We start from the raw sequence: 121,896 nt of genomic DNA, 5'->3' as shown, positions 1-121,896 counted from the left end.
GACAATGACTCTTCGTTCATTCTGCATTGAAATCGCTTATTTTTCTGAGTACGATGAGTGCATACTGTCCAATGTTGCTCCCATCACTCAACAGTTTCCCGTTCTCTCGATATAAATTGCTAATATTTTGTGTGTAAGAGAGATATGGCGTTACAATCATTACGTTTGAAGAAGAATTGAGGAAGCTATTGCCTTGCCACAAACAACACCTATTATTATTATTATTATTATTATTATTATTATTATTATTATTATTATTATTATTATTATTATTATTATTATTATTATTATTATTGTTTTACTTATCACTAACGTTGCCTACCTTTATTTCAAATAACACGTTTCAAAAGTTACTTCACTTTCAATGTGTAATTTCATATCATCACTAACAATCATCTTGTTCCGATACCAAAATAACCCTCTCCTGCAAAAAAAAAATAAAAATAAAAATAAAAACTGACCGTAGCGAAAGGGCGTGAACCTTCTTTATGCGATTAATCGGATCCAATATTTCAATAAGTCTCTGCACACAAATATTTCAGTAAAAGAGTAAAAGTTATTCAAACTTTCTGAATACCTATTTATGAGCGAAATTTGGTTCCCTTGGAAGTTTTTAAGAGTTTGAAGGGCCGCCATTTTGAACATTTTCGTCTGATTATTCTGGTTAACGAACTCATCAAGATATTTCAACAATTAGTGTTTGTGCCAAGTTTCGCCTCAATCCGCTGAAAATTAGGGTGGTTATGGCATTCACAAATAGCGTTATATATATACAGATAGATAGATAAATAGACACACAGAGGGAGAAAGAAAAGGTGTTTTGCTCCCTTCTTCCTTCTCGCACCTGTGGTACGTCAGAGCTAAACCGGGCCCCTTTGCAAAACGTATTGACCAGTCTAACCTAAACACAAACCTCTTACTTGCTAACGGGTCGGGAGGTGTAAGGCATGTAGAAATTGTATTTTTAATAACCATGAGTATGGATTCGAACACTCTACTTCCATGTTTTTCTTTTTACATTTTGCAGCTACATCGGAACGTTCCATTTTTATTGTTTACTAATTGCAAATGGCGTTTACATTCAAAATATGAGGAATTTTGGTGGCATTTGTTCGGATATTCTTATCTTTTGAAATGAAGAAAAGAATAAAAGCAATATGCAAAGACAAAAAGTATTATCAGTACTAAACATTACCAATAATAATTGCTACGAAAAACTAAATACGACCTCTTTTACCATCTCTCATGAGCTGCATGTATTATTAGCAAAAATTTTTAAAAATGTGCTCACTGAAGATTCGAACTGGCGACCTTTGCATTTGTAAGCCACCTTAACCACTACACCAAGATCATGGCATGGTGAACGTTTAGTTGTCGGCGTATTTGTTGTATTTGTGTTTTATGTTCCCACTTCAACAATTTTTACTCTTTTTTCTAAGTTTAACAGCTGTTTCTGGCTTTCTCTTTCGGTGTCGTCCTTTATTTACACTATGCACTATTTGTATTCATAGCTTGTGCCCCTCTGCAATGTCTTATTCAGATTAAACTTTTCTTTTTGCCCCTCAGTAAACATTTGATTGATTTAATTCTCATACTCTCCACGGATGAAGCGCAGGAATGCCAGACTCGAAAAATAGGTGTACATTTACTTTCCTGACAGATAATACGTATGATCTCTCAGAAGGAGGTATAGACGTTTATTCGTTAATCTCAAATGCTCAGATATCAAGAATGAGAACTGGGATCATATGAGTGAGGTAGTGAGGGTTATTTGATATTGGATATTTGAAACTCATACATACCATTATTGAAATTCTGGAGCATTTGCTGGATGAAGTTCTTTTAAATACGTTTTTAATCTTTATTTTGGGTAATTCGTTTTCAATATATTCGAAGTGCAACATAATTTCGTCAATATATATATATATATATATATATATATATATATATATATATATATAGCGAGAGAGAGAGAGAACCGCTTGTTAAAAAGTTAGAATTGCACCACTGACTATATTCAACGTAAGACATATCTTGCAGAAAAAAATCACTGTTTAACTGTTGAAAATATTTATTTTATTTTATTTTATTTTTGGATTTACTTGGAAAACAGAATAGGATCACATAGTATATAATATGATTTACAGCAAGGTAGTGGAGCGTACAGTTTGAAGAGCCAACACTGCAACTTCCTTCCTCATGGGGATGTGAGCTGAGTATCGTGACTGATAAATACAAGAGATAACAGCTTATCTCTTTGTGTGTTAATATTATGTTATGTCGCATTGAAATATAGGAAGTCCAAAAGATGTACCGAGGAAATTACATATCAAGAGGTTGCATATCATCGAGTAAGTAGTTTTCATCTATATAAAATACGTGGTATTGAAGTTAGTGTTTTAACTTATAAGATTCACAACTTAGCTTTGTTAATATAATCTTCACACGATTTCCAAGTTTACAAAGAGTATGTGCATCTCTCTTACGTTAGGAGAGATGAAGCTATAATAGCTGCCATCTGTTACTTAACAGTGTAAATTGTATATATGCAGTACAAAAATAAATAAATACAATAATAACTATTGTAGCAGAATAAAAACTATGAACCCTATTAAATTGGCAACGAACGACATAATTTTAAACGCCATAAAAATTAACTATTTTTTTCGATTTTCTCTAAAACTATGCTTCAAAAAATCTAACACCAAATATGTCATTTTGTTCTGTTCGATATGATCTATCGATTGATATATGTTTTATCTTCGAACAACATTATAGTATTATAGTTAAACGAACATGAAAGTTTAAGAATTTGTCTGTATTTATTGACCCTTACACTACCAACTTGCGGGCGGTACTTTCTGCCCAACGCAGTATGTTTAAAAAAAAAAAAAAAAAAAAACCTCTTCTAATCGTTTCTTTAAAATTGTTTAAAAATTTGTTATTGGTCAACATATTTAGCTAAAGCGTATACCTTACGATGATGCAAATTGAACGTTAGTGTGTCTCATAAATTTGCTACTTCAAGTTGGTTTGCACTAAGTACCACCCTCTCTCCGTTGTTAGGAGATGTGAGTGTAGTGTATGGCAGTGTAATAAATAGCTGTATTCGACCTTTTCTGAATTTGACGGTTAGTCTTATCCAGGAGTAACAGTGAGAGGGAACGCCGGGTACGTCGTCCCCTCACTTCCATAAAATATCTATGGCGTCCCTCCACTTCTAAAAATTGCAATGGGCAAAGATAGCCAAGGGAAACGGCATGACGTCATGCGTTCCCCAACCTTTTCACTTTTACCCCTGGTCTTATTCCAGGTATTGTTCACTTCAGTCACTGTAGATTTTTTCCCGAAAGTTTCACGTTAGTGTGTCTCATTAATTTGTTATTTTAAGTTAGTGGGCACAAAGTTGGAAGGAGATGTCACTGACATTTAGACATATCGCTCCTAGATGGCAGCATAATAAATAGCTGTTAATCTTATATCGTGTACTGTTCACTTCAATTTACTGTAGACTTTTGTGAAAGTTTCTAATTTGTTCCTTTTGCGAGATATATTTAATCTTAACAGGTGGATACAAAATGACCCTCCTTGGTAGTCCGGGTTAAAATAAATACAGGTAGTGTGAGGGTTATCTATAGCCCTACTTGTATTCTTTCATCTTGCTAATATCATAATGAAAAGCTTTTTTAGTGTGTACGTGGCGTGGTTATAATACATCAAGTTTTAGATACACACGCATATAAAGGAAAGCTTTTGACGCATATCTCGAAAACTACGCATAAGCAGGTACGTATGCATGAATTTGTTTAAGGAGAGGTCCAAATCATTTTGAGAGGAGGCAACTTAAATTAGACCAAGAATGAACATTGCCCCTAAATTAGACTAAATTTACAGAAAAATCGGTATTTCGGTGGGAGGGAGGGGAACGAACCCCTTCAGGACCCATCCTGTGCGTACGTCCCTGCATTTGAGGATTTACTCACCCTTATTGTTTTGTTAAACATGAAGAGATCTACCGATTGGTAAGACTGTATGATTCAACTTTGGATATTTTTTCCGTTAATATGGTGTGAAGAAAGAAAGGAAAAGTGTCTGTTTTATCATTTCAGCCGTTAGCTGCTATGTCCAGTGAGGAAATAAAAATTCTTTTCTTGTGTAGAATGAGCTAGAACAGGTGGAAGAAAGATAGTGCGTAGACATAAAAGGGAGAGAAGGTCCTTGGAGGGGGTGAAAGGCCTTTTAATGTCTTTTCAGGTGTTATTCAATTGTGTTGTTTTTCACCTTTGTGTAGGAGTGCTATACTTGTCGAGAAGGGTTGGAGGTTAGTTGTTGTGTTTACAATTTTGTTTCTGAATTTAGTAGTTGCTTTGGATCTATGTGCCAATATTTATATATTTGTTTTCTTTTTATTTATTTACTAGCAGCGTTCACCCCGCTTCGCTGCGGTCACCCCGGAACGCAATAAACTTTGTTACTTAGATAATTTTTACTTTTTCGCTTTCAAGTGATATGATAAAAACCATAGAAGATTGCAGTAAATCTTAACATTATATCGCCTGTCATTTATCTTAACCCGCCCCGCTTCGCTGCGGTCATCCCGGTGCTGGCATATTGTAAAAGTGTCTGTAAAAATAAGCAAATCAATTAAAAAATTTTAAACAGAAGATTCAAGCTATTTTCCGCTGTATATCGCCTGTCATTTATGTTAACCCGCCGAGTGACACGGTCATGCGGGTTGCATATAAATACGTTTATTTTTACCTATGATGAACTAATAACAAAGGATTTGTACGTTATGGACACTTGAATGGTCAATTATCTCAAGACACTGGTAATTAAAAATTAAAGTGATATGATAAAAACCATCTAGGGTCCAAATCCTAATAACCCCCCAAAAATGAAAGAAATTGGTTCAGCCGTATTAGCGTGATGAGCGGACAAAATTTTGTACGTTCTCTTTTATATATATAGATTTTTTAATGACTATATATGATTTCTTCTTTTACTTTTCCTTTTTAGCGGGGTATATATATATATAAATGCTTATTATTTGTTGGCAGTTTTTGATTTTCCTTTTTTCTTCGAGGTAGACTTTTCTTAGATGCTTTATGTTGTTTGTGATTTTATTTGCATTGAGTGTTTCTGTATTGTGTTTTTCATTTGTAATGTCAAAATTTTTTGTTGTTTGTTTTTATCGCTTACGATGTTGTGGGATTTCTTTATGTTGAGGTGTTTATTTTTCAATTTGCCAATGTCCTGCTGAAGGCTAGCTAAGAGATAGGCTGTATTGGAGAATTGTACTGGGAGAAGCCTGGTTTTCTCTTCTTTCTTGGGTCGCGAAGAAAAGTATATATAGGATTTTTGTAGAATTTTAATATTTGTGCAATTATATGATTCGAAGAAATGGCCATGATTAGAGATGGCAAAAAAATTTCGGATCAGGATATCCCAGACGCAATCAGGTCCCCACCTACATCTTGCCGGATCCGGACCTAGGTTTAGATTTCGGATCCGAACCTGTTTTCGGATCTCGGATCTGAACTTGGATCTGTGGTCCTGATCTCGGATCTGGGTCCAAGTTCGGACCTAGTAGGCTGCTTAGTGTAATCGTCCAGGTAAAGCGCGTTTAAAGTACGCGGGTATATGGTGTGTGAACTATGGAGCGATGTTTGTTAATTCACGTAGTTCCTCTAACAGCTCACGTGTTTCCTCGTGGCTATATGCACTGGAGCAAATCCCAGGTGATGAGGGGGACATGCTCTCTCCTCTTGGAACTGGGGAGGACTGTCCTCCCAATAATCCGATTTGAAATGTGGCTTTGGGGGAGAAATGTGATGATTTGTGCCTGACTGCCACAAAGGAAAGTGAGATAAAGATCTCCCAGAATAAGCTTCAAATCTGTCCGCCTCCCAATGTTGAAGACAACTCTAATCCCCTGATCCTGCACAGCATTGCTTTTCAAAGATTATGGAAACGGTCTTAACCGTCCGGTGTCGTCCTACTTGCGACGGTCCTATGTGCGACAGGAACAGTTAACTGTCCTATGAGCGACCGGTTCGATCTGTTAACCTGCTTATGAGTCACCAATTTGTTCATACTAAGATAATGGAAGAAGATAAGATTCCCTCTTCTTTAACTTGTTTCACGGTAGTTTGATTTAGAACCTAACAAAATGTACTATGAAAAATTCACGTTCCTAGAGGTCTCATTTCTTCCAGCCGTTTCACAATTACAAAGAACATACACTCTTCTTGCTTAACATTCTTCTCGCTTAATCATAAATTTCAGATGTAATCTTATCCTTACATTCAGAAGTATAAAGCGTTGTTTAATAAAAATTGCATGCAAGTATTAATAACAAACTATTAAAGAATATTCTTCCTTACTACACATCACATTTTATCTAGGCTTGGGACTGGCAATATTTTTCTCATGTTATTCATAGTCTTGGGAGGTCTTAAAAGTAGACAGGTGGCGAAACTGTTACACGCTTAAGTTTTCCAAAATAAAATGTGCTGTTTTGCTTAGTGAGTAATTAGATTTGAATTAAATTAAATACAGAAAGCAGAGCTTTTGAAGAAAGGAGATATTACAATAGGATTTTCCATAATTAATTACATAGGAATATACTTTTCATGGAAATATTCCTGCTGTCTCGTTACGTTATTTGATATGTTTTATGTTCAATCCAACTGAAATTTAAGATAAGTTCTATTTGCATTCACAGTGAGGAAAAATATATTTGAAGAACAGCAATTTTCATAGCAAGATTGTTCGGACGCTAATAACGCCAGAGGCAAACATTTTTTACAAAAAACAATCATATCATCTTCCATCATCTCAATGTCAATGAATCGGTCGCTCATAGGCCAGATAAGAGTTCCTTTCGCTAATAGGACTGTCGCTTCTGGGGCTAATATTAATCGTCCACCCCCACCCAACCCCCAACGTTGACGACAGATTTGAGCCGCTGGCTATATGATTAGTGTTCGTGTCCCCCGTCGGTAGAAGGAGGCTGTGATTTGCGATTGGAGTGCATATGGTGCAGGTTACGCATTAAGGCTACATGTGTCATATAGCATCGGTGCTATAAAAAAAAAAAAAAAAAGAAAAGAAAAAAGAAAGTAAAAGCTGAAAGCAAACTTTACCACATAACGTTAGATTAATATAAGAAAACCCGTGCTCCCATCATACATTGTATTTGAAACAACATGAAACGAAAAGTTGAGTAGGTATTTAATTTCAAGACTTGGCGATAAAAAGAGAAATATAAGCGTTAGGTATAAGTTTATTATTACATCAATATAGTAATTCCATATTCTGGTGTTCTACGTCCCACAGTTATGCTGGCTAGGCTAAAGGAGATGATGATGATGAGAAATGATTGAAATGGTGGAATAACTAAATGGGAGGAAACGGGAGAACCCTTAGAAAACTTATTTGAAATAGATATTTCATGACTTTATGAAATGTTATGGTATCTTACAGTCGCTCGGGGAGAAATTTCTTTTTCATTCCTAAAAACACATTTCATCATAGTTCTACAATAGCTTCATTTAATTTTAGTTCATGTACCGGTAACTAAAATTTAGGATGCAATAAGTCCCATTTTGTGTCTTTCTCCCTGAATTGCATTCACTACTTCCGCCCCCACCTTCTTACACTTTTCACAACATTGCAAAAGATCAAAGAATGGCATTAAAATTTATTTGCATTATTTTCTGTCATTTACAAAATATTTGTTCTGGAGATAGTGTTTGTGTTTAACAGTTCGTCGCCTAAAGGAATGACGTCACAATTTGTAGGTGTATTTAGAGAAAATGATGAACATATAGACAATATAAATTATTTATACTGCAAGTACTAGAAAATCAAGCAGAGTCATTATAACGTTAATCTTTGATTTGTCTAATATTTTGAAAAATGTAAAGAAAAGGGAGAGGAAGCAGAGAGCACCCTTTTACCTGCAGGTATCAATCATTCAGTTATTTTTAAATACTACATAACAGTTAAAATACTGTATACGAATATTTTCTCATAAATAATGCTCTACAGTCTAATGCATAATAAAAAATTATACCAGATATTTCTAAGGTACCGGTATATTGTCCACAAATGAATTTGCATTCGTAAAGTATAGTCTAGGAGCCACCCATAGGTAATGTTGGATCGAAAAGGTCGAGAGCAAATCATTACTGGACTTTGTCTAATGGTGCTAGTCGATGATTTCTGGCTTGGTCACATATTATGAAAACCGTGAGTTATTTTGGCAATATGGTCAAAAGTCAAAAGTCGCTGAAAAATTACTCTGTATCAGAAATTTTTAAATATGTTTAAAAGATTGAATTCTTTGAAAAATAACCTTCTACAAAAGTTGTTCAGGATTAAACTTTTAACAAATTCAGTATTTTTACCTTTTTGTCCAGTGGCGTAGCGTGATCAAAAATTTAGAGAGGGCACTATTTCCTAAACTATTTTACAAATATCTGGACCATACAAATGTTAATATGATAAAGAGGTAAGTAGATATTTCAGGGCAGAAAGTTGGGACATGTACCTCCCTGTTCCACTCTCCCGCCGACGAGACGCTCTTGCCTAAAACCTATCTTTATCGCAAAAATGTACGCAAAGCTAAATGTTGCTACATAACAAATGTGTACGCTACATTTTATTTTATTTATTTACACTCGTGGAGTTTGAGGCCTATTTCCATTCACATAAGCAATTCAAATTTTACAGTGGCAACAATTAGTTCTGAAACGATCCGACGAAATGTGTGGATGTCATTGTCAGTGAAATGTTTTCAAGATACATGTGAAATTGAAGACCGAGATGCAGTAATACGTTTGCATATTGAAGTTTCCAACGTTATGTAACCCATGATCGATAAGTTCAATTCCTTTGTGGAAGACGGATGCAATAAGTCAAAGTGTTTCCAGTCTTAAGAGATTGAGCTGACAGAGGGGGCACTTGGGGGCTTCATGTGTCTGCTCTCCGAAGGGTACTTTCACTGTTCTTTGCGTGCGGAAAAATTAATTATTCTAGATGGGGCTCAGTTTATTTGGAAGACTGATTGAAGCTTCAAGCAACACACAAAAGCATCCATGAGAAGTTCATGAGAAGTCACTTTGTTGTCCAACAAACAAATCGAAACTTTAATGTAGTTGCAATTGACCAGGCAGTGGAGCAACTTAAAACAAACCGCAAAAAGTCCAGGATGAATCATTGGGATTGCAAGACGGAAGGAAGCTGTTACCGAACGCGATCTATGCTATCGCTCTCGCCTTCGCTGCGAGCAGTTACGGGTTCGATTCCCGGTGATGGCACTCGGTCGAAAAAGTGTAAAAAGCTTTTTCAGGCCAGTCATCCTGAATGAGGTTTTCCTGGGTTTTCCTCATTCACACCAGGCAAATGCTGGGGTGGTACCTAACTTATTGGTCCCAGACACTTTCGTCCTTCCCTTTTCCCTGATAGTGTGCTCGCCGAGGGACGTCATCCCTCATACGTGACAGGCTGCATGGCCATAGCTGCCGAAAATCCAGATATCTAAATCCTAAATCCCTAAAATCCCAATGCGATCTATTTCAACATGAAAAGACCAGATTCAAACATTTACGTTGTAGGATGTGCGGGTTCCAAGAAAATTACGAGTACACGCTTCACCACTAATTCTCATTAAGTGTCACGCAATCAGTTGCCCATTCTGCGAAAAAAAAAAATGTGAATTTTATCTGTGAAAGGCAGAACCCGTTTGATTTAAATGATTGTAGTTTCCACAATCTAGTAACTGGAAAACATTATACGGAAATCGACGAGAACTTCAAGCTGACGTACACAAGCATTGGCGATAGAGAATACCTTAAATTTAAACTATTGACTATTTATTGATTATTGATTATTTATTTAAATTATTGACTATAAATTTATTAAAAAGGACAATAAGTTGTTCAGTCCTCTCGTACGAATAAACAACCGAAGACCCAACAAGAAAACAAGAAATTTAACATCATAAGGTAAACATCTGAAAGTATGAGGATTATTTAACATACCTAGGGAGAGAGAATACCCATTCGATCGCTTATTGTGCTGCGAAATAACTTCAACTCGTTCTTCCTAACAAAAGACGGTTTCCTGTTCAAATCAAGTAAATTTGAAATGATACAGGAACTGAAAAAAATGCCTAAAATACCTACTTCAACTCTTTCTGTGTCTTCTTTAGCAACTTCAGTTGCATTTGACTTCATGCTTCATGCCCGTGTTGCTGCGTCGGCTGGAAAGTCGTTGATAACGTTTAGAGATTTTGTATATCATATCTGACGTAGAATCATATCAATAGCTCAAGGATCAAGCAGAATAGATATCATATTCGATGTGTATAAAGACGAAAATGTAAAATCGCACGAAAGACTCAGAAGATGTGAGAGTCAACCCATTGAAATTACCCTCATGACAAAAGGGGGCATACATTCTGTGCATCTTTCCAAAATAAGTACAGACTGCAAATGTCTTTCGCTGACTATTTGATGAGTCATGAATTGTGATGGATGGATGTGTATGTTGGTGGGTTAGAAGTTTGTGGGGAAAGAAGCATTTGCATATTAAGTGAGGAAATAAGCGATGTTCCTGATTTGCAATGCGAGCTAGAAGAAGCTGATGAGAGGATATATTTTCAAATTAAGCATGTAGTCTCCAACTAGAGTATTAAGCGCCTAATTCTTGCATCTTCTGATATTGATGCCTTCATTTGTGCCTTGTATTGTTACCAGAAAGACTTCGGAAGTCACAGATTAGTAGAATTATGAGCATTATGAGGGGCTGGAATCATTTCATGGCATGTTCCCATCCATATTCTTACTGAATGTTTGCGGAGACCTGTGATTGGTGTCTTACCGGCAGCCCACGCTCTAAGCGGATGTGACACTACAAACAAAGTTGGCACTAAGCATTCTGCTGTTACCACTGCAAAGAACATGGCATAGTATCTGACTGAATTCGCCAAAGAAGGATTGTCAGAAACTGATAATCATAATGTCTGCAGAAATATTTCTAGTGCAGGTGAAGTCAAGTAAATTCTCATCGATGGATAAATATAGAATTCACCAGTATCATTGCATGAAGCATCTGGATTTCTCCAAATTACCGTCAACTTCATTTTCGATACATCTTCGCATCAGAAGAGCTTACTTTCAGTGCTACAAGTGGTACCACATACTTGATGAAGCTTCAGAGCTCGACCCATCTCAGTATGGCTACACAGACAATGATGGTGAATGGATCCCAGAAATAACATTTGGAACTCTTCCTATCAACTTCCCATTCCTTTGCACTTGCAAAAAAAGGCGCAAGAAACATCTTGTAAGTGTGGTGTTAATGTCATGTTTTGATGTCAATTCTGCAGTTGTGAAAGCAGCGAATGTAAAACCCGTTCTCATAATGTTGATGTTATCGAGTCATATCTATGTGCACCTATTCGTGTAAAAATATGTATCTATTCCAAACTAATAACACCTCAAAATCACTTTACTTGTTTATCGATTCCAATTATGTTCCAACTTAGTGCTATACCTTGTAAAGAAAAATTGAAATAAGGTCTTTGTACGTTCAGCGTAATCAGTATTTGAAGTGACGGGAGAGAAAACAATTCATACAATTAAAAAATAATAGGTCTAAACAAATATTAGTGCATACGACTCTTATTTAAACTTAACATGGTAATCAGCAAGAATGTAATTTAAGTACATTTGAAGAATAAAATTATTTTCTTGTAAGTAAATAGGATTTATATTCATAACTCTGATAACAAAGATATAAATATGTAGGTTATATACAAAAGAAACTAGTTAATACCTGCTTTACTAAACAGTACTACTCTCTCTATTAAATAAAATAAACCTCTGAGAAATTACAGTGACTTACATTTAACTAAATACCGTAAAAGTAAATAAAATAAAATGTAGCGCACACATTTAAGTTATATATCAGCATTTAACTTGCGCGCATTTTTGCAAAAAAGGTAGATTTTAGGCAAGAGCGTCGCGTCGAGGGAAGGGTGGAACAGGGAGGTACATGTCAAAACTTTCTGCCCTGAAATATCTACTTACCTCTTTATCATATTAACATTTGTATGGTCCAGATATTTGTAAAATAGTTTAGGAAATAGTGCCCTCTCTAAATTTTTGATCACGCTACGCCACTGGACAAAAAGGTAAAAATACTGAATTTGCTGAAAGTTTAATTCTGAACAACTTTTGTAGAAGGCTATTTTTTTTAAAAAATCAACCTTTTAAATATATTCAAAGATTTCTGATATAGAGTAATTTTTCAGCGACCTTTGACCTTGGCGGCCATATTACCAAAAAACTCACGGTTTTCAGAAAATTCAGGATCCACGCCTATATATATAGGGGTTAGACAAAAAATCTAAAACGTTTGGAAAAGTGTGACAATCATACCTAGTATGGTATGGGACCTCCTTTTGCGTGGAAAACAGTTTGGATCCGACGTGGAATGGACATATACAGCTTCTAAATCGTTGTGTGGAATTTTGTACCATTGTTCCTACGAAACATGCTCCAGTACCTTAGGCGATGCTGGAAGAAGGTTATGAGACTGAACACGTCTTTTTAACTCAGACTGCAATGGCTCAATGATGTTCAGATCTGGTGATTGTGGGACCCAGGGGAGGTGTGATAGCTCCTGGGCATGCTCACAAACCATGATTTCACCGTTTTTGCAGCGTGACAGGGTGCCAAATCATCTTGGTAGATGCCATTACCATCAGGGAACAATATTTGGGCCATGGGTAGAACCTGGTCCCCCAAAATGGCCTCATACGCCTTAGCATTCATCGTTCCATGCAGGGCTATGATGGGACCTGCAGAAAACCACGATATCACTGCCCATACTGTAACAGAACCACCCCCATGCTTTAGAGTTGGGAACATTCAGTCTGTATCATAGGTTTGCGACGGTGTTCTCCATACGTAAACACGACCAGTTGTTGGAAACAAGGTGAAGGTCGATTAATCGAACCACATTACGTGTTTCTACTGGCGTATCCAGTGGTCCAGGTATCACTCGACCTATATTCCCATTTGAAATTTTCAAGTTGGTATCGGGACCCCATGATGGGTGCCCTGGGAACACTGCGACACCATTCGACGTTGCCTATGGCTTTTTAATTTTACTTTTTTTGTTTCATCTTTTTCTACTCAACCGTTTCTGATTTATAAGTACTGGAAATTTTGTCTGATACAGAACCATTTTGGGAGCCATCTTGAAAACGGTGCCCCATATCAAAAATTGTTTCCTACAAAAAATGTTCAATTTTCCAAGCTTTTTGAACGAGGTGTCAGTCGACCTATGTTCCCATTTGAAATTTTCACGTACACCCCCTCCCCGAAATCGGGGCGCGGGGAACCTCGTATTTGACTCATCTTTAAGGCCCCTCTGTATTGTACATTGACTCTTAATATTTTCCTTATTTGATGTGTAATTCGCGATATATATATATATATATATATATATATATATATATATATATATATATATATATATATATATATATATATATATATATATATATATATAAAATCAAAGTTTTATTTAGATGTTTGTTTCTGTTTTTTTTTTTTAATTTATTTTAGAATGCATAGCTTTCAGATGCTTATTATTCTTATTTAATCCGAACTTTTTACATTGATAGAACACATAAAGTAAACCTTCTGAATAAATTTTCGTATGTTGCTGTACGATAATACAGCATAAAAAGGACATTAATTTCGGATCCGGTGCACGCAACTAAATAACGATGTTATTTATAGGATTTCTCCGCAGTGATCGGATTGCCAAGTATTAAGGGAAGTGAACTAGACGCAGTATTGAAATTTCCTTGGAACTAATCTTGGTTCCTTCCTAGTTCTTTGTTTTTCTTTCTTGCATATCAGTATATGTTGTAAGATTTATTTCACGAATTTCGATAAATGATAAAAAAAATGATTTAGAAATGATAAAATAAATGGATCAAAAGATTGCGATATTAGCCGATAATTAATTTTTGCCGAAATATTTGTATATTGGATCTTTTGATCCAGAAAGAAGACATTTCTTGAATCATGATCCAAAACAAAATAATCTCCTTCCCTCCAAAGCGTTTCCATCCGTATGGTACCGCTTCGGCCATTGGATTTCTGAAGACAAGAGGGAACCAGAAAATTTTTTACTTCATTATTACACAGCAGGTGGTAAGATATCGTGTACCATATTGATTTCATAGAGTAGTAGTCCTATGATCGATGTGAAAAGTTTTGTTGAATCAAAATTTTTAGCATCTGAGAGCCTGGATTTGTTAATTGTACTTTAAAAAATTATTTTTGTAAGGTATACATTTCATATTTTGAGCACATTAAGGGTGATAAATAGACTTAAAAACTAATGAATACTTGTCTTAATTGTTTATGTTTTCTTAACTGTCAATGAAATAGCTGTCTTAAGGAATTTTAAATATTCGAATTTATATTCCGATTTGAAATGTATTCTGGTTTCAGATGTTTCAAATCCATACAGACCTCTGACCTGGAACCGGATCGGGAACTAGATTTGACATCCGAACTCTTATTCGGATCAAATTAAGTCACTTTTTTTAAAGTAAGGTATGCATTAGATCTTTTGAGTAGACAGAGGGAGACAAATAGACTAGTCAATATTTGTCTTAATCTTCTGTTTTCTTCTTTACTGTCAGAACTTCGTGAAATTGCTTTTGACGAATTTCAGATATTGAAGTTTGTTATCTCAATTTCTAATGTAAGTTCGGATACGAATCAAGATCTGAGATGTTTTTTTGGATCTGGATTTCGAACCCTTGTCCGAGACTCGAGTTTCGGATTCAGATCCGAGATCCGCCTCGGATCCAGATCCAAGAGCAGGATACAGACCCGAGATCCTGATCCGAAATCCAGATCCCTAGATTCAATCAGATCCGTATCCAGCTATCCCTAGATTATATATGACTTTCTACATTTGATTAAATTTACATTATTATATAATACATCTGGCATGGCTGTATTCAGAAAGAAAATAGAATAGAATATTTGTATTTAAAAGATTTTTATTTAAGAAAAACGCTCACTAGAAAGACCTGGACATAAGACAAAATGTTATGTTATCCAATATGAACTTCAGAATTTTCTGAGAGGAGCCTGAACCCATAATATCCCTCACTGGGTACAAACTTGCTATTTAATAATAACTTCAGTAGGTGGCCCGGGAGGAAGATTCCCCCCTGGAACCTCAAATATTCCTCACGAGCTATATCTCCCCCATACTCAATGAGGGTCATCAGTATATTCACAGTACTATTTTACCCCCCCCCCCCCCCGTGTATTCATCCCGGGAGAAACCTGAAATTACCCATTGTTGCTGTTTGATACTAGATGTGATTTTGAAAATTTAAATTTTGAAATACGTATCACTATGTTATAAGACTGTTTCGCTTTCAGTACTAACTCAAACAGGCTTTTTCAAGTATAGCAATACAGTGATTATAAGGAGGTAATATGAGTCGATATTAAAACGGACGTTCAAAGTTGTTTCGGATTTTAAAGTCTGGATGTAAAGAACGTAAGTCATGCCTAATAGTATTCGTATATGGGTTCAATCCATCTGAAGTGGCCCAAAAATGGTGAAAGTAGTTGTTCGACCATCTCCGAAAATTATAAAAATGTGACTGTGATGAACCTTGTGTACGAGAAGTTCAAAAACACTATTCACGTTGTCGTATGTACAAGTGTTCCTGAATCTTTGTTGTCGCTGGAGTGCCAATTTTTGCATTTGTAAGCGTGTACGAAAACTACAGTTGCTCAGGACGTATGAATCAGACGAACACCAAACAAAAACTTAAGTTTAGAGGAGAAACTGAGGTACACGGAGAATATATATACTCTTGCTTCTAAATAAATATGCAGGGTCCCAATACATGAAATCACCAGAAAATGTACATAAAATTACACATTTGAAGGGGCTGTATGTTGGAATGGCATAAAGTGAGAGGTTCCTAAGTTTTGTGCTGAATACTATTGCACAAGAAAGTAAAGAGTCTGCAGAAATATCCACGGCTATGATACTACTGGCATCGTAGATTTAGGGGTCCGAATGTTGATGTTTGTGATTTTGATGCCATTTTTAGGGCGTAATATCTCAGGAGGGTAAAGCGCTAAAAATTGCTGCTTAGGCTACAAAGTAATTCTGTAAGTGAATAAACTATTGCAAAAAAAAAAAAAAAAAAAAAAAAAAAAATCAGGACATATTTCAAGGAGAAAAAAACGAGGGCATGGTAAAAACAAGAAGAAAACACGTGCATAGTGAAGGTCGTTGCCCGAAAAAAATTTAAATGTTTGGATATTTTTCATGCTAGATCTCAAAAACTACGCATCGTTCAGCAATTATCTATGCCCGCTTTCATTTGCGTTCAGTTGTGAAAAATCTTGGGAGCGCGTTTGTTCCGTCTTTCTAGCTCCATGATCGATGCCACGTCTATATAAAAGAGGAGGTTAGCTCCCCGTTGCACTCACGACGCCCATCGTTTACCTGGACCGTGGTATTAAGGCACTAAATGTATCAGCAAAGTGACGTTGAAATCCAATCCCAGTTACGGAAGATATTGTATTCACAAGGTTGCTTTACATTTATCTATCCTATATAACGCAAAACCACATCTACAATTGCGGCGAAATCGTTTGTATCCCTCCTTGCAAAATAAATACCTGCCTTCGGGACCTTTAGTGAATTTTTGCTTTGAAAGCATTCTTTAAATTCTGATTTGAGGTACAAATATCGGCGAAAAAAATAACAAAGAATTTTACAATACATAGTCATATATCTAGTACGTGCCCTTCAAGATTATTTAACTTAATTTTAAATATATTCCTCAGCGTAAAGAGGTCAAGTTATTCAAGAAGTGGAAAATAATTGATATTGCTAACACTGATCGAATTATTTCTTCAAGACGAATTCCTCAATTGATTCTGTAAAAATCATTCGGTTATATACTCATTAACATACATAATTATTGGTAGTACAACCTGACACGAATACAAAAAAAAAAAAAAAAAAAAAAAACTAACTAGCCTTATTTCTTGTAGAATTATTTATATAATATTTATTAGCGTGTACAAAAGGAACAGGATAACATTTTCATGATACATGGAAATTCAAGTATTAATTGGACTTCGGTTGTTTGTAAAACAAATGAAAATTCATTCGACTGTTCATTTCCACCACCCAGGCATAGGCCTCCTGTTTAATGTTGAATTTGAATCACACATTCACTTATCGGGAATAGAACGCTAATATCCCAAGCGGAAGACTGTTTGCTAACCATATTTCTGCGAAAAAGCTGCAAAATATGCGTGAATTTCCTCAAGTCTAGAAGGGATAGAATTTACTAAACTCCCGTGGGTGTGCGTAAAAGATCGTGGTCGCGCAGTCTGTAGCAAAGCCCACACTGACGTCCAGGAAGGTTATGCTGTGCGTTTGGTGGGATTGGAAGCATATATCGTGCATCACGAGCTGCTATCGCTGGGGAGAACGATACACTCGAACCTATACTGTGGGCAACTAGCTTGAGTGTACTTTGCAATTCAAAACTAACAACTGGAACTGGCCAACACAAAGGACGTTGTATACCACATTGACAACGGCAGACCGAATGTATTTTTAACGACTCGTCAGAAGCTACGAGAACTTGATAGGAGATTTTAATGCATCCATCGTATAGCCCGGACCTTGCATCTCACGCTATCATTTGTTTCGGCCTCAGTGAAATTTTCTAAATTGTGTTAAGTTAGTTTGAAAAGAAGCCGTTGAAGATCACGAGTCACAATTTTAAATCAAAACAACAGAAGTTCTATAGCGACGGGATTATAATTTTGCCGAAAGAATGGCGAAACGTTATCGAATAAAATTGTGTATATGTGGTTTTATAATTTTATATTTTAATGACAATAAATCTTTTCTCAATTTTGATTTCCAAATGCTCAATACCTTTCAGACAACATGATATTACCAAATCCTTACTTACGTACGTATACTCGATATTACTCTTGTTTCTCTACGACGCACTGTGCCTTATTTGTTACTGTGTTAAATTAGCTAATTAATTTGAATTTAATGTACATTTCCAGCACTATATTTATATACGAGGGGACTTCAAAGTGCAATACAAAACAGTACTCGAATTTTAATGCGAATTAATCACCTTCCCTTAGCGGAAATCGATATTGTACTCGGCAATTATAATTAAAAACAACGTAAATATTTCTTCATTCATTTCTACAAAAGTTATAATTTTGCCATTTCAAAATGTGTAACAAGAAATAAATGAATTGTTCTATTTGTTAGGAAAACATTGGGAAATGATTTTATGTTACAACTTAGAGGATAATATTTGGTTAATTAGATTTTAGCGTCCCTTTCAGCAACGGGCCTATTTAAGATGTGAGCCCACAATTCAATATAGAATCCGAACCACATGAACTCTTATCAAGAACTTAACCCTATTAACGTATGCCAACTTATTGGATCAAAATTCGGACGTCGACATACACAATTTATATCCACTCATAACTCATGTAATAGTAACTATGGGGGCAATTTAGGATGCATACTCATAACAAAACTTAACCATTTAATTTTTAGGTAGAGCGATGAATTTGTTAAGTTGGATAGTTTTGATTGCATAAATAAAACCTGAGATATCAGATCAAGTAATAACCCAAAACTGGTGCTGTGGCCTTATGACAAAATCAATAATATCTGTCATATTAAATTAGAAGTTAGATTTTGATGTGAAATGAAATTGGTAATGAAGTCGAATAATGGAAGTGAGTTATCAATTTGTAACCAACATGTACACACCAAGATTTTGATCGGTGAAGATTTGAGAGGTCGAACCTTCTTCTGTGATGGTCACTTCAAAACTCTCTCGAGTTCACAACTCTTTTCCCACCTACCTTTTCTTCCTAGTTTTTGGTAGTGTCATTTCTTCCACTTACAATTACATTTTCAAGAATTATCTCATGACTCGAAGTAGGAAGTGTTTGTTATTCACTTGACACATTGCTGCATAAGTTATATTTCTTATTAAAAGAATGCTTTTCTAGACATAGTTTGAGTTGTTACGAGACTTCCTTAATTTTTCTACACATGTGAACGACCTAACAGTACCAGATTGGGAATAGAGTTTTTATTTCCATTTAAAATGTGAAAGTTTACAAAGTATTAATATCAAAATTATTAAATATTATTTGCCCTTTACCAATTTGCTTTAGTCATATTACACTATTGTCTCGCACTGGAGAGGATACTACAGTAATAGCTTAATAAAGATACAGTACTTACTACCCTGCTTTCGGCTATGGCGTCATTTATTTACAATTCATATAATTTTGTTTTCTAAACTACTCTGAGAAGCAAGAAATTGATAAATGGTTGTTGAAAGAAATGTCCTCAGTCTCCGGGCCTCAACAAATTCTACCAATGACTGCCTTGATTCCTATATAACTCCACTTTCATCAAAATATTGTTTTATTACTTTATTAGGCTTAACCTGGAGAATGTTAGGGTTCTGTGAGTTTAACTTGGGCATTATCTAAAAGTATTGGACAAAGTGTTTCATAAGAATAATCCGACAGTTGAGAAATTGTATGAACAAATGTAGGACGTTAAGTTGTAAAATAAACAGTGTATATTAGTGTTGATGACGGAAAGGAGCTATAAGTGGCTGAAGTTGTTTGTATGTTGCAATGGAGCCATAAGTGGCTGAAGATATTGATAATTAAATTGATGAGTCAAAAATGACTGTTAATATTTTAGGTAGATGATTCAAGTATGGCAAGTGTTATTTTAGGTGGTTTATGGTAAAACCAAATGTGGCTACTTGTAGTTGTATAAGCCAATAAAGGTTGATAGTGAAGAGAAAGTGCTATCTATATTCTTTAGTTGACTTAAGTACATTTGAAATCTAGTTGAAGTAATATTTCGCCCACTTAAAAAAAAAATACACCCTAACAAAACGAAACATGATCTATTCCAGATTTTGAACACACGAACAACAATCTATTCATTCTAACTGTTCGACTATTTTCATACACTACTTGAAATTTGTTTAACGTGAAGTGCTTTTCTGTTGCATACTAGTATTTGTTTACAATCAGATATGTCTGATTTTGCGGCGAACAATTAGAAGTTACGTATCTTGGAACTATATAAATGTATTTTTCGCACAACTCACATAATTTTCGTCACAATAACTGGGTAAAGCATATTGAATCTGTGAAATTACGGAGTTGAAATGATCCTTAATAACAATAAAGCTATAATAGAATTACAATGACAATTACCTAAATAATAACATTTAATGAAGATAATTAATTAACCCAACTAATGATCATGTCTTCCTACAGACCTTAGTATCTGGACTAGTCTTACATGAAAGGTTTTTCAACTAGCTAACAGTTTTGTGAAACAGCAGGGAAGAGGTCGGCGTAGAGGAGTTGTTACCACATCAGTTTTCTACCAAGGTGGCCCGGGTTAGGATCCCGGAAGTCTGAAACTTTTAATATGCATCCACTTCAATCCATAGTTTGTATGACATGCAAGATCTCCTGTGGAGAAGGAAAGAGATATCGAATCGAGAATGACAGGGAACTGGAGTAGGTCCACGAACGAATACAAAAATTTACAAACTTATTTCTTCCGATTGTTCCAGATTTGATACTTTCAGTTAATTTCAATCATTTTCTAACTCACGTATGATTAGTGTTATTTGCTTTCTTCTCACATATAAAAGTAGTGAACTAACACATTATGCACACAGTGAGTTATAGTAGCATTGATATATGACACTCATTGAAGAACACGCTAAAACAATAGTAATTAATCTCAAAATGCAGAAATTTCTTCGTGCATCAAGTTCATAGCAAAAACCTGTTTCAGTTCTCCACAGGCCTACCAATTGTAGTCTCCTAGTTGAAATGTTAGGTGTAAATTGGGTTGCATCTATCCAGGCGTTTGTGATATCAGGTACGACCTGACCTAATGGATTTATAGCAATCAGTGAGGGAGATAACTTCTGCTGCTGACTGTACGAATATAAAATGATTATATTCATCGCTCTATATGATAGCATCGCGAGATTCTAGCGGAATTTCTAAAGATCAGTAGTGCATCAGGGGAATCCATAACGGTTGAGACAAGATGAGACTCAGAAAGATTTTGTATGCACTGGGGCACATAGAAAGACAAAGTTCATAAAATGTGGCTGGGGGAGGTGTTTAGTCTGAAGACTTTATGCAATCACAGGCTAGACTTGTTCAATCGGCGATATGTCAGGAAGTAATGGAACATCATGCTCGTGCAGGAAGTGTACGATATTGCGTGCCACACGAGGTCGCACGTTATCCTGTTCCAAAGTGGCTTTCTGCAGGACCTTCAGTAAATTAGAGAAAATTAATACAGTGGTGTGTTGATTCTTTATTTTTTTCTTGTGTATAAGTTGTATGTTCAACAACATCTGACATTTAATTTTCCTTGACAGCCACAACTGAAATGGACTTCAAAGCATACCTGAGAGAACATGGACGCCAGGAAGAAATCAGAAGATTTCAAATGCATCAAAGTCAAGCATATAGTTTTCATTTGCTTCAAGATAAACTAAGAACTGTTTTTCCCTCGTTGGGATTCAAGAACTTTGATATCAAGTGGAAAGGTAAATAAGCTTGTGTTTAAACCTTCATTGTAAGCCGTATGATCGTTAGGCTTAGCGATAACGTGCATTTCTTTTAAGTTGATCTACAGTTTGGTTGTTTGATTGAATAACCAAAAATTTATTTAATAGCATCCACATGCATAATTACGACTCATGGTATACAAATCCATTGTGTTTAATCAAACAACCAAACTGTTACTTAACTAATACTTGCACTTTAATACGTCTTAAGCTCTTCTTATACGTATAACAGAACTGCCCTGCCATTTTCATTTCAGAAATTTCTGGCAGTCTATTTATCTTAATGTATACCAGTGGTATCCAATTATAATGAATTCGAGGTCCATAACAGTGTTTACTAGTAAGGTAGAGTTTGTATTCCCAGTTTCCTAGGAATCCTGTATCGTAACATTTTCAAGTTGAATGCAAATTTTTCCTATAATTCCAGTTTATTTTCGCTTTCAATGTACTTTGACGTAAGCCTATATTAACCTATTGGTATTATTTTTCTATTTAAAGCCTAATTTTTAATCTAAACAAAATATATTTTTAAATTGGTTGTTGGATGTTGTTGTTGTTGTTGATGATGATTAATAATAATAATAATAATAATAATAATAATAATAATAATAATAATAATAATAATAATAATAATAATAATAATAATAATAATAACACGTTTTTTACATTTCAATTAAATGACAGATTGCCTACTACTTAAGAATATTAGGATGTTGCTTGGGGACGCCGTAGTCCTGTCGGCCCTTCTCAGTGAGATGGGACTGGTGTATACGTGTCTACGGTGCTAAAGACCTGGCTTCGATTTCCGGTTAAAACTAATTTGTTCCGGATTCCTCTTCTCCCGATCCACTTTTGAGTCCATGTTTTACGTAGCTTTGGTGCACAGAAAGAACGTTAAACTTCAAATGAACTAAGATGTATGTTTGAATGTTGGCTTGAATGTTAACTATGATGCTGATAATCTTAAAACGAAAGTAAAAACCTTAAGTTTGCTTTTAATGAGATGATTCATTTGCTGTCTTGGATCAATTAAGACAAGATATATGCCTTATAAATTAATATAGGAACATTCTTAAAAGTGAAAACTACGCAACTCATGGGCGTTTGAATCTAACTCTCATTTGGGATCCAACCCGAGACCATGCATAGCAAAGAATTCTGTAGCTAGTAGACCACAAATTTGCAGGATGTCTATCTTAAACTGGGAGATGTGAAACAAATCATACTGTAGTAGTAATCTATCAATATATGTTAAGATGATGAGCGTAGTTTCCTGTGTGAACATAGCAGTCAAAGAGAAAATTTGAATTTCAGCTCAATTAAGTATACTCTTGCTGCTGTCTTTTGCGTTATCTGTTATGTGGGATTGAATACCATTGATTCAACAGAAAGATAACAAATTACAGTATCGGAGTTGACTGATTAGAGTTTAGTTATCTAGCCACTGAGGCTATATTATGAGACAAGATATGTTGCTTAAAGAGGGATGTTAATTACTATTCGGGCATTATCAAAGACTTTATCAATTCCAATAAGGATTGAATCCGCACACACGCACAGAAAGCACTAATGTTAGACACTTAGCTATGAAGGAGTACTAAATCTACTGTAATTTTCTAGTCAAAAATGAAGTGAAAAATGAAAAGAGGAGACGATAGACTGTAAGATGATACTACTTACAACTTTTTAAATTCCACTCAATTTATTTCCAGACTATCGAGAAGAGATCGAGACTTGGCTCTCGAGACCGATTGCCTCGAGATGAGATCGAGATCGAATTGTTTTATTTATACATATTTCTGTGCATCTATGTACTTAATCCCGTCATGCATGAGAGATAACGTTCTTCACCGAGCACATTATCCGGAAATGGGGGAAGGATGAAAGGAATGGGGAAGGAAGCGGCTTGAGTCCAGTATGTTAAGTACCATCCCGGTATTTGTCTGATGTGAATTAGGGCAATCCAAGGGAACCTCACTCAGGATGGTTGGTCTGAAAAAGGTGTTACACCAGTGTAACAGCTGGAATCGAACCCAGGACTGCTCGTACTAAAGGCGAAAGCGTTAGCGACTACGCTACACGGAGCCACTAGGCCGAGATTGAGATGGTTATCTGTCAATGGAGATGAGCCCGAAGCTATATGAAGTCTCGTCTCGTCTCATCTCGATACCATCCCTAGCTCCGGTGGACTTCAAAGAAATGTACTTAATATGAAATTTTCAATAGCTATGTTTGCATTGATCTATAAACGTTACACTAAAAAAAAAGCATGTTTGTTTAAATTTTTGAAACAATAAATAAAGATAAGGAAATGTACTTACCTAGATGTAAATAAATGTAGAACATACATCGCTCTATGTTTTCCTTACGTAACGAGTCATTCTGTTTTGGAACAGATAACTTTTGAAGCCTTACTCTTTCTTTGTCACCGGTTATGACAAAATTACTTGGCTCATCCATATCACTTGTGTACAGTTGTGATTGGAAAATGACCAACAATGTAGCGCAATGAATCTTAGTTTGTTTAATTGACGTTGTTTTATTTGAATCTACAGATGGAGATGGCGATGAAATAGTGATTTCTACTGATGAAGAATTGAAAACAGCATTAAGTCAGATGCGAGCTGGGGACAGAAAATTGTATATTGACTTAAACGATGCTGGTAAGTTAAGAGTAACTCTTATGTTGAAAATTACGGTAATCCAAAGATCATACAATGAATGACTATATAAATATTTTATTCATCTTAAACAGAAAATATTTTAAAATTATACAATGTAATCAAGTGCTTAACGCTTAATACTTAACCTAGGGTTAACCTATGATAGGCTTTAAGAATGATGATATTTTTGATTTTCCTTAAACATTTATATTATTCGAAAAGTCTGTCAATGCCATAGTGAGATATAGTAGTCTTATTTTAGATTTTTCTGGAGGCGGAAGACTACATTATCTACTAATATAACTAGGTAATAAAGATTTATGTTTTTATGAAACAAGTGCAATTGTTCCTTTCCCTCTCCCCAATGCATATGGTGGCAAAATATCATTTATACAACTGAATTTTACAATACCAACTACAGAAATATTTCGAATCTTGATCTTGAAACAGTTGTTTCTACCCTTAAAAAAATAGAATATTTTACCATTTTCCTTAAAATCCATCCGGACTAATTTTATTACTCGAAAAATTGGACGCGTGTGGGTAAAAGAGGAAGTTTAGTACCCTACGATAATCACCACCTTTACCACTGTATACCATTTTATTTCTGCTGTGGACAAGTTTCCCCTTATCATAGCTTACTATATATTGAATGTGAACAATTTATCATTAGATTTAACTAGTAGCATAGTCACGTAATTAAAATGAAGATGTTGCTTATATGACAGTAGCCTAGAGTTAATTTTCGTAACGAGTAGACGCACTAAAAACCTTCTTTTCACTTCTAGTAAACACAAGTTGCCATTAAGTCGCTACCGCGTTGTTCTGGATTTGATGCTTGTTGGAGATACTTGTCTCGAATAGAAACTTGAATTATGGTTTAGATTCCATTTTAAGCATTAGCGAGGTGATTCATACCTAGGGATAACCTTATAAGATGCTGAAACTGACGTTAAAGCTTATTCAGTTAATAAATTTATCACCATCTCATGATTCTCCTTAATTTCACTCATTGCAAACTTCAAAACGCTTCAAGTCCTTCAACTCCAGTATCAGTAAGTACACATACTAACTTATTCACTGATAAGAGCACTGAAACCTTTGTGCATAAGAACTTGAAATCTTGTATAAATATTCTTCTTGCATTTCTAATTACAAATATAACGAGTTTCATGAAAGTTGTATAATGTAAGGAGAAGTTATCTAGCTCTTCACCAGGTATACGAAACCATTTGGCGTAGGAATTTGAAATTTTGTGCAAACGTTTCCTTTAAACCGTATAATGTGGGTAAGATGGGGTAGTGCCACATTCGATCCTTAAGAAGGAACAAGGTGAAACATTTTTCTTTATTATTGTTACGCCGTAAAGCGAAGAAGATTGTTAAAACATTTTTCACTATTATTACATGCTTCTTTGATCCTCTCAACATGCATGCACGAAATTTGGTAAGTAGTGTTTTTTTTTTTTTTTTTGTACAGAATACAAATACTTCATTCACTTGTACGAAATCAGTTATAGATGGGAGGGGTGATGCAAAATATTAACACTATTTTACTTATAAGTCTAGCATAATTAATCAATCAAGTTTGTTTATCATTAACTAGGTCCAAAAGGTGGCCATATTCAGCCAAAGATCTACTGTAGTCATTGCAAAGGATTAATTGTTGATTTCCGCTACAAATGTAGTGTTTGTACTGATTTCAAACTTTGCTCTGGCTGCGAGTCCAAAGGATTACACGCGCAGCATCCAATGGAACGAGTAGCAGTTAAGCTGATATTGAAGAAACCTGAGGTAAATATTATGTCGACTATTTTACTTAGTGAACTATTTTCTGACTACTGCTGAGGATATACAAATAAGCTAAATGAAGTGTAAGCTATTTTTGAGAATAGTTTATGGTATTTAATCTTTAAAGAATGAAACAGGAAACAGTTAACGGAAAGAATAGTTTAACTCACAGAAAAAAGGCTCAAGTATTTTTTTAAATCATGGATTCTTGGATTGTTTTTTGAGTTTAAAGTCTATCCAGTTTTTGTGAGTGGAGAAAACATATATATAATTCCAATTCTTATCGAAAATTTAGTTAATGCTAACATTAACAAATGTTGCAAGAAATTTTTAAAACTGTCCTTTATCTTTGATATTTTTTGAACTTTACAGACATTAGTTTCTTGTTTTAGTGTTTTAAATAATAAGAACTAAAACTTAGTTTTCAAATTAGTGTATGGATAATGAAACAGTTTATTAACTTATCGGTGAAATTAATAAAATTGCTAGTAACTTGTGTTCATTTTCAAGTAGATTTAACTTTAGAATTTGGATGAAAATTTGAAATTTACCTTAAACATTATCATTATAGTTGGTGATTCTGGATTTATTTTTAATTTTGAAATTTTCTTGGTTCATCATTTAAAGAAAAAATTCCTAATACGAAAGTTTTTTAATATTTGCAATTTTGACTTTCCCAATAACATTTTTAATGTAGTCACTAGCTAGTACTTGTTTTTGTCATTGATGGTTAATTAAATTTCAAAGTTAATTTCTGGAAGTTTTGATGAAACATATTTTTATGATATGTTTCTTTATTCAAATTAAGTTTATTTCCTAAAAAAACAATAAGAATTGCGTAAAATGCAATATATATATATATATATATATATATATATATATATATATATATATATATATATATATATATATAAAAGTTATATATTGTATATGTTATGGGAGAAACAAAATTCTGGAGGTAATACTTGCAATAGAAATTACTTCTATTTCTCTAACTTAAACATTTCCAACTAGATTTACTTTAATAAATTGATTTCGGCTTTAAATTTTACAAATATTTGTTGCTCTTCAAGTAAGGTAATCAATTGTATCTATAATACTAATAATAGTTAATAAATTGAACGGAGAACAAGAAAGTGTATTAATTTTAATTTGAGAACATAAGATAAATTATATCTTTTACTATTTTGGATTTGAGAAAATGAGAGAAACAATGTTTACTGATCTGTATTTGATGAAATGAATGAAATGTCTATTAATTTAATTTGAGAACGGAAAGAATGACATTTATTAATTATCACCTTTCGTTGCTGAACTTCTATACAAAATTTGATTCTCTATCTTCTATTTTATAATATTATATAAATATCTAACTGATGAAATGTGAGACTTCATGTTGTTTGAATTTCATCATAAATTGTAGATCAACGTCTGAAAAGGAACATTAAACTCTAAACTAACTAACCAATCATGATACAGATGTACAAATCCATCTCTAATATTCATATCAAAACTCAACATTATTATTTGGATTATGCTTGATTAAAAAGTGTGTAATTTGTAGCTTTCATAATTTCCATTACAAATGTTATTATTAGCATTATAATGCTATACAAGTAATATATGTACAAAAATAACGAACAGCAATATCTGTCAGAACATCACTACTTGTGTCTTCAAAAATAAAATTATGGATGCTTTTACTCCTTCAAAACCCATTAGTTCGTCATGTTAATTTCTAACTTTTATACCATTAAAATGTTGTGCTATGTACACAAAATAATCGATAAGAATAATAATAAATAAGAGATATTTTAATTATGTAAAACGAGAACTAATGAATGATTGTTTATGAGTACCTGGATTAGATTAAAGAATGGTATGACCCGCTAAATTGTAATAGTACACATAGTGACAATAAATTTTGTTATATATTTTTTCTATAAACTTCCAAATTAAAAAAAATCATTTCTATCAAATTCTAACCTTTTTTGTACTCCTAAAGTTAAAACTATATTGATCCATTCTATACTATTATTATCAGTACATTTTCTAAGAGGGTAATGTATGACGTTAGATATTGATTTGAATTTTTAAAACTATAATAACTTACTGCACTATTGTTTCCTCATTTCTATAATTAAATTTATTGTTTTCCTTATTAACATGAAGAGATAAATATGTAGTGTAGAAAGCTACCGTTTTGGTTAGTCACATAATGATGAATATTTTCTTTAAAAAGCAGAAATTCTTTCATTAAACTTAATGCAATTATTTACATGTATTTGCGATAACATTTTCTTGTTTCACCTCTGAAATAATTATAAATGGAAAATAACAGTGGCCAACAGAACAAAAGTTTTTCTCTGTCCCAAGAACTCCAACAGATAAATCTAATAGTAATGACAGCGGTGATTTCAGATCTGGTTTTAGGTTTTTCCTGTCACCCACAGTTTTGATGAGACTGGGGAAAGAAATGGGTACTGCGGTTCATGTAACTTATGCGTGCAAGAAGGTGCTTTTGCAGCGTAAATATGTTGAAAACGTACCTCTAAAATGTTTGGATGTATGATTTGCAACTGTATTTGGCGTCAGGAATATCCATCTCCAACGTGGGACGTTAAACTAGATATTTCATTTTATTTTTTTCCATCTCCAAAGACCAGGTATAATCTGCTAACATGGAGGGGGTCCATTTTCCCTGGTAACGGTTCTCCATTTCCGCAATGGCATGATGAAACCTCTCACCATGCTCGTCACTCACAACTCCAAGGTTTGGGTGGCAGAAGTCTATGTGGGGGTCTAAGAAGCGAATTTTAAGGCTCATGTTGCACCCCAATGCCTGATAAACAGATACGAGGTCGGAGACAACGTCGTGGAAATTGTCAGATTTATGATTCTTCAAAAATTACTGCATATTATTCTACACTCTGTAAAGAAAAAATAGCGACACTTGCTCGGATATGGTTTTCACAACATACATTAACCAATATGAGTTTTTACATGAATTGCTGATAATATTACAATGTATATTCTTAATGAGCAGTTCATTCTTAATACTTGCGCCGCAGTTTCAGGTTTTTTATGTGCATATAATGAATTTATATGCATATATTAGTAGCTATATGTGTTTTCAGCAAAAACGGCTGTGGGAAGAATTATACATAAAAGTATGAAAGATCAACAATAATAGCACAAACCAAAAAATGTAATTTCTTAAGAATAAGGTATATTGTGTACGAACATTGAGAGGTACAATACATCAAACTAGATTTCGTATGTGGACCATGGGTTTTAGGACTTGCAGGGGAATCGTCGAGGCCTTTTGGTGACAAGGCTATTGCAAAATGCAACCTTGATTTCATGGAATCACTTCCGGATTATCTGTTCCGTGAGTTCCATTCTATCCGAGATAGTTGTCTATTGAGTCTTCTGCTCATATCGACCCAAACTTTACAATTGGATTCATGTCAGGTGAGTTTGGAGGCCACATGAGTCTTTGAATAGTCATATTCTTGCACCACGTATTAACGATTTTCGTTCATTGACATGAAACATTTACGTCCTGGAAAATGAAATAGTCCATATCTTCTTCAGGAAAGTTATCTTTAGCTGTTTGAAGAATTTTACGTACCAGAATTTGAAGACATTTTTATACATCAAATGACTCTTCACATATATCCATTGTTCTGACGTCTTTGACAGTGAAGCAAGCCCATACCATCACTCAGTAACTGAATATTTGCATCTCTTAAACAAAATCCGTATCAAGTTTCTCGCTCATTCGTATCCACAATTTCACACCACTATCGTTTCCAACTATTATAAACCTTTTTCAACGGAGAAAACAACATGCTTCCAGTTGTCATAAGTCCAAGTAGCATATCGCCTCACAAACGTAAGTGTTGAAGTCTTCAGTGTTTTTGTTAGTTTCGACTTTCCAGGCGTTTTTTTCTTCGTAATTTCCTCCTCATACAGTTAAGACAATACAGTCGTACGACTGACTGTAGTTCCAAGATCAAAACGATTTTTGGAGAAGTCATTCCTTAATTCTGCAGTGCCATTGATTTTATTTGGCGATCAGCTCTGGGTGATGCTTTCTTTTTTCTATTACACTGTTGACGAAGGGATGATTTCTTATACTATTTTTGCTTGTGAATTACTCTTTCTGCCGTCGAATGGTAAATTCTGAGTATTCCAGCCATCTCCCTTAGAGATGTAACTTAGCTGAGCAAAGCAAGAAGTATGTCTTGTTCACGTGACGACAAGTCACATTTCTTACCAATCATACTTGTTTACAGTTCACATGTAGCAACAATTTCATACAAAAACAACACTGCACAACAACAATATTGCCACTTGACACTGTTCAAACAATTACAAAGCATACAACAATCACAAAATGCTAATTACCTGGGCTTACACATCACAAATGCAATACAAAATTCTCACCCCAATAATTTACGAGACGCTGTCAGGTGCCATCTGGAGAGAATATTACTGATACACAAATAATTAGTAAGGGTCATTGTACACCATAGGTGTCACAGATAATGGAAATGAATTATCACACTCATAATTTCCTTCTATTCCTCTTCTAGCCGGCTGCAACTATGGTTTTCTGTGTAAGTTACCTTGAGAATTGAGCTGTCGCTATTTTTTCTTTACAGAGTGTAAATGCCAGCCATGCGTTTTTCTCGAGCTCATTAAATTCGTTAATGAACTACACATCAGTGAAGAATTCCCTGATCTGGGGGCCTACAAAAATACCCTCTTTGATTTTAGCATCACTCATTCTGGGAAATTTAGTTCTCAGACATTGGAAACCACTGTCCGTTCTATCCATGCTTTTGACCAAGTTCTTAATCAGACGGAGTTTTATGTGTAGAGGAAGTAGAAAGATTTTTTGCGGATCAACTAAAGGAAGATACATGACGTTCTTTTCCCCTGGAGTAAGGAAAGTTCGTTTTGACCATACTTTCTTAACATAGTAATTGTGCCTGTCCCGATGGTCTCATTCGCAAAGGAAGATAGTGCAATGCAACTTGGTACACAAATTACTTCTCACCTATAATATGTTTTTAAGATACATCATATTTGGTTATCTCTAGCCAGGGCAGCTCCATATGCAAACTTTACCAATAGAGATTTTTTGAAACAAATTTCCTACATTATCCTTAATTTTCCTTTTTGCGTACATCATGCACATATCCATATGACACCCTTGGAAAGCTTGTTTCATTCTGAAGAAAATGACGTACAACCCATGATAGTCGGATGGATAGTCCTGCAGTAGTAACTATATTCTTCTAAACCTGCAGCGGTTTACAGGGTTAGTTGTATTGTATACAGAGTGACTGGTAATTCGATGCATTCATTGCAAGGGAATATTCTGCAAGTACTTTGGAACATTTTCACCTATATGAACCGGGGGCCGCAAATAAGTTGTTTCTGAGTAATTTGGACATGTGTGACTTCTTTGGAATTTGTTGGCTAACGAGAGGTGCGCGAGAAAGCTTTACCCTGACCCACTTCCACATATTGTAGAGCGCTGAAGTTTTACATGTATAATCCTACATACCTTTGTAGGTCATGTGGTAATGTACGTTTCGAAACTCCTGCGCTGTTGCTGTATTACAGGTCCGAACATGAAGTAAAGTGTAGTGGTCCAAAATCCATTACTGCACCTCAGAAAGCAGCGTAGCAACATCACAGAACTACTTGATCCTACTAAATGACTGTATGCTTGGGAAGAGGTGGAACAAAGATGGTGTGCGGTTAAGGAAATATGCGAACTATGATGAATTTCATACCCAAGGTCGTGCATCTGTCTGTCCAACATTCGAGCAATGAAGGGATGCGTTGTTTTCCAAGGGACGGACACCTTTGTCAGCATGTCACACTCTGGGATTTCACAGAATCCCACAAGGCTCACAGCAGTGAGGCATAGTATATCCTGCTATTTGTGGTTCGCTTTGCCTGGAAAGCAAGTGGTAATACCTCATGCTGATCTTAAATAACCTGATCCTCACCTTGGTCGCTCAAAGTTGAACACGGACTTCTTTCTAGCGGTGGTACATCGGCACACTGTCATTTGTTTGACTAGGTTTTCCCTGGTTATCTTCTCTCCTACCAGGCGAAGGCCAGGGTGGTACCTTCTAGAAGGCCAGGAAATTGTTTTCCAAATCGTAAATCGCAGTCTCACCTAAAAGACGGATTTGACCCTGGAGTTGGAGGTCCGAAGTCTTCCTTGAGTCATTTTCCTGCATAAATAAATAAATAGAGAACTAATACAGCGACATGCCACCAGCAAAGGAAGACCGTGTTGAACTCTTCAGCTTCAGTAAGCAAAACTATCAAAATTAGTTAATTTCAGCTCTGAGACATAACTTTTGTTGACCAGTGTAATTGGAGTTGATAAAAAGGAATAGAGGTTTAATAGATTTTTTCGAAAGAGTTAAAAACTATTAAGACAATGTGTGTATTATTGTTTGAAGTATTGTATCACCCTTAGAAAAACACACAACAAATACCTAGGTACAATCTGCTTGTTAACAGCGTATTTTTCTACACATATATTAAATAAATAAACAATATTTCTAGCAGAATAAAACTATCAGTTAATATTAGCAACAAACAACATACTTTCTTAGCGCGATAAAAATTCATTTTTTCATTTATTTTCTCGAAAAGTATTCATGAGAACCGAACCGCAAGCGTATATTTTAATTCAGCTTGATGTTGTCTATAGACTAACTATCAACTTAAGAGAAAATTATCATTTTGGTTTCTGTGTCCTTTGCCGTATTGTCATCTTCTTACTGTTATAATGAAGAGATTGATGAGGGTGTATGTCAGCATTAGTTTCACCATAATGGGTGACGCGTGGCTTTCGAACAGCATCAATTTTTAGATTTATAAACAAATTCATTCTTCTTCTTGGATTTCTCCAAAACTACGTAGGGGTATATGTGCTTCCAGGTTTACCCATATTATTTTGTTCAGCTTAATGTGATATATCGATCTACCGTTATGGACTTTTTTGTTAAACACTAAACATGTTGAAGAATTACACTCATTTACTAGAAACCTATTTTCTTAAAACTGCTCAAACCCTTTTAAGATCTTATGATACAATTTATACCATACGGAGTTTTATGGTATTGTCTGTCAAACAAAAAAAAATGCATGTTTTCCGCGGGATAGTATCTTGCGCCTTGCTGCTATGAAAATAAAACACTACACATTATCCCATATCATTTCGCCGGTAGCTTTCTATTTGCTGATCAGTTAAAACAGTATTCCTGGGCATCCTGGAGGAAAAAAAAAAGTATTTGCTTTTTCGTACATTGTACCAAAAACACGAAGAGTGAACGCAATAAAAACAAAGAAACAAGGAAAAAACACAATACAATGTAAAGTGCTTGGACTCTTTCGATAAATCACTCAATGTAGCGCTTTTCTTGCAAGCAGGTCTTGATGGTGAAATCGGTAACACTGTGGGCTTAAATTCACGGGGCCCTCAGATCGATTCCCTCTACAGACATACGTTTTATTTTCTTTACAACAATAGAAGTTACGCTACTTAAAATTATCGTCATCCGAGAAAAGGAAATTGTGTAGAAACACAATATTTCACCTTTATATTCATATTATCGCTAAGAAATATGATCATTTCTTGCAGTCCAAACAGTAGACAATAAGTTAGTGAATAATGTTTTTCGGTCTTTTATAATATATACAATGTCCAGTGTGTTGTCGTCGGCAGTGCTCTACACTGAAGACCTTAAAGTCGCAAGTTTCTGAGGAAAATAGTCCATTTATTATTATTATTATTATTATTATTATTATTATTATTATTATTATTATTATTATTATTATTAATATTATTATTATTATTACTAGAATGACAAAAGAAGGAAAGAAAAAGACACATAGTCGAAGCTATTGATAGGAACAGAAGAGATATATTTTATATCAGATTCTTTTTAGGTTTACACATGAACGTAATAATACTATTACATTTATGGATTGACAGATAGAATTATTATTTTACGAGAGCAAGAAATGGAGTATAAATATTTTTTAGCTGGTAGCAGTAGTAAATTTTGTTTCGCCCATCTTCTAGATAGGTTGAGTTGATTTTGAGTTTAACGTCCCTTTCAGCAGCAAGGCTATATGAGACGGAACCAACTGATCAACGTGGAATCCGAACCACATGAGCTCCTGCCGAGAATCGAACCCGGGTTTTTCTAGGTAAGAAGGTGAGGTGATATCTTGAATAGAAACGTTTTTGTGACTAGTGTTGTAAATTCGATCAATATTCGTAATTTCTGTTATTCCTTTAATGCTTTATCAACGTTGCATATAGCGTTAAAGCTAATAATAATTATTGGCGAAATCACGTGTAAAATTGGAAGACCGAGTTAGTTGCGTAAATTCACACACAGACCGAGGTAACGAAGCCAGAGTAATGTGAGTATGTCTCTGCTGTGGCCATCCTCCCTCGTAGACTATTCGATAGCAGCCCTCCCCACTAGTCTAGTGGCTAGCACATGCACCTTTGATGTACGGGGAACCGGATTCAATTCCCGGTGGGAGAGCCTTTGTGATTTTAACTGTCCTCGATATTTCTGTGTTCGTGTCGTTGTCGTTTTAGATAATTCGAAAAGCACGTTAAACGAGTAAAGCAAATAAAATTAGTAATAAGGATTTCAAGTGTTACTGAGACAAGTTCGGTGAGTCAAAAAATAGCAAGGTAGTCAGAAGATGTAGTCCGCGAATCCATTCCCGTGCACGCAGAACCTTTTTTATTTCTTGAGCACAAGTAGAAACGAAAAAAAAAAAACGAATCGAGACGCATGAATTTTACAGCTAATGAGTAAGACCGAATGAAAGGTATGGGTCATTACGTAATTTGTTTAAAGAAACAATAGAATGAATGGAGGAAAGTTGTTTTGTCTTGTCTAGGAACGGAGTATAAATAAAAAAAAAAAAACTACACTTTGGTCCAGAACTTCTGTCGCATGTCTTTCAAAATTGCATAAATAGAAAAAACTGTTTCTTGTGATGAAAAATGTTAAATGTCTTCTTAGGAATATGCAGAAAAAAGGAAACCAATATTTTGAAACAAAAAAAATCAGCAAAAAATTAATAAAAAACAAGTTAAAATTAATAAAACAAATCTCCGAAACTCATCGCCAAATTCTAAGTTCCGTTTTCGTAAGCGTGGCAAACGCGCGGCAAAATTTACAGAAAGAGAGAGAGGAAACCAAAGGTGTCCAAACTCGCGAGCCCGGCGCTCGTGAGCTCGGCACTCGCACTCAACCGGGCTCGCGCTCAATAATTGAGCGCGAGCCCAAGCGAGCGCGAGCCCAGTTGAAAAAAGTGAGTGCGAGCCCGAGTGAGCGCGAGCCCACTTGAGATTAGTGAGCGTGAGCCCGAGTGAGCGCGAGCCCAGTTGAAAGAAGTGAGCGCGAGCCCGAGTGAGCGCGAGCCCACTTGAGATTAGTGAGCGTGAGCCCGAGTGAGCGCGAGCCCAGTTGGGAGAAGTGATCGCGAGCCCGAGTGAGCGCGAGCCCAGTTGGGAGAAGTGATCGCGAGCTCAAGTGAGCGCGAGCCCAGTTAGGAGAAGTGAGCGCGAGCCCAGTCCAGAGAGATGAGCGCGAGCCCGAGTGAGTGCGAGCCCAGTTAGGAGAAGTGAGCGCGAGCGCGAGTGAGCGCGAGCCCAGTCCAGAGAGATGAGCGCGAGCCCGAGTGAGTGCGAGCTCAGTTGAGAGAAGTGAGCGCGAGCGCGAGCGAGCCCAATGGAAAATGGCCATCTATGGAGGGAACTTGATGCTTTATTAGAAATACAACGTAAATCTTTCATCATGTTAGTTACCATACTTATTGCACAGCTCTAACAATAATAGGTATTAAACATTTTATACGTAAAAAAAACAAATAAAAAGAAATAAACCACAAAATATGCGAAACGATTAGGCAGTTTGTGGTAATGATTTTCTGATGTGTGTCTACTAAGAGAGCTAACATTTACATACCATCGTAGAGTATACGGTTAGCGCGCGCTCCTTAAGTGTTTTGTTTTTATCAACCATCATAAGTTCGAATCCCATACCGTACGTTGTCTTTTTTTTTTTTTAAAAAAAAGAAGCTTGATTCTTTCAATTTCTTATACAGCAATGTTTTGTTCTAATAATGTTGGTTAGTATTATCGTCTTCATTCTAGTTTATTTGAATATTTCCGAATAATCCGAATTACGTCCTTTAAATAAAGTATTAAAATTATCAAGAATTTTATAAAAAGAGGAAACTTCATTTCTAATCATTACCCTAACCGGAAGGAGAAACTTATAGACATTTGAAATGGTATCACTAAACTTTAATGAAAAATTACAGAAATAACACATTTACTCTAAATGGTTTCTGCAAGTAATTTGTAGAAAATGGACAAAAATAATGAACATAAACTATTAGGTGTCAATTATAAGTGTAGTAGCGATAGTTCTAAACCCAAATACAATATTCTCTCTTTGCTTCATGAAAATAATAAACATTTTACAAAAATAATGATGTTTTGGCTGTATTGCATATATGTTTTATTAGGTAAATAAGTAAATAAATAAAATACATATTATTTATAATTTAATTACCTTAACTCGATAGCTGATTGCGTGGGTGAATAAAATGAATATTAATACAACTGTTACAAAGCAGGACGCCGCAGTGGCCCAGTAGAAGCCGGTGGGTATAGCTGAGTAGCCTGAGGTGTTAAACTGACGATCGTAAAGTTTTCTAGTTCCTCTGCAAGGGAGTAATTTTAACTGTCCTCGATGTTTCTGTGTTCATGTCCTTGTCGATTCTAGTGGTCCTAAGATGTGATTGAAATAGAGAATAAGTCAAGAAGTTAAAAAAGTGGTAGAGATTTCACCTCTGGTGCATAGGGCTCGTGGTTCGATCCCAGCTCGCAGCAAGTGAATTTGTGGTGGACACAGCGTGTGTGTGTGGGTTTCCTGGAGTTCTCCTGTTTTTCCCAACTTTCTTTACTCCACCATTTTATTCATTTCTCATAACTACCGCCTCCTTTTTCCTAGTCGGCATAACTACGGGACATAAAACAGATTGCTTTTTCTTTCTTTTTTTGTTAGAGGTAAATGACTATAAGTCAAGTACTGTAAATAATTGTGAATATAATTTTGTACCCTAAAATAAAATATTAGGTTTCAACCCTTCCCGTTGGTCTAGCAAGTTAAACGTGCTCCTTTAGTGTATGTCGTTCCGGGCTCTATTCCCGCTATAACACAAAAAATTACCTTTTCATTTAACCTTATTAATTATCTATCATTTTTAACCTGAGGAGGATAATCGTGAAACATTAAAGTAAATAATTCCGTTTCAATATTGTCCAGTGATTCCATTGTCTCAATCATCGATTGTTGCGATCGTGCTATATACTACCATATCTATACAATTGGCTTGTCGCAGCTGATCCGAACTTGAATGTGGTCTTTTTGTAGTCTTTCAAAGATTCAATGATTGTTTGTGTTAATTCTTAGGCTACCACTACTGCTGTGGAAAGGTGTCTTTGCTTTAGGCTGTTTCCTGCGTACCCATCTAACCACTAGCTTGTAGCTCGTGCCTACGTGTTCTGTGTTGTGCTTAGCACAGTAGTCTTAATGCGAATAAAGCAATCTTTTCCTTTCTACATGAATCTATCACACAAATCAAGCTTATGTGAATGTATTTTGCGACATTCGCCTATACTTGATTTGTGTTGCTTAGAAACGACAAAGTTCGACGTGTTGCTTAGAAACGAACAAGTTTCCTCACGTCATTCACTACAAACTCCTATTATTCAGTTTTGATTGCTGGCAGAAGCTAGTGTTTTATACTGCAAGTTGGCATTTAATACACAAAGGAATAAGGTTTACTTTTGGTATGAAACTTCCAAACTGTGCTATGCATAAGTATCTAAAGACTTATAGAACAGCTTACGTCCGTTTGTCCGTCCACCTGTCGACAGGTATCAGAGGAAAAACGGTAAAAGATAAAGAGATAACTGATCTTGCAATCGATTCACCGTCCCAAGGATAGGTTTTATCCCCTCTCTTTACTCTCTGTTCAAATCGGAAGTTGTTCAAGTTAATAATTTCCTGTTTCAAAGTGTACGTCCACAGAACAAAATGGTTATTAGATAACAAGTGGTTTTCTGCAATTGTATACATATGGTAGTATATAACACGATCGCAACAATCGATGATTGAGACAATGAAATCACTGGACAGTATTGAAACAGAATTATCTAGTTCTATGTTTCACGTTTATGCTCTTCAGGATAAAAATGATAGACAATTAATAAGAGTAAATAAAATGGAAATTTTCTTGTGTTCTAGCAAGAAAAGAACCCTGAACCGCATACACCAAAGTCGCACATGTAACTCGTTAGACCAACGGGAAAGGGTTGAAATCTAATATTTTATTTTAGGGTACAAAATTCTATTCACAATTATTTACAGTACCTTACTTACAGTCATTTACCTCTAACAAAAAAGCAAGAAAAAGCAATCTGTATTATGTCCCGTAGTTATGCCAACTAGGGTAAAAAAGGCGGTGCTTACGAGAAATGAATGAAATGGTGGAATAAAGTGGGGGAAACAGGAGAACACCGAGGAAACACACACACACGCTGTGTCCACCACAAAGTTCACTTGGCGCGAGCTGGGTTCAAACCAGAGACCCTATACCACTTTCTAACTTCCTGGCTTATGCTTTATTTCAATCACATTTCAGGACTACTACAAACGACAGGAACATGAACACAGAAACATCGAGGACAGTTAAAATTACTCCCATGCAGAGGGACTAGAAAACCTCACGATCATCAGTCTAACACCTCAGGATGCTCAGGTACACCCACCGGCTTCTACTGGGCCACTGCTGCCCCTAGCTTTGTAACAGTTTGTAGTAATATTCGTTATATTCACCCACGCAATCAGCTATCGAGTCAAGGTGATTAAATTATACATAATATGTATTATATTTATTTACCTAATAAAACATATGCAATACAGCCAAAACATCATTTTTGTAGAAGCAAAGAGTGAATATTCTATTTGGGTTTAGAACTACTGCTACTACACTTTTAATTGACAACTAATAGTTTATGTTCATTATTTCTGTCCATTTTCTACAAATTACTTGCAGAAACCATTCGGAGTAAATCTGTTATTTTAGCAATGTTTCATTAAAGTTTAGAGATATGTTAGTTACCATTTCAAATGTGTATAAGTTTCCCCTTCCGTTTAGGATAATGATTAGAAATGAACTTCCTCTTTTTACAATATTCTTGATAATTTTAATACTTTATTTAAAGGATGTAACTCTGGATTCTTTGGAACTATTCAATTAAACTAGAATGAAGACGATAATACTAATGAATATTATTAGAACAAAACAATTAAAACAACAAAACAATTGTTGTTTAAGAAATTGAAAGAAAAAGAAAAAAAGACAACGTACAGTATGGGATTCGAACTTATGATGGTTGATAAAAACAAAACACTTGCGGAGCGCGCGCTAACCATATACTCTACGATGGTATGTAAATGTTCGCTCTCCTAGAAGACGTACATCAGAAAATCACTACCACAAACTGCCTAATCGTTTCGCATATTTTGTGGTTTATTTCTTTTTATTTGTTTGTTACTTTTAAAATGTTTAATACCTATTATTATTAGAGCTGTGCAATAAGTATAGTAACTAACATGATGAAAGATTTACGTTGTATTTCTAATAAAGCATCAAATTTCCTCTCTCTCTCTCTTTGTGAATTTCGCCGCGCGTTTGCCACGCTTACGAAAACGGAACTTAGAATTTGGCGATGAATTTCGGAATGTTTTAATTAATTATAACTTTTTCCTTAATTTTTTGCTGATTTGTTTGTTTGAAAATATTGGTTTCTTTTTTCTTGCATATTCCTAAGAAGGCATTTAACATTTTCTATCATAAGAAACGGAGTTATTTCTATTTATGTACTTTTGAAAAACATGCGACAGAAGTGTAATTTAAAAAAATATACTTCGTTCCTAGACACAGACAAAACAACTTTCCTCCATTCTATTGTTTCTTTAAACAAATCACGTAATGACCCATACCTTTCGTTCGGACTTACTCATTAGCTGTAAAATTCATGCGTCTCGATTCGTTTTTCCTTTTCTACTTGTGCTCAAGAAATAAAAATGGTTCTGCGTGCACGGGAATCGATTCGTGGACTACAAGACCTTCACACTACCTTACTATCGAATACTCTACGAGAGACATACGCACATGACCAGAGCACAGACATACGCACATTACTCTGGCTTCGTTACCTCGGTCTGTGTGTGAATTTACGCAACTAACTCGGTCTTTCAATTTTATTCGTACACGTGATTTCGCCAATAAGTTATTATTAGCTTCAACGCTATATGCAACGTTGATAAAGCATTAAAGGAATAACAGAAATTACAAATAGTGATCGAACTTACTACTCTAGTCACAAAAACGATTCTATTCAAGGTGTCGCCTCACCTTCCTACCTAGAAAAACCCGGGTTCGATTCCCGTCAGGAGCTCATGTGGTTCGGATTTCACGTTGATCAGTTGATTCCGTCTCATATAGCCTTGCTGCTGAAAGGGACGTTAAACTCAAAATCAACTCAACCTATCTAGAAGATGGGCGAAACAAAATTCGTTACTGTTACCAGCTAACAAATATTTATACTCCATTTCTTGTTCTCGTAAAATAATAATTCTATCTGTCAATCCATAAATGTAATAATATTACGTTCATGTGTAAACCTAAAAAGAATCTCTCTTCCTAATAATAATAATAATAATAATAATAATAATAATAATAATAATAATAATAATAATAATAATAATAATAATAATAATAATAATAATAAATGGACTATTTTCCTCAGAAACTTGCGACTTTAAGGTCTTCAGTGTAGAGCACTGCCGATGACAACACACTGGAAATTGTTTATAAAAAGATCGAAAAACATTATTCACCAACTTATTGTCTACAGTTTGAACTGCAAGAAATGATCATATATCTTAGCGATAATGTGAATACAAAAGTGAAATGTTGTGTTTCGGATAATTTTAAAAAAACTTCTATTGTTGTAAAGAAAATAAAACGTATGTCTAGAGAGAATCGATCTGAGGACCCCGTGAATTTAAGCCCACGGTGTTACCGATTTCACCATCAAGACGTGCTTGCAAGGAAAGCGCTACATTGAGTGATTTATCGAAAGAGTGCAAGCACTTTACATTGTATTGTATTTTTCCTTGTTTTTATTGCGTTCACTCTTCGTGTTTTCGTACAATGCACGAAAAAGCCAATACATTTTTCTCCGCGATGCCCAGGAATACTTTTTAAGTGATCAGCAAATAGAAAGCTACTGGCGAAATGATATGGGGTAATGTGTAGTATTTTATTTTCATAGCAGCAATGGGCAAGATACTATCTCGTGGAAAACATGCATTTTTTTTTGTTTGAGAGACAATACTTTGCGTTATAACTGTCCTATTTGAGCTTTCGTCCGTTTTTTTGTTTCGTTTTCCAAGTCTAGATGCATTGTAGTACACGTTATGCATAGTTTCACGCCTTCCTGCATTGAGACATAGGAGGTCATGACGTCATAATTTTAAAAGCTATATTTTCGTTTATTAGGCCTATTTTCATTATTTTTTGGCGGGCTTACTTTTCCACCTAGAGGATTGCAATTTTGCACAAATATTCAGTCCACCGAGGAGTATTTATCAGTTTATTTCAGATCCCTTTGTTAGCACAAGGGGAGTCCAGAGGGAGAAAAGTGTCAAAAAGGTATATTTTTAAACTAGAAAATTCCTTTTTTTCACTTTTTTTACGCCTCAGATACATGATGGAGACATACGAATGATACCGGCTGAACGGCAGTTCTATTCTGAAGAGAATGATGTGCAAACCATGATCCTAGGGTAATTAGGGATGTCCAGGGAAGTTTTACCCAATATCCTTTTTATACGGGAATATGGAGTATTGTGGGTGTATTTTTTGCATCTAGAGGATTGAAATTTTGCACAAACATTCAGTCCGCCGAGTAGTATTTATCAGATTTTTCAGATCTCTCTGTTAAAACAGGGGTGTCCGGAGGGACAAAAATTTTAAAAGGATATTTTAACAAAAATCCCTTTCTTTGCGATTTTCCCACCTTAGAAACATGATGCGGACATGCGAATGGTACCGTTTGAAAGATAGTTATTCAGAGGAGAATGATCGGCGAACCATGATCCTAGAATAAACAGGGATGTCTTAGTATTCTTTTTTACCTGAAATCAGGGTCTTTTGCGGTAATCTGGGGCATTGTGGGGATTCCTGATAGAAGCTTGAAATTTGGTACACATATTCAGTCTACCGAGTAGTATTTATCAAATTTTTCAGATCTCTACGTTCACACGGGGCTGTTCCAGAGGGGCCAAAAATGTATCAAAAATTTCCTCTGAAATTTCTCCTTTCCCCTCAATTTTCCCCTCTCCGGGTATATGGTATGGAGATGTAAGTTGTACCATTTAAAAGCCTGCTCTATTTTGAAGAGAATGAGTTTGAACCATGATCCTAGGATAAATAGTGACAATGCAGTAGCTGCTTGACTGAAAGTCTAAAAAATACCCCAAAAAACGAAGATCTTAAGAGGGTAGGAAGACAAGTAAACATAAAATCTAATCGTAAACACGTTTTTTTGATTCAAATAGAAATGGACAGGTAAACAATTGAAATTTATGTTGAATAAGCTATATAACCCTAAAAAAAGTTTATTTCGAAAACAAATGTCAAAATGTATTTTTCCACAAACATTACGAAAAGTATAGAAATAAATAAAATTTAAAGGTTATTTATTCTTGTCTACCTCTACGCTCTTTGTCCCTGATCGAAATCATGCTACTGTGTTCTGATTGTTTGCCACTCTAAATAGTATCGAACCTGTATAGAAACGTTCTTTGTTGACTTTAAAATATGAACATTTCAAGAATAGAAATACTGAGATAAAGAGTTGTCTGCTGTTGTCAAATAAATCAATTTTTCCGAAAATTATAATCACAGACCTGAAATTGGTCAAATTGGTCCAATTGGAAAAATTTGGTCAATCTTTTTGTTGGTCGTGGTTCAATATTAAGGTATTGTGGACGTTGACATTTATATAATAAAGTGTCTGATTTCGGAATATGAGTATTCATAAAGGAAGTATTTCCATTGGTAATGTTGCAGTTATGTAAACTCTCACAGTACTTTATTCTACCTTAGTCCACTACAATCTAACCTACACTCTCTTAACTATATTTTACTCAGAAGCAATCCAGGTAATAGAGGAGAAGCAAAGAAAGAGAGGAAAATTTAAAATACAATCTCACTTAGACAAGCAAGTACGTCGTTTCTAGACATCAGCTCTTACTGTTAGATACACATTTTTAATTAGTTTCTTCTAAATCTTATCTCCTACTTCTTTAATTTTCATAAGAAAAGAGATGGTTTATTGTCATTCTAGTCCTTTATTATTCACCATTAATCATTTATATTTCGTATCGTGCAGCTGTTAGTCTCTAAGTGTTTTCCTTTAATAAGGTTATTTTATAATTATTAGAGGCTATCCGTACGAAAACGAACAAATTAGTTTCCAATATTCCCTTTATGTTACCATAATTATCCTCCTCGTGCTTTCTTTGTCAAAGTACATTTAACATCATTATCATATATTACTTAAATGTAATTCTCCGTATGACTCAAAATAATTTTCAACACATAGTTCAAAATATTACAATTTTTATTCACACAAGTTGAGTAACATCATTTACATTTTTCACCTACTCTAGATATTCGATTACTCAATATGTAATATCTAATTGAAAATTTTATTGCTTTTCTAGCCATTAATCCCTGAAAGAGGCAAAAATTTGATAAAAAATCATTGCGGGCAAGGTAAGCATTGGAAGGTTGATCTTAAGGACAAAGAAAGTGCGCTTTTTCTGTCTGATTGTTTTAATATTTACACCTATCAATAGTCTCGTATACAATTGATTTGATTACTTAATAGTCAATAATTTTACTTGTGATCAAATTTCAATAAAAAAATCTTTTTGTCGATCTTTAATAAGTCTCAAAGTATTTGAATAAGCCAGAACTAGTAACCATAGAGATGGACATTTGTTATTTCAATGATATGTATTTTCAAAGTCAGAGAACAGATTGGAATTGAGTATCTAATATATAAGTTTACGTAAAATATTCATTTGTGCGCTTCGCTTCTGATGGTAACATTTTAAAGTTACTATACAAATTAATACATTTTCTTACTGGGTACATTTTAAATTTTGTACAATTTTTAGTATTGATGATTACCTTTTGTATTTATAATCTATTTGGTCTAGGATTTAATTCGTGCGGGTGGACAAGAGATGGCGCAACGAACGGAGCGTCCCACAGTTCCGTGTATCCACACATGTGTTGCAAACCCCTATCATCGCGTATCGTTCGTAGTATAGGGCAGTGGATTAAAGCGTCAACAACACCAGTTTGTAGTTAAGTGAACATGGCGCAATTTGTGCCTGATAAAGTGTTTTTGCGGGGTGTCCTGCTGCATTACTTTAACATGCAGAAAAGTGCGACTGAAAGTCATCGTATTTTGGTGGAAGTGTATGGTGACCATGCTCTAGCTGAGCGAACGTGTCAGAAGTGGTTTGCACGGTTTAGAAGTGGTGATTTCGGCTTGGCAGACCAAGAGCGAGCTGGACAGCCAAAAAAATTTCAAGACGAAGAATTGACAGCATTGCTCGAGCAGGATTCGTGTCAAACGCAGGAACAACTTGCAGCAGCATTAGGCGTTGATCAAACAACAGTCTCCAAACGCTTGAAAGCCATGGGAATGATTCAAAAGATGTCACATTGGGTTCCACATGAATTGAAAGACAGAGACGTTGAAAGACGAAAAACCATTTGCGAATTGCTGCTTCAACGACAGAGCAGAAAGGGGTTTCTGCATCGAATTATTACGGGTGATGAGAAGTAGATCCATTACGAGAACCCTAAACGAAAAAAGGCCTGGGTGAAACCAGGTGAACCAGGTCCATCACAACCAAAACGAGATATTCACTGTGCAAAGGTTATGCTGTGCATATGGTGGGATATGAAAGATGTGGTGTACTATGACTTGCTGCAACCGGGTGAAACTATGATTGGAGAACGTTATCGACGACAATTAATGCGTTTGAAGCAAGCTCTGGCCAGAACACGACCAGAATGGGAGAACAGACATGATAAACTTATTGTTCAACATGATAACGCTCGCCCACATGTCGCAAAACCGGTCAAAACCTATTTAGAAAATGTCGGATGGGAAGTTTTACCCCACCCGCCGTATTCACCAGACGTTGCTCCTTCGGACTACTACTTGTTCGATTGCATGAACAACGATTTGATTGGACAGCGGTTTACTTCTTCAGAAGATATCGAAACATGGGTCTCTGACTGGATCGCTTCCAAGGATGAGGACTTCTTTCGCCACGGAATCCGTACATTGCCTGACAGATGGGCGAAAGTGGTGGCTAGCGATGGACAATATTTTTCTTAAGGTATTTATGTATTTTGTGTTTGTACTACAGCTTCAATGTGTGCGTACCAACCGCACGAATTAATTCCTAGACCAAATACTAGTACTTTACCAACATTTGATTGAAGAATTTGAATGTCTGTTTTGGAGACACATTAGATAAATTTAAGATCACTGAAGACTCAAAGGAATAAGTAACTGACATTATATTTTTGATGTCGCTTGATTGGTAGACGTATATCATATTTTGCTATGTTATTCGATATAATATTAAGATATGCTTTTGGGCTTTTAAAGAGAAACAAGTACGCAACGCAATTGTGGTGGCTTTCCGATACGATTCCATCAAACTAAGCCACTGTACAACTACTGAATTAGAACATAGCATGGACTTTGAATTAGCAATAACAGTGATATATTAGTTCAGTGACATATGAACATATTATTCGTCACTGGTTCATACAGCATTTTCTACAAATTAAAACATGAGTGGACAATCAAGCAGTGAGATTCCGCAGAGAAAGTTTTCAAACTTGACTTCCATCGACATGGCCGTACAAGATGCACAAGATGAGTGGATACTTCATAATTTGATTCCCACCGAACAAAGTAAGTCGGATTAAAGTGTGTATTATTCTCTCCCATACTGAGGAATAACCAGGAAGATTTTTAAAATCAGATTGTCATTAATAATGAAACGTGGGTCTGACATAAGAATCGTCACGAAACTCAATGGTTTTAAAATATTTCGCTGTCTAAAGATTGCCCGAAGTCACTTTTTCTTTCCGAAAATGAATTTTGGTTTATGTAATGGACTGCAACTAGAATCAGTCCTTCAAACAGCATAAAGCAATAAATTCAAATTATTATTGTGCCTCAGTGCGAAAATACAGAAACTAAAAACTACACCAGAAGTAATTAGATTTGGCGATTCTTTGTTTCATATAACAATGTAAAAACAATGCTAGTTCCATGTATCATAAAGAATCCTGTTGAATTTTGGGACTTAGGTTAAAAATTCCGTCCTTTATTTCCATATTTTATCGTTAAGTGATAGTCACCTATTTCACTCTCTAGTTAGTGGTTTCTGGACGACGAACATGAGTGTCATACAGCTTGATGTCAAAGTCACGATATTCTTTTCAGGTGATTTAAACTTCCATACATCGTTAACAACAGTGGCCGGATATACAGGCAGAACAACTTATTAATAGATACATGAATGATTATGTTAGTCATCTCCCAATATTGCACTGCATCTATACAACAAATAGTCAGTGGTTCTTAGATGTAAGATGTTTGTTAAGTAGTGTGTTGGTTGAACCCAACATGCCATGACTTATCTGAAACTTATTTCTTGACATCAAAACATGAAAAATATTCACTACATAATATTTCCCTTTATTTGCAGATGGCTTGAACCATTGGAACATAATTAGCAACGGTGGTTCTGGATGGAAGGTTGAGTCACCTCCTCATGGAGTGAACGATTTACCTCGAAATGAAGTATTGAATGGTTACCCTTTCTGTTTTGTGACTTCACATTCCCTATGTTTCAAGCAGCAATTAATAGACTTGCATGCTGAAGGCATTACACAGCATGTCTTGGATATGTTTCACCCACAAATCGAAGTTTCCGAGTGGTAAGTACCTGAGATGTCCATACGCTTGATGTCAGACCAAACATTCCTAATAGTTTGAGCACAAGGTCAAGTCGATACTTGCTTGTTAGATTTTAAGAATCAAGGTGATATATAATTTTCCGCCTTTTTGTTTTTAAATGTTTTACATATGGATGGAAATAATCACAAATTATCACCATCTTTACCTTCTCCGACTTTACAGTAGTAAATATAATTATTGAAACTTTAAGTTTGTGTCCATGGTAAACCAAAACCAAAACACAAAACTTCGGAAATTGGTGGATGTATGGTCTACACACACACACACCGCGAGCACCATGGCCGTTGTTGAGACTTTTCTTCAGGGATTGTTCCCACGACATTGGACTACATCATTCGGTTTTCTGCAGTGGTCATCCATCAAATACTGGCTGGATCCCTGATCTCCAAAAGCCGTAGACCTAAAACCACTTGGAAATTTCCTTAATGATAGCAGTAATAATAATGAAAGCAATATTGCTAGATTGCCTGTGTCTGGCTTCCAGTACTTTATGAATGTACAGTGCTCTCATTTCGGAGGAGAATGAATTGACTTCTGACATAGCTTTTATGAGTGTTGTAGCATATCGTTAATCCTAATTCTTAATCGTTTCCTTCATTTCAGTTTGCAGTTTTCCATATGTCGTTTCGAACTTTAGGGTATATCCTCTCCTGCTTTGGTAGCTAAGTGTTAGCTAGGTTAGAAACTGTCCTCGGATTATTGGATTTTCTGTTAGGGAATCAAATCTACTTAAGGTGGGAATAGTTATTTAGTATTTACTCACAAAAGGTGGAAGAACTATATCATCTTTGATCTTAATGCCTCCTTTCACCATCAAGCCAATACGAGATGTTAATTACTACTTTAACTTGGTATTCAAACCGCGTATGCTAACACTCGAGGTATAACCCGGAATCATGGGAGACAACAAACCTGTTGGTCGTTCCGCTATTTTAACCATAGAGATTGAATTAAATTCAAGCAAAATGGGAATTTACAGTAAGCGTAAACTTATATACGTATTCATAGTACGAACAAGTACTGACTTTAAAAAAATTGTGTACTACCGTTACATTCTCCATATTGTAATAAGATTGTGTTGCAGTTTGATATATAATAATTACACTGGTGCGCAGGATTTAAGGGCGAGATAAATAAATTAAAATATTGCGTAATCGATGGAAATAAAAGCTCAGTAGTAATTCTAAAGGTCTCCTACACGGACACAGGGAGCAAGACGTTGCATAGCATGACGTTTGCGAGATCGGTGCCGAATGAGTCTGTTTTCTCAACACGAATCAGCTGAAAGAAATGGATGAGACAGTGTGTTTCAGTTAACAGAGCTTTTAAAGTGCGTTCTGTTGGTGTTACTCATAACATTTGCTCAGAGATAACATTTGGGTGACTTCACACGAGGAAGAATCGCCGGGAAACTGGAAGAAGGACGAACTGTAACGAGTGTAGCCCAGGAATTTGATATTGCCCATATTATTTCTTACGTGTATGGGGAGCATTCCGAACCACAAAAGATACCATGCGAAGGAGAAATGGTGGTCCATCACGGTCAACTACAGCAGTGGGCAACCACTACATTGTGCAACAGGCAAGAAGGTATCGACGTCAAATCGTGGTTGCACTTGCAAACACATCTAAGAGGACTGTAATTTGCCCAATTTCACGCTCCAAAGTGACATGTTGACTGCATGGGGTTGGTCTTTTTGCCCGACGACTATTACGTTGTATTTTTTTGATACCTGCGTATAGGCGACAACTTTTGCAATGCTAATGAGAAGTTCAGGACTGAACCGAGGAGGAGAATCACAGTCTCTTCTTTGATTAAAGTGAATTCATTCTGAGCAGTGATTCTGGACGTACACTTATCTGGCGAGAGATTGAAATACGAAATGAACCCAGGAACAATGTCGAACATGATAGTTTAGATCTAGGGTTCCTGTGTGGGGAGGAATAATGTTGCATGGGCATACCAGTCTTTAAATTTTTGGCTGTGATACACTCACCAGTCAACTTACAACTCTAGTCACAAAAACTATTCTATTCAAGGTATCACCTCACCTTCCTACCTAAAAAACCGGGTTCGCTTCCCGGCAGGAGCTCATGTGGTCCGAATTCCACGTTGATCAGTTGGTTCCGTCTCATATAGCCTTGCTGCTAAAAGGGACGTTAAAATCAACTCAACCTATCAAGAAGATGGGCGAAACAAAATGCATTACTGCTACCAGCTAACAAATATTTATACTCCATTTCTTGTTCTCGTAAAATAATAATAATTATTATAATAATAATAATAAGAAGAAGAAGAAGAAGAAGAAGAAGAAATAGACACTGTCTTCCTCAGTAACTTGTGACTTTGAGGTCTACAGTGCAAAGCTCTCCCGACGACAACACACTGGACATTGTTTATAAAAAGACCGAAAAACATTAAGCACCAACTTATTGTCTAGGGTTTGAACTGCAAGAAATGATCATATTTCTTAGCGATAATGTGAATACATAAGTGAAATGTTGTGTTTCTACACAATTTCCTTTTCTCGACTGACTGGATAATTTTAAGTAACTTCTATTGTTGTAAAGAAAATAAAACGTATGTCTGTAGAGGGAATCGATCTGAGGACCCCGTGAACTTAAGCCCACGGTGTTACCGATTACACCATCAAGGCCTGCTTGCAAGGAAAGCGCTACATTGAGTGATTTATCGAAAGAGTCCAAGCACTTTAGATTGCATTGTATCTTTTCCTTGTTTCCTTGTTTTTATTGCGTTCACTCTTCGTGTTTTTCGTACAATGCACGAAAAAGGAAATCCATTTTTCGCCACGATGCCCAGGAATACTGTTTTAACTGATCAGCAAATAGAAAGCTACTGGCGAAATGATATGGGGTAACGTGTAGTATTTTATTTTCATAGCAGCGAGTTCCAATATAGTATTCCACGGAAAACATGCATTTTTTTTTTTTTTTTTGTTTGACAGACAATACTTTGGGTTATAATTATCCTATTTGAGCTTTTGTCCGTTTTTGTTTTGTTGACTGGGACTTCATGCACCATCCAACAGAGGAGAAGCAGTGAATATAAGAGAAATTTTATTTCCTTTACCTCCAAAAGGACAAGACTTTCCATTTGTTAGCTTGTTTTCTCTACTATTCTAATAAGAATAGTACGTTAACCCAATTTGGTAAGTGTTTCGAAAGAAAACAACAATTACTACATATTAAAATACTTGCATTTTTGTTATGCGCTCAAATTGATAGTTGAATTAATGTGGCACAAGAATCTACTTTAGCACATAGCATTGAATTATGTACTGTGACCTTAGATTTGATACCTTGTGTAGTGATTTTTGTAGTAAACAATTTCATTGAATAATTATAGCTCTTAAATTAAATATGCAATTTTGTTAATAAATTGTTTGTATAACCTCCATAAACTGCTATAGCATTATAAGTTAAGACAAATTTCAATGTAATAAATTTAGTATAAATATGATTCGAATACATTCGCATCCTTAAGATATTCAGATGCTGAGTAATATATAATATGACATATTTGAATGTTAAATCTAATTCCGCTCTTTTTATTGTCCTCTAATTTTAATCATATTTCAAAATATATTATTTCTATTTTTTTTAGGTATGCTGGTAGATATGATTGTACTTCATACTATGAAATAAATGTTCAACTTTTGAACAAAGATAAAAAGGTGGTGGCAAAATTTGAAGACAAGCAAACAATTAACGAGTCTGAACTGAGAAAATGGAAAAAGGTACGTCAGCTAACAAATGCTTAAGACTCTATATTTATATGAGAGATGCTTCAATGATAGAAAAATCATCTATTAACCACAAGATCGTTAGTTCCAACCGGAGGTTATACCGTTTGGTAGTAGACAAAGAAGTATGGTGTGCTAGAACTTCTTACGATTTTTTTTTCATTTTCTCTCAATTTAACGTGATTTTTGCTCAGCGTACAGGCGTAAGTATTGATGGTTACTTAAAGATGTACGAATTGTATGTGTGGTAGTAGTATAGGCATCATGTTTCCAGTCATCCGAAAGCTGGTTGCTGAAAAAAGATGTCAAATATTTGGAAATAAACAATAGGTATCCACTTACTATCCAAGTTTACTTATGTTCCTTCTATTTTTAGAAAAAAAAAAACTACAGCATTAGGTAAGATTTTATATATTTACTCTCTTTTTAAATAGATCATTAAGTATGAAAATGATTTTTTTTTTGCGGCCCGCAGTATTGTACACTGATGACTATTTTGAACCATCTGAGATACTGAGTTTGACATACCTGATTTAGAATGTATCCATGTGAAAGTTTGATGCTGGTTCCAAGAAATGAACTCAAGCTAAAAATTCATTTTACAACGAAACAATGCTTTCTTGGGAGTTTATGTTCGTTATGTTTTATTTATTAGAATCACGTTAGTGAGTCTATAATATTGTCATGTTAGTACGTCCGTCCGTTATTCCGCATGACAACTCTAGAAGGAAAGTGAATGTTTGAATAGACATCTAGAGTTATCTCGGCCGACTTCGTTAATGGTGTCCATTCGTTAAGATCTTCACGGCTGACGGTGACTACCCATGCTACTTATCTCATACAAGAAAATATGTGCTAGGATTAAACATTTTTTAACGTTAAAAGATAAAATTGGTTTTAAGGTTAACAGATTTTTGGTTGCACCTAAAGAAATATATTGATGAGGTAGAAACCTCATACTACGGGTATGAGATAGTATACAGGGTGTCTCAAAAGTCCCCTGACGTAGGGTAACTCTCTTATTATCGGAGTTACAACAAAACGTAACAGAAAAATTGTCTCCAAATATGATATTTTCAAACTAAAGTAAAGGTTTTTTTAAAAATCGGACGAGCCCACAGTGGTCGGAAACTGGGAAAAAGCGATCAAAAACGATTTTGTCAACTTCGCCGCCTATGAAATCGGTATTGATATTTGATTATAAGTACCTCTCCTGCTTCCAAAGTCGAAGTTTCAGGATATAGGAATATTTTCGCTTCCCATAAAAGCATGTAAACATGAACAAATAAGAGCCAAAAAATCAGTAAAAAATGAACCAAACAATATGATATGTTTTAACCATTTATATCGTTTCTGAGGTCGATGAAAGCAGTTGGATAGTACATTGGACTCAAATATTGTGTTTAGTGAAGAGTTTTATTTGTTATCCATTGTCATATCATTTATATGGTAGCTTTATTAGTGTTGCTGAAAAGCTACATATACGCTGATGTTAGTAGCTCTGCAGTTTAAGCTTATCCTTGCTTATCTGCAAAATAAGGTTTATTGAGTTGACCATGAGTAGTACAAAGGTTGAGCATTGAATGTATCTGCAACCAAGTGCAGCTGATGGACTCAGCCCCATCTAATTGGAAATGCGTGATGAATAATGTTGTTGTGATCGCAGTCGATATCCTCTATCTGAGCCTTACAGAGGGAAAAGGCATATTGTCTTGTACGGGATTTGGATAGCCCTTCGTCTCTGAACCAAAGTTGTAGCGAAAGCCTCATACATATTGCAGTGATAAACTATCAGTCATATGGAGCCTCTGTACCTTACACCTCAGTGCAGTAGTAGATATATAAGAAGATTCTATACTGAATCTTTTAATCTTACCGAAACAACGTAATCTTGAACTAAATTACATCTCAGTAAGTATTATTGTTTCTTCGAAGATGGTGAGATTGCAAAACCGCGAACTTTATCTTTTTATCCTAAGGCCAAACACACATTTGTTTTACACCGTCTTTTTATTAGCTGCACGTACAATTAGAAGGAGAGCATATTGAACCTGTAACCGCTTCTTGGATGCATATTAACACCTGTCATAACTTCGTACTGGCTAGCGATGTCCAACTCACATAAAAGCGTCAACATGTTATGTTTTCAATTTATAAATTGTATGCATTATATGATTCACGATGGTGGATTTCAAGATGGCGGCTTTCATTGCTCTATGTCCTCCCCAATTTATACTCACTTTTATTACCCAACTACTGTACATTGTTCCTTTGGTTATATTTTGCAGCATTTGATATTTCTGCGAGGAGTTTCCACACTTTTGGAGCACTCTGTATATATAACTGCACATATTGCAGCAGGGGTTCTTCGAATCAATTTCACAGTAGTTGCAATCGATGTAGAAAAGGCAATTACGATAGAGAAACGTCCGCGAAGTCCCATTGTTTCCGAATAAACTATTTTTGTCCTCTTTTCACAAGGTTCTGACCACTGTGGAGCCGTTTGGGCTGTACACTCTTTATGCGCCCAATGTTAAATGAAAATGCAACGTTACCATGTACCTGGACCAACAACATAAGTGAATGAAGTTACTGTCTATTACGCTAACGGGTCGATGGCCAGCCCAAATGTAAAAAAGTAACTTCATTCTCTTATGTTTGGGTCCAGGTACATGGCAACGTTGCATTTTCATTTAACAGTGGGCGCATAAAGAATGTACAGCCCAAACGACTCGACCGATTTACAAAATTCCTTCACTTTAGGTTGAAAACATCATATTTGGAGACGGTTTCCCATAGGTTGATTTTTTTTTTTTTTTTTGCTTAAATCTCAAATATAGTCGGTGTATAAGAGTGTATATACCTCCATACTTGGGGTATGAGAAGGTATATAGAACCTAGAGAATTTTTGTTTGGTATCAGTTTAACCTCAAAGATGATTTTTTGGCTAAACCTAAAAAAAATATATGTCAGGTTAAAATCTCACACACTTGGGGTGTGAGAGGGTATATAATACAAATCGCTTCAACTATTAGGATAAGTTAATTCACAAATACAGGTTTTGTGTGATTCTCTTTACTGACTTTGTCAGAGATTATTTTGTTCCATGATTGGTTTGCAGGGACGTTTAGGAGTTGTCATTCATCTGAAACGTTCTGGATTACTGTCAAAGGGTGTGCTACTCCTGTACGATAATGCTCGGCCACACACCGCGACTGTCATTCAACAACTCTTGCGACAGTTTCAGTGGGAATATGTATGACATTCACCATACAGTTTTGATCTACCGCCCAGTCTGACGAAGTTTTCGAAACAGTGATGCAACACTGGCTCTACAGTCAAGACCTCACATTTTACGAAACTGGCATTGAGAAGCTCGTCTCATGGTTAAACAAGTGACCCAATCATCTTGGCGACTATGTTGAAGAATAGGGATGCGCACGAGATAAGATTTGTGGCTGTCTCGTCTCGAAAATGTGGTGTAAAAGTGATGTATCGACTCGAAAAATATATATGTCTCTATTGGAAGAGCCGTATCTCGACACGAATTTTCTCAGGAAAATCCTGTCTCGACTCGTCTCGTGCGCATCCTATAACGACTTATCAAAAGATAGTCGTAAACCTGGTTCGTTTGCTGGGATAAAAATCCGAAGTGGTAGTAATTCTTTGGCATAAAAATATTAGTTTCGATATTTAAATACCATTAATCTCACCTTTTTAATAAAACTGACAACGTCTATAAACGATGTTAAACTGGTTTATTATTTGATATAACTTATAATATCCTTTTCTTAAAACTGTTAAGTACACAAACTCACTGACTAGGTAACCATAAAACATGTCCATATCATCAACTATCCCATAATAATCACTTACATATATTAAAAACATTCTTCTTTTGTTAATATGAAATGAACATTCTACTAAGTATAGTGCATATGTATGAGTACTTTCTGCCCAAGGTACAGGTAAATATTACACAAACCAAAGTATTTTGTTGTATAAAAATGTCGCTCGACAATGGGACTGAATATAAAAGTCATGAGTAGGCTTGGCTTTTATCTTCAAGAACCACTGGTCCGTTTACATTAGTGTTCTTATATTATATATGTCCATCATATTTTGATCGCACCTTGTATATCTATTCATTATATTTCACATATACATATATATATAAATACATTCATAACAATTCTTTCATTTCATCAAATACCTATTTTTAACAAGAAAGTTTTAACACAAATTAATATAATGAAAACAATTTTTGTGCTTGATTAATCATGAATTAAATTACAATCCTTCACGTTAATAAGAAAGAATTCAAGTCATTGAAAAATTATCGTTGATGAATGAAAATCAAAGAAAATATAATTGAACAAAAATCAAAAATTAAACACAATCTACGTTTGAACAAGCACATGTAAGTAAATAAATCTATTTTTACAGAAACAAAATACACCCTTTTGGTATTATATAAATACATTTTTCATTATTATTATTATTTTTCATTCTTATTTATTTGAGCAAGAATGTCAGGTGCTACTAATTCTTTCACTAGATGCATCCATTTTTCCTTTGTATACGGAGTAGGTTTCCAAACCTTTAACTCATCTATATTGCGAAGTCCAATTGACATCCCCATTTTAGCGTTCAACAATTCGAAAACTTTAGGATTTATTTCCTTAAAACATAAATAAGGACCTGAGAAAATGTCACAAAATTTATAAATCCTCTTTAACAACATATTACTTTGCGGATGTTGTTTAACAAAAACTAAGTCATTGACCTTGATCCGATATTTTCCTTCTTGCAAAGACTCTACTTGCGAATTACGTTTCAAAAACTTGTTATGTCTTCGGATCTTCACCATATTCACTAAACTGGATGAATCCATAATTGTCGAATCTTCTAATTTGACATCAAAATGTTGTTCCACAGGGAAAATCAAATCAGAGCCATTATGCACATTAGCAGGAGACACACCTAAAGTGTCTGATATAGAATGGTTCAAAAGGTACGTAATTTGGTTGACATGCTTAATCCATTCAGCATGTTTATCCTTACAAAAGTGCCGAAACAACATACCAAAATTGCGATGTATATTTTCTACCACGGAGCTACTTGGATGGTACGGAGTCACAAAATGAATTTTAATGTTGGCCTTGTTCATGGCTTTGAGAAACACATCACTTTTGAATTGTGAACCGTTATCGCATAATATATGCTCGATAGGGCCACAATGTGGAATATATACATTCAGAATTTTATTCACGATAGCAGCGGAGGTTGCTTTACGCAAGGGATAGGCTACCACATATCGTGAAAAGATATCCATAGTTGTTAACAGATAAACTTCTCCAGTAGCTGCTCTGGGTAACGGTCCATATAAATCAATCGATAGAAATGAATGTGGTCTCTCAGGTGTTATTGAGAGCATTGGTTTTTGTATAGCCTGATAATTATGCTTAATTTGCATACACTCAATGCAGTCATTGATATAATTTTTGACTTGAGCTCTCATTCCCTTCCAGTAAAAAGATTTATTAACCAAGGCACATACTTTCACATACCCAAAATGTCCGAAATCATCATGGTAGGCCTTTAATATGCGTGCTGTTAACGTAGGTGGAATGCAAATTTTGTTCCTAGATTTGAATTTGAAATCTTTAATAAGTAAAATCCCGTTGTTTAATTTAAATCTGGAATTCCAGTGTTTGGGACAACTACATCCCTCGCCACATGAAGATAAATGTTCCATGATTTGTTTATATTCATGATACTTCATTTGATGTTCTCTTAAATCTTCTATCGAAATGGCAGCTATTTCATCCTGTAAGATCTTAAATTCGTTAATGGACAAAATATGTTGCTCTTCTCCAGGAAACAGACGTGATAAGGTATCCACGGGTCCATTATCTACCCCTTTAATGTGTTGTACTTCGAAATCATAAGCTTGAAGATCTAACGACCAGCGAAGTAATCTGTTATTATATCCTTGTACGCTATTGAGGTATCGCAATGAATTATGGTCGGTAAGTACTATAAAATGACATCCGCTAAGATATGGAGCGAATTTTTGTATTGCAAAACGTATAGCCAAAAGTTCAATTTCTGTCGTGGTGTATCCCTTTTCAGCTTTCTTTAGAGTACGACTAGCGCAATGTATAACAGCTGGTTCCTGAATGGTTGGGTTAGGTTGCCAGAGTACTGCAGAGATTCCAAGTTGAGAACCGTCACACTGTACGTAGAAAGGAACGTCGTATCTGGGGTGGTTCAAATGGATGTTTCGTTTTACGCACTCCTTCAACTTATTAAAACTGTGTTCTTGAATAGGACCCCATTGCCATGGTACCCCTTTCTTTATGATCATAAATAAAGGCTGGGCTATCTCAGCGAATCGCGGGATGGCCTTGCGAAACCAATTAAAGAGTTCTAATATTTGTCGTGTCTGTTTCACATTTACTGGCGCAGGTAGATCTTCTATGGCTTGAACTTTAGATTGACTGAATTGTAAACCAGAGGCATCAATTTGGTACCCAAGAAATTCTATAGAATTCTGCAGAAATTTGGATTTCTGTAGATTGATAGTAAGGCCTGAACTTTCCAATCTGTCTAAAACTATATCTAAGTACTTCAGGTATTCATGTGGATTTTTCCCCATGATTAAGATGTCATCAGCATACGTTATCACGTTGCTACGTAAGTCTTGACCTAGAACTTTGTTCAAGCAGGATGCTAATGCTGCACTACCATTAATAAGCCCAAAGACTACACGATTGTATTCGTACAAGTGACCTTCAAAACTAAATGCTGTGTATGGTTTTGAATCTTCATGTAACTCGACCTGATTATACGCCATCACTAGATCTAGATTTCCGAATACAGTGTTCCCTTGTAAAGAAGCTAGTATTTCTTCTACTGGAGGATACCTCACTTGTTCCAGGTCAATGTGGCTGTTCGTGCGTCTCAAATCTAATACCACACGTAGAGAACCATTTTTCTTTGGAACAACATGTAATGGATTAAGGTGGACGCTTCTTGAAGGCCTAATGATCCTATCTCTTAACATATTTGCAATTTGCTGCCGTACATTCTCCCTGTATCTATATGGAATTATATAGGGCTTGGTTACTATGGGTTTGTCTGTTTTAACTTTAAAAGAATAAACAAAATCCTTGCAACGTCCAGGGCGTTCTGAAAAGACATTCCTATGTTTATATAAGATGTTCTTAAAGTCGGCTATTACTGTATTATCAGCAAAATCAAGACTGCTTTCGAGTGATTTGACATGTTTAGAAAATAATACATCGTCCTTTATATTCATCAAATTTTGTTTGTCTTCCAATCGGGGATCATTTAATTTATCACTTTTTGCACTAATAGAAACATTATTCACTATAGGAGACATATCATTATATTGACAAGCAAGATTATCTAATTTTGGAAGCAGTTTCTGTACGATTTCCTGAGGTATACCCGGTATCGTCAACGTTTGGTTTTTAAAATCAAGCATGACACGTAATTGGGATAATAAATCTAAGCCCATAATTAATTTCTCGTTAAGATCCTTTATCACCAGAATAGGGATTGATATTTCAAAATCTTGAATAGATATTGTCACACGAGTAATTCCTGCTACTCTCTTTTCATGTTTACCGGTAAAATCAACTATAATAAGATTCTCAGCCTTTTGTAGCTTAGGATTCGAATAGTTACTAGTAATTGCTTTCCACAATGAATACGATAACAGAGAGGCATTTGCTCCTGTATCAAGTAGAGCTTCGGTACTTAACCCATTGACTTTAATAGGTATTTTAGCTGTACTATATGACTTTAAAAATACAAAATTTTCTTCAATATTAAAACCATCATTGACAGTATCATCTTCAAACCAACAACGATTTACAACCGGTATAAATTGGTACTGACACCTATTAATTGCTATTTCAGAATAATTATTTACAGTGACGTCATGTGAAAGATCATTTTCATAATTAGCATGAACATGTAAATTGGAAGATAAATGTTCGTAAGAATTATCGCTTAAATTTTTAGATAAATGTTCATGAGAATCCACAGCTGACATGGGTTTAACCCCTACCCCATCAGCCGCGATTAGTTTAAATTCATACTCGTGTATGGTTCCAATAAGGTACACTGTACAGCACAATCGTGATTATGTCTCGTATTATTGTTCTGTACAGAAATTACTTCAATGCCTGGATCTTGATGCGAAGTGCCATCTCTTGTCCTTCCATTACGTCTATCCGCGTAGTTCGCTGTATTTCTGGAATTTCGCCATACATTACGTCGATTTTTAAATCTATTTTGACTATATGGTCTAACATACGAATTGCTACTATTAATTAGGTTAGGCGGATTCTCTACATAACCTTGCCTATTGTGCGCATTTTGATTGCTAGAGTATACTCGGCTTAGGTTAGGTCCTGTATTATTCACACTCCGAATATTTAAATTCCGAACAGGCACCAAATGATCTGAATTATTCTTATTTTTACCCATTCCTGATTGTGGGTTCATGGCATGGTATTGAGTTTCGTAGCATTGGACAAGCATCAATAAATGGCTGAAACTCATACACTGTGTGGAAAATAAGATCTGTTGCAGTTTAAATGGAAGCAAATTTCGAATCGATGCTATTATTCTCGATTCCGATTGCAAAGGATTAACGACCTTTAAGTCGTTGTAGACATTTACAACAAACTCTACAAGAGATTTGTGCAATCGAGGATTGAAGTGTTGATTTCTAAGGGTGGCATCTCTATTTGCCAGCAAAAAGTCATTTTCATAATTTGCGATCAATGCCGCTTTGAATTCCTCATAGGTACTAATGTGATCACGTATTGCTTTAAACCATAAGGAACAAGGTGGGAGTAATACATGGGGTATTAATTTCATATATTGTGATCGATCGATAGACATTATATTGCATTCGTCTTGGAATTTCTCTAAGAAAGAAGTAGCATTCTCATTACACTTACCACTGAATTTGCTCATAGCTCTAATTTCACTCATCTTAACACTTAATTTTACCTTCTTTTTCTCATTCCTTGTTCTTGTTGAGTGATAGTTCCTATCCGTGACGTGCTGTGTCATGACACCATCTATGTTTCGCTCATCAGTGCTCTTCGGACAACTTTCTTCTAGTATAATATCCTCATCAGATCCGGGCGAAGGCGAGTTCCTCTCTGGTGAGTGGGGCAACTCAAAGCGATCACTACCCAAGTTATTACGGAAAATGTTGTCTTTAGCCTGTAACGTTCTAATCTCTTCCTGAATAGTAGCTAACAACTGTGTATTTACACGTATGTTATTAGAGTTGTTGCTGACCTGGATCTTTTGCTGTTTAATGGAAGATTCTATTACTTCTAAATCTTTTTTTACAGCACTAATTTCTTGGTTTTGTTGATTGTGCTTTTCTTGACAATCATCGGATATCCTTTTTAACTTTTCCTCGAACTGTGAGGAAATGTTCACCACCTGGACAATTGTCTGTTTCGTTTCGTCTGATTTCTGTTCTATCCGTCTACTTAATTCTTCATATTGCTTGTTAGCTTCGTCAAACTTCAGTTCTATCTTATGTTCCATGGTCTTGTTAGATTCGTTGAATTTCTGTTCCATGGTCTGCTTTAATTCTTCATTTTGTTTGTTAGCTTCGTTGAACTTCTGTTCCATGGTCTTGTTAGATTCGTTGAATTTCTGTTCCATGGTCTGCTTTAATTCTTCATTTTGTTTGTTAGCTTCGTTGAACTTCTGTTCCATGGTCTGCTTTAATTCTTCATTTTGCTTGTTAGCTTCGTCAGACTTCTGCTCTATGGTCTGCTTTATCTCGGTAGACATCTGCATTATTTGTCGCTGTAAAGCTAACAAGATATCTTCCGATGCCAATCCTGGTGTTACACTAGTCTCATCGCTGTCACTAGTATTTGATTCCTGCTGCATTGTTTCGTTGTCCATTTTTCTTATGATTACTTTACCACTTCGCAATATAGTTAAGTTCGTATTCATTAACTGTAATATGAAAGTAAATTCAGCCTTACTCTTCTTCGGGAATTGAATTTACAAAGTCCCGGGTGAGGTAAACCAAATTTTTATAACGACTTATCAAAAGATAGTCGTAAACCTGGTTCGTTTGCTGGGATAAAAATCCGAAGTGGTAGTAATTCTTTGGCATAAAAATATTAGTTTCGATATTTAAATACCATTAATCTCACCTTTTTAATAAAACTGACAACGTCTATAAACGATGTTAAACTGGTTTATTATTTGATATAACTTATAATATCCTTTTCTTAAAACTGTTAAGTACACAAACTCACTGACTAGGTAACCATAAAACATGTCCATATCATCAACTATCCCATAATAATCACTTACATATATTAAAAACATTCTTCTTTTGTTAATATGAAATGAACATTCTACTAAGTATAGTGCATATGTATGAGTACTTTCTGCCCAAGGTACAGGTAAATATTACACAAACCAAAGTATTTTGTTGTAATCCCTATTGAAGAATAAAGTAGCACACAATGCGCCTTGGTTTATGTATTTGGTCTAGGAATTAATTCGTGCGGTTGGTACGCACACATTGAAGCTGTAGTACAAACACAAAATACATAAATACCTTAAGAAAAATATTGTCCATCGCTAGCCACTACTTTCGCCCACCTGTCAGGCAATGTACGGATTCCGTGGCGAAAGAAGTCCTCATCCTTGGAAGCGATCCAGTCAGAGACCCATGTTTCGATATCTTCTGAAGAAGTAAACCGCTGTCCAATCAAATCGTTGTTCATGCAATCGAACAAGTAGTAGTCCGAAGGAGCAACGTCTGGTGAATACGGCGGGTGGGGTAAAACTTCCCATCCGACATTTTCTAAATAGATTTTGACCGGTTTTGCGACATGTGGGCGAGCGTTATCATGTTGAACAATAAGTTTATCATGTCTGTTCTCCCATTCTGGTCGTGTTCTGGCCAGAGCTTGCTTCAAACGCATTAATTGTCGTCGATAACGTTCTCCAATCATAGTTTCACCCGGTTGCAGCAAGTCATAGTACACCACATCTTTCATATCCCACCATATGCACAGCATAACCTTTGCACAGTGAATATCTCGTTTTGGTTGTGATGGACCTGGTTCACCTGGTTTCACCCAGGCCTTTTTTCGTTTAGGGTTCTCGTAATGGATCTACTTCTCATCACCCGTAATAATTCGATGCAGAAACCCCTTTCTGCTCAGTCGTTGAAGCAGCAATTCGCAAATGGTTTTTCGTCTTTCAACGTCTCTGTCTTTCAATTCATGTGGAACCCAATGTGACATCTTTTGAATCATTCCCATGGCTTTCAAGCGTTTGGAGACTGTTGTTTGATCAATGCCTAATGCTGCTGCAAGTTGTTCCTGCGTTTGACACGAATCCTGCTCGAGCAATGCTGTCAATTCTTCGTCTTGAAATTTTTTTGGCTGTCCAGCTCGCTCTTGGTCTGCCAAGCCGAAATCACCACTTCTAAACCGTGCAAACCACTTCTGACACGTTCGCTTAGCTAGAGCATGGTCACCATACACTTCCACCAAAATACGATGACTTTCAGTCGCACTTTTCTGCATGTTAAAGTAATGCAGCAGGACACCCCGCAAAAACACTTTATCAGGCACAAATTGCGCCATGTTCACTTAACTACAAACTGGTGTTGTTGACGCTTTAATCCACTGCCCTATACTACGAACGATACGCGATGACAGGGGTTTGCAACACATGTGTGGATACACGGAACTGTGGGACGCTCCGTTCGTTGCGCCATCTCTTGTCCACCCGCACGAATTAATTCCTAGACCAAATATAACATAAAGTATGATTCATACTAAATATGCCTTGTAAACTTATTTTCGGGACGCTTCTCGTATTTAACTTAGTGGCAGAAAAGTATTGGATTCAGAAGAACTAATCCTTCTTTAGAAAGAATTCAAAAATAATATTCAATGAAGTGAATTGATGTGCAACCACTACTCTCAAAGTTGCCAAATTATTTTACATTATGGCCAATATGTAACGTACAGGAAATAAAGCAAATACATTGATAATAATAAAAGAAATTCACTTGAATATGTGAAATATAAAATAATAATTTATTGGTACGAGACATATCATACACTGTTACACATAAAGTAGTTACTGAGATATAATGAATTAAAATATATCTTCTGAAGATGACTTGTTACAATTTGCCTTCGAACGATAACATACACATAAATTCTATTTATTTATTTATTTAAAGTGCTCATTTATCAACACCTTCTGAACAAACAAGGCCATTTTGTGCTTAAAACATCTATATAAGCAGGCCAGTAATCAGCCCAAAAATATAGGGGGGCGGTATAATTTAGGGGTGTCGATCCAACCATATTATAGTTCATTTGCAAGTCTACCGTGAAAATTTTGGAGGGAGCAGTCTAAATTTAAATGGACACGGCCCCCTAGAGCCCCCTTGGACACGGGCCTGCATATGAGACAAAGAATATTAACGACAAAGGGAAGAAAATCAAGTATCAAAAGCTCTATTTTAAGAATGATATCCCAGCCTTTGGCTAATCTTCCTCTTTTCCCAGAAAAAACAGTCAGGATGTCCAACTAGATTCTAATCTGATATATATATATATTAATTTCATACGTCTGTTTTTGCATCTGCACTATGGTTAAAATATTTTTCTTTCGTAATATAATTAATACATAATAAATGTAAATTATTTTTTTAATGAATTAATTTGTTTTTTATCGTAATTTCAGGTGACTCATGTCTTCTCAGACTATGGACCAGGAGTTCGCTATGTACAATTTGGACATGGCGGGAAGGATTGTAAATTTTGGGCTGGACATTACGGCAGCAAAATGTCAGGTGCTTGTGTGAGGATTTTGTGATGGTTAGTACATTGTTCATGATATCAATACTACACATCAACGGCTTAGTGTCATACAAAAAGTTTTTCAGAATCACGAAAAGAATTTTTTTTCGTATTTGATTTTAGTTTGCGATAATCCAAAATGCTTTTTATTTTATCAACCATGTTTTATAAGGAAGTTTGACTTATAATCATTTCACAGAAAGAAACATTCGACCTCTGATATGTCAGAAATGTTCATATCGTTTTAAAAATGTTGTAGATACATTCCTTTGATACTAAGCTGTTGACATGTCATGTATTTGTGTGAAGCTTTTTATTTATTTAATAGTTGTTAATACAATAAATACATTTTGACAATAGAATATGCTACTTAAAGATAATACAGTATATAGCAACAATATGGCTTGAGTAGTAATACATGAGTGTCACCGGTCATTACTCACAGAGAATAATTTCTTGTTAGCTTAACCAGAAATTAGAACAATAATGTCCGAAATTAATGACCGTGTACAGCCTTGTCTAACTTTTTTTCTTTCAAGTTGACTTCTAAGCTATTGATTATCAAAAGTCGCTCCAAAATTTCTTCAATGATTCTAGGTTGTTAAATACAATACAGTTTGCTACATTGTCAGTTCCTTTTTTTAAAAAAAAATAATAATATGTTCATTACGTGCTAACCCTGCATCTACTTTGAAAACGTATACTCATCACACAATATCTGGTGCCCAAGTGAAACGGCATCCCTCTGTCCAATGAAGTCGACAGCACGGATACATGGAGTGGCGGATCTAGCTCAGGGCCGGGGGGAGCTAGGCACCCCCAGTTTAGAGTGACAAAAGTAATTTAAACTATCATTTATATATTTTTGAAAGTTTATAGTAAATTCATGATATACCTATCATAGTGTGGGTTCTGGTTGCCCTATCCCCCAGTTTTTACCTTCTACATTAAACACTGGACACATGTGATACAACTATGTCGTAGATTTATTCATAGTGAGCTGTAATACACTGCTTTTGTGTTTAGTGGCAAGGAGGTAACTTAACAATATACAGGGCCTCAGAATATATTAGGATCAAATTCTCTTACCACATTCCCAACAAATTGGGATTTTATCCTCCAGCTAAGTGTAACAAGTCCCCTGAGTAGAGGTTACATTTTAAACCATGACAGAGACATGGAATGACCAGGAATCAGTGTCCTATATGAGGTTTGTTGTTACTATTTTCCTCGCCGGTTAATAGTCTGTACTAACTTATATATCGAAGCACTCAACAAGAGCAAGCAAAAATACTGTTCTTACTAATATTCTTTATAAAAAGTTATATTATTTAAACCACCATAGACTTAACAATTTCTATTATTATTATTATTATTATTATTATTATTATTATTATTATTATTATTATTATTATTATTATTATTATTATCAGTGGCGTATTTAGGATTTTGTTTCGGGGTGGCTATGCACAACACTTGAATAAGCACTTATATTTTTCCTTTGGGAGCCGAAAAATTTTAATGAAGTTGTGTACCTAACAAATTTATTTCGGGAAGGGGGCTTGAGCCCGATAGCCCTCCCCCTAAATACGCCACTGATTATTATTATTATTATTTAGTGTTGCTGCCGGTTAACATCGATTATATAAACGCAAACAAACTTGATATACATACGATTTAATACTATACTTCTATAAAGCAAAATTAGTGTAAACGCATTCCGATGTATATATTTCATTGCAGCTTTTAATTAATTATTCTGAGTTCACATGTACTAGTACATTTCTCATTTCTCTGTTCAGCCATGTTAATCTTAGTAAACATAAAGTCCTAAAACTTTAATGTGTATCAATAGAATATGAATAACTCCGCTTAACGCGGTAATTACAGTCGCTATATTGGTAAAAATAAATTTCCTATCTTCTATTATTTGGTTTTGAATTACTGTAACATTATTTCATTTGCATCTAGTCTTTTAATCAGGAACATAGTTGCACATTAATCTCAGCCCTATGTGTTTACTGACTGATGTAACTAAATTAACTTGAGTAATATCCGGTGGATTCGAAGAACCAACTAGTATCTCTGATCACGAACTTCCAGAGCTACTTAACTCGTATATCATTGCTAACATGTACAAAATTCCTTCCTTCTCTCGTATAGCTTTAATTACTGTTATTATTTCAAATTTTCCTAGATTTTTAGGTAAGATTGGAATATTTTCTAAAAATATATGGATAATACTGACAATCTGCTAATTAAATATGCAGGTAGCAATTAATGAGTATAAAATATATTAAACCTACTGCAATATTCCACGACAAACCTTTTCCACGAATAGGTTTTCATCAGTGACAGAGATTTTCTGATTGCCTTATCAAGAATTTTCTTCGGCTCTAACGCAGCAAAAAATGATCTCAGGTTCACACTTACGAAAAAAAGTTATTTCAGCACTGTATTGTACGTTCACACAATTTACCTTTAAAAGCATAGAAGTTTGAAATTCGTTAATAAATAGTACTGTAGATAAGTAACGAATTTTCACAAATCCCTAATCATCTCCATTATAAATAATATATTTCAATAATTAACTCTATCTGTCAAGATACTTAAAGGCTAAATTTTCTCTTCTAGGCCACTACTGTATGCATTACAGATGCAAGAACTCGAATGAAAAAGGCTTTTAGAAACTAATGTTTTCCACTACTCTTCTTCTGGAAAATTCTGTGCTTTTAACAGTTTGTATACGTTCTAGTTTTCAATCCCATTCTAATACTTAAAGAAGATTTAATTACTGCATTTTGAAGAAAAGATCCTGAAAAAAATCAAAAATAAAAAATCGGTCATTTGATAGAAAGAAAAATTAAAAATTGGCAAACGCAGTGCCTTTTCTCGTTCCAGCGAATTGTTGTAGGGTGAGTTCGCCAATAGTCGACCGCTGAAAAAAAAATCTTACTTCTAAGCACTTATAAAGCGTGATGATTTCATAGTATTTGACAAAAGTGAATTATTTGCTTTATTTGGGTTCTTTTGTACCATGCCTGTGTTAACTGCTCACTTTTAAAATTTTGCAATGATATAAAAATAGATTTTACGAAAACTCATCAAAATTCCCACTTGTCGACCATCATCGCTCAGTAGTCGACCGCATTCATGCTATTAGTCGACCGCGCGCAATTTCTGTCGTTTCTATCACGTAGAAGTAATTGATTGCCTTAGATGATATTTCGAAATTGTATTATTCGCGAGATTTGAACTTGACAAAACGATTGTAAAGATTTTATTTAAGTTTCAATAAGGTTTTCTCCTTAGTGATTATAAATGAAAGAATCACGCTATTAGGATTTGGTACATAGCTATTTTATTTGGAATAATGGATTTGAATATTAAATAGGTCTTTCACGTGAAACAAGACTTCTCCCCTCCGTTATATGCACACGTTATCTTATCACTTATATTACGGTTTTACAAATCCTAAACAAAGTACGAGTCTCTAATAATTTAGAAAATCCTAAGTGTTCACTTTTCTCCTGTATGAAATATGTTTCTCTCCGGTGTCACTTGAGCACATCGAGTTATCTTCTCATAATGATAAGGTTTCTCTCCTCTGTTATTTGAGCACTTCGAGTTACCTTCTCATATATGATAAGGTTTCTCTCCTGTGTTACTTCAGCACATCGAGTTATCTTCTCATATATGATACGATTTCTCTCCTTCGTTACTGCAGCACGTCGAGTTATCGTCTCACATATGATAAGGTTTCTCTCCCGTGTTAGGTTTCTCTTTTGAGTTACATGAGCACATTGAGTTATCTTTTCATGTAATAACAGTAAGTTCCTGATTGTTTATTCAAATCATTTATATGGTACAATCTGCGCACAGGAACAGCTTATCTGCAAGTTCTTTCCATGTATACCCAGATAATTCGGTACACCGAAGATGGAACCATTTATCACAATGATCGCAACCCACTGGTTTATCTTCACTTTCCAAAGCAAAATTGTTTATTATCACTCCACATCCTGCGCATATGGCTCCATCGCCGTAATCAATTACATCTTCTTCATTGTGATATTCTTCTACAACAGCAGTAGTCGTCGTCTTCGATCGTTTCTTTGGATTTTCCAGTTTGTTGCTCTTTTTTGCTGTTCTTTCATCCCTTTTGCGTTTCTTTTCCTCCTCTAGTTTCTTCTGTTCTTCTTGTTTTGCAGTCAGTGCGCGGCGATATTCTTCTGAGTCAATCGCAAACGGTATCTTCTCTACCTTCTTCTTAGGCTTTTTGACTGGACTCTTAGGCCAGAAAAGATGCTTTTTAAAAGTTGGCGTTATACATATTGGTCTGATAGTTTTAGGGGTTGTTGCAATATTCTTCTGACTTGATTCACTTGGTCCAGCAACACCATCGCTTTCAACGTCCCTTGTTTCTTGCTGTGCTTCTGGTATAGAAACCAGAGCTTCAGTAGGAGGTTCTTTGAGAGAGTAAGTATCTTGCTGAATATCTTTCATAGGTTCAGTTTCATTCAGTGTAGTTGATGTGTTTCCTTCTCATTTGATGGCACAAATTCTGGAATAGACGCTTCCTTCCTTCCTTTCTTATTAAAGGCCTCTCTGATTCTGTCGTTGGAGCAGACATAACTGATTCTTTGTTTGGCACAATACTGATTTCCTCTTTCTCTTGTGCTGCAATGGTGTCGAATTTCTCAGGTTTCGTAGGTAGAATAGATGTTATATTCACTCTGTTTTCAGTTGTTGCACTTGGATTGGCTTCAACAGCCAATGACTGGAGAAGATCATTTAGTAAATCCTTTCCAACAGTGAGAGTAGCTTGAGACAAGTGTTCATTGTTGTCATCAACTACAGGGATTTCACCAACTGCAACTTCGTCATCTAATGGTAAGTTGGCACTTTTAACATCAGTTTGTAGTGCTTCGTCCATCGGCTTTTCTGCTGGAAGTTTCAAAACTTCAAGAACTGCATTGAAGTCAACCGCAGCCTTTTGAAGTTCATCCTTGTACACAGTAATAACTTTTCTTGCAGTACGAAGGTCTTCTTCACTAACATTTGGCTGAGTGGAAGTACTCTCTATGTTTTTGCATACACTCTTGATGCATTTTGTGTAGTCAACAGCGTCCGGATTGAAAGGATACAGTCCACATTTGCGAAACCCATTCTTTATTGTTGACGGTGTTGCTGCTGTTGCTAGGACCTCTGCAATAAGTGGTGCAAACTGAACTCCATGTAATTTGTCTAAAACTGTTGCTTTGGCACACCGACCTTTTACAGGCATCACGAACTGAAAGTTGTTTTGTTCTTACAGCTTCTAAGGCGCACAGCATATTAAATTCCGAATAGCGGAAAAATTTTCTTTTATATCCCGGAGCCCGAATAGCGTAAATCTGTCAAAAATACATAAAATTTAAAATGTTTCGCCATATTTCTAACAACAAAATGCATTGCTATATTACAAAGCAGAAGTAATCAAGAATATATTAACAAAAGTTGTTTTTCAATATTGATACTCTTAATATTTCAGTGTTCTTCCCGAAAGCAGGTTCTGACCTGAAAAAACCTGAGCCGAGTGAATCGATATTTTTATTGACATTAATCGGATGATGACGGATGATCGGATGATCGGATGATGACGTCGCAAGGACGTGAGACCTAGAGTTTAACATGAGCTCCGAACCAATTGTATTCCCATGGAAAATTGAACCCAGGACTTTATTACAAAGCAGCATACTTTAACACTTACTTGAATTTTGTTGAATTTATTTATGTCCTTTAAGCATTTGTAGCACAGGACGGGATAGGGGAGGGAGAAGGATGAGGAAAGGTGTCGGCCAGAGCCTATTATGTAGGTAACATCATGACATGCGCCTGGTATAACTGACAAAACCCCTAAGAAACCTGTTAGAAGGGCCGGCATTGGGGTTTCAACCCGCACATCTCTCCATTCCCAATTCGTAATCCAGCAGGCTAGGCACTGGACAACGTGTCTGGTACATGCCTCATAGAAATTATTATTATTTCTCTCATTCAGGAAGACGTAGTAGACGTACAGGAACCCCTTCTTGTTCTCGTTTGTTTGCTTGTTTCTTTGTTTATTATGGTTTAACGTCCCTTCTTAGGATCAAGACTATGTAAAGACGTGGACCTACAGTTTACAGTAATATTCGAACCGCTTTAATTCGTTCTATGTTCTCCCGCTTCGAATTGAACCCGGGACACAGAGCACCAAAGGCACGGTTGCTATCCATTAGACCAGCGAGGAGGGCTTCTTCTTTCCGTGTAAAAAAACTTGGTTTCACATTGAAATAGTAGATCGTCATAAAAAGAAACTTTAAACTAAGTTACTGAACAAATTCCAGTCAGCAAAACGCGAAACATAGTATGAAACAGTGCGGTCGACAGGTGGCAAGAAATATTCCAATGGTCGACCAACACGAGAAACAGGCGGTCGATTTTTAGAATATGTCACGAAATCAAAAATTTTATACATGCATGTTGAAGAACAGACCTTAATACCAAACAGGAAATAATTTGAAGCAATTTGGCGCACTCTCAAATAATCCAATAATCGACCACCCTTGGTCGACAATTGGTTTGTATGGGAAAGAAAAAATGCCAAATTCCGACCACATTTCAACATGTATTTTTTCATTTAATACTATCCGGTTATTGACAAATTATACTGTACAGTTTCTAGAATAACTTAGTTTTGTAACAAAAACATTTCTTACCTCACGTACTATCTATATTCTCAGAAAAGCGAAAAACAACAGGTGCACAAGATTCCCATTGCACGCTGTCGTAAACTGTGCACCTGAGTCGTAATTCTACAGATACTTCGAAATTTATCGGTGAAAGACGACCAGCTGGCCAAGGGAGAGGCAAACAATGATTGTCATTGGTGGTATATGATGCAAGCTTTATCGCGAATCACTTTCCGCTCCAAAAGACCATTAGATATATTTTATATACACAATAGTAAGCAAAAATGGTCGACTATTGGATGGCGGTCGACTATTGGCGAACTCACCCTATGACCTTTAGATTAATGTTCAACGACAAAGTTATTTGAGTAAAAAAGTTTAATGATGTCGGTGTCGAAAATGCAATATACCTTGCCAAAGGCAAGCAGTAAAATAGACACACACACACACACACACACACACACACATATATATATATATATATATATATATATATATATATATATATATATATATATATATATATATATATATATATATATATATATATATATATATACTTTCCAGGAGGTTGATAACATAGGGAACGAAAACAACACCTGTGTGATGCGTGTCGCCACGTTTTGCCTAATCCTCGTTTCGCCTAACCAATTATCTGACACTTTTATGACAGATAAATGATAAGATTTCAGTCCGCCATTTAAGGCAAAAAAAGGATCCTCGTTTGGCCTAATCCTCGATATGCCTAAAATGGCGGACAATAAAAAAAATCACGGAAATTCAAGTAGAGGGAAATTACAAAAGAAAATTCCCTAGAAAGAAATGCAAATTTTTAAATTAATATTGATATTATATTAACCTGTGGTCAATATTTTCTAGCAGTTAGGATTAGCAAAACTCCTTTATGTATTTACCATGTCCGTATATATAATGTGTATGTGTGTACCTGTATGAGAGAGAGAGAGTGAGTCCGCCTGGGAGACAAAAAGATCACTACTATGCAATAAGGATGTTAGCACACCAGTTAAATTTGATTGTATAATGCGTGTCTTCAACTCCGGATTATCCTTAACAAGTATAATTAAAATTTGTTCAATTTTTACACCATCTCCGAGACGTAGCAATCTTAATCAGAGACTTATGCTATGGACGTTCCGGTAGTGTGTCAAACGAGTGAAATTTGAATTCAAAAGTTATAATTTCACCAATGCAAATAAAAAACTAGTTAATTAACTGCTTTGAGAAAATTCAAGTTGTAATGTATTGGGACGACAAAACTCTAAATGAAGCAGAGACGTATAAAAACTGCTAGAGTATAAAGAATACTTGTTTATCTTGAGCCTCTTTCAGATGTGTTCTTGCGCATCTGACTAATATACTTCAGAACATTTTGCAATAAAAAATACAAATGTTGAAAGTAGTGGAAGAGCTTTGTAGTCATTTCCTGCATTCGAATTTCTAAGATTTGAGCAAATACTGTACTGGGAAATATTCCAGTATCACGTGAAATTTACTTGCTACAAAAAAATCTATAACGGAAAATCATATAACTAAATAATTACACAAATAGCAGATATGTTTGAATCGAATGAAATACCATGTTTAAGTGCACGTTACAAATTTTGTGTAAGAGTTATCTTGGGCTTCATCGTTTCCTTCCACTTTCTTCACCCCACCAGTTTCGTTCATTGTCACCATCACCGCCTCTCTTAGCCTTGGAGCATAAAAATGAGATTTAAACCGAAAGAAAAAAATAAAATATTACGCTTATTTTCAATAGTGAATTCTCAGAAATGTTGAAAGGAAAACGAGAAACCTATTATTTTTTTCAGAATGAACGTTACTTTTATTTCCCAAACTTTTATGTAAAATGAGTACCCGTACTCTTCAAGTTTGCATTTGGAACGTACTAGTTTTACGTTACCTTAATAATTTTGAACTGGGGTGACAAACTTGAAGAGTACGGGTTCGATTCTATGGCTGGATAGCCATACTCGTAACGACCTTGTGACCTCGTGGCTAGGGAGCCAACTCTGTAATGTACAAGTTTGCACCAATTATTTACGCTCTCATTCGTAGCTAGCATTATGTTGGGGGAAAGGAAAAAGTGAAAAGAAAGAAAAAAAATCAAGTGGGTCGCCGATACTATTTCCTCTCTTAAGCTACGATTATGGACCAGTGAGCACAACGCTATTCAATTCCAGACTCTTGCACACTAATGGTATTATCGGTACCATGAGAAGGAAAGAAAAAAAATCATTTCAAAACGACACCACATACCTTGCAAATCATGTTTATTTAACTCTCTTGCAAACAGCATATAATAATGAGAATTTCATCGATATTAGCGATCATGAACAGCTAGACTCAATCGCCAGGGAAAAAAATCATACGTATTTCAGTCCTTGAAGATTCCAGAAACTTCTCACGCCAACACAACTAAGTAATTAGTAACAACAACATTTAAACATTATCCTTAATAAGAATAGAAGAGTTGTTTACATTCCTCGACCAAGTATTGAGACAAAATCTTTAGTAGGCTACATCACAGCGAGTGAAGGGAGATTACAAAATACATTACTGTTTACAAAACATCTCACCACAGAGGGAGTAAGTGCGCGGCTGCGTCGACTAACCTTTCTCCCCACAAGCATAACGTTTCCACTACCTTTCCGCAACCAACTGTTAAGAGGACGCTTTCCCTCGACATAGCTTACAACTAAACAGCGGAAGTAATAATAATACATACGGTAGAAACATTTATAGGAAGTACAAGACCAGCCAGCAGATTAGACTCTACCCCTGACACCATCACATCTAGGTGTGAATACTATCGCAATGCTCACCGTCTTCGACGCGTCCAACTGAACTAGTAAGTAGCTTTATAATTAGAGATAAGACATGAAGACAACTCGAGGATTTACATAGATCTTTCCTTGCGTGGCGACTTAATACTTAGACTATGAACTATATATTATAGTAACTAATACGGAGTGCCCACTACTGGACAAACATGAGCTAGCTGTCGCTAATCAAGCTTTAACTTCACCAAACATAATACTTATAAAATAAACAATACGGAGTACCCACAACTGGGACGAACCTGAGCTAGATGGTAGCGAGTGATACATTATACATCTACGCAACTCGGAAACATAATTTCATTTAAAGCAAGAGATAAATGGTGTTGACATCAGACTACCCCGTCGGCGTATGAATTGACTTACTGGATAGAGGCTCACTTCTGTCTACTCAGACATGTTGCGGACAAAATTTACATGAGACAACATTATGGACATTGTAGAATCAATATACATATATTAAGTAAACTCACTGAGTAGCGAATGATTAATAAGTGATATATTGTCCTTTACTTTATAGAGTGACTCGAAACAATAGAATAGACACACGACATTGATAATATTGCACCAAATATTATGAACGGAGACAAACACTTGAATGAATTATATGAGTTATAAACAAAGTTCCTTTACAGTTCCCGGAAGGGCGTTACTTCTTCCATAGATTGAGACAGAAATAATAAAGACAGAGTTACCTGAAACGGTGACCAAAGCTCACCCAACCGCTACTTCCAACACCTACTGGTAAACGATACCGGCACCACGGGCCAGTTCAAAGATCACAGCTTCGGGCAGCGACCAGTCTCTGACGACCTCTCAGGCGGCTCAACACGCGGTAATCGCAAATTCTAGCCACAGGTACAGATTAACCAAATGGCGACCTTCTTCTTAGTTAGCAGCAACTAGAGACACATCATCAACGTTCACCAGATAGACATAAGTTCACCGTATAAGTCGTTGTAGCACCTCTGCTCACAACGACAACCACGGGCGATGATCTAACAAGGCGACAGGCCTGGGTCCCACTGAAGCAGGTGGAGTCAGTCGGCAAAATAATAAAGGACCAAGTCCCCAATCAGGGAAAGGAAGACGAGGAGTCGCTACGGAGAATAACCACGTTAACAACGTTGTAGGCATTATATCCAGGAAAGAGGCAGCAGGCCAGGTTAAAACTTAATCGAAGAGGTGGCTCCCGATGTAACTGTCATATTTCCACCTATTACACGACGAACTGTTAGCGAGCAGTAAGCCAAACTCAATAGTAACCGGAGTAGGCACAAACTGAATGTTTGCAGGCAAGTTTGTTATAGTTCATCACACGCTATTCGACTTTCTTATCATTGTTCCGTTATGGCATCTCCTTTCGAAAGGTTTGCGATAGAGAACAAGTCACTTTACTGCATATTATGCAGTAATTCCATGTTTAAAGGACAGGACGAAACACTACCCCTTCTTCCTTGTCGCCATGATGTTTTGTTCAGAGGGCTAAGACAAAGGGGAACGCGCTCGTAGATCCTGCTCGTTCTCTGATTGGCCGCTCCTTTTTACGCAACAGAGCGTAAAACTAAAACGACGATTTTAATATTAACATATATATAACTAAATGGAAATAAAAATTACGTAAGTTAGTATTTATATATATACGTCCATAACAAATTACTCAGTTTAAACGAAAAATAAATTCCAGTTTATTTCAAGCAACCAGCGTCATCTACCGAGACTGAGAGATATCCACTCGATGCAGGCCATAGACGTACAAAGAAAGTAGCATATTTCGATTACACATACTAGTCCAATTGTCGACCATCTTGAATCCTTCATGAGGGTCGAGAATTGAGAGAATATAAGGAAAGAAATAACACTAACTAAGAGCTGATTAAATATCTCTATAAAGTAATCTCTTTGAGAAAATGTAACGCTCAAAGAGGAACGTTACACATTAAAAGTAAACAAGTAAAACACAACTTAGCACTTCAGTCATATAACATGAAACTAACAAACGGCATTGACTACACATAATTCAAACTACGTGCACAATGGAAAGTATATTTACGTACAACACTACAACAGAGACCCGGGTTCGATTCCCGGTGGGAGCTCATGTGGTTCGGATCCCACGTTAATCAGTAGGTCCACGTCTCATATAGCCTCGCTGCTGAACGGGACGTAAAACTCAAAATCAACTCAACAACATTACAACATACATTGAATAGCCTAAACAATTAAACACCAGCCACAATTTGAATATTCTGTTCTCACTTTTAAGAAGTCGTAAACCTCATTTGCTTAAATTTGATTGTTTTTGTACGGTCAATAAATCTTGAATTTCATGTATTGCGTGGAATACGATATTAATATCATTTGGTTGACTTTGTCAATAATTCATCTTAAATTTTCAACCAATTCTGAAACAAGATGAGATTGGCACACGTTCTCTATCTTTACTTCTTCCCCAACTCACCTTCATGTTTATCATTACATAGATTTTCTATTTATCTTTTGTATTACTCTTCCCTGTGGCTGCATCTGGATAACTGAAAACACGTTAAAACTCTATTTCTCTGTTTACATCTGTCCAACATTAAAAATTTTCAACTGTATTTACTTCGAATTATCCAAAATATAGGTTCAAAAGTTCGATTTATCCACAATTGTTTACTATTGTTTTCAATACAGTTTTCAAGGGGAATGGACTTCTGTTCGAATTATCCAATATTTCGAATTATCCAAGTTCGAATTAACGAGACTCCACTGTATATAACAAATCTTTTTCATAGATCCTAAGAACAGTAATTAAGATTTAAACGTAAATATAAGGATTATTTATAGAAAAGTAAAAGGACATTTACTTGAATACATGATATACACGCCTGAAAGATGTAAACAAATACTTGCTTTTGATTGGCCAAAATTGGAAATTGTAAACAAATCCTTATCTGTGATTGTGCGAATGCCTATCCACGATATTTGAAGGAAATGTCTAGGAATACTTATATAAATTTTTTGTTTATACAATTTTATTTCCTTAACAGATTTTCAATAGCTTTTTGCTAGTGGTTACTTAGAATTCAAATGTATTTTTATTTTTTCTTTGTTAGTAACACATTGAGATATTTGGATTGTGGAATTATGCAAAGATCAACTTGCCAGTAGAGCGATTTGTCCAAATCACTCATTTCAATCACAGTTGTCCATTTTTATGAGTTAATTTAGATATCTCTTGTCAGATGTAGCTCGAAATATTTACAAATTTCATATGAATTAAAACAATATAGAATCACAATAGGATCTCTTATAATGGATTAACAGTTTTAAAAAGCATTGAAATTGGAATGAAATCATCTAAGAAACCAACAAAACCTACAATAATATAACTTTTCATCCACATTAGTACGAAACAGAAATATAAAATCCATATTTTCGTAATACTCATGCAAACTATATTTCCTTTAAGATGCCTATTAGCAATACCATTTGACAATATCAGATATTTGGAAACAAACTGCAAACTAAAACACACACCTTTAAACGAAATTAATAATAGGGAATAAAGTATGTGTAACTTGTTTTTCTCTCATCTAAAATATAGCCACTGCAAATGCTCGTACTACAAATTAGTTTTGTGGAAACAAAATATTTCTCAGTTCTTCATATAGTAGGGAATAATCTTTCGAAATTTACCTCCAGTCTTACTTCCGCTAATTTTTTTATAGTCCGCCATTTTAGGCCAAACGAGGATACTTATTTCGCCTAAAATGGCGGACACAAATCTTATCATTCATCTGCCATAAAAATGTCAGATAATTGGTTAGGCGAAACGAGGATTAGGCCAAACGATGCAAGATCCCTGTGATGTGGTGTGTTATATGCTGGCAACTAATACAATGTTGATCGAATAGCAATCAAGACTGCTAGTCCAGGACTGAACATAGGACTTACACAAGTATTTAATGTTGTAAACACACTTTGTTTAGTTGTAGAATCTACAACAAGGAAACACTTTTTCCTTTACGACCTGAAAGTCATAGAAAGGGAAAAACAGAAAAGGTGAAAATTTCCGGCCTATTTTCCTGGAAAAAACCGGTATAAAAACCTCCATCCCAAAGAAAACTTTTTTAGATATCTAGATTCATATAACGTTTTTTGTTTTTTGGTAAAGAGAGAGAGAGAGAAAGAAAGAAAGTTTTCGATATATATAAAACACAAAACTTAGTACTTCAGGTATCTGAAGTATCTGATTGGGAACCCGTTGTTTTGTGCCCTCCTGTGCTGGTAAAAGTTGCGAAGGAAGTATAGTTTCGGCAATGATGTTCACCATATCGTTGCTGTAAGTTAGATTCCATTTAAACAAATACATGAGGTATAAATTACGAGTATGAATTAAGTTTTGACATTATGACACATAAGTCTGTAGTGTTATTTGCTTTTACACTGATGTTATTGAAATGTAACATTAGTAAATACTATATTTTCTTTGTAATTTCAGATTCTAATATTGTAATAAAGAAGTGTGCTCAGAGAAGACCTCATGCTATGTTACATTGAAGAGGACATAATTTTAAAAATGGTACAACTTTTAAGAACAAAACAGTTATTTTTGCCTTGTGCGTGTTTCTGAAGTTTGACATTGGGATTAAAAAATTAAAAAAATAATTCATAGTGTTCAAAACATTTTTTTAAAAAGAAATTATTGATTCTTATTGGTTATTATCCACTTGTTTTCTTTCGAACTTTACTATCTTTAGTGATTTTTGATAATTAAATATACATTTACCAACTGCTGAACCATACCTAATGCATTTTGCATTATTTTGGCAACTGTAAACAGTGTCACTGTGCGTAATGGCAGAATCAAACTATTAATCACAAATTCCAAGAAGAATTATTCTTTTTCTTTACATTTTGTAAATTAGAATTTTGATTTTTGGTAATACAACGCTTGTAGAGCGTACTCTTGTAATAAACAGAAATAAAAAATTATTTAAAAACATTCTATATTACATATTCTTAAATTGTAAGTAACTCCAAATGTTATAATTTTCCAAGTAACGTTTCAAATGTTTCAATACGGTTTCTACGTTACAAATACAGTAGCATGAATGTCGATTTGCGTGGTGTTAGGAGTACGTACGGGGCTATTAGATATATGTGTGTCATTGTTAGTATTATGTTTGTCACTGCTGCGAAAAGACAAAGAATGAAAGATACAATCTGCTACATACTAGTAAAAGTGCGTTTTAAAAAAACATAGGTCTATATAATAAATAAATAAAGAATTAGTTTCATGAAAATAAAAAAAAACTATCGATTAATATATTAGCAATTAAGAGCCTGTATCATAGAGCCGTTCAAAGACTCTCGAAATACCCCTGAACATTATACAGTACCGCAAAACATCGTGGGGAAAAAGCTATTTGGGCCAATTCTAATTCCTCCCCTGGTAAGATTCCGTAATAAGAATAGACTTAGCGGCGCCGCCCCAGATGGGGACATACTTCGTAGTTTGTTGACATTTGTCAGACCTAAACGTCTACGGAAAATAAAGATACGAGCATGGCGAGAAGTTCCTGTGAGTACAAGAAAGGAACTGATATCGTCCCCCGTTATGAAAGGAACTAATAATACCATTTCCAAAACACACTTTTGTTCAGTTCTCCCTACTCGAAAAGCCCTGTAAATAGAAAGTCTTACAGCAAAACAGAACTGAAATAAGCTATTATTGTCCTCTATATTAATATGATCACCTCTTGTTTCAAAGCGAAAGGTTTATTCACACACAAAGCATACACGGTTACACAATACAAAGCATATTCACTCTGGTATCAAAATCTACTTCCCTTTGACATTTTACTATTTAAAAAAAAAAAACTCTTAAATTTGTCAAATTCACACACTGTACATAGTAAAACGTTTATACTAATAAACCTACCATGTTTTCTTTATGGGAATACGGGACACTTTAGATCCCCTTCCCCCCAAACTCTCCAACACAATCCAATAAACTGTACCTCTGGTTATGTATAACAGTATAATAGGCCGCGGTGGTTCAGTGGTATAGCGTTCACTTCTGGTGCATGGAGTCCTTGGTTTGATCCCAGCTCACTTCAAGTGAGCTTTGTAGTGAAAAAACACCGTGTACGTGGGTTTCTCGTGGTTCTCCCGTTTCCTCCCACTTTCTTCATTCCACCATTTCATTCATTTCTCATCATCACCGTCTCCTTTAGCCTAGCCGACATTTATTTTTTCAACGGGTCTAGGAAAATTCGGTGTAGGAAAATTGGGTGTAAGAAAACTCGGAGTACAGAAAATTCGGTGTACGGAAAACTCGGTGTGGGGAAATTTTGGTGTACGGTAGATTCGGTGTAATACATATTGAATATTACCACTTACAATAATTTACGACATTTCATATTGTGAAAACGAAAACCATATAATGTAACGAATAAAATGTTATTACCTATTTCAAGAAAAGCAAATTTATTTTTCTGCCTTGAGTCCAATACCTCTTGCATGTCTTTTGCTGGATATTACTATAAACTACTTTTTATCACACAATGAAGCTGACATTTTTGTCAGAAATAAAACAATTACAAGTTCAGAGAATAGTTATAGGAACAACTAAAAACACCTTTCCTATATAGTACATCATAGAACATATACAAGGTGATTCTTTTAAAACTCATGGATTTCATTTGGGTCTAGAATTTCTAACTGAAGTCCGATTTTCATGCGGTTTATGGCAAATGATCAAGGAACGTTGGAAGATTTATGGAATATGCTTACTGGTTTAAATTCATTTGGGGTAATATCGGCCACGCCTCTGGAAAAGCAGCAAATATTCGCCACTGTACCGAATTGGAATTAGGTGAGGTGCGGTGTGGAGATTTGAGTTTCTTAGTTAGATGGCAACCTCGCGACGGCCAATAAGAAACAGGAAACTGGGCCGTTGTATTGAGAATTATGCTGTGCTCTGTACGTACCAATATGATCAGGACACAGTTGCAATAATGTACTCTTTGGAACAAAGTGATTTTATCGTTAAAAAGATTTTGGAGACCGGGATCTGTTGTTGCTACGCAAAGGGTAGTTACACGCAACTTTGCCTTACGTTCTGTCCCAAACAGGAATATAATATGGTCGCTAGTGAATAAATTGCAGGAAACGGGATCGCTTCTGGCAGGGAAGCATCGGACCTCGCTGGCGGATGTTGTGGAAGATGTCAGTTACCGACTCTTTTAAGTCACCCAAGAAATCCCTCTGTCATTTGTAGCGAGAAACCGGCTATTCAACATGTGATTTATGTGTGTTACCACTAACACTTAATTTTGGGAGGCGTGGTGTGGCTCAATGGTAGAGCGTTCACCTCCGATGCTTGGGATCCCTGGTTCGATCCCAGATCGCGCCGTGTGGACTTTGTGGTGGACACACGCCGTGCTCTTGGGTTTTCTCGGGGTTCTCAAGTTTCCTCCCACTTTCTTCATTCCATCATTTCACTCAATTCTCATCATCACCGACTCCTTTAGCCTAACCGGCATATCCGTGGGACGTAAAACTTGAAGATTTCATTTCATTTAACTAACACTTAATTTGTATTCTTCAATTTCGCTTCAAATATCCAATATTTCATTCGAACTGTAACTTACAATGGCGAATATTTGCTGTTTTTCTTACGGCCTGTTCGATATTACCCCGGATAAATTTAAACCAGTAAACATAATCCTATAAATCTCCCATCCTTCCTTGATGATTTGCAACAAACCGCAAGTAAACCGGACTTCAGTTAGAAATTCTAGAGCCAAATGAATCCGTGAGTTTTGAACATCTGCATATACATATCTAAGATGCAAAAAATATATTGAACAAAAAAGTCTTAGTGGAAAGGGCAATATAAAGCAGGATGGTTTTATCAGATAACAGTTGTACAACTAGTTGAATTCTGCTCCAATCAGACACTTTAGTTTGTTTGCCTTAAGTTAAGGTAAACAAGTACTGCAACCCTATTGACTCCTTATTGACTTCTCCTTCAATCAGGCGTAGATACTTTAGTTGAGGCATGAGCAACATAAATAATCTATGTCGTTTTTGAAAAATTTAGATTTAAATATTTATTTATAAAATAGACATAAAATCGTCAGAACATTTTTTGAAAATCTACAATTTTCAACTTTACTCGTCTAGTAACCTACATTTTTTTTATTTTATTTATTTATTTATTTATTTATTTATTTATTTTTTTTTTTTTGGAAGTAGAAAATTCTAGGAGACATCTTCCAAAACAGCATAAAAACTTAAGTTTTAAATAAAATGTCGATTGGTATCGATGCTCGCTTCGCTGTCACAAGAACGGACATAAAAAAAAAAAAAAAAAAATCTCGTCATGTAAGGGCCATGAAATGTTAAAATCCGTCCAAATCTAGAATTCAAATTATTTCACGATCACAATTTTTCAAAATTTGGTATAGTAGACAGTAAAAGTACGTTCTACACAAAGTTTGAACTTAAAACTAATACACTCATTTATCCTCAAAGTTGAGTTTTTAATAAATCCTACGGTCTACCAACGAATTTTTCTTTACACCGAACATTCCCCACACCAAGTTTTCCGTACACCGAATTTTCTGTACACCGAATTTTCCTACACCGAGTTTTCTTACACCGAATTTTCCTGCTCCCTTTTTCAACAATATAAGTTCCCTAAGTTTCAGATACTTTTCTCTCGTCTTTCCCTGCAATTAACTTTACGGACTGAAGATGTTTACAATCCAACTACAAAAAAAAAATTCCTTAAAAACTTAAGATAATGTCTTATAAAAATGCTTTTCAGAAAAACAATATGCAAACTGTTTAAATCAGTGACACAATCTACATTCAATATTCTTCGCGCGTTTAGCAGTATTTATTTACATGGTAGTATTTGAAAAAAAAAATTACGTTTGTCAGTTTAATCTGATGAAAAGTTGATTTTTCTCCTTGTGTCGTGTATAATTGTCAGGACCAAATTTACATATTTCTAAGCCCTGGACCAAGTACAATTCTGTGCCCATAACCTCTCAAAAATATTATAATTCTTGTTACTTTATTTAGTCTCTCTCTGAAGAAAAAGTCACTCATCTTTCCTGTGCTTGTATACATGTAGAAACACTCAAAGCCATTTTTTTTTTTTTTTTTAATGTTGGAGTGTGTTCGAGTTTCCACCAGGTACAATGGAAAAGACAAGTGTTGCAAATTTCGCTCGCTATCAAGTCGGACAGGGTATTGTGATAACTTGCTCAAAACTGTTACATGCTACACTTTATTGTTCACTCACATTATCCCAGCCACTTCATTACTTTTCGAATAAGCTTATATTGATAGCAGAAATGGGATGGAATTAAAATATGGGACATTTGCCTGTCCCGACTAAATTTATTGGGACGCGGGATTCTCGGGTCCAAAATCGGGACTGTCCCGTTTTTTTACGGGACGTATGGCAGGCTTAATACTAACCAGTCACTGCCTTGTTCTTGTTTTATTAACATTAATTCTGCCAGTCACTACCTGTTGCCTTGTATACGCTCTTGTATCAAATGCTTTTGCGTCCAATGCTCTACTTGCCACCGAAACGCCTCTTCTGTCTGTCTTTGCATGCCAACTCTATTCTGCTTTTGTCAGTGGTACAGTTCCCGATTTTCATTAAAGATTCTTCAAAATGTTTACGAATATCAAATGAACAAAAGTGAAGTGTAATCACTTGCAACAAGTAAAGAAACTTTAAACGAATATATCAATTTATTTCAAGATTGGACACTACACAAAACTTATGCAAAGTCTATAGGAGAACTGATAATTTGCAGCAGCTGGGTACCTAAGAAAATGTTAAACTGGATAAATCAATTGAACAAACCGGCATTCTTCAAATTGCCAACTATGTATTTTAATTTGCCAACTTGTCAAGAGATTGGGAACTTTGGGGGGGGGGAGGCTTCCCCCTTTACCCCCTTAAGGACGCCCCTGGTGGTGTGATACTGATGCGAACATAAAAAAATCAGTGATCCATTGTAAGATTCTCATGTATTGTAGTGTGATGCTGATGCGAACATAAAAAAATCAGCGATCCAATGTATGATTTTCTTTATTGTAGTATGATGCTGATGCGAACATAAAAAATCAGCGATCCAATGTATGATTTTCATTTATTATAGTATGATGCTGATGCGAACATAAAAAATCAGTGATTCAATGTACGATTCTCATGTACTGTGGTGTGATAGTAATGAAAAATGTAGATATTACATATCTTTGTTCAAAATGGAATGCTGTGAGAGAAAAAGTAATTTTGTTGTCAGTTTGTAACAGTGTCATCTCTGAATGAATAAAAATATAGGCCTAAATCATTACATGCATTTCTGTTTCTTATTTAATTTATACTAAACATTGTTTACTCATTGTTCATTTTCCTAGTAAAATGATATTTTGCTTTGTGGAACATAATGAGGTGCCATCCAAAACAGTATCAGAAATACCAACTCCTGACTATAAATAAAACTTACCATTGGAAAATCATTTAAAAAAAGCACACACTGTACTGCTCCAAGGAGATAATAATAATAATAATAATAATAATAATAATAATAATAATAATAATAATAATAATAATAATAATAATAATAATAATATATCGTATGGAATTAAGAATCACACTTTCATCTACATTTTCCATTAATACAGATACTTATCTTTGTACATTATTTCTTACATACCTACGTAGTATAGGTTAAAAACAAAATAATTTAGATATAAATGTTATTATGTAGTCATTGTATATTTATTTCAATATGTTTTAAATTAGAGTAGCTTGGTTACAGTTCAAATTTTGTACTAATAATTTTGTATTTATGCTATACTTTATTATTAAATCTTTTTATAAGTATTATTTAGATTTTAAAAAATTCTTATTTAGAATTATATATATATATATATATATATATATATATATATATATATATATAAAGGGCGGATCCAAGGGGGGCTATAGCCCCCCTTCCCTTGAACCTCAGGTATACACTGGATAAAATGGACTTCAATCCTGCTTTACACTGGATAAAGCGGCAAACTATGGCTTAGCCCCTCCCTTGATCATATCCTGGATCCGCCACTATATATATATATATATATATATATATATATATATATATATATATATATATATATATATATATATATATATATATATATATATATATATATAAAACTCAGTCATATTGAAATCTGAGGGGGACATTCTCCCTTGCCCCGGCTCCTCCCTATATCACGCTCGAGTTTGAAACATCAAAACTTCTTTAAACCTGATTTAGTTCCATCTCAACATTTTCCTCCACCATAGGACTGGTACCGAACGATTGACATTTGTTTTGTCCTTTCGTTTATTGCCTTTGCGCTACTCACCCTCCTGCAGAGTTATCCACCCCCTCCTGCTTCCTGTGTGCTTCCAAGGTCTTCACGAAAAGGCAAGGTTCCTCTGTTCTTCACGGGGTGAGAAGAGTGAGGAAGCTTGACCATACCAGAGGGGGAGATGGATTTCACTTAGCTGATCACAGACGGAAAACGAATGACACAATAATTTTGAATAAAGTACTTCGCTCCTTTCGTGTTTATGAATATACGAATTAAATAATTATGTTTCTTGTGCTTGAACTTTACTTCTGTGGCGGTCTTGATCAAAATTCATGAATTTACTTCTATTTTCACGTTTGTAATGTTCGAAAAATTGACAACTTTAGGATAATAATAATAGCAGAAATAAACAATAAATTAGCAAAATGTATCAAGACCACCCTTCATTCAACCTTCAACTTGCTCTCCTCAAATTTTGATGAAGATTGGTTGTGTGAATTGGCTTCAAGGATGAAAGGAGATAACCTCTATTTCGCATTTTACAGAGAGGGGTGATACAGACTCTTAACGACGTACTGTTAGCGCGATAGAAGTTCGTTTTTGTCAACTTTCTAGAAAACTCCACACGAGAATGTACCTTCAAGCATGGAATTATGTTTAGTTTGTTTCTACTGATAAATATATAGATGTTCTCTAAGCATAATATCAGAGTAAGTTTTTAAAAAATACACTTTACTTGCAGTATACAGATAATTAACGACAGTATATAGTGTCATTTTACTGATGTAATAAAATCCTTGATGAGTGCACGCTTCAGTATCACTCTTATCTTAATATTTAGCGTGGTTATCGTATATCATTTGTTTAGGTTCCAATAAGATCTGTCGATTGGTATATGTTTCATCTTTGAATTATTTTCCCCGTTAATCCTTTTAGGATTTATGGTATCTAGGGATGCTCACAAGTCGAGACACACTTTGTAAAATTCGAAATGAGCCGAGATGAACGTATTTCTCGACTCAAAATTTCGAGTCGAGACTGCTTGTAAAAATCTCGACTCACTCGAATGTCTCGAAAATCTCTCTATAATTTTTAATATCATTTTGGAGAAAGTATTCATCCACATACAGCCTTGAAACCAATTCCAGCATTTATTACTTTAGAAAGGTACAGAACACATAAAATTAACAGCTAATTTTTCGAGATCAAGATTAATTTTCACCTCAATTCTGTTAATTAAACTAATACGCAGACGACACCGAAATTTTTGCGAGCCACAAAAATCACAGATTCGCCGCACTCTATCTTCGTCGCCACTTAGCGCTACTGGAAGCATGGACTGGAGCGTGGAAGGTACAGCTCAACGCGGACAAGACTTCACTGGTGGATTTCACCAAGAATATCACACCACGAGATCACGAAATCCACCTACAAGGAGTACAGCTCCGGCCGCAAGAACAAGCCAAGTACCTAAGAGTCATTCTGGATCGCCGACTCACATACGAAAAACACCTAGCAGCAATAGCCAAGAAGGCACTGACACGCTTCAGAGCTCTCCTTCCTGTTTTCCTTACCCCGCAATTATCCCTAGAAACCCGAAGACATATCTACCACATCAGATGTGTATCCGATCAATCCTCATGTATGCTCACCCAGCCTGGCAGCATACCTACAAAACATCCCTTAAATACCTACAGGTGGTCCAGAACAGAGTGGCCCGCGCAATCACAGGACACTCCATGGACACACGACTGCAGCAGCTACATGAAGATCTGGAGATCCCTTACCTCCACGAACTAAGACAAACCCAGTCTGTCAAGGTGTGGCAAGAAATTCGCAACTCAAGAAACCGGCTCATCTCGTCGATCGGCGCCAGGGAACCAAGAAGACGTATCTACCCCATGCCAGGTCCAGGACACCGGTAGACAAAATTGATAGGACAAACACCAAGGAGTAAGTGACAGTTGTTATTCCTCAACACAAATACGTCACAACCGAAAGCCAGGAAACATTACAGACAGAAGCCAGGGGCACAAGTTGTGCCCGACACTTCATGAACTCAAACCCGCCAAGACTCAACTCAACTCAAAAAGTATCAATCTCTCCCGGTTGATCAAACTACCAAAAGCTCTAAGGCGCTCGGCCATTGGGAACACCTTACTCCTCTCAGCGACGCCTGGTCGATTGAGACGTACTTTTCCTGCATGCTCTAAGACGCCTGGTCTTTGAGTTCCTTTCCCTCTCTAAGACGCCCGGTCAATTGAGAGACACCTAACCAACAAGTACATTTCCTCTCTAACACGCACGGTCATTGAGAGTAGTCTAACCAACAAAGCCCTTAGACGCCTGGTCATTGGGTTCCTTTCACTTATTTACCTACGTATCAGAGGAAGCTTTGCTTATTGTAAGGTACTTATATTCAAAAGGATCTTTTGTAATAAAAAGTTGATGGGAAAGTCCCTCTCCCATGTACCATATTTTGCTCTATCCTATAGAGCAGAGAGAATTTTACAATATGGTTCGAACTCGTGTGAATCGCTATACAGAGGTTGTTCAGCCTACGTTTGGCCGACTTTGTTCCTTTCCCCTCGTGGGCAGGATGAAATCACCCGACCTGGCTCGTGGCGTCCTGCAGTGTTGTGCAGTGGCTTCCAGGGTACGGAGTTGTTTTTCCGCGCGGGCGACAATAACGCACAAAACAAGACCATTGTTGTGAGTGTTGTGTTAAATTTTTTTGCAAGTGTTTGGGTTTCCGCTCTGTGACCAAAATGCCGCCTAAACTAAACCGGTTTTGGGAAGGCTATGTTGCGGCTCTTTATAACACCCGCTTTAGTGTTTCTGTCATTAGAAAATAGTGCAAGAAGAATGATTGCAACATCAGTTTAAGTGGAATAAAAAACTGTTATTAAAAAGTACAAGGGCAAGGAAGCTCCACTATTTGGATCACCAACGAAGTTGCCTGGGAAGCGGGAATGCACCAAGGCCACCTCCACTATGCAGAGGAAACTCCACAAAATGGCAATGCAAGAAAATCCGCCAACACAAAGGTGTATGGCTAATCGTCTTGACGTGTCTTTGGGGACTGTGAGCCGGACGTTACACCATCAACTCAAGCTGGAAAAAGTCATGAAAGCATGGATGCCTACCAAAAGGAACGAAAGTGTAACGCCGGAAGCTGTACGAACGATATCTGGCAAAACAAAGGTGGATGTACGTCGTAACGCTCGATGAAGCATGGATTTACCTTTCCGACTGCGGAAAACCGAGAGCCATCATGTACCGAGAGAAAGGCGCCAAGAACTTCAGAAGGTGGGTCCGTGTCTGTAAAGGATCCTCCCCAAAAGGGTTCACGGTCGTTACTGGCTACTGTTACCGAGGTAAACTGAAGATTCATAGGGTGGCAAAGAACTGCAAAGTAAATTCGCAGTATTTTCAGGAGGAGGTCATGCGGCCGATCTACGAGCATGAGATTCCAACAATGTACGGAAATGATGCCAATCTGGTGGACAATGCCTCATCACATACCTCATGGTCGTCCCTCGCATTCTACAGGGAGATGGAGGAGGCAAGTGGTATACAGGTGATACCTTTCAATGATCTACCTTTTAAATCTACAGATGCAAATCCTATGGAATATTGTGGATTTGGATTGCTGAAGCGGGCTTTGGGAAAACGGTGTGTGACAACTGTGGAATGACTTTGGAAAGCTGTGCAAAGGGAATGGGACAAGATTCCCCTCCCAATTCTTCAGGGGAGCCTATTACAGTGGAAATTACGCTGTTGGGCTATTGTTAGGAACCAAGGGAAACACATCGAGCACTTACGGACTTGGCGCCATGGATTCTTCTAAATTTGTAGGTAAGTTGAAATTGGCCAAATGTAGACTGAACAACCTCGGCACTAATAACAGATAGTAGCAATGCCGCACGTCCTGCGCAAGCGCATCAAACTATTGTTGTCTCAATGATTGAATATGATAAAACATTGAAAATATTGATGGCTAGCAAAGTAGTTTTAATAACACGTTAATAATATCTTTAATTAGGAATTTCTCGATAATTTAAGACGTCCTCGAATCTGAGACCCTCCCCGATTTCGCTGAGTTAAATTAAGGAAAAATAGTGATATGTTCCGTTTTTACTATCACTAAAGCGCTCTTTGATATTGGTCATTTTCGGTGATTTTTATATATCCGTCTCCCCTCTCCATGTTGCGGGCCACGGCATGATAAAAATTATCCCAGGCCCGAATGTCGTATGTTGAAAATTTGATCGAGATCGGTTGGGTGGTTCAAGAGTTAATTCCTACTTATTTTTATATAGCCAATTAATCTCCCCTCCCCCTCACCTAGGTTCTACCGTCATAGTGAAAATATTTTTTAAAAACTCTCCAGGCTCAAACGTCATCTATGTTGAAAATTTGTTAGAAATCGGTCAGTAAACGAGTTTTTGAAGGGCAGGTATACGAAATAAATAAGTACATTGCCTAGGAAATTAATAATTACATGGTAGGTCTTCAAAATTCAGAAAAATTGCTCATCCCAACACTATTCATGAACTGACAAATCGGAACTCTTAAAAAATGTAATAAATTTAGAGAACATAGTAGATAGTTGTCCTTCTGTGACCTCCCTAAGGCGATACCATTTTAATTTAGGATTTTTACGCTGTATTATGGACTTTTAATAGTGCAGTGTTGTCAAATTAGGCCTTAAAAGGTTTAAATTCCTTATATTTTGGTTATTTATAGTGTAAACTAGACAACATTTTTCTCTATAATTTAATTAGATTTTGATATCATAATCTTATCATTTTAATTAATCTTTAATGAAACTCCCATTAAATGAATATTGAACTATATGATGTGTGTAAGATGTTTCCGCTGGCGCCATCTGTAGATTTAAAAGGTAGATCATTGAAAGGTATCACCTGTATACCACTTGCCTCCTCCATCTCCCTGTAGAATGCGAGGGACGACCATGAGGTATGTGATGAGGCATTGTCCACCAGATTGGCATCATTTCCGTACATTGTTAGAATCTCATGCTCGTAGATCGGCCGCATGACCTCCTCCTGAAAATACTGCGAATTTACTTTGCAGTTCTTCGCCACCCTACGAATCTTCAGTTTTCCTCGGTAACGACCGTGAACCCTTTTGGGGAGGATCCTTTACAGACACGGATTTTCTTGCATTGCCATTTTGTGGAGTTTCCTCTGCATAGTGGAGGTGGCCTTGGTGCATTCCCACTTCCCAGGCAACTTCGTTGGTGATCCAAATGATGGAGCTTCCTTGCCCTTGTACTTTTTAATAACAGTTTTTTATTCCACTTAAACTGATGTTGCAATCATTCTTCTTGCACTATTTTCTAATGACAGAAACACTAAAGCGGGTGTTATAAAGAGCCGCAACATAGCCTTCCCAAAACCGGTTTAGTTTAGGCGGCATTTTGGTCACAGAGCGGAAACCCAAACACTTGCAAAAAAATTTAACACAACACTCACAACAATGGTCTTGTTTTGTGCGTTATTGTCGCCCGCGCGGAAAAACAACTCCGTACCCTGGAAGCCACTGCACAACACTGCAGGACGCCACGAGCCAGGTCGGGTGATTTCATCCTGCCCACGAGGGGAAAGGAACAAAGTCGGCCAAACGTAGGCTGAACAACCTCTGTATAGCAATTCACACGAGTTCGAACCATATTGTAAAATTCTCTCTGCTCTATAGGATAGAGCAAAATATGGTACATGGGAGAGGGACTTTCCCATCAACTTTTTATTACAAAAGATCCTTTTGAATATAAGTACCTTACAATAAGCAAAGCTTCCTCTGATACGTAGGTAAATAAGTGAAAGGAACCCAATGACCAGGCGTCTAAGGGCTTTGTTGGTTAGACTACTCTCAATGACCGTGCGTGTTAGAGAGGAAATGTACTTGTTGGTTAGGTGTCTCTCAATTGACCGGGCGTCTTAGAGAGGGAAAGGAACTCAAAGACCAGGCGTCTTAGAGCATGCAGGAAAAGTACGTCTCAATCGACCAGGCGTCGCTGAGAGGAGTAAGGTGTTCCCAATGGCCGAGCGCCTTAGAGCTTTTGGTAGTTTGATCAACCGGGAGAGATTGATACTTTTTGAGTTGAGTTGAGTCTTGGCGGGTTTGAGTTCATGAAGTGTCGGGCACAACTTGTGCCCCTGGCTTCTGTCTGTAATGTTTCCTGGCTTTCGGTTGTGACGTATTTGTGTTGAGGAATAACAACTGTCACTTACTCCTTGGTGTTTGTCCTATCAATTTTGTCTACCGGTGTCCTGGACCTGGCATGGGGTAGATACGTCTTCTTGGTTCCCTGGCGCCGATCGACGAGATGAGCCGGTTTCTTGAGTTGCGAATTTCTTGCCACACCTTGACAGACTGGGTTTGTCTTAGTTCGTGGAGGTAAGGGATCTCCAGATCTTCATGTAGCTGCTGCAGTCGTGTGTCCATGGAGTGTCCTGTGATTGCGCGGGCCACTCTGTTCTGGACCACCTGTAGGTATTTAAGGGATGTTTTGTAGGTATGCTGCCAGGCTGGGTGAGCATACATGAGGATTGATCGGATACACATCTGATGTGGTAGATATGTCTTCGGGTTTCTAGGGATAATTGCGGGGTAAGGAAAACAGGAAGGAGAGCTCTGAAGCGTGTCAGTGCCTTCTTGGCTGTTGCTGCTAGGTGTTTTTCGTATGTGAGTCGGCGATCCAGAATGACTCTTAGGTACTTGGCTTGTTCTTGCGGCCGGAACTGTACTCCTTGTAGGTGGATTTCGTGATCCCGTGGTGTGATATTCTTGGTGAAATCCACCAGTGAAGTCTTGTCCGCGTTGAGCTGTACCTTCCACGCTCCAGTCCATGCTTCCAGTAGCGCTAAGTGGCGACGAAGATAGAGTGCGGCGAATCTGTGATTTTCGTGGCTTGTAAAAATTTCGGTGTCGTCTGCGTATGTAGCAGTGACCGTGTTGACTGTTGTTGGCAGGTCGGAAGTGTATATGTTGAATAGCAGCGGCAAGATGCATGAGCCTTGGGGAACTCTGCTTCTATGTTCCTTTTGTCTGTTAGTTGTCCATCTTGCGTGACCCGCAAGGTTCGTTTCTGTAGATAACTTTCGAACGTTTTGATCTGGTAGTTTGGGAACTTGGCGCGGTGCAGTTTGTGCAGTATTCCTATGTGGCATACTCTGTCGAACGCTTTTCCCAGATCTAGAAAAACCCCAAGGGTGTGTCCTCCTTCATTGAATTGTAGGTTATGTTGTCCGTGACTCAGACCAGCTATATAGTGTGGTGCTGTGCCCGGTCCTGAACCCGAATTGGTGATTCGGTTGGATGATGTTGTCCTCGATGTGCTTCAGGAATCGACCCTGGAGAACGCGTTCCACAACCTTGCTGATGTGGGACAAGCTGATGGGTCTGTAGCTTTTTGCTTCAGCCTCCTTGGCTTCTGGCTTGGGGATGAGGATGATCCGTGCTTCTTTCCATGGTGCTGGAAAGTGCCCCTTTCTGAGTATGGCGTTGGCAATTTTGCTGAGCAGAACCTTCGGGGTCATGCTTCAATGCCAGCTGTGGAATTTTGTCCGGGACTGCTGCTTAGGGATGCGCTCGAGTCGAGACATGTCTCGAATCTCGACTCGACTCGACTCGAATTCGAGTCGAGATTCGAGTCGAGACACACTTTGTAAAATTCGAGACGAGTCGAGACAAACGTATTTCTCGACTCGAATTTTCGAGTCGAGACGGCTCTTAAAAATCTCGACTCGACTCGAATGTCTCGAAAATCTTTCTATAATTTTTAATATTATTTTGAAGAAATTATTCACTCAGAAACAGCCTTGAAACCAATTCCAGCTTTTATTCCTTTAGAAAGGTACAGAACGCATAAAATTAATAGTTAATCTTTAAAGATCAAGATTTAATTTTCAGCTCAATTCAGTTAATTAGAACTAATAGTTAATGTCTTTGTATTTGGTTGTACTGCAAATATAATGATAATAATAATAATAATTGATTATCTAGTTTGTATAAAACTATTATCCGTAGTCTAAATCTAGTTTGTATAAAACTATTGCGATAGAGTGAACTTCATAAATTCTCTGAATGAGCAGTTGGTAGTCTATAGTAATTTAGCATAGTTATAATTATTGTGTTTTCGTTCCCATGAACGCAATAGGGTTACGTAACTTCTGGATTATTCACTTGCCCAACTATTCTGAGGCTTTAATATGTTGCAGCATATCACGAGCTACGGATAATATATAATGTAACATTTGTTGTACATCACATATTATGATACGAGACTATTTTACATAGTATATCTTATCTAATATAAATAAAATAAAGAGTTTGTTTGTGTGTTTGTCTGTCTGTCTGTGCGACCTGGGGACCAGACGAGCGGACCGAGAGTTCCCAAAATTTGGTCACGGGTACCTTAGTCCAGGCCCCAGATCAAGACGAAGCGTTTTTTTATAATTTCGAACCAGGGGGGTCTCGGGGGGGGACATTTACTGGGACCGACCTGGGGACCAGACAAGTTGACCGAGAGTTACCAAATTTTGGTCACGGATACCTTGGTCCAGGTCCCAGTCTAAGGCGAAGCGTATTTGTCAAAATTGGAACCAGGGGGTCTCAGGGGGGCGTTTAGCGAGACATGTAGTAAAAGAAATCCAAATTGATCGACATTAGTGTCAAATCCATAGTTTTCACGGTCGCTGAGATCAATGGTGACACTTCCATCAGCGATGACTTGCAAATTCAGCTACTACTGTATGGGGCCGGGTGTCAGCGGGTGAGGAATACCGAGACATGTATAAATAGCCCATATTGATTGATACTAGTGTCAAATCTATAGTTTTCGCGGTCACTGAAATGAATGGTGATACTTCCACAGGTGTTGACTTCCAATACAGCCCCCATGCGAAGAATGGGTATATTAAGCTAGTATTACAATAAATGGACTGCTTGGATGCCAAGAACTAGTACAGATAAGTACCATCCACTTCTATGAATAGGTATTTTTTAAAAGGATTTTTGTAAACACTAAGTTATAAAACAATGAACTACATGCAGTAGTTATGGTTTTGGTTCCCAACATAAAAGAAATATTGATTGTTCATGAGATATTGAACTTCAACTTTCACTCCTGGAAAATTTCAATTTTGGAGTTAGGCCACTTGGCATCAAAGCAGTTCACTGTAAGATAAATACATTCCGCACATTAGTAGCATAGTTGTTCAGGAGCCTTCGATTTCCATCCTCTCAAATGAAAGCTGAATGATTGCTTGATACATGCTGACTATATAGGAGAAATAGTGTATTAAGTTTTCGAGTTTTGGTGCGTATCCGTATTTACACTCTGATATAACTTTAAGTTCAAACTCAAATCGAGCTAATTGTTTAATGCATTTCGAAAGCTTTTGTTTTTATGCAGCTCATTAAGGAAAATCTATTTCATAATCGTAACATTTATGTACTAAGAAACTATGAACGTAAAGTGGACTCGGCCTAGCCCCGTGGCCGCTGTGACTCAGTGGCACAGCTCTCACCCTTGGTGTGTGAGGACTCTGATTCTGTGTGTGTGTGTGAACTCCGCGGCTAGTGTATGCGTACAGAGTCGGAAGCGGTATGTATTGTTTATACTACTTACAACGTTACCCCCCACATAAAATATAAATTCACCCTTTCTCCCTTCTCTTTTTCGAATACAATGAACCGACTCTTTTGCTGAAGAACGATGCTAAAAGAAAATTGAAACATCTGTGTCTAAACTTTCTTTGAAGCGCAGTCTTTTGTATTTGTAAGGTTTTACGAGTGTTTTCGAGATAGCCAAATTTTTACCATGGACTCCTGCTGCGAACTGACCGTGAGTAAACACCCGATCTCGCTGTGCTCAATTTCTCTCGCACACGTGAAATGGGTTTGTTGTTTCCAAAACAAATAGGAAGTTACCTTGTGCTTTTGCATTTCTGCACGCACACAGGTACCATTGTTGTTTTAATGATCAGAAGAAATATCAAAACCATCCGATATATATTATACAAAACAGCTAACAGAGGGAGGCAAAGATAAAAGTAGGTCTATACCAAGTTTTCCGCGTGGTACCATTATGGAGAATAAATATTTGATAAAGTCACGTAGATGCGCTTAAACCTATTCCATCTGTCCTTATAATTTTTCTGGTCTCATCAATTTCTCAGGAGAATACGTACAACATATGTCCAAATTCCATATATACTCTTTCTAAACTAATGAGTAAACTTATTAAGAACACCAACTGATATCAATAAACAGGAAAGAAAACAATACTTTATACTTCTATCATTTGGTACACATCTCTATGAAGCACAGCTTGTTTCTTTTTGAAATAGCTCCTTCGTGTCACAGCTGTGGTTAGTTTTGTTTTGTGTTAGGATGAAAGAGAGAAATGCAACATTTGCTTCGAGGTGAAGTTATATATATTATTAAGATGAGCGGTGATAAGCGAGGTTTAACAAAGAGTGCCTTTCGGATGCACAATTTAACGGGTAGTTGCAGTCCGTGTTGAGAATCGAACCAAAGCTATGTAAGACATGTTAATATTGAGCTCTTTTGTGGTAAAAGTGAACTTCAGAAACACACAAAAGACTTGAAACATCAAGCTAATGTAAAGCAATTGAAAAATAGCCTACCTATCGCTGCATCTTTTCTGTGGCTAGAAACATGCAGTGTGTAGCAACAAGAATCGTGTTAAGGACTTTTTTTTTCGAACATAACATTCCCTTCCACACCATAAAAGACAATATAATGTTTGTTAAAAGAAAGTGCACATAATATTTTTAAATTTTGTTTGTGATCCTATCATGCATAATTATAAATAATGCCTTTCATACTACGAGAATGAGTTCAACTATACGTCATGGCCCCTCTAAAGCGGGGCTGCGGTGGCTCAGTGGTAGATCGTTCACCTCTGGTGCTTGAGGACCCTGGTTCAATCCCAGCTCGTACCAAGTGAACTTTGTGGTGGACAAACACCGTGTGTGTGGGTTTCCTCGGGGTTCTTCCGTTCCTCCCACTTTCTTCATTCCACGATTTCACTAATTTCTCATCATCACCCCTCTCCTTTAGCCTAACCGGCATAATCGTGGGACGTAAAACTCAAAGATTTCACTTCATTTTTTCCCTCGAAAGCGATATCTTTCGAAATTATTTATTGTTAGATATTGTAAATTTACGGTATCTATTTTAGTGGACGGGAAATTTTGCATCTAATCGGATAATTTCATGGCTTCTAACAGGAATTCGCAGTTACGAAATTTGCATCACTGTCTTTTGAAAGGATGCCTAGAAAAAATACTACTAGAAAATAACTGAAAAGACAAAATGGATTTGATAGCCAAATTCACGTCATCTTGGTGCGTCATCATTTTTCTTTAAATATTTGTATTTAGTATTAGATTAGAGTTTAGTGTCCCTTTCAGCATCAAGGCTATATGAGACGTGAACTTACAAATTAACGTGGGTTCAGAACCACAGGAGTTCCCATCGGAAAGCGAACCTAGGTCTCCCGCACCAAAGACGCGTACGCTAATCATATGGACAAGGGTGTTCGATATTTAGTAATGTGTACATAAAGTTGTGAAATTGCGCTTGTATAATGGAATGCAATTCCTTCTACTGACATAAACCTTCACAATACTTAGCTGGACAAAGTATCTTTAAAAAGAAAATCTCACTCTTTATGTTTCAGTTCCTGGTTCGACTGAAGGATGGAACAAATTGCAATGAGCGTTTTTGGATCCTACTTTGTGTAGTTGATTCATCATAAACTTGGTATTTGATATGGATATGAACTATTACACTTATTTGGTGTTTATTTCTAAATAATAAGTCCTAATACAATTTCATAAAGTTGTAATTCTTCTTTAGTTTGTATCACTTTACACAATGACAAATCCAAAAGGTGTGTTGTATCGGTGCAGTACCAGTTTTTCACGTTTTTCAAAATGTTCCAAAACCCAAAGAATAATCTTTAATTTCTAATATTTTAGTCGTCACAAATTACAATTTTATAATGTAGTCAATGTTTATAATTACTGGGCAGTTGGGCGTTTAAACTAATGACATCATAATAAAGTTAAAACACTAATTTTGCGTTGAATTGATTCTGATTTTAACGTCCCGTTCAGCAGCGAGGCTATGTGAGACGTGGACCTGCTGATTAACGTGGAATCCGAACCTCATGAACTCCCACCGGGAATCAAGCCCAGGTTTCCCACGACAAAGGCAAGTATGCTAACCGTTAGCCACGAAGGAGCTCCACCATAATTTTAGTGGGCGATAAGAAATATCTCGCCAGTGCTTTTACAATAAATAAAATTTTATAAGTATTAAAGAATAGTGGTAAGAGATTTTATAATAGCTCTTTTATTTATGAGATATGAGTATTTTGAAAAAAAAAAAACAACTAAAGAATAGGTTGGCGGAACCACAAAAGACTCGTAAAATAAACTTTCTTATAAATACATACGCACCTTACTCACCTTTTATAATTGCTATGCTTACGTTCTCCATAAAAACAGAAATTCTCTTTTAGTGATACTTTACACAAGATCATGAAGTGGGTTCAAATTTAATTAAAGGCAAAATACAATACAATAATCCACAAATATTGCCTCAAGTGAGTTTAAAGATTTCTAAACACTAGTGCGAAACCGGGCTCTGCCGTTGCGATCGATTTACAGGTCTTGAGACGAAAGTAAGAAGGGTCTTACGCACACAGTAAGTAAAAACAATTAATATGCCGGTAACTTTCCCCCAAATGGGTGTATCTTAAAACTAACCTCACCATTATTTTTCTAATTAAATTCTAGCCCGAAATTATGTATCATATTACCCTATTCCCATTTTGAAAACTTGACATTAATTCAAAATGGCGGATTTCAAGATGGCTGCCATCAAGGTCATATCTACCATACGACTTCCCCCCAGGACTTATATGTATGTATCCACATGGTTTTTCTTCACTTTTCTTCAGTAACGCTCCGTTTACAAAGGGTAGTAAGGGACTTCTGTGGTAATCTCTAATAACCACATCACAACTCTTAAAAGTTATTAAAAAAATAGAAAACATGCACCATGGCAAAAATTTGTCATCACAAGTAATGATGCATACATGCCTTCTATCAGCAAAAAAAGTTTCATTGAAATTGGAGCCGGACATTTGAGTGATGTCCCTTGTGGGATGTGATTGAACGTGACGTCAGAACACATCGCCCCCCTTCCCGGAATTTACGGGAATTAGGTGACCTGAGTGAGCACATGTGGTGCCAGCTCTCTCCAGCGACCTATCAAGGATCATTGCGTGTATGCCAAGACGTGTCGCCGTTTTTATCCATGCCAAAAGTCGACATACTGACAATTAGGTAGGTAGTCATGATGGTCTGGCTGATGTGTGCGTATATTTTAACTCGTACATTTTGTCTCGACTCGAATTTCGAGACGTCTCGACTCGAATTCGAGTCGAGTCGAGACAGAGACTGTCGAGTCGAGACACGAGTCGAGACAGAAACATATTTTCGAGTCGAGACACGAGTCGAGACAACATTTTCTCGAGACGAGTCGAGACAGGCTTAAATCTCGACTCGACTCGACTCGAATGCATCCCTACTGCTGCTCTTGTGGGATGTAGTTTTTGATGATGCGCTTGGAGTGGTCAGGTCTGCTGCCGGTAGGTTTGGTTACATTCGTTGAATGTGCTGTAGGCTGTGGTTCACTGCTGCTTCTGTTTGTGAGTTCACGGGTATCGGGTTTTCTCTGAAGATGTCCTGGAGGTGGTTTGTGAAGAGGTTTGCCTGTTCTGCTGGGGAGTGGATGAGTTCTTGCGGGCCGCGGATCGGCTGCACACGGGGTGTGTTGTTAGTGCTCCTCAGGCTCCGTAGTAGGCGCCAAAAGTCCATGCTTTGTAGTCGTTCGTTCCACTTCTGCAGCTGGAGGCGAAGTAATCGTTTTTTTTTACTCTCTTGGTTAAAGCGTTCCAGAGTGCCTTGAAGCCTGGGTGGCGGGCGGTCTGCCATCTTCGTCTTGCCCATCTTTTGAAGTGTACCAGTGCAGAGGTTCTGGCTTCTTCTGGGGATTGCTGTTCGCGTTCTGATGTCTCGGTGGTAGTGGAGAGTCGCAAGGCTGTTCGCATCGATGCAGTGAGGTTTTCCACGGCTGCTTCAATCTCTGCTGGAGTGCTGAGAGGGAGTCTTGGATCACCCATAGCTGCCAGGGTGCCGGTGTACATGTCCCAGTTTGTTTCCTTAATGACTGGGAGTTAGGTCGTCAGCACGTGTGTTCGTACAACAACAGTCAGCGTCATCGGTATGTGGTCAGAGTGAGCGCTGTCACTGCGTGTGGCCCGTCCAGAATGGCTGCGTTGACAGTCCAGTGCAATGTCCAGTACATCCGGGAATCCGCCATTTGTAGGAAAATGGGTGGGATTCGGAGGTGCGCTGGCCAGGAAATCGATTCTGCGCAGATGGAGTTGTAGCTGTCGTCCGTTGTGGTTGGAGGCCCTGGAGTTCCAAAAGCAGGATGCTTGCAGTTTAGGTCTCCTCCCAGGATGATGCGGTATCCCAGTCGCCGTAACACTTGCAGGTCCTGAAACTGCAGATGAACAGGCAGTTTCTTGTGCACTGCCACTACATGTATTGGACCATCTGGTGAGTGGATTGTGTTCCCCGTGCCCTCGATTGATGTGAGTGGCGGTAGAGTTAAACTGTCATGTGTGTTCTCCTCTTTTATACCATAATGTTGCTGACTGCTGGCCCCAGCGTCACAAGTCGAATGTTGGCGATGGTGGACGACGTCCTCTTCGTTGCTGTCGTCTGTAGTGTGTTTGTTTCAGAGATGTGCGTTTACGCGTAAAAAACGATAGTTTACGTTTACGTGTCAACTATGCGTAGACAATGTAAACAACGTAGACTATGTAGAATATGTCAACAACAAGTAATTTAATATGGCGTCGTGGACAATAAAGGAGCTTTCTTTTGTCGTTACCTTGCGAAATTGCGTACAAAATAAAATGCCTAAACCAGCGAATAGCAACTTTCGGATACTTAGTTTCGTCTTGATGAAGGAAAATGAAAAATATTATGCATTTTGTAAAATATGCAAGAAAAAATTGGCAAATACAACAGCTTCAAGACTGAAAGCAGTGTTGAATTCAGACATTTTCACCCGGGGGGAATGTCAACTCCTCGGGGGGAGGATTGTTTTTCTGTATTTTTGCAAGAAAGCAGCATATTTAACAATTCCATTCATATGCACATCTTACCTAATATTGAGACTAATTGCTGATAAATATTCAATGTGAGATTATAATTTAAAAAAAAATGTTTAATTTTATCTAAAACATTAAATAAAGACTGGCAAAAATATTTTATACTAAACTTTAACTGCTATTTACAGTAGCTATTTTTGTTATTATTTCCTATATTCAGTAGTTACTGTTTGTCACTAATGTAGAAGTTCTTAAAAAGATTTAAATTAACTCAAATATTTTGTCCTAAAACAAAAATACATAGGAATATCTTAACAAAAAGTTATCATTCTTTCTCACACTTCTGATTCTAAATCAAGTATTAGCCTTGGTTTCTTCACTGCATACACATCAATAGTTTAGTTTATGAAATCTTCAGTAGGATTAGTGCCGTGTCGTGAAAAATCAGCGCTTGGCGCGAGAGTATACGACGGCACCCCCGTATATATGAGTGAGGTCGAGAGACCAGCCGCGAAAGGTGAGAAAATTTTAAAAAGTGAACCCTGCTTTTCCTTGATTTTGAGCACTTTTCATTACTTTTTTCCTTTCATTTTATATATGTGCACATGTGTTTCATTCCTCTTTTTTCCTTTCCTTCTTTTCTTTTCTTTTTCCCTCCCAAATTTTACGACTCTACTTCGGCGCCCGGGGCCGTCGCCCCGCTTTCCCCTCCCCCATGGGACGGCACTGAGCAGGATCTTCGTCACCTTCAATATCAATCTTTCACTTATATACTACTATTATATTGATATATTCTATATAAATCTCTAACCCAGGAGGGATAACTGTTCTTCCCTAATCCCTCTAAATGACGCCCTCTGAATCTCACCCTTTAACTGACTTATTTTTAATTGAAGAAAGGTGTGTTTACTTCAACAATCGTAAAACACATTTACGTCTGTTACTTCCGATGCGAAAAATGGGATTTAGGCGCTCTATTTCAAATAATGCAAGAACTGTTGCTGACATCTGAGATCATATGGAATGATTGAAAGATCTTCCCTATCTTTCCTTTCCTATCTCAATCTGTGCTACTGCTACCTACTAATATATAATATAGGGCGAGAGTATAGTACCTATTAAAATACAAACCTTTCTTCAACAGTTAACAATTCCATATTCTGCCAAACTCGGTCATATCGTTAAGAAATACAAGTTTTATGGACTATTTGGTATTCTTATAGGGCCCACTCACGGTCCACGGTTTGCGCAAACATCATGTTTGTGCAAACATCGTGTTTGCGCAAACACTCGGCCACACACGATACAACTGTTTGCACAAACTTCAGTTCAATTTTGAGTTTAATCGCGTAAGCAAGTCCACTGAAGCAGCTTGTTTAGCGATAGTAATTGCTTGTGCTTTGGAAGCGGAAATATCCGCGAAACCAAAAAGAAAGAAGAGGGTGTGGATGAAAGAGTGGTTGATTATGACACATACATTGGCAACATTATTCACAATGTAGATGTACTATTCCAGCAAACTCAAGAATTTTGACTGTGCATCCTAGAAGTATATATAGCAACTAAATTACTTACATGTTAACTTTTCCAGTGAAAATGCTAAACACTTGTCTTCAACACTACTTTCACTATCATCTATGTCAGTTACTATTTCGTCTTTGTCTGAATCTGACTCTTGTAAATTTATTTTTATGGGTTCCAAAAACTGTAAACACAAAAAATAATTCTTCGAGCTTGACTTCGTAGCACTTGAAAGAAAAAGAAAAAAGGGAAGACATAAAATAAAACTTCTGCTGTACTCGGTTTGCTTAAAGACATTGTCAACTATAATTTTGGAGAATAAACGAACTACCACGAAAGAAAGCAACGAGACACTGATGAATTCTACACAACTAGCCCCTTTGTTTCCTTCTCCGTTTTCATAACAAGTAGCACGCTTTGGCTTTGTGTAGGTGGCACGAAAGTAATCCATCTGATTCCTAAGCAACTCGATATGCTCGAGTTTGTTTTGGGTTACGATAATTTATGACACCATTCAGACGCCTGACGCTTTTGATTCCCTTATAGAGGAGAAAAGAGGGTGTTAAACAGCGGCGTAGCGTAAGGGAACGCCGGTATGCCCGGCATCCCCTGTTAATAAGAAAAAGTACGTATTTCATTAGGGCCTATATATAAATTCTTTGCTTGTAATTATCACAATTATTTCCACTGCAATCTTCTGGCGCACTCTCTCGACTTACTTTGACAAGAGGAACCTGCGCATGCGCGTCGCTCAGATGCACATTTTCTGTCTTTCCTCCTGTCGTATGCTATTTTCCTCGGGCTTCCAGGCCTACTGAAAGCATCGGGGTTTTCGTCTGCTTTCTGTTGAATGCGCATGCGCAATACTTCCCTTCTCACTCCTCCTCATCCCTTGCAACCCAATATTTGCTTTAGATATACGCTGGCATATTCAAGTATTTCCAACTGTATATATTTTGAACTAAGCTATAGTTTCTGAACAGAACGTACGAGCCCTAATATAAAGGGAATAGAACAAAACGGAAATGGTTAGTTCAACGCATTTTTGAAGCATGCCGGTTATGTAAATAATAGTATTAAAATTGTTATGCCTTAATCGTAACTAAATGCATCGTAATTGTAATCTTTATCGTAAAGGAGCTCACAGACACAGGCATAAATTTAAAGCATTCTGTAGAATTACGGTCACCGATCTGGTAGGACAAGAGAGCCACCACTCCCCGTCACTCGCAAAGATTGTGCCAGGGCCCTTCAGTCACTGGCACAAATCTCGGGGACATAAGGGGAACATGTTCCCTACAATCTTGTCCCCCCCCAATAATCCGATTTGAGATTGTGATGATGATGATTTCTATCCTTCTGCCACAAAGGAACTTGACTTGTTTCATTTTTATAAAAGAATCGTATTCTTTAATATTTCATTGTCATTAATTATTAGTAGTCTATTTTCAACTATTTGTTTAATTCCTGTAACAATTCCTATAATGCTATTGTGGTAATCATAATTTTGCTCAGATAAGAGTATTGTTGCGCCAAATATAGGCCTGATTGATTTTCTTTCATAGTTTTGGGGAAGTCATTATTTGTATTGTTATAAAACAAATGTCCTAAAATTTTAATGTGGATCATTGTGGATGCGTAAGTAGAAACATGTCAATTATTATTATGCATATATTCAAATTTCAGAATGTGCTCACGGCACTGAGTTGTAATAATGATATGTACCACTATTTCATCTACATCATTTGGTATATAATATACGAGTACAACAGGTTTACCTCAGAAATCTGATTCATCTACTGTAATATGAGTATCTTCTCCCCTCCCCCCACAATAAGCCTTAAAATGTGCCCTCCTGCCGATGTTATAGACAACTCTGCTCCCCTAATCCTCCACAGCATTTTTTCAACTTCATAAATATTTTGAACATCGTTAAAAAAAGGAAAGGATTATGGGAATAGTCTTACCCATCCCACGAACGTTGAAAACAGATTTGCGCCCTTGACTTCAGTATCTGGATACAGAAACAGGCCCCCAGAGTTGGTTTAAGTACTTTGTATTTACATCTTCAAATGATATATACACTCAGGCCCATATTCACGAACGGGCGTCTGAGTTCCGGATCCAAGATGACAAATTTCTAGGGACGATATATATATATATATATATATATATATATATATATATATATATATATATATATATATATATATATATATATATATATATATATATTTTGAAAGAACGAGATTGGCGTGTGGTATGTGGAGAAAAAAGCCGCCCACGAGAAAGAAATGAAGGGAACGATACTGGAAACAATGTTCATACAAAAGTGGGGCCTAGTTTTCTCGTCACAACGGTAGTGGCAAGAAGGAGCTGAGACAATTGGTTATTAAATTCTAACGTAATCCACGCATTCGCTTCTCTATGCCCCACTAGACCTCCAATTAGGGGGTCTTCCTCCTAAGTTTTGTATAACCCTATATTTCCATTCGGAATAGCTATGTAGTGGTACTATATCGCACAAATGACTAACTTTGGCATCCCCCTTTAGGAATATCACGCTACGCTACTGGTGTTAAAAGTCGCACATAATAAGGCAGTGGAACGTGAAAGAAAAAAAGAAACAGAAAACATACTGCGTTCCTTCTGTCGAATAAGAAAGGGTCTATCTTGAAGTAAATTTCAAAACAAATTACAAACTTCCTATGCTTTATTCTTACGATGATTGCAAAGATTGCAAAGGTATGTAGCCACGGGGGAAAGGGGGGCTCTGTTTTTCCGAACTATTTCCAGCTCCAAAATGAGGTTCGTCTGGTATATGTTTAATAAACTTATTTAACAGTTAATGAAAATGAAGGCCTTTATAATAAAATATGAAAATTAAAAAAAAAAATCATTCATCATCAATACGGTTTCTATACCGGTACCTAATTGAATCAACTAAAATTAATCATATGCTTTATATTCTCATTTCCCTAACTGGGTGCACTGTGAACTCACTACTATATTATTGCATAATAATATCGGAGTTAATATTTTTTCGAGTTTTTTTCCTCTTTAGTATTTTAACCTACATAAACACAAAGTCAGATAAACAGACTGCTATAAACAGCATTTATTTTCTTATGAATAGCTTATTGATTCATCTTTTACACTCCGGTTTTTAACTTCAGTACTGTCACGATCCGTCTTTTGATAAGGAAGCATTGTGAAAATATAATATGCGCATAGTATGTATGTATGTATGGTGAGTTAAAATGCTTTCGTGTTGTGAAAGAGGTAATTTGTTCTGCTTTTAATATGTGAAAAGCTTGCCTCCCCCTGAAAGTAATGTTCTCCTAGAACAACTTGCTGGCTACACCCCTGATTATCCTGTAATAAAAGTTGTGAGTTCTATTTGCAAATCGAAACAAAATCCACTGGAAATTAGACGCGGGACTCAACGCTCGTTTTACCAATTGTTTTATATGGAAAGCTTTCAAAGCGTCTATCATGACAACCAGTTGACATAGAAAGATGTAGTTTTCACGTATTTGTTCGTAATTCTTTTCTCTACTTGGTAAAGTGAGCAGTTAATGTGCTAGTACAATATTTCTAAGTAGCGCCTGTGATTTTGTCAAGATTCACAGTAGCGCGAGAAGACAGCGTACATAACTGCTTGTCGCGAACTGTCAACACCGCTTAATGCCAATTGGACGCCGTGTGAAGCCAACTCAAGGCCATGTCGTTTCTCATCTGAAATGTGCAATAACTTCTCATATGCCACATTTTTCAAATTCCTCTTTTTATAATCTTCACTCTTTACCTTCCACAGTTCAGGTAAATTTCGATAAAGGTCAATAAATTCTCGCCAGAATTCTTGATTCCTATTCATTGACGCCATAGCGCAAGAAATAAGCGTCTGTACACTAGGCTTCCCACTCGGAAATAAAGCTCGTGTTTGCACAAACATGCCCATACATGGTCCACGTGTTTGCGCAAACATCGTGTTCGTGTAAACAATTTTCGAACGAGTTCGATGTGGAAAATGTTTGCACAAACGTTTGCGCAAACATTTCATACAGCGCCACACACGGTCAAACTGTTTGCACAAACAGCCTTGTTTGCGCAAACCGTGGACCGTGTGTGGGCCTTGTAAAATGGCAATTAAAACTTTCATTATTTGGATAGGGCCTATATGTATCAAGCCAAGAAATACCGTCAAATTCTTTCGGAAAAAATACGCAATTTTATTAGTCCACTTCATAGCAGAGCCCTGCACGGGCCGGTAGTAGTAGTAGTAGTAGTAGTAGCAGCAGCAATAATAGTAGTAGTAGTAGTAATAATAGTAGTAGTAGTAGTAGTAGTAATAGGAGTAGTAGTAGTAGTAGTGACTTCCAGTTCCGGTGACAAAGAACTGGGGGGAGAGGGCTATACACAAGCCAACTTTTCTTTCATTTTTTTCTATCTTTACTCATAACGAAGTTGGTCGATGGCTCCGTACTTTTGATACACCCGGTATATGAATGTTCCGATTTAATAAGATTTTTTTACATACATGAACAGAAACTCCGATTATATTCTTTCTACATAAGCAGCCTCCAGCAAAGAAATAAAGACTTTATTTTATATACTTTGCTAGTTTACAATTGGTTTTAACTCTTTTTATTTAAAAATTGCGCTTCATTGTTGTTCGATAGCTTTCGATTATTATTCAAGAATGGACATATCGGATATCGTTTTTCTTTTATTTCTGAAACTATAGAAACCAATATTCGTGATTCGGCTATGTGAGCTGTGCCGGCGTAAAAATGGACGCGGAAGCGGCAGTATAAGACAGTGAGTGAAGTACCTATTTTTTATTTGTGTGTGATTTTTTTTAAAAAATGAATTTGACTTCAGATTAAGGTAAGGAAAAAGTTTCAAGTTAATTAAAAAGGTCAGGTTGAGCTAGCTGAGTAGTAAAGAAAGGTATAGAACTTAGGCTTACATGGTAGTTTAGGCCTAATATATAGATGATTAACATTTTGTACATTAGTGTAACATATCAAGTCCAACTTTTCTGCTAGGTGGATAGTTGTATTTAATCAGTTAATAGTCGATTCAGTAGTTTTGTGGATTAAAACTTAGCTGCAGGTTTACAACTATAACTCAGCGGAAAATGCATTACGTATTTTCTTAGTGTTCTTTGTATATTAATTTGTAGATTTAGGCCTAATTTATGGCTTTTAGTGTAATGGAGTGGTTATTTTATATTTCGTTTCGGTGGTAATTTATATCGAATAGGTGAAAACTTCATAGAATAGGCTAAGTCAAGATTACGTTAGGATTGCAAGACGCGGGCAGGGGAATTCAATATAGAAGGTGAAAAATACACTAAATTGGGGTCTTTAAAAAACTAAGAATAAATTCAGAAAAGCAAGATAGTTACTTATGCAGTTAGGGACGCTAACTACAAGATACGATAGAAGGTGAATGGAAGGTAATAGAAAAAGCTGATCATTGTAATTATACCCATAATTAATGAGATCTGCAGTTTCTGAGGTGTAGAAAAGACCTTGAATCGCTTAATACTCTTGCATTTGTACAAAACAGTGAGCTCTCTTGTGGCAAAGCGGTTAGCATACATGCCTTTATCGCAGAAGACCCAGATTCGGTTAAAAGGGAGTTACCGTAGCCCCGTACTTTTCGACTTTTTTTGGGTTTAATATGTAGTTTTCGATGAGTTGTGTCCACTGGAACCTACCGCTTCAAGGTCAAATTAGGGGTCAAAAATAAAAAGTAGGACCACTTGGGCAACAGGGACAAGTGACCGACTTGGACGAAATGGGTGTTATTCAATTCGTATTTACACGTACATGAATAACTGATATTCCATTTTCCCGAAACTTCTATTTGGACCACGAAAATTAACGAAAATCTGAAATTTTAGATCTTGGATTTTCGTTAATTTTCCGGATCAATATTGAATTTTCGAGAAAAAAAATAGCATACCGGTATCAATTATTCATGTACGTGTGAATACGAATCGAATGACACCCATTTTGTCCCAGTTAGTCATTGGTCCGCATTCTCCAAATGATCCCACCTTTTATTTTTGACTCCTAATTTGATTCTGAAGCTGTTGGTTTCAGAAATCAAAAGTGTTGCCATTGGGTACAGCTCATCGAAATTTACATTTTAAACCCAAAAATGTTGAAAAATACAGGATGACTGTAACTCCCATTTAACTCCCAGGTTCGATTCTCAGCAAGAGCTGATGTGGTTCGGATCTCACGTTAAGCTGTAAGTCTATGTCTCATATAGGCTCGCTGTTGAAAACGCTAAACTGAAAAATCAAATCAAATCAAGTATTAAGCAGTGAACATCAGAAATTTTTCTGTTTGATTGCTATTGCTGCAATTTACACACAAACTTTTTTTAAAATGGAGAGTGTAAAACAAAACGAATACGAATGCGAAAAATGAAAATGAAGTTTCCAGTTTAAAGTCCCGTGATTATGCACTGAGGTTAAGGGAAAAAATTATGATGAGAATGAATGAAATGCTAGAATGAAGAAAGTAGAAGAAAACGGATACCGAATCCGAAAGAATACACACACGGTGTTTGTCGATCATAAAGTTCAGTTGAAGCAGGCTGGGATCAAACCAGAGGCCCCACGCACCAGAAGCGAGCGCTCTACTACAAAGCCACCGCAACTACGATCTAGTGTTCGGATTTGATGAAATTAAAAAATGAAGAAACTTTGTAAAGATCATTTGAATTCTAAGAATTAGCTAAGTGTTTTATATTGTTGATTATGGGACCAACAGAGATGCAAGTATCGTATTTTTCGTTCGAAAAGTCCGGGAACTAGTGACGACGCCAGAGGGGGGGCAACGGAGTCTGGCGCTCCCCTAGTGACTACATCCGTTCCCGACTGCTCTCCAGACATGCTGTAATATAAACTACCTTTTTCGGTATACAAAAGATTAGCTGCTCTCCAAAATTTTTTTCTGCTCCTCCATTTGCCACCCCAAGATATTAAACCTAGCACCGTCATTGCCGGGAATCCTAACCCACCGGTGTATGTTACAAGCTTGGACTTACATATACATTAGATGTATAAATTAAAAATGTAGAAGTTGTAGATAGTGTCTGTATTTCCTTTTCTATTGGATAGACAACTGTTAAGTAGACAGTATGTTGATAGTTCAATTAGTTTTATGTTCTTTTTTTTTCTTTTCATAAAGTAAAATTCCTGTAGACCAAACAAAATGTTAGTGATTTTAATGATTAGTTATAAAATTATTACTGTATTTCTGTTGTTTATGTTTTTGATTTTTTGTTCTCGGTGGACAAGGTGAAAATTGTCTCCGAAACACTGGGAAGTTTCCAGTGATTTCCAGACGGAAGGATCCTTGCAGAGAGAACGCAATGTTAAATTTAAGGAAAGATTGCATAGTCGATGGTCTTAGTTCCTTTCAATTATCCCCCCCCCCCCTTTCATAATTAGGCCAAAAGAACCAACTTTCATGCTTGATTTTCTTTAAAATATAAAAGAATTTTTTGAAAAAAAAAAAAAAAAAGTGGCTTTCAGTAGGATTGCATTCACGTAAAATAGTACGCTTCGCGATTTGTAAGTGGTAAAGTGTGTAACGTAAAATAATAGCCCTACTCTTTCTCCCTCCCCTCCTCAATTGCTGATCTGAGAACTCATTATAAAAGCAAAAAGTATAATTTATTACTTCCCTAACAAATGAATAAAAACTCATTGCACTAGTTTGTTTATACATCCATTATGTTACTAGTTTCAGAATAATTTTATTTAATTTTCCAAAAAATAAAACTGCATTTCCACAGTAAACAAGTGCAGTTGTAAGCTCTTTGGAGTTTATCTTCTTCCACTAAATTTTGCCGATTGTTGAAAGAAAACATTTGTTGAGTCTGACGCAAATTTTTTCCCCTCTCTATTATCCATACTTTCTCCTCCTTCGGCGGCTCACACCAGTAATGGAATCAACCCTCGTTCATTTTTGGATTGGCGAGTGCGTCTGCCTTTGAAATTTTGCGCCCTAATTTGTTCCTTTAGGGTGTACACACTAACCAACAGATTGGATGTGACTTGTAAGTTAAAGTTTTCGATTTCCAATTTATGTATTTTACATTTATTTTGATTTTTTGGATAAGTTATTTATTTATTTATTTTCATTTTACAGTAGTTTACCCACAGGTTGATAATTAGTTTTAGAATATAGCATGTAATTTCATTCGTTTTTCATTTTTCTGTCTTATATATATATATATCTTAAAGTTGAAATTTTATAATGTATTTCTAGTTTCTTTTCAAATATTTTTATGTGTGTTATTGTTTGATAAATTTTAATTCTTCAATATTGTGTAGTCTTAAATTGTCATCTAGTTTACTTTTTTTTTCAGCCGTCATAATATCTTGGTCGCTGAAAAAGGTAGAAATTATATCTGAAATATCATAGCAAATGATTACACAACTAAATTAATAAGACAGTACGTAGGCGTTATTATTTATTTTCGATCAAGCGGCGTTAGTTCATAACAGCTTATAAATTTCCGTGATTTTAGTATCTCAGAACTCAAGACATAGTGTTCGATCTGTATGTAATATGAATCAAAAGGCGTATGCAAGCTTCTGAAGTTGGAAAATTGAAGGGAGAGGTAAAAACTAGCTTAAGTATTTCAGAAACAATAAATTGGTTTAACATTTTTTTTTATCTATAGAAAAAATTCGCATTTGTACTCATGAATAATAGATAGAATTAGATAATTTTAAAGTTAAAAATGTGAAATTTTCGTATGTTAGCGATGCTTTTGTTAATATATTAGAAAGAATTATTTCCAGCATTAGTGTTGAAGAATATATATCTTTCATTACAAGAAAACTCTAGAATTTCTTACCAAATTTAAAAGATATAAATAGCGTACATTCATAAGGATTTCTTGATTAACTTTTTTTGTATTAATTATTGATGAGTAGTCTAGATCCAGTTTAGAGTTATAATATTTTAAAATTATTCAAGTTCGTTTGAAGTTAAGTGTCTCGTTTATTGTATAACAACACGTTGTGAACTATTTATTAGTTTGAAGAATTCTTTGACAGTAAACATTAAAATTTCCGGTATACATAACAAACGATGTATTCAGAATTAATTCTAACAAACACAACGTGAACATTTCACTTTCTGGCATCATTGTATAATTGTTCATTTCATCCGTTATTCTTGTGGACTTAAGCAATGTAGGATTTTAAATGAGATTATAGAAAATAGAACGGAAGATAATAATGGTCTAAGGAAGTCATAACCTGCTTTCTTGAATTCCAACTTACTAGCTAGCAACTTTGGTTTGTTTCTTATGCTAAGGTGTCCATCTGAAGGGTCGTAGGTGCCCTCGACACAGACAACGATTCCATTGATTTACGTATTTTATTAGCAACGAGGCTGTATAATGTGAGATCTATAATTTAAAGCAAACTTATCAATATTTCTGCACTTGTTCCTTAGCCCACGCAAGGTGTTAGGGAGAGCAATGAAGTGTGTCATCCGACGAGTTTTCATGACCTACCTGAAACTGCTCCCAACAGTTTTCTTTGACACAATCTTTTCATGCAGAATAATCAGTCTTAGATGGGAGTTCATCAGTGTTGTGTGTCGTATTGCAGCATGTTGTTTGCTATTATACGAGAAGACAGAAAGTAAAGGGACTTTTGAGAAAAAGTACATTTATTTTAATGATGTAAAACTGAAACATACATTATTTTTCTACATAATTTTCCTGCACTTCAATGTACTTTTCCCACCATTTCACACGTTTTTTGATTCCCTCGGAAACAAGTTTTTAGGTTGAACCTGTAACCAATTTTGCACCTCATCAATGACTAGTTGATGGTTGACGTTTAAATTTCTTAACTTCTGGTGATAATGGATGTTTCCAAACCATGATCGCAGCATTACTTTCCGGTTCGTGATGATGTACAGTAACGATTTGCTGTAAAAATCCATCTCCCTCGCGATGATAACGGGCCAAATGTTTACGAGAGATCTCCAATCTTTGTGCCTTACGCTGCGCTGACAATTCTTTCGGGACTCACCTTGCACACGCTTTCCGAAACTTTAGCCTGTCGATTCATCGTTAGTCGTTGACATCGATGGGCTGCTTGATCTTTCCTCGTCACATAAAGAAGTTCTTCCCTGTTTGAAATGCTCTACTCATTTGTAGATCTTGCTTCACGATAAACAGCTGTCACCATTCTGTGCTTGCATTCAACGAATAATTTCCGCAGGTTCAACACCTTCCGCAAACAAACAGCAAATCACTGCCCTCATTTCTTCCTTGGTGCAGATCGACAATGGAGCTGCCATGTTTAACGGTCTGCTATACTCCAACGACTAATGCGGGAATAAAAGTGACATGTTAGCATAGAAGTGCTGCAGACGACACTAATTCAGTGCTGGATACTAGCAGTGATACCAAACCCTAGTGTGAGAAATTGCAGGTGTCCCTTTACTTTTTCACTTCCCCCTCGTAGAATATCGTAGCACCTTCATGAGTTCCAAGACCGCTGCCAGTTCTCTATTGAATAACGACATAACTGGCGTCTCCCTCTATCTCTGCTAGAGCTTTCTTGTTATGTAACGTGAGGTACACATGTCCATGTAAATTCCTATAAGTTATCGTTGATATTTTATTTTATTCAGCTTTTCCATATCCTGACTGTGATGTGTTTTTAAGGAACTCTTCTTTCATTTGAATTTTTCTTTTATACCTGCTGCTACTTCTAAAGATAGTAGGAAGAATTATAAAATGACTGAAGGAAAGTTGGATACGACACAATATCGTGATATGACAGAAAAAGATCTTCCTTTGGTAGAAAGTTAAGAATATGAAAATGGGGTTCATCTTCGAGTTGTAGTGTCCAATAAAAATAAGTAGGCAATGAAATAATCTAGAAGTAATACAATTTTTAAAAAGAAAAATATTTTTAAATACTTTTTTAGGAATATTAAAATTTTTTATTGTTTATTATATAACGTCACTTCTAGGAACTAATTTTTTTGTATTGTTTTTATATGTCATGTGATTTTTACATATATATATATATATATATATATATATATATATATATATATATATATGGTCTAAATTGTACAATATGATTTGTCTCTCTCTCTCTCTTCCTCTTGATTCCATGCCCACGCCTATGATTTGAGTTCTATGTCTTCTAGTGTGAAACAAAAGAAAATATAATAGTTTTACATACAATCTGTATATAAGATATGCTATTTTCTTTTGTTGATGACTATGCGTAATGTAAACATAATTTCTGTTTACATTATATAAACAATAAATTTCCGACCCCATTGAAGGGCATTATATGAATAATGTCTTCCGTTCACTTCATGCCTATGAATACTTTGAACATGACATGAATATACACCTTTTTAATGTTCAAAGATACTGCGAGTAAGGAAATATATTAGACGCACATTGTTTTTGTAATGAACATATTCGTAATATATGTTACGACCATATGAAGTCTATCAATATGTACGAGAAATATATTCGCAGTATAAATGTTCTTTAATTGATCGACTACATGTTTGAACTACATATTCGCAGCATGTCTAATTTATAGATATCCGATATAATGAGAGATAGCAAGGGAATCATTTCTGACATTTACTATGCGATTTTGCACCCTGGAAATACTCTAATGATAAAGGAATTTTCAGAATGTGGTTGGGTATATCGACTTAAGGGTCACTATATGCATATACATATTATTATTATTAAGTATTCTGCCTTTCGGTAGGTCCTGGGAGTAATTACTTTATTTATTTTTTTTTTTTTTTTTCAATTTTAGATTTAAGCCTGAAAATATTCGACTTTCAGCTTCTTCTTTTAACTCCCAATATTTGATTCTGTTTCTCAAATCATCGATCAGTTGTGTTCTTCTTGCTATTCCTCGTTTCTCTTTCATCTTTTCTTCTATGGCGGTATGAAGAAGACAGTTTCTTCGCCAGATGTGTCTACTCCAGTTGACCTTCTTACCAAGGATGCTGGCTAGAAGTATCCTCTTCTCTCCTATCCGTTTTAATGTTGCTTTCTCTGTCCATTTTATCTTCATTTTCTTCCAACACCATATTTCGAAGCTCTATTAATATTTCTTCTCTAACTTTTGTAATGTCCAAGTGTCTAAACTATACAGTCCAATGCCCCACGTATAGCACTTGACCAACTTCTCCCTAAGTCCAATATTGAGCCTACTATTTAAGAGTGATTTTTTCTTGTTGAATGCTTCTTTGGCTATGACAATTCTTGACCTGATCTCTTCAAGTTCTCTTTGTTCTACTTTGACCCGTAAGGGGCCGTTTCCTCGGTATATCCTCATGATTTTCGACTTGTCGATATTGATTTCCATTCCATATACTTTCCCAGTGTCAACTACTTTGTTAATCATCTCTTGTAGTCCTTCTTCGGTTCTAGCTATAATAACGTATCATATGCATACCTGGTCTTGTTAATGGTCTGCCTCCAATCTTGAAATTCCCAACTCCTATTAATGCTTCCTTCATTAAACATCCACTGTAAATGTACATATATATATTATATTATCTAAGTAGACAACGTTTTTAAACTTTGATTCATGTGTGATAGGCTGCTTTTGTTCGAGTAATTTTAACTTAAAAAATATATATTTGAATATACTGTGTGTTTGAACCATGGACAAGGTACAATAACAGTAAAATGGTAATTGCTTTACAATTATCTCCAAGTTGTGTATCCTTGTTCATATCTTCTGTCTCTTGTAAGTTCTTGCTTTAATTTTCTGTATGTATTTACTTCTAATAAGTGTTTATGAAGTTTGATTTCTTTAATGCCTGTTTAAAATTTTTCTTACTGTCAATTTTTCTGAATTATTTTTTATTTATTTCCACTTATTACATTTGCACTATTTCTGTATCTTATTTATATTTCTCTCCATTTTAGTGTATTTTTATGATTATATGTTGTGTGTGTGTTTCTTTATACTTTACACGCATGCAATAATACTAGTTTTACATGTTTTCTGGTACATTTTCCTTAATTGTTCATGTTATCTATAATAAAGTTTCATTTGTTTATATTCGGTAGACGTTTCACCTAATTCTAAGATTTTAACCTAATGTTTTTACATATTTTAATGTATGTATGCAGGCCCGTAGCCAGCCTGATTTAATAGGGGAAGGGGGGGCGGCAGAAATGAAGACTGAGAGGGCAATGACAAAGACATCAAAAAACACCATAAAATTGTATATTTATTTATTTATTATTTACAGAATCTGTATTTTATTTTTATATTATCGAAACCGTACATTTTTTTGTTTCATTTTTGTGCACTTAATACAAGCTCTTTGTGAAGTACTTTGTCTCATATTAATAATTAAAATTGAAGTATTTATTTTTTAAACATTAGAACAAAATTATAATTATTAGAGCAATTTTAGAATATATTAATACAAAATAGAAGTATATGTTTTATTCAACGTTTGCACTCATTTTTCTACCTTCCAAAGTAAGCGAGACGTTACAGTTTATTAATATTTACAACTAACGTTGTGAACAATGATGCTGTTGTTTGGAAGTGCGCCTGGTATCCTTGGATGCTTGTCATGGTTGCAATAATAGGGTACGGCTTGAAATTCTTGAAATGGGTAAAGGCAATGGAAAATGTTGGTGCATCTAGGAAGAAACACAGAAATAAATAGAATTCGCAAAGTTGAATTTAATTTGGTAAAAATAATTGCAAGAATTTCACTAGTTTTGAGTCAGTTTGAAAATTCTCTTCAGCGTTATTTTTGGAGGGGGCAAAAAATAATTTAGGTCCCCTCTAGCCCCTCCCTAGCTAGGGGCCTGTATGTATGTACAAATAATAATAGTTATAATTTTGTATGCTTTTTGTGTCATATATATATTTATATTTCATTTTGTGTATAATGTAGGACTTTTCTCTTAATGTAACAATTCTAGTGCCTATGAAGTCATATACTTTCTTGAGTTGAGTCCGATGTATAACTTTAGCACTTTTTTTTTCAGTTTTTATGGAAGTAAGTGTAGTAATATAGCCTTGAATCTCTTTATTATAAATTATTTCTCTGAAGTTGTGTATTTTTATGTATAATGCATACCTTTCTCTGTTTCTTTTCAGTTATTGTTTTATTTTTTATAATTTCTTTCACGCACTTTTATATATATTTACATTTCAAACTTTTTTCATTCTGTTTTTTTCTTTATTACCAATATTTTGGTTCCTTTTACCTATCTTATACCATTTTTATAATTAAATTTTATACATTTTTTATTCCACTATTAGTATGCGCTTGGATATTCATGATTTTACATTAAAAAAAAAAAAATAAATCATATCCTGAACTATTGTTCTTTTTAATTTTGAATTTTGTATACAGTATTTGTTTTATGTATCTTTTTTCAGATATACGTTCAGACTTAAAATTTTATATTTTATGTACGTACGTATTACTCTGTTTGTGTGTTTTAAAGTATTTGTATGTTTTTTCGTGTGTGTATATACAATTTTCCTTTGACACATGTTATTTTCTTTCGTCGACAATTGTGTGTTATAGTAATGAAATCTCCATGCTTCTTAACTGGTATGTTTCCAATTTTGATATTTCTTTATGATATTTTAATGATAGTTATTTTTTCACCTTATACAAAATTTTTATTCGTTTATTTGTATTTTTGTAATTATTTTTTGTGCGTTGTTTACCCGTGTTTGGAAGGATGTTTTAATAATTTTTATATTATGTGTTTTTTTGAGTACTTATTCTTTATAATAATTTTGTTTATATTTTTTGATATTTTACAATTTACATATTGTTTATTATATAATAACCTTATTTTTAGATATTTTAAATTTTGTATACTGTTTTTATTTATAATTTGATTTTTATATTGTATTTCATTGTTTACTATTCTTAAATTCTGATAAGTTAGTATCTTAATTCTAATTACTAAGTTTAATTCTAATTAATTATCTAAACGAAATATAATGATGGGAGGGGGGTAAAAGTCGCGATCGTCGAAAGTTCGAAAGGGTGCTACATGTCAAGATCGTCGAAAGCTGGGAGGGGGGTATTTATCACAAACGTCGAAAACTACTGCCTCTGATTGTTCCAGTTCATCGACTTCGATAGCCAATGTCTCCGTTACAAGTCCATGCTGATGTCTCCGAATCAAACCATCAATGCTTTCAGTGAAATAAGCTGTTCCAGTTCTCAGATTTCCATCAGAATGTTAATTCCTGAAGTGCTGGTCCATCTTAGCACTGTGCCATCTGCTGTATGTTCTCCAGACTTTCCACATATTTCATTTTGGCCAAGTAGCGTAGTTAGAATTCAGTAGACTTACATGTGCAGTTAATTCAAGTCAAACATCTTGTTTTTATAAAATAGTATAAAATAATAAATATAATAATAAATAAAAAATAATTAATATAATAATAAAATAATAAATATAATAAAGTGGTAATAAATATAAAATATTTAAAAAATACTGTCGAAATATAGATAGTTTTTGGATATTTTATCCTTATTTCTTCGGTAAATGTTCGCTCTTAAAACTTAAGTTCCAAAATACATAATTAAATAAATGAAATCATTAAATTTATCAAAAGCCGATTTATGTATTTTACATGAACAACTCTGTAAAAATTACCAAAACATTTTTTTAAATGTACTTGTAAATTGTCTTCACTGAAGATTTTTTAGGTGCACTTTCCCCCGTTCGAACCAAATTTCAAACAAAGAATTATGTTTCCAATATGAAAACTGTTGTGCTTTATGTAGCTTCTACTGGAAATATAGTCTAATGTGATTCTTGAGGAGACACTAGAGGTACTTCGTTACTTTTTATTTTTTTAATAATGTCCCACGATTATGTTCCAAGACTAAGTTAGACGGTGATGATAATAAAAGACAAGATAGTGGAATGAAGAAAGTAGGAGGAAACGGGAGAACCTCTGAAACGTCCGTGACACGGTGTTTGTCCACCATATCAATAAGCCTAATTGGCGTGAGCTGGGATCAAACCAGGAATCTCATACACTAAAGGTGAGTTCTCTATCACTGAGCAACCACAGTCCATTAGAAGTGCTTCATGACGAAGTAATTAGCGTTTTCGCTTTTAGTTGGAAGACCCAACTTCGTTTTCTTGTGTACTAATGCATATGGTTGGGACTCCACACAAACTATACATATCCTTACCACTAAAATGGAACATATAGCTTCGGAACAATCAACTAATATAAAGACAGTTTTCTAACATTGTTTCTTGACTTGAATTCGTTGTACATTGTGAGTGAAGTAGATAACGTTGCAAAGCCTGCATTAAAATAAATTGACAAGTAAAGTAGTTCATGGTATTGTAGATAATGCAGGTTCTAGAGGGCATACATCCATTAGATACGAACGTAGATTGTGAGTAGTAAATAGTTAATTATGGATGTAGCCCAACAAACCAAAATGAAGAAGAAAGTAGATGTAGTAAACATTCCGTTACTGACCTACTTATAATAACAGTTACTAAATCAATAAAACGTTATCGATTATCAACTAATAACAGCTGCTAAATAAATAAAAAGTTACCCTACAGAAACTGTTAACAATTCAGCTACTGTTAATATGCCCTTCAATTTGCTAGTATCCATTAAAGTTTAAATTGTAAATGAAGTAAGATTATTGTTCATCATTTCAGTTACTTTACTGTAACATTTTAATCTATTATTTCTAAAAGAGAAGGAAAAAGACAAGTTATCTTTATTTACATTTATTTCTGGAATAGTATACCTCTATTTTATATTAAAATAATAATAATAATAATAATAATAATAATAATAATAATAATAATAATAATAATAATAATAATAATAATAATAATAATAATAATAATAATAATAATAAACAATGTATATAATCTCAAAACAGAACTAAATTATTTATAAATATTTCTTAAAACGAAAAGGACAATCAAATAGCAGATATTTTCTGACACGCAAAAGTATATTGCTGCACCTTTAAGGTGTCATGAAACCAACATGAAATTAACATTTGAGTCATCAGTCAAGCAGTTGTATTGTACAAAAAGTGAGTGTTATAACAAATGGTATAACGCAAAATAAAAAAAGGTCACTAACGGATGTTGTAGATACTGGTAGACTTCTCTAGAAATAAGACTCAGCATAGGAGCGCAAATAAGATTCCGATAGTTTTTTTTTTTTTTTTAATTAACACGATCCATTGGATTGCATGACTTTTACTCGCGCAAAATATAAATCTAATTTGCGTTCCTAAGTTGTTCGAAAATGAACAAAATTTCCCTAACTAACGTGTTATCGCCTTTCTTTACAGATAGGACAATGTATGAGTGTATAAGAATTCTTGCGTCTGCTCGCAGACAGATCGAAGAGTCTACCCGCACATTGCTAGCGGAAGGAAGAAGATTGCAGGATGTTTTACAAGAACCAGAAGAAGGCAGGCGAAATGTCCAAGACCAGGTTAGAATCCATTTAATGACTTAGCTGATTCACAGTATAATTAATTTTCGTCAGCTTATTTACAGAATAGTATCAGAATTTTTTTTTAAAAAACTGTCATCTACAAATATATCTACACATGTCTTACAACTTGAAAAGAATATTGTGGGTTTAACACACTACTAGTACTTCCTAGGGATGGTGTAGGAAGGGATTACGTCTTTGATAAATTTAACAAAGCCTAACAAACTAAGCAATACTTCGTAACTTAAAAAAAATGATGTTGGATGCCCGCACTACAGAGGTAATGGAAGTAATCTTTCTATATATAACAGGGTTCCCACTGACTCAGAAAATCGGGGAATATGAGGGAATTTGATTTTTGTTAGAGAAAATCAGGAAAATTATTGAGAAGTTCTTTAATGTGGGACAAATTATTGAAAAGTTCTTAAATGTTAGGAAAACCAAGTAGTCATTCTCAGTAATGAAGGTAACTTTGAAGTAATAAGATTATTTGGGATTTAGAGATCATGCAACATAACAATATTGAATTATAAGTCACAGATGCATCAAGTTATGTCAAGGTAGGTTGTCATGATTTGTGGTTAACTCTGAAATCAGTTGAGCTATAGCATCTTGAATGTCTTAATGTTTGGCGTGGGAGACCCGGGTTCGATCCCCAGCGAGAGCTCATGTGGTTCGGATTCCACGTTAAACAGTAGTTCGTGTCTCGTATAGCCTCGCTGCTGGAAGGGACGTTAAATTCAAAATCAACTCAACTCATACCCTTATAGCCGCTTCAAAACAAAATGATGTTCTCATTCGACCTATTTATATATATATATATATATGTGTGTGTTGTGCGCATAATCAAGCATAATTCTTCGACACATATGCACTGACTTTAATGTTTTTGTTTGTTTGTTTGTTTGAAAGAGTATTCTTTCCCGGGTGTTCCACATAAATTTCATGAGGATCTAATCATATTCTTCGGAACTAGGTCATGAAACTTTTGAATGGCTGAGTTTTCGTACTATAATTGTGTGTATGATCGCGTATAAAGTCGACATAGATGCAACTATTTTATTGATTTACTTTTTGGTTAAAAAAGGTATGTTCTCATGGTTATTTTATATAAATTTTTATTAGGATTTGATGATAATCATCGGAGCTAAACCATGAAACTCCTCAATGGATAGTGTTAATATCGTAATTAATCGACTTCACTGTGAGCATGCTCACACATAACTTCAGCACAGATGTACTGATATGAAAGTATATTTTTTACTTTTAAAGAATATACTTTCTCACAGACTTCATATAAATCTTTTCATGATCTAATGACTCTTTGGAGTTGGACTGGTCAACTCCTTCACGGCTGATAGTGTTAGTACCGTGTGTATTTTCACGTGTAATTCCGTATCGCGTATACCGATTATATATATAGATAGCGTCAACTAATCCTTGAGAGAGTCCAAGCATGTTTGTGACGTCATCTATTGACTGATTGTGGTTTCATGGAACCTCTTTCTGAACTCTGGCAATCATTTCTCCCGTTCCATGTTCAATTTTCTCTCACAATAATTAAATCATTCATTTATAGGCATAAACCATACATCTGTCTTCCCCTAAAGAGTACATACAGTATAATAAAAATTTTACAATACGAGATGTATACCAATATTACGTGCCGTTTGCCCATGTTTTCAATTTTCGAGTTACATGTCAGCTCTGGTCGTTCGGATATGAGGCTCCGAACATTAGTATGTCATTCGTGAACATGTTCGTGTTAGCCCAAAATTTAAAGTTTGGTGTGCTCTTATGTATGGTAGAGTAATCGGTCCATTTTTTCTTTGCTGAGAACACGGTTACATGGGCAGCTTACTATGATATGTTGCATGAGCACCTACTCTCTCAGATGATGGAACTGAAGGCCAAACATAACCTTCCAACACGATGGAGTACCTCCTCATTGGTCTCGAGATGTTAGGAACCTTTTGAAATGACGTTTCCCTGAGAGACGGATTGTGGTGGTCAAGGTTAGTGCCTACGAAACCCCTGTTCCAGATCTTGCCGCATTTCGTACACAGATTGTTGCGGTTCTCGAAAACTTAACTGACTTGTTGATGCTGCTATGTTGTAGCATATATGGATAGAGCTTGAATATCGTCTCGATATCCTAAAGGCAAATTGATTGGCACGTGTAGAAGTAGTGTAATTGGCAATAAAACTTTGTAGAGATGTATAAAGGTAACCAAGGAAGTTCTGTCGCTTTTTTTTTTCACTCACCACCTTCAAACCGATATGTCACCTAAAATGTACCTGCAAGATCAAAAATAATTCCCATCAGCATCGACGACCTTCTGCTAACTATCTGGAAGGCCATGGATGCCATCGCTGTAGAATTT

At 35.9% G+C, this 121,896-nt stretch overlaps 1 protein-coding gene across 1 annotated transcript; it reads left to right on the top strand.

The window, feature by feature from the left end:
* Window positions 1-2,120: 2,120 nt before the first annotated feature.
* Window positions 2,121-84,178, top strand: LOC145662636 (F-box only protein 2-like). The gene is made up of 9 exons (XM_081728405.1): window positions 2,121-2,351; window positions 21,593-21,763; window positions 24,340-24,447; window positions 26,053-26,240; window positions 44,189-44,240; window positions 47,279-47,510; window positions 51,176-51,308; window positions 64,119-64,252; window positions 78,295-84,178. Exons 1-8 carry the CDS (start codon window positions 2,309-2,311, stop codon window positions 64,248-64,250), a joined length of 1,059 nt encoding a protein of 352 aa, XP_081584531.1. The 5' UTR covers window positions 2,121-2,308; the 3' UTR covers window positions 64,251-64,252; window positions 78,295-84,178.
* The last annotated feature ends 37,718 nt before the right edge of the window (window positions 84,179-121,896 follow it).

The sequence above is a fragment of the Thermobia domestica genome, chromosome 10, assembly GCF_964235325.1.
Source record: "Thermobia domestica chromosome 10, izTheDome1.hap1.1, whole genome shotgun sequence".
Classification (NCBI taxonomy): Eukaryota; Metazoa; Arthropoda; class Insecta; order Zygentoma; family Lepismatidae; genus Thermobia; species Thermobia domestica.
Note: the sequence above shows the minus strand (reverse complement) of the source record. Positions and strands in the feature narration are given on the sequence as shown.

Bases quoted from the DNA above. Each gene is read 5' to 3' on its own strand.
- LOC145662636 (XM_081728405.1), top strand. From the start codon at position 2,309: ATGTACCGAGGAAATTACATATCAAGAGGTTGCATATCATCGA. The intron at 21,764-24,339 runs GTAAATAAGCTT...TTGAATCTACAG, and splicing joins CTTTGATATCAAGTGGAAAG to ATGGAGATGGCGATGAAATA. The intron at 24,448-26,052 runs GTAAGTTAAGAG...ATCATTAACTAG, and splicing joins TATTGACTTAAACGATGCTG to GTCCAAAAGGTGGCCATATT.